Raw genomic sequence first — 144,179 nt, 5'->3', positions numbered from 1 at the left:
AATCCTCAGGAACAGTTGGATGAGTTGAAAATAATAGATACACTAAAAGACAAAGCACTAAATAGGTTGCCAATAGACCTGTGAGTGCCTGAGGGCAGGACCTACGGATTCAGAGATTTGAGTTCAGGCATGTGTGTCCCTGAACATTTTATATATATACTTTCAAACATTGTGAAATGAAGGTAATGAGGTAATGCATGTAATATATCATTATAACATTTCATGAATTAATATTTTAATACTTTTGGATGTTTCCCATAAGTTAGATTCCAAACTGGCAATCAAGGCTAAGAACGCACGAGCTTCGTAGGTTCTTTATAAAAAAAAAAAGGTTCTTTATACACGTTGTAAACAGCAAATTTTCTTGAATCTACATCAGAAACCGCTACCACAACCACTGCTAAGACTCAAGAATGCATTACTCTGTTCTTAAGTCATTTATTAAAAATTCAGAACCCTGGAAGACAGCACATACTGGGCAGAACCACAGTCCCAGGTCCACCACTCATTCTACCAGAAATTGAGGAGAGGAAGGACTGGCCCTCCATGGAAGGAAGAGAGCAACTGAGATTAATCTTTCCGAACAAAATCAGAGAAAAACGTTTTCTCCCAAAGGAACTTAGTACCACTGTACATGAGAATACATGCTGGATTTAGCATTTTTAAGATACTTGTTTTGTATACATTTTTGGTGACTTTCATTGTTTACAACATAAGAAACTGTATTAGATGTATTCCAAATTTACTAACAAAATGTTTTAGGAGAATGGAAGCTTGACTTTCCTTTAAATATTAAAAAAAAAAAAATGAATAAAGATCTATAAAGTGGCATTTTCATAGGGATAAAATTCTGTGGAGTGATTGAAACAAATCAATGTGAATTTTTTTAGTGAGGTCAGTCAAAACAAAGGGACATAGCTGAAGACAATAGTAATGATTTTCTACAACCAGTGTGGACCCCTGGTGGGGAAGTGAAGATAAGAGCTACAGCTGCTAACCATAAAGGTCAGCAGTTCAAATCCACCAGTGGCTCCTTGGAAACCCTATGGGGCACTTCTGCCTTGTCTTACAGGGTTGCTATGAATCAGAATTGACTCAACAGCACACAACAACAACAATGGCCAATGCAAAAGTAAGTTTTCATTGAAATACACAATGAATGATATGTTTTGAAAAATGAACTCAAATTGACATCTGAGGAACTATTACCTATAAACTTCAGGTTTTCCCTTAGAATGATAAGTGGCCCAAGCTGTAAAAGATTATAAATCACTGGAATGGAAACAGCAAAAGGAATTACATTTACAAATCCAATTTCATAGATTAGAAAATTTCTTCCAAACCCTATTATATAAATGAAGGTAAAAAGGGATGATGAAATTTTAGTCACTCAACTATATTAGAAACCACATATTGTCTTAAAAACACATTTATTATTAAACTTTTTATGTCATCCACTTTACTTAAAGTAGTGATACATACAGCTTAGATTTTCCCTCAACCCTTTTGAGCAATACTCTCCAAATATACAACAGAAAACTGACTAAATAATTTATAGGACATTCAAAAGCTGAAATACTACTATTGCTATATGTTTGTAAACTGCTTAATTACATGACAATATGCTAACATAAAATTATATTTAAAAGTAAAAAACTACACAATACATTTATATTATAACACAACGGTTTATCTTAAGTAGTTAGGATATATACTTGAGACTTACATGTTTTTAAATATTCTAGATCATCTAAATGATCATGAAATGTTTCACAATAAGAAAACTCAATTGTATTAAAAAATACAGTATGCATAACCCAGCTAACTTACATTACTTAATTTATAGTGTGATTTTCCATGCTCATTTTAACCATGGGAAATACGTACCAGTTTTCAAAAGATGTTGTTATTAAGACCAAAACCAAACCTGTTGCTGTTGAGTCAATTCCAACTCATAGCAACCCTATAGGACAGAGTAGAACTGCCCCCACAGAGTTTCCAAGGAGCACCTGGTGGATTCTAACTGCTAAGCTTTTGGTTAGCAGCTGTAGCTCTTAACCACTATGCCGCCAGGGTTTCCATGTTGTTGTTAGCTACTGTCAAATTGGCCCTCAACTTATGGGGACCTAATGCAAAATGGTAGGAAATGTTGCCCAGTCCTGTGCCACTCCTATGATTGGTTGGATTGTTATCCAGATTGTTACCCATAGAATTTTCAATGGCTCATTTTCAGAAGTAGATCACCAGGCTTTTCTTCCCAGTCTTAGTCTGGAAGCTCCACTGAAACCTGTTCAGCATCATAGCAACATACAAGCCTCCACTGGCGGTTGGATAGTGGCTACACATGCATTGCCCTGGAATTGAACCCAGATCTTCAGCACAGAAGGCAGGAAACCTACCACTAAACTACCAATGCTTCATTTACAAGAGATAGTCTCCCTTAACACTGGGCCTCTTCTATGCAATGCTAAAAATGAGATGTTTTGGTTATAAATTATTCTTACACTGTTTAAGCAAAGCAGCTTTTAAGCACAGCCTTTTGAATAATTTCTTTAGGCTAATCCCTTGAGTGGTTATTAGCCAAACCATTATATATGGGTTTACTTTTCCTTGCAAAACAAAACAAAGCAATCAGGAAGACCTTAGTGAATTAAAGTAAGGTAATTTAAACAGAAATATCTTCTTAAATTCATTTTTAAAAAAATTTTCAGATTTAAGCAAAATGAGTCTAAAAAGAAAAGACTGCAAATTGGTGAAAATACGGTAAAACGCCATTATTGCAAACACTTAATCTGTAGACATTATTTGTCATTCAGCACTTACTTTAAAACACTAGCTTAGTTATAATTTACAAAGCCTAGAGCACAAATAGGATCATAGATAATATTCTTTAAGCTAACCAGCTTTTGTGAACAAATGAAAGTTCTATATATACCTCATTCATCCTCTCAATTTTTATTTAATTTTCTTAAATATCTGAAAAAGAGTGGATCCCAGCTAGTCTATTGTCTTGGAAGGAGTACAACTGGAATGCTTCTTAGAAGCAAGGATGGTGAGACTGTGTCTTACCTACTTTGGACATGTTGTCAGGAGGGATCAGTCCCTGGAGAAGGACATCATACTTGGTAAAGCACAGGGTCAGCGAAAAAGAGGAAGACCCTCAATGAGATGGATTGACACAGTGGCTGCAACAACGGGCTCAAGCATAGCAATAATTGTAAGCATGGTGCAGGACCGGGCAGTGTTTAGCTCTGTGGTACGTAGGGTCACCATGAGTTGGAACCGACTCGACAGCACCTAACAACAACAACAACAACAGCTTGTCTATCATGAGATCCAGGGAAATTATTATAATGTTAATAAATCTTAGTTTCTGCTCTCTAAAATGAAGATAACAATTGAACTTATTTAAAAAAAATGCTTGGGGAGATTAAATTAGTTTAAATGCACACACACACACACACGCACACACACACACTCACACACACACACGGCTTATCACATTGTCCAGAATATCGTCAGGATTCAGTAACTAAATTGGGTGTTATTATCATCATCAACTTCATCATGACTATCATTTTTTTACAGCATCTCGACAATTACTTAAACATGTTATGGCTCATCTATGAAATATAAAATTTGTTTGGAATCTTTTTCTATACTAGTGCTGTTTTGTGCATTGAGTTGATTCCGCGGGTGGGTTCGAACTGCTGACCTTTCAGTTAGCAGCCAAGTACTTAACTATCATGCTACCTAGGCTCTTTTTCTTTATTAAGCTGTCTGAAATTTAATTCAATGTTAATTACATATTCTGCAGTAAAGGACATTTTATAGATATTAACAGAAAAGAAGGTGCATGGCCACCAATACGTGTAGATTGTGCTGCTGTTTGCAGAACGCTGGGAGACTTTTTTCGTAAGTTCTTCAAATTGAAGGAAAGAAAAAATGCCTTTTACTTTGGAAATGCATGTTTCTCAGGCCTGATATTAAGGAAAGTACAATTAAACCTTATTAAAAAGTTAATTTCCATGAGGGAGAAAAATAAAATCAGAGACTCTCACCTCATTACTGTTGACAAGAGCAAACTCATCGACATAGCATTTAATTCAGGGTAACGACATTGGAAAGGACCTTTCTTCAGGACTTAGGAAAGGTACTGTGGTATACACAAAAGATGGAGTACCTCCATTAAGTCTATTTGTCTCAATAAGAGGAGATTATACAATGACCTTTTCTTTATCTGCCTTGGTTTCTCCATTTTTAATCATTATGCAAGATTTGGTAGGAATCTTTGCTGACGCTTGGCTCCTGAGGGGGCAATTAAGAGAGCGGTGAATTCTCTGGAAACCGAGAATCATTTCACTTTTCTTCTGAAAATGACAGGTGAGAGGCCCACATACTTGGACTGTCAAAGCATTTTTCCAATGTTAAATAGCACAAGAATCTATACAGTTCTTCTTAAAGAAAATTGCATATCTAAAAAAGCATAAATGATGCACTGTAACATAAGACAATTAGCTGTGATTAATGCCGTATTACACACAGTTCAGAGCTCTACTACTACATTTATCACGTATTTGTATCAATAAATCTGTTCTTAGCAAACCTACTATTTTGGTTTTGTCTATGCTGCTTTTTCATTTTTATATTTCTGATATATTTTACTTTGTTAAGAGTTTTGTTTCTCAAAGCTTATAAAAGAGTAACACCAGCATCGTTGTTTACCCAAAGGGAATTCAGTGAAACTAAACAATCATGTTATCTATTAAATATTTGTACATATTTTAGAAAAAAAAAAAGATTCAGACTAAAATGTAACACAAAAGGCTTATTATTCAGGGAATGTACCACTAGCTGATGTAACAAACAACCCTCCACCCAAGTCTTAGTATTGAACACAGCAAAGGTTTACTTTTTCTCTCATACCATAGTCCAAGAGAATAGGGAATCAAGCAATTGTTGGCGATGATTTTTGACGTTCCCAGTAAGAAGGTTATACACCCCTGCTTATTTCCAGGTGTTCCTTGGAGCCCTCTGTGATAAGAGCATATTCCTTTACCTCAGTTTGACCCTGGGACTGCCCTAGTCCAGGGGCATGGAAGAGGAGACATAAGCCATATGTGAGTAGGAGTTGTTAAGACCAATCACACAGTCCCGCTCTTGTCATTTTTCTTTGCCACGAGAACGGCATTCTCCAAAAAATGTTTGCCCATTAAGCCTGGGTCATGCAGTTAGCATGCAAGTATGTATGAGCAAGAGAAATAATTTTGCAATTGCACACCACTGGGATTTCTTGCCTGAGTGTATACGTGTGTGTATGTATTTGGTGTTTTGGTTGCTGCTGTTTCTGAAATATAATCTACAAAAGCAGGCTAATACATATGAAGCAACTTCTATTTTTACTACTTTTTTAATTGCCTATATCTCTGCACTGGAATTTAAGTTTCACGGTTATGGGAATTTTGTGTATTTTGTACACTGAGAGGGGCGAACATAAAATGGTCTCCACCTCAATAAATATTTCTGAAATAATGAACATTTAGGTCAACTCTCCATTTACACTGAGCAGGGACATGTGTTGGGAGAACTGGATTAACACTGAAATTGATTTGAGCTCAAATTCACTCAATAAGAGATTTCAATGTTATATCCTATTTCTTCCAAGTCTGATTATCAAGTATTTTTAATCATTCACAGTTAAATTACTTCAGTTTATAATATTTATTTTCTGAATATTACTCTGATTTAAAAAGGCAAGGGTTTAAGACTTCCACAACCATATGGAAAAAGTTTCCATGACACTAGGTTTTTCAGAAAACGACTTTCTTTTTATTGCCACTGAGTGCTGTGGAAATCTGGTTGTTGTTTAAAAATGGCTGAATGAAAAATCAGTCTTTCAAAAACTTGATGTTCTATGGGAACTATCTTCTCCCAACGGCACTGAAGATAGAAGGTAATGCCACTGAATTATGCATGTAGGACTTATTGAAGTGGTGTACCTTTACTGTGTATATTTTCACAAAGAATACAATAAAATTAAAAAAAATAATAATAATAATAAAATAAAATATGTGAAGAGGCGAGCCAGCTCTTTGAGGACTCTTGGGCATGGTAGCTACACAGAATCGCTTGTACCCTCTTTTTTAAGTGTCTTCCTTAGAATGACTTCCTAAGGCTGTTTGTGATTCGGTAGATTACAATACAGGGAAAAGTTCTTTCTTGTGGACATATATTTTAATGTATATAATGATGTCCTATTTTAAAAAGCCACACATAATTTATCTATATTTACAAGCTAGGCCTGAAAACCTAATACTCTCAGATGTAAGACTTTTGAGATAAAAAGGAAAATGGATTTGTATGCGAAATGGAAACACTAAGGAGGCCACATAGAAATAAACGCTAACACAAGCAAATTGTTCATAAATTAATATTTTGGATTATTTACTACCACTTCCCTTTGAACAGGACCTCTTCATCCTGTTGAATACTGTGTCTTCAATTTCTAAAACAATGTTTATAATATAGTCGTTGTTCATACCACCACCTGCCTGTCAGTGTGTTGTGCTGTGTTGGATTGCACGTTGCTGCGATGCTGGAAGCCGTGATTCTGGAAGCTGTGATGCTGGAAGCTATGCCACTGATATTTCAAATACAAGCAGGGTCTCCCACGGTGGACAGGCTTCAGTGGAGCTCCCAGACTAGGAAGAAAGGCCTAGAGACCTACTTCCAAAAATTAGGCAAGGGAAATCTTATGGATTACAACAAGACATTGTCTGACACACTTGCTTTGGGCATGCCATCATAAGAGATCTATCAACAGACATCATGTTTTATGAAGTAGAGGGCGAACGAGGACAACGGAGACCCTCAGTGAGGTGGATTGGCACAATAGCTTCAACGATGGGCTCCAACATACAGAGAATTGTGAGGATGAATCAGGACCAGGGAATGTTTTATACTGTTTTACTTAAGATTGCCATGAGTCAGTCAACTCAGCAGCAGTTTTCTATCTATCTAGTTATTTGATAAAGTTTTAAAGAGCAGATACAAGAATTGATGACTTGAGAGAAGAGTGACATGGAGAAAAATGAAACAGCGGTGAATAAATTTAGTTGCAAATGACTGAGAGTATACACTAAACTTTCAAAAGTCATTGAAAAGAGGTGGTGTAAAATTACTAGGATTTGATTACTTTTATTTCATTGTTTTGCAAAGGTAGCACATTTTGTGTCTTTTAAAGAACGAAAGGAATAGTAAACTAATGTATTTAAAACTACTCAGTTTGTAAATTGTAAATTGGGAAAACCTTTTAAAGGTGATACAAATGATTTAAAAATGAAAGCAATTGACTTGATAGTTAAAAGAGGGTGTTAAAGATAGCCCAATGAAAGTTAAAAAATGTTAACGTTGGTTCAAAAGTACACACAAAGATAGATAGAGAGGAAGTTAATTCAATTGTAAAAGTAGATTAAACACTGAAGGAAAAATTTATGACTGTGAAATATATTAAGCAATAGAATGAGCTCTTTAGGGAATGATTGTAGATTCTTTACTCTGAATCGTTTAAAAGTCTCAGCGGATTCTGCACTTAAGAACACCGTAAAGGGAACAGTCCTTTATTAGGAATGGGACTGAATGAATGAACTAATATAATTTTCATTCATAATGTTTTTTTGATATGAATTTTTCACTTAAAAAGGTATACAAATCTTATAGTCTGCTGATTGCTACATGAGTAGCTAGATTGTATTAAGTAGAAAACTTAGTGTTGCCAATTACAGAAGAAATTAAATATTACATAAAATATTAAAATCCAGATTATAATAAAAATATATCTCCAGGTTGTGGGTGAAAGAATTTTTTAAGTGAGTGCTAAAATTAACATTTATGTTCAGAAATTAATTTTTTCTGGGATACAATATAAATGCTTTTGATTAAATTAGTATAATTTAATAGCAAGTAGAAAAATTAAAAAATTAGAAGAAATGTTAATTTTCAGATTAAACAATAGGAAATATTACCCTTAAAAATGAAATATATAGATATATACAATCATAATATGACTTTCCATATTTTAATCTAAGTTGGCTTCAGTAATGCTTGTTATAGAGATATGTCACTGTGTTATGAGTCAGATTATGTCTGTCAGATAACCTGAAATATTTCGCAATTAGTAAAACTTGCAATTTTCTGGAAATGGTTCAAAAAATGGAGCCTAAAAACTTGGTTCACATAATAACTCGCACAATTTCTAGTTGTTTTTGATGTAAATCAAATTATTTACCACTTTAAGCTTTGGTTACCCGTTTGTGAAAAAGGAAAAAAAAAAGTTTTTATGTATGATATACACAAGATATACATTTGAAAAAGGCTAGATAAAACCTTCTGAAGTGTAATTTCCAAAGAAATAGGTTTATGATGATTTTTGATGTAAAATTTGTAAAATCATCTTTATTATTATAGAGCAGATTCTGGTCTATAAAGCCATTTTGTCACATTTCCAAAGAGCCCTGGTGGTGTAATGGTTAAGAGCTCAGCTTCTATCTGAAACGTCAGCAACTGGGACTTGCCAGCTGCTCCAAGAGTGGAAGACCTGATGGTATGCTTCCATAAAAATTACAGCCTAGGAAACCGTTTGGGTAGTCCTCCTTTGTCACATAGCGTCTCTGTGAGTCAGATGGGCTGGATGGTCAGGGGTAAGTCACTTTTCCAAGATTATGTAGTCAGGGAGAGGAGCTCTGGCGGCTACGTGGTTAATCCATTCATGGCTGCTGGCACACATATGTTCCAGCCACTTTTTCTGCTCCTGGAGGTTTATGGGCAGGCACGTGAGCCACTTCGGTATATTTTGGTGTTGTGGTGGATATTGGTGCAGCTGCCTAAAAAACAAGGAAGTTGGTCTGCACCACATTTGCATGTTGAGAGCCATGTATATGAGGGGATGCTTCCTGACGTAGTGTAAACCCTGGTGGTGTAGTGGTTAATACCTATGGCTGCTAACCAAAAGGTTGGCAGTTTGAATCCGCCAGGAGCTCCTTGGAAACCCTCTGGGGCAGTTCTAACCTGTCCTATAGGGTTGCTATGAGTCGGGTTCCCACTTGATGGCAACAGGGTTGGTTTTGTTTTTTAAGTGCATAGCAGAGTCTGGTAAATACTTAACAATTCACAGCTACTGACTAACATTATTATAAAGAATATTTTAGTGCACATGTTTTTCAATGCTGTCTACATATATTTATGAGAGATAAAAATTATTATCTGAACTGAACAGTAAACAAGAATTTTTTTTTTTTCTCTCTACGAGGAAATCTGAAATGAGAAGCAACTAAATTACTGAACTGGACCGGAACTACCATTCTGTAGGAATTTCTACTCCTAAAGACCAGCAGTCCTTCAATTCCAAAAAAAAAAAAACTGATTTTATCTCTCATGTTTACGGTAGGCAGAATATGTGCTGAGAGTCCAGAAATTAATGTACACAAGACCGTTTTTTAAGGTCTCGATTAGGTGACACTTCCAGATTTGGTTTCCTAACATTTACTCCCATCTCACCAGCCCTCTCCCCTCGGTGTTCAGACACTTGTGGGAGAGTCTTGCAAAGTTAAGTGATTACTCCTCATCTCTCCAGGGAGGTACCATCTTTCCTTAGATTTCAGGTTTTTGGTTGCCTGTTACCTCAGTTCACCCATGGGTTCAAGCAAACTTGCTAATTTTGAAATTATCCAGGCTTTTGTTGTTATAAGGGTGAGAGTGATACTTTTTGCAGCTTTCTACATTCTAAGTGAAGTCAGAAGTCCTATTACTGTGTTATTACTTTATATATTCTGTTTAGGTCCTTTATCATAAATAGATTTTGAAAATGTTTTCTCCTTGTCAGTGCTTTGTTTTCTCATTCCCTGAAAAGTATCCCTGGCAGTGCCAACTCATTTAATTTTCATGAGGTTCATTTAATTTATCTATGTTTGCTTTTAAGGGGTGTGCTTTTGGTTTTGTATCTAAGAAATCCTTGGAATATTGGTCTGTCATGTTTTTTTTGTTCTTCCTATAGTTATTTTGGCAGAATTGTTGTCAGCATTTTAGTAGGCTCATAAAGTAAGTTGAGAAACATTTGCTCCTATTTTCTGAAAGTGTTTGTGTGAGATTTTTTATTATATCTTAGCTAAATGTTAAACAGAATTCACCAATAAAACCACCTCATCCTTGAGGGCTTTTTGTTTTATGTTTTTGTTTTGAGAAGGATTTAATTACTCCAATTGATAAAGGTTGTTCATATGGGCTATTCCTTCTTGAGTCAGTGTTATTAAATTATATATTTCAAGGAATTTGTGTACTTCATTTAAGTTGATGAATTTATAGGCGTGGAATTGTTTATAATATTCCCTCGTCGCTTTTTTTAATGTTTGCAGAATTGGTAATTACATTTCCCTTTTTATTACTGGTATAGTTTTTTCTCTCTTTTTGTCTTGGTTAGTTTGCTTAGAGCTTGATCGGTCTTTCAAGGAGTCACTCTTTGGCCTTTTTTTCTTTTTACTTTTATCTGTTTTCTATTTCATGATTTCAGTTCTGCTCTTTATCACATCTTGACTTCTACTAGCTTTGGGTTAAATTTGTTCTTTTTCTATCATTTTAGGATTAAAACTTACATAATTGATTGTAAGGCTCTCTTTTATCTGTATTTTTTTTTATGTGTTGCAAGCCACAAATTTCTCTCTACTCACTTTTGTCACATTCCAAGAGTTCTATTAGATTGTACTTTTATTATCATGTGATTTAAAAATATTTTCTAACTTTTAGTAATTATTTCGTTGGACACATGGGCTATTTATTATTGGGTGGTCTGGTCTCCCATATTTTCTACATGTATACTTCGGACATATTTTCTTCTCTGAACACTTTCTCGATTCAGTGTTTCTTCATGGCTGATTTCCCCATCTTCTGACAAAACCAGCTGCTACTAGCTTTACTTCTTTGCCAGAAAATTGTTCATCATAAACTACTTTAGAAAGGAGAGACATTTCCCTCAAATATCTTTTTCTTCGTCAAATTAAAGCCTTGTTAATTAGAATGTATTTCAGTGTCTTGAGGAAGTATGAAAATTAAAATATTGACTATCAAAGCTGCAACTACACTACAAACAAACCAACATTACAAAAGTGTATAATGTGTTTCTATAAATAAGTCTCCGTAATGCTACTCCCAGCAAATTACAATCAGTACAAAAAATTGATGCCTTTGAATTATGGTGTTGGCAAAGAATATTGAATATACCATGGACTGCCAAAAGAACGGACTGCCAAAAGAACGAAAAAATCTGTCTTGGAAGAAGTACAGCCATAATGCTCCTTAGAAGCAAGGATGGCGAGACTACATATGATGCACTTTGGACATATTTTCAGGAGGGGTAAGTCCCTAGAGAAGGACATCATGCTTAGTAGAGGGTCATCAAAAAGAGAAATACTCCCAAAGAGATGGATTGACACAATGGCTGCAACAATGGGCTCAAGCATAACAACGATTATGAGGATGGCCCAGGATTGAGCATTGCTTTGTTCTGCTTTCCATGGGGTTGCTCTGAGTCAGAAGTGACTCGATGGCACCTAACAACAACAACAACACAACAAGTTGAGATATTAGTAATATTTTTCTTGAGCTTGATTGATAAAAGTTTTTGCACATTTGTGTGATCTTCACAGTAGTATAGTAGTAATAATTATTATTATTCCCACATTAGACCATTTAACTGACACTCAGAAGGAATAAATACTTTGTCTTAGAGAGTTTAGACAATGAAAGTTTAGGGATAAATTTTAAACCCAGTTTTTATTCTTTTTTTTTTCCCCTTCAACACACAATCTCTCCATACAAAGATTTCCTCTTAAAGCATATTGCCACTTTCATAGGACAGGGATTAGAGAACACCTACACCAATTTGGTGAAAACTGTCCCAGGTTTATGTCTGTAAGTTTATAAAATTCCTCCCTTTGCAGAAACACTGTCCTTGGCTTAACATCTGAGTGGTCAAATAATCAATAATAGATTCTTGTCCCTAACTACAAATACAATCTGAGTGCGATGCAAATTTTAATTTGCTATTTATCAACAGCCCGATATTGATATAGAACTTCTTCCAAAGGGCTTTGTTTACTGGCTTTTACAATAAAATATGATATTAATCACAGGTTTCAACATGTCATGTTTTAAATTTTCCTATGATCTATACTCTTCAACACTCTCCCTCAGTTTTCATATTTTAAAGGAAGCATTTAATGACATTTTCTTTTCCGTGACAGTAACTCAACATGAAGGCATTAAGATATGTGCTGCCTCTTTTATAAAACCTATTGATCCAATGTATTTCAATTCTGTAAGCAACATTTCCCGTATGGCTACCCTAAAAATAGAGAAGGGCTGAACCAAGACTAATGTGCCATTCTATTTTCAGTGAGTGACTTTGTTTTGTTTTCTTCATTGATTTAATTGAAGGCACAATGGATAAGCCTATTTACACTTGTCATGAAGAGACAAGAGAAGGGGATCGCAAACTCACAGAGGGACAACCCTGGTGTCCTCAAAAAGATAGGGAGAAAAAAGATATGTTTCTCTTCTCAACTGTGTGTCAGTATGGAGATACTAAAAAAAAAAAAACCCAAACCCATTTCCGTTGAGTCAATTCCAACTCATAGCGACCCTATGGGAGAGAGTAGAACTGACCCATAGGTTTCCAAGGAGCAGCTGGTAGATTTGAACTGCCAATCTCTTGGTTAGCAGCCATAGCTCTTAATCACCACTCCACCAGGGCTGCACCAGTACAGAGATACATGCTGTTAAATAACTATTCCTGCTCAAATTGAAACAGAGCATGGCAGGGGAGAGCTCCTAACCAATTACAAGACTGCACAGGTCTGGAACACTTAAAGAGATTTTTTTGTTTGGCTTTGTGTTTTTGACACTGAAAAATTCTCCAAAATATTTAAGAGAATATATAATGGAGATTTTTTTTTAAATGCCCGTGCTTTTAGTTGAGGGTATACTTTCTCCATCTAAAAGAAACAAACTAACAACAACAACAACAAAAATTTGTTATTAGATGCTTATATCATCACGTCTGTTTTGTAGTCTGTTTTATGTGTTTTAAAAATTTATTCTGAATATGAAACAGAGTTCATGGCATGAGCATTTAAGAGTAAACATATTCTTGATCAACGTCTTTTCGCTCTAGCCACCACGCACTCAGAATGCAGAGAATAACACAATTTTTCTCATTATTTCAGGGTTATCAGTTTGGCTATCCACTAGGTGAGGTCCCTAGGTGGCACAAACTGCTAACCTAAAGCATGATGATTCGAATCCACTGAGCTACACCATGAAAGAAGGTCGGGTGATCTGCTTCTGTTAAGATTACAGCCACAAAAACCCCATGAGTGGGTCTACTCTGTAACACATGGTGTTGGAATCAACTCAACAGCAACTAACAACAACAACGTGTACTACTTAGGTGGAGAATGAGCTCTAACCCTACACAACAAGACGTGAGGTAACGTATTTCCTCCAAACACATTGTCCTGGCTAAGGTTCTCTCTAACTTGTACATCTGTACATCAGGTGGAAACTGTAGGAAAAATTATCTTAAAAATAATCTTGTGTCAGTAAGTAATTACTGTGCGTGATTTAGGAGCCCTGGTGGTGCAGTGGTTAAAGCACTTGGCTGCTAACCAAAAGGGCATCAGTTCAAACCAACCAGCTACTCCATGGGAGAAAGATGTGGCAGTCAGCTTCCATAAAGATTACAGCCTTGGAAATCCTATGGGGCAGTTCTACTCTGTCCTATAGAGCTGCTATGAGTCAGAATTGATTTGAAGGCAGTAGCAGTGGAGTAACTCAGCTGAGAGGCCAAAGAAAGTTAGAAACAAATACATCACAAAAGGAATTGTAAGTGATGTCTGGTTGTGTCAGGCCCAATTATTTAATTATGGGATTTTAAAAAAAAATGGTTTAAGTCTTACATTCTTACTTGGTTCTTCCTGAAATTAACAGTATAAAATTCTCCTGAAGTTACTTGTTTTACTTATAAAAGTAGATAATGAATTTTATATAGTCAATGCAGTCTGTCTGATTAGAGAATTAGAAACCCACTGCCATCGAGTCAATTTTGACTCATAGCGACCCTATAGGACAGACTAGAACTGCCTGATAGAATTTCCAAGGACTGCCTGAAGGATTTGAACTGCCGACCTCTTGGTTAGCAGCCATAGCACTTAACCACTACACCACCAGGGTTTCCAGGGTCAGCAAAAAAAGAAGATCCTCATTGAGATGGATTGACACAGTGGCTGCAACAATGGACCCAAACACAGCAACAGTTATGAGAACGGCATAATATCATGCAGTGTTTTGGTCTGTGGTACACAGGGTCACTATGAGTCAAAACTGTCTCAGGGGTACCTCATAACAACAACAGTTAGAGAAAATAGTATTTACAAGTGTTTCTATTAGGTTCCTGAGTTACCTGAGCTGAGCTTTGATTTCCACCTTAAATAAGGTTAATTTCTACATGACCTGCTTAGTAAAACCACTTGCCTTCCTATCACCCTTACAGGCTCATAGTTTCTGGATTGCTGACATTATACTTTGGCAAGATTATGCTCACTGCAACACTCTCTTTCCTCCCTGGTACACTCATAATACCCATAATAAGTGGACAGCTGTCAGAGTACATTTTCCTTGGCAATACTTTCTCCCTTCCACTGGAGCCTCGGTTTTCATCTGTGGAAAGTAGCTAGTCCCCTACTCTTGCATAAGAATCAGTTAATAAAGTACGATTCTAGAAATAGACCCGGTTCTACCCCTTTGTAATTGAGTTATTAATTTGCGATTCAATTTTTCATTCAAGAATTAAAATAGTACGAATACACTTGGCCATTAAAGGAAAAAATACCTCAGAAGTATTATATATATATATATATATGTACATAAAATAAATAAACTCATTGTCATGGAGTCAATTCCAGGTCATGGGGACCCCACGTGTTATAGAGTAGAATTGTACTCCATAGGGTTTTCCTGGTTGTAATCAGTTTGAACCCACCAGCAGTTCCGTGGGAGAAAGATCTGCCAATATGCCCCGGTAAAGATTACAGCCTAGAAAACAGTATGGGGCAGTTGTACTCTGTCATATAGGGTTGCTACGACTTGGAATCAACTCAATGGCACACAACAACAATAAGCTGTACAAAAGAAGATCACCAGGCCTTTCTTACATGGTACCATTGGGTGGGTTCACACTACCAACCTGTCACTCAGTAGTCCACTGCAAACTATTTGTGCCACCCACCCAGCCACTATAGTGTCTGAAAATAGATGTTAACTATTACTGTTTTCATAATCATAGCACAGTGGGGGTAAAGAGCAATTGTTCATGCTGTTTTCTATAGAAGATAAAGATTTTGTAATTAATTAATTTTATTTTACTTTATTAATATGCTAAGCATTTTTTCCCAGTAAAACACTGATACTAAATATAGTGCAACATGATTAGTACTACACTTTCATTTCATTAGGAATAAATTATCTTTAGGGATTCTGCTCACTAATCAGTCTTTCTAGCTTACATATGAAAGTACAGCCAAAGGTCCACTGAATTCCTTTATAAACCAATTTTGAGCATATGCAGGTCATCAGTCGGAGCCTTCTGTATCCTTGTGTGGAGGATAAGGACCACAGTTACTTTCTTCATTTTGTGAAAGAAGAAATGATTGTCATAAATAAGGTTATCATTTTTTTTAATCCATAAAGTTTATGCATTATTTTGATGCAGTCATTGAATTATCTTCCCTAGGGAAAATATTTTAAATGTTTTATGTCAATATATGGAAGGGAAATATTTACCGTACTCTGCATTTTTGCTTAATGTACCCCTCAGCAGAAAAGGAGATTTTATGAGGTTTTTCCTATTAATATGTTTGTTTTAGGAAAGCTGGAGTTCAACCATCATTTTTCTTTCTTATTTGATTCATAGATTCTTGAAGTCACTTACACTTAATGCAGGGTTTATTGATATACTGATTTAATATAGTAACAGCCCTTATTGAAGTATACCTCTCAAATGCCATCAACTACAATAAACCAGCTAAGATGCTCGCAATATTAAAATCAATTAAAATCTAAATGATTTTAAATTGCATTGCTATGATGGGATCAGAGTGCAAAGTTGTCTACTGATCAATCCAAGGACAAATTTGCATTGGGATTTCACTTTTCTCTTCCTTTTTTTTTTGAGCCCAGGGAATGTATTCGGTTAAGTTATGTACTCCCAATGTCTTCTGCTGAAGGGCTCAGTAAACTTTTCTCTGAAAGTAACATTTTCACCTTCTATATCTATGTTTAGTTTTACTTCTTAAGATTCTCAGGTTTTAAGTTGTCTTTGTCAGTCCCCATGGCTAATTTAGTACCTTAGAAAGGCCATTTGACGTTCTAGGGCAGTAGGGTACAAAGTAATGCATTAGTGTGGGAGGAAAGGAGAAAGGCTATCTTTTAAATTATTGATAAATGTTTTAAAAGTGAAGAGCAGTGCAATAGGGGGGGAATAATTCCATTTCCTTCTTCATTCATTTAAAAATCAAGCACATTTTAAAATGTTAGCCTTTCATTATTATATCTACAAGTCATGACTAATATGACTAACATACAAATCGTATAATGAAGTATTAAGTAAATCATTTAAGATGTCTAGTGTTCGGTTGGGGGTGAAGGGAGATGAAATATAAAAATAAAATCTACTTAAGGAGAGAATACTTAAAATTTTATGGAAGACCTGAGTATCTGAGATTACATACACATATAAGAATACAGGGAATGGAGGCCTTTAAGAAGGGCACAAGTGTAATTGACAGCTTTTTTTTATGTGCTGTAGCTGTTAATCCCTTGCCTTCGAGGCAATTCCAACTCACAGTGACCTTATAGGACAGAGTAGAACTGCCGCATTGACTACCCAAGGCTGGCATCTTTGCAGAAGGAGACTGCTGCACCTTTTACCACAGAGCTGCTGATGGGTTCAAACCATCAACCTTTTGGTGAGCAGCCAAGCTGGGCTGTTAGAAAAGTCATTATAATGGAGTTTAGATTTCACCAAGATTTTAGGGGAACATACATGTAGAACTTACCTCAATGTTTTACCAGTGTTAAAAGCACAGAATAAGGCTTACCAATAAATTGCCCAAGTTACATGTAGGATGTACCACTTAGGGGAATCTTTTACAGTCAGTAAATTCCAGACATAGTAGCAAGGATATTTTGTTATGTCCATCTCAGTTGTATTCCTTTCTATTCGCACTGATGAACTATCATCTGAAGTAGAGTCCATTCCATTGAGGGTGGGGTTAAAAGTCTAGATAACTTTTGACCTTAAAATGCGCAGTCCACTCACTATAAAAATGCTAATGGAAGACATGTTCTTGTTACTTGCCATTCAGTTGGTTCCAACTCATGGAAACCCTGTGTGTGCAGAAACAGAAGACACAGGGGTGTTATTTATTCTATGTCTTATACTGAAATCAAGTTGGGAAATAATAATTTGCAGCAGTGAACAGAGAAGACCTGAGTCAGCTGTGTGGTGGTTTAATCAGCAGTTGATAAGGATACAACTAGGAAGACAGAGAAGAGGGAAAGTAGAAAAAAGGAAAATATGAAACTATTACCAAAAAGTGTATTTTAAATAATTACAATAGCTTTAATCGTTGTTGTTAGGTGTCAACGAGTCAGTTCCGACTCATAGCGACCCTATGTACAACAGAAGGAAACAATGGCCTGTCCTGCACCATGCTCACAATCGTCGTTATGCTTTAGCCCACTGTTGCAGCTACTTTGTTAATCTATCTCATTAACGGTGTTCCGCTTTTTCATTGACCCTCTACTTTACCAAGCATGATGTCCTTCTCCAGGGACTTAATTCCAATTAAGATAGAGGAAAAGATGAAATAATGGATTTAGTAATTTCAGGTACAGAAAGGATGAAGAACAAAAATCAGTGGCAGCCATAGATTAATAGGTACCGTCTTGACGTCAAAATTTATTAGTTTAAGGGGTAAAGGGAGTAACAAGATAAATAAGAGAAAATATTCTGCATAGAACTTAAAATATAAGAATATAACTAAAGAAAGCTAAAATGAAGAGAGAGAAGTAGTATAAACAATCATATAAAGGTTATACCGCTATAGATTTATGGCAGACAGCCAAATATTTAAAGGCTGCATTTGGAGATTTGAAAAAAATTAGATATTTGGGCATAGGAAAAAATACTAAAAAAAAAAGAATGATCTCAGAGCAAAAAGAAACATGGAAGAAACTCTGAGAGGAGAAACTTAGAATACACATTGGTGGAGAGCCGTGGGTATGATCGAGACCAGGAGGTTAGTTGAAAATTTTGGTCCTGAAAATATATCCACTAGTTTTTAAAGAAAAAAGACATTTTGGATCCTTTCCAAGATAATAAAAACTGCTTACTTGTCAGCTAAATATTTGATTATTTAATTTCAATCTCAGGGGCACCAGCTGTTTTTTTTTTTTTTCCCTGTTTGTTTTCTATTTCTAATCCCCCACAAACACATCACTTGAAATAAAATATAAAAGGCTCAGGAAAAAATGAACTAAAGTCTGATTATCTAAAACCCAAATTAAAGTATAACATGCAGATATTTATAATGGCATTCAAAAGTTGGCCTATTTTATAGGAATGCAGATTAATTGCATTAATATCTTTTCATTTCTGCACAGATAAGCTGTTCTATAGTTTCATCTTTAGACTAATTATTTTTTGATGTGATTTTAGCATAATATTCTTCACATGCCTTTCCATATTTATTTCATTCAGCAAGTCCCTTGCTAACAAGTAAAGTCAGTTTTATGGGGTGCATTGAAGTATAATCAGGCCTTGCAATTTTTCCAGTATTTTCCTATAATGGAAGTACTTTTCTATCTTCATTTTGAATTGATGTCAATTTTGTACTAACACCTTGTGTTATATAAACTGATGCAATTGTTTTATATTCTAGGAACTTCCAAAATAAGGAAAACTGATTTTGGATATTTGAATAGCTATAGACAAGTCAATATCATTTTTCAAGTAGTTTTGTTCAGTAAATTCTTAACCGCTCAGGAGACTAAATAGTATTTCTGTTGAAAACTTTAAATCAGAAATATTCCTTCAGTTATTAGTCATTCCTCTGCTAGTAAAATGTTCGAATCTGAGGACAGTTATGTGTTTTTAAGATACATCTCAATGCCAATAAAGGTAAAACAATGTGATATCATATCACTTGGTATGAATAAAATTAGTCTGTTAATATGGAATATATTTCAAAATAGGAAGAAAATGCATTTATGAACCTGAGGGGGGAAAAAAGACTATTTCCTTTGAAACTTATGAAATACTTTTCTCTTTTTCCTTACTTACTCTTATCTAAAAATTTCTGCCTACATCTATAGCTACATATCTTTCTCTAGGTATATAGGTATGTGTATCAATTGATGAAGATCAACGCATGAAGGCATAGAGGCATCAAGGCAGATGTATGGATGCAGAGGCATAGAGACAGATGGTAGAGAGAGATACAGGGAGAGAGTGAAATGGATAAATAGAAACTGATAACCTGGAAATTCCTCTGAAACCTGTCCACCATGGGTGTTCCTTCCTGTTGGTATTTGAAATACTTGTGGCATATCTTACAGCATCATGGCAACACACAAGTTACCATAGCACGACAAACTGACAAATGGGTGTTGGAAACATCATTACTACATATTTATTGTAATTTCTAGGTACTGTATGTATTTTATTGCTATTGTGAATGAGGAAATTTCGAGTCTATATTCCGATTATATTTGTGTCCAGAACACCTATTGTTTAGATATATTTATTTCCTTTATAGACATATTATTTTAATTTATTACTTTAAATATCTTCTTAGTTAATTCTCATAGTTTTATTGTCATCAGCAAATAATGCTATTTTGCTTTTATACTCTAACAGCATCATTTTAACACTTTTATGTAGCTGTTATATTGCATTACTGAATCTTCAGTGTAATACTGAATAATAGCAGACATTCCAACTCTAACGAAAACTTTAATAATGATAACATTAAAAAAAAAAAAAAAAAGGTGTCCAAACCAAGTGAACTTGGGAAATGCTGCATACAGTAACCCTACTTTGGAGGTAAGAAGAAAAAGTGAATATTAATAAAGCCCTATGAAAAATCTTATAATAAAAACAAAATCTTTTAAAATTTTCCTCATGTATCTTTGAGAGTACCAACTCACATTTTAAATATTTTTCATTGATTTATCTCTGCTACAGTCAGTGGTTCTCTTGTTTACTTGGTCATTTTGTGGGGGAGAGTAACTTTGGATAGCCTCAGATATTTGATGGTTCTCTGTTTCCACCCTTATTTGAGAATGAATGATGTAGTAATATTTATATTTTCTTTCCTGGGTTTTGTAAGTTCATTGAGAACTATTTACAATGTTTATTGCTGTTGATTTTTTTCTAAACTAATATTGTTTACTGAAAATTATCAGTAGTAAATGAAGTGAGAATAAATCAAGAATTGCTAACTCCCTGACTTTCTAAATCGAACTTGATGATATTAAACACATTTTGAAAATATCTGCTTAATTTAAATCCTAGATTACCACTTGACAGGTAAAATGTTTATTTTCTAATCCTGAATGTCTTAACTTAAAAAATAATGAAAGTGGCAATATGATCATTACAAAAATTAAGTCACATACCCCAGACACTGTGCTCGACAGAATTTCTGCATAATGTAGGTTTAGAATTAATATCAGGTAGAAGGGAAAATGATAGACAGTAGAGGCTGTGGCACTATGACATGTGGCACATGGTACACTGTAACATTATTCTATTTATTTATATTATGATACATAAATATATTTGCTTCTTGTTTTGCTTTAAAAACCCATGCTGTGTCATTATGCGTGTCTCTTCCGTATATCTAATTTTTTTTTCCCTCTGTCTTGGGATACAATTATGTGAATATTTAATCATGTGTTCATTTCTCTCTGAAGACATCTGACATTAACTCATTTTAACCACAATACTTTCTAATCACAAAGTAAGGGAACTGTTATGGCCTGGGTATGGATATAAAAAAGATTTGAAATTCCTTTTTTTTGGCTTAAACTCTAGACAGTAATGTTCAACATAGGCTCAAGTAAAGGTTAGAGGAATATCACTGTTGGTATTGTGGCAGGTGAGAAAGTAACTTAACATGTAAATTCAGAGTCTGTACATAATAGAAAGAACAAAGAAAGGTTTTTTTTTTTAAATAATAATATTACTATATAAGTAAATTATATCCAAAGAATAAGTTATTAGATCAATACAATAACATTTTATCAATATAATATTAATAAATTTTAGTATCTGGTAGAACCACTTTTCAAAAATGTTATCATACAATCTGAAATAAGTATCATTAATGTTTTAAATATAATTTTTACTTTAAAATTTTTTAGACTACAAAAATGTGTAATTCACATTTGAATTGAAAAAGCATAATTTATAATATCATTCAAAATATATATCATAAAAAATCTTCCATGAATTGTTCACTGATAACGTACAATGAAGGAACTTAAAAAGATAAACATATTGTAATGAAGACTTAAAAAAAGGCAACTTTTTCAACTTGGTTCATTTGGAAAAATCAGTATCTAGTGTGAACTGTTCATATTATAAAACAACAAAAAACAAGCATGGTGAGAAAACAAAGCAAAGCTATATGGTTTAATTTGTAGTCCTGGGTCGAAGTTTTCTCATGTTAAGAGTAAACATTGTAAAATATCACAAATAAGTTTCTGGATTACCTTAGCAACAACTACAAAATGTTTGGGAGTAAAGATAACCTATAAATGTCTGAATGTCTGTGATTAAGACAATTTAAATAGTCTGTGGAAACCCTAGTGGTGTAGTGTTTAAGTGCTATGGCTGCCAACCAAATGGTTGGCAGTTTGAATCCACCAGGAGCTCTTTGGAAACTCTACGAGGCAGTTCTACCCTGTCCTAGAGAGTTGCTATGAGTTGGAATCAACTAGACTGCAATGAGTTTTTTTTTTTTTTTTTTTTTTTTGGTATGATCTTTAGATTCAGTACAATAAAGATAATTCAAAGAAATTCATGTAATTCTGGTCAAAATGCTTTGGTACCTACTTTTTTTTTTAAATAATTGATTTTAATTTTTGTTGATGGTGAGAATGTGCGCAGCAAACCATACACCACAAGCTGATTCTAGTGTTTACCATGAAGAAGTCAGTGAAAAGAGACTATGATAAACAAAATAGGGAAATGATACAAATATATCTTTACCACCCTAAACACACACACACACACACACAACAGAAATAAAAAGTTTAAACAGTAATATCTTATTGGCAAAGGAACTTCCAAACTTTACCACATTGCTGAGTGTCCCACCAGACTGACTTTCTCCTATGACACTGATGGGTGTCTAAATGACTGAAAGATTTCTGGCGAGTAATTTAGAGGTATTCCTTAAAATATTTTTCCCACAAATAAAATATTATATAAATTATTACACTCTGAAACCCGTGAGAGCTGAAACTCAACGGGACTGCTTTGTTTTCTCCGGTCTTACAAGTTTTTCACCTTTGACAGGGTCAATCTTACCATTTTTCTATCGCACGTTTTAGTGGAAAATATTTTAGTTTTCCTTCTCTGGCAGGTTTGTGCCTTACGCAGGTTCTGGCTTCTGTAGGTTTTACTGTACATAATTTAAACATTACTCATTGCCATCGAGTCGATTTCGACTCAGCGACCCTGTAGGACAGAGTAGAACTGCCCCATAGAGTTTCCAAAGAGGTCCTGAGGATTGGAACTGCTGACCTTCTCAATAGCAGCCATAGCATTTAATCACTATGCCACCAGGGTTTCCATTTAAACATTAATTACATTTTATGAAATCCTACCATAACTCAGTCTCCCATGACATTTAAACTCTTTATCATATCAGCATTATCAGGGCTGGGTGTTTTTGTTTGTTTTCCTATGGGCTTAGAGGACAGTGAACTAAATGTTCTTTCTCATGTACTTTGCTATTAATATCCAATGCTTATCATAGTCTTGTCTAAAAGATGGTAGCATATCATTTTTCATTCTTTGATATTTTTCACTCTGCGACCGACATGAATTCGTACAGAAGCCTACCAAGAAAATCAAAGAAGCTATGATCTGCACAACAGCAAGCAGGAAGGTCAAGTCAGACCAAAGGAATCAAAATATTCTGTCATGTAAAACCTCCAGAGGGAAATGCCTTTGGTAAAAGGTAAAATGTAACTTAATTGTCAGTACTTGTTAGATAGCTTTTAAAAATCTGAAAATCATTTCAAAGTATTAAATTTAAGTTTGAGAGTCATTCTCTAACACTTTCTCTCCTGACACTCCTCTATGACTTTTTTTTTGTTTGTTTACCAGAATTCGCTGCTGCTTCTTTTCTGAGTGCAATGCCTTCCTCCTGAGAATCACTTCTTGCTTCCATGCAAATGGATCCCACAGATTCTGTCCCGAGTTCTTACATAATTCATATGTCTGCAAACAGAAATTTAAGCCTAGAGGTGACACATTACTTAGCAAAGTCAGAGATGATTTTCTGGGATATTTCGATTTGAGGTCTAATGGTACAGCCATGACTTCACCATGAAGAGAAAGCCATGGGAATGAAAAGAATAGAAACGTAAATTGACGTGGAGACTGAGGGTGAAGAACAATTGTTCTTTGCTGATCCAAAGTCCTGGTTCCAGTTCATGAGGTATAGCTTTGGCCGACCTGTGGTTCTGTTTTAACCCTTCCTTGGAGTTTACAACCCAATTAATTGTTTCAACCACTTCAAGTTTGACTTCTATCACTTGCAACAAGAGCCTTAACCAGGACAGCATCTTCACTGGGTCCTTACACTAACATGACCAATATGCTTTATTTTTATTCTTTTTAGTATATTGAATGTCTTCAACTATAAATAAAAGTAAATGTTGCACATTAAGCATGAGGATATGTTTTAGTTTTTCTGCATGAGAAGAAAAATAAAAATTAAAAAACTAAAAATAGAAAAAATAAATAAATAAAAATAATTTTTAAAAAACTTCACCACAAGGATGAATCCAGTGATTTCTGCTGTTGTGAGTCGTTTCATGTCCTGTTGATAATACATTTGTTTAAAAAACATTCAATATTTAGCACTTACTAAATGTCTGGCAATGTGCTAGATTCTGGAGATAAAAAGTGAACAGGATGTTAACAGACACATGGAACTGGATTTATGGTTAGTTTGACAACCGACTTTAGAAAGGCTGGGGCTAAATACATAAATAGGACTAAATTTACTCAGTGCTCATTTTCCATCTGCAAAAGAAGGATGAACTATAAAAATCATCCCCCACTCCTAATGTTTAGTGGACCTGTTGGATCATTAGCAACTAAAAGAACAAGATTCTCTCAAGAAGTAAACACACAGCACTGAAAAGTGAGAAAAAAAATCTGGAAACAATGTGTATTAAAGCACAAACTTGTCTTCGATCTTTAAAGAATCTATCAGTAAAATAAAAAAAAGTCTATGAAAAAAAGATTTCAAAAGTTTAACTATTTGAGCACCCTGCAAATGTACACACGGTGAGCATTTCCTTCTGTGATTTCCCAGCGGAGTCACCAAGGCAGCAATGGCTGCATTACTTTTCCATTTGCCTTTTTACCTGCCCACTTTTGTATTAAGTGATATGATCCATTTGCGTTGCTGCAGTGTCTCACTCATTTTTCTGTGTGCACCCATTAGGGAGATATGACTCGGTGTACATATTTATCAAATATTTATTTAATGGAGAAAGGACAGGAAGGCAAGGAGAGTTGTAGAAAAGGTATTCAGATCTGTGTCTCTTGATTATTGTGCCCCAGTTCTTTAAGAACAAGGAAAGGGTCATCTATCTTGCATAAGTTTCATTAATTACAACCTAATTCCTTAATATAAAAGTCATTTTATTCTCCTTGTTTATCACAAAAATTTCATACTTGGCAAGTGTACTAAGGCTCTTTACAGGACACTGTTTCTATGAAACTAAAAATAAATAAATAAATAAATGGATGCAATCCCCTCATTGCAAGTGTATTGCTCATAATTCCAAACAATGTCTGCTACTTAATCAGTCATTGAAGCTGTCAGGAAACAATTTTGTAGACTAATTTTCTTCCTCTCCTTACTGAAAGTAAAAACTCTTATGAACTACTGTTATGTTTGCCAAAAAGAAGATAGTAAATAATTTTATTGAAATATTATGGTATTACAAAACTGTGTGTTACCAAGTGACTGGCATGTTAAACTATTTTGTATTGTAATATACAATTTACTATACATTAACCTAAAATAAAAACTGTCAAAGTGTGTAAAAACTGTGTCAAAGTGTGTAAGAAAACACTTACCTAAAGAAAATTTAGAGTCTAACTTAAACCCTCATACTTCCTCAGCTTTTCATTACGCATTTAATCACTGTGTCCTCTTGGCCTAGTATAATTAATGCAGCTTCCTAAAGTTTAATTTACAGCTAGGATTTTAGCACTTTCTGTACAAATCAGCTTTAAAATTACTGTATTGCCAAGAACTTTATTTTTGAAATCAATTTGAGGAGGACTTTCATCATCAGAGTGCAATGTTAAGTTTATGTCCCAGATATTTTTTTCCCTCACATATAATAATATGGAAACCCTGGTGGCATAGTGGCTAAGTACTATGGCTGTTAACCAAGAGGTCAGCAGTTCAAATCTGCCAGATGCTCCTTGGAAACTCTATGGGGCAGTTCTACTCTGTCCTATAGGGTCGCTATGAGTCGGAATTGACGGCAGTGTGTAGAGTGGATAATAACATAACCAGAATAAGAAAAAAACAAAAACAAAGAGAGGTATCACAATATATTATAGCAATCAAACAAAAGATAGCACAATGCCATGCCATAAACCTTGAGAAATAGTGGTAAGTAAAAAAAAAAAAAAAAGTAAAGGGGGAAAAAAATCAGTATATTTCAGCTATTAGCAATGGTCAGAAGCATTACAGGTGAAAGCTCAATTGGACTGGAGTAGCCCCCCTCCCAAAAAAAAGAATTACACTAATACCTAGTTCTCATGTCTACTCTAATTTGATCAAGGCTCAGAAACACACTTAAGAAAACCAGGTATTTATTCCACAATTAGGTCACAACTGGGACAGGGAAATCCTGCAGAATTCAATGTTTTAAATATAGATTAATTTCCTTAACTTTCTAATTCTTTCTTATGCCTTCTTCTCATCTCGCCTCCAGACAGAAGCTGCCCACACAGTCTCATGTGTCTACTTGAGCTAAGAAGCACATTCCTCACCAGTATCATTTTATGTCTTATAGTCCAGTCTAATCTTTTTCTGAAAAGTTGGCTTTGAGAACAGTTTTAGTTTTGGGCTATGAGTCCGGGGGCTATGACCTCTGGTGTCCCTCTAGTCTCAGTCAGACCATTAAGTCTGGTCTATTACTAGAATTTCAATTCTACATCCCCCTTTTCTCCTGCTCCATCAGGGATTCTCTGTTATGTTCCCCGTCAGGGCAGTCTTTTTGTTAGCCAGGCACCATCTAGTTCTTCCAGTCTCAGGCTGATGGAGTCCCTGGTTTATGTGGCCCTTTCTTTCTCTTGGGCTCATATTTTCCTCGTGCCTTTGGTGTTCTTCATTTTCCTTTGCTCCACATGGGTTGGGACCAATTGATGCATCTTAGACGGCCAGCTGCTAGCTTTTAAGACTCCAGATGCCACTCACCAAAGTGGGATGAAGAACATTTTCTTGATACACTTTGTTATGCCAATTGACCTAGATGTTCCCTGAAACCATGGTCCCCAGACCCCCACCCCTGCTCCTCTTTCTCTTGAAGTGTTTAGTTGTATTCAGGAAACTTCTTAGCTTTTGGATTAGTCTAGTTGTGCTGACTTCCCCTGTATCTTCCTCTTTTTTTAAATACATTTATTTGTTGTTTTTGTTAGGTGCTGTCGAGTCAGTTCTGACTCAAAGCGACCCTATGCACCACAAAACAAAACACTGCCCAGTCCTGTGCCATCCTCACAATTGTTGTTATGCTTGAGCCCATTATTCCAGCCACTGTATCAGTCCACCTTGTTAAGGGTCTTCCTCTTTTCTGCTGACCCTGTACTTTATCAAGCATGATGTCCTTCTCCAGGAACTGATTCCTCCTGACATGTCCAAAGTATGTAAGACACAGTCTCACCATCCTTCTTTCTAAGGAGCATCTGGTTGTACTTCTTCCAAGACAGATTTGTTCCCTCTTTTGGCAGTCCATGGTATATTCACTATTCTTCACCAACTCACAATTCAAAGGCATCAGTTCTTCATAGCTTCCTTACTCATTGTCCAGCTTTTGCATGCATATGATGCAATTGAAAATACCATGGCTTCGGTCTGGCACACCTTAGTCCTCAAGGTGACATCTTTGCTTTTCAATACTTTATAAAGAGGTCCTTTCCAGCAGATTTGCCCAATGCAATGCATCTTTTGATTTCTTTCATATGAGTAGTTGATGGTCTGATCCACAGTTGGTCCCTGGCTTTTTCCTGACTGATGATATCGAACTTTTCCAGCGTCTCTTTCCACAGATGTAGTCAATTTGATTCCTGTGTATTCCATCTGGCGAGATCTATGTGTATAGTCACCGTTTACGTCGGTGAAAAAAGGTATTTGCAATTACAAAGTCAGTGGTCTTGCAAAATTCTGTCATTTGATCTTCAGCATCATTTCTATTTCCAAGGCCATATTTTTTTTTATTTTCTAGCTACTGAGCCTTCTCCTTTGTTTCCAACTTTCATATTCCAATTCCCAGTAGTTATCAATGCATCCCGATTGCATATTTGATCAATTTCAGACTACAGAAGCTCGTAAAAATCTTCAATTTCCTCATCTTTGGCCTTAGTGGTTGGTGTATAAATTTGAATAATAGTCATATTAACTGGTCTTCCTTGTAGGCATAAGGATATTATTCTCTCACTGACAGCATTGTACTTCAGGATAGATCTTGAAATGTTTTCCATGATGAATTCAATGCCATTCCTCTTCAGGCTGTCATTCCCATCACAGTAGACCATATGATCATCCAATTCAAAATGGCCAATAAAGGTCCATTTCAGCTCACTAATGCCTAGGATATAGATGTTTATGCATTCCGTTTCATTTTTGACAGTTTCCAATTTTCCTAGATTCATACTTCATACATTCCACATTCTGATTATTAATGGATGTTTGCAGCTGTTTCTTCTCATTTTGAGTCATGCCACATCAGCAAACGAAGGCCCCCAAAACTTAACTCTATCCACGCCATTAAGGTCAACTCTATTTTGAGGAGGTAGCTCTTCTCCAATTGTCTTTTGAGTGTCTTCCAACCTGCGGGGCTCATCTTCCAGCACCACATCAGACAGTCTTCTGCTGCTATTCATAAGGTTTCCAATGGCTAATTCTTTTCCTAGTCTGTCTTGGTCTGGAAGCTCAGCTGAAACCAGTCTGCCATAGGTGACCCTGGTGGTACCTGAATATCAGTGGCATAGCTTGCTTCCAGCATCACAGCAACATACAAGCCTCCACAGTACAACAAACGGACAGTTGCATGGGGGAAAATAGCCCTATAAGGAAAAAAAAAAATTTATAGAGAGGTGTTTATCAAGGACTGGATGGAGTTGCCAAGAATATCCTACATCTAGTAATGTACTATGTTTTATAAAGCATTACATCTATTTTACAGACCGGGAAACTAGGAACCTAATATAATTTAGGGACCTTGTTTAGTTCTTATTGCTACTAAATGGCAGCACTTGGGTTCAATCCTGGAGCTTTTAAGGTGGGAACCCTGAGTGTTCTTTCTTCTGTATTAGCAATTGCTGCATTATAATCACCAGTGCAGCCTTTGATGTGTCCTGCTATGACAAATTAATCTAATTAAACCTAAATATCTCTTTTGCTCTCCCTCTGTGTCTCCAGTTGATTATAATAAGCTGCCAGGTTTGATAACCACTTTTCTATAACTTTTATCTATGTCTCAAAGTCTTTCTTACTTGTGTATTTTCTCTTGGGCAGTCTCTGTTGTAGTCGCTGAATTAGCTAGTTTTTTTTTTAAGTCAATTTAAAAATCAACTTTTCTCTATCATTCAATAGGTCCAAAATCAGAAATGAAAGATTATCCACTGTACTGTTGAACAGGAAAATCAATAGCAGACATCTTACATTGATTTTAAGGTTTGTCTTATCCACAAGACCAAATATTGACTATGAAAAGCCTGACCAAAACTGAAGAAGACTGCCAGAAACTGCTTTGCAGCAAAGTAAATTTGTCTTATCCCACTAGAAAAGGGTAGTTGTCAAAATATTACCTCCTAATTTAAACCTCAAAAAGCCCCATGGTTGCAAATGGATAGGAGGTCAAATTATTAGCAGCCAGGCCAGAAGTAACTTGTTATCAGCTGGTCTCAGTAAAGACGAAAGGCAAGGGCCGATCAATCATGTTAGAATTAGTCAATGGTTGATCTTCTACATTTCTCCCTCATCTTTTTATAAATCCCATTGTAACTAGCATATGCTTTATCTGGAATCAAAATAGCCTCCCTATATGCACACAGAATTACTGCTTATGTTCCAGTTTTGATTATTTAGGCTGCTAACCAAAAGGTCGGCAGTTCAAATCCACCAGGCACTCCTTGGAAACTCTATGGGGAAGTTCTACTCTGTCCTCCAGGGTCGCTATGAGTCAGAGTTGACTTGATGGCAATGGGTTTAGTTTGGTTTTTGGTTGATTATTTTTAACAGTATTATATTAATTTATTGAAAGTGAAGTGGATGTGAAGCACGAACTGATGAAGATCAAAAACTACAGCGCTCAGTGTAGATTACACCTCAATGGAAAGAAAACAAAAAATCTCTCAACTAGACCAATAAGAAACATTATGATAAACGGAGACAAGACCGAAGTTGTCAAGGGTTTCATTTGACTTGAATCCACAATCAAAGCCCATGGAAGCAGCAGTCAAGAAATCAAAAGCAGTATTGTATCGGGCAAAACTGCCTCAAAAGGCCTCTTTAAAACGTTAAAAAGCAAAGACGTCAGTTTGAGGACTAAGGTGTGCCTGACCCAAGCATTGATATTTTCAATCGCTTTGTACGCATGCAAAATCTGGACAATGGATAAGGAAGACTGAAGAAGAATTGATATCTTTGAATTGTGGTGTTGGGAAAGAATATTGAATATACCATGGACTTTCAGAAGAAGGAACTAATCTGTTTTGGAAGAAATACAGCCAGAAACATCCTTGGAAGGGAGGATGGTTAGACTTTGTTTTATATACTTTGGACCTGTTATCAAGAGGGACCAGTCCCTGGAGAAGGACATCATGCCTGGTAAAGTAGAGGTCAGCGAAAAAGAGGAAGACCCTCAATGAAATGGATTGACACAGTGGCTGAAACAATGGGCTCAATCGTAGCAATGATTGTGAGGATGGTGCAGGACTGGGCAGTGTTTTGTTCTGTTGTATATAAGCTTGCTATGAGTCGAAAATGACTTGATAGCACCAAACAGTAACATATTAATTTAGACCTGATATCAATAATATTACCTCAGCCTGAAATTCCAACTGACTCAAATCCCCCCACCCATCCAATCAATCAAATAAATGAATTTATGAATAGCGTACAAAACTTATCTACTAATTATACTAGCCCCTCCAAGTTCATGGGGAGTATAATCTCTCCCTTCTTAGAACAGGCTAGGTTATATATAACAGAAGACCCTGTACTGATTTCAAATTCACTGAGTCTTTGTCATTATTTATCCAGGGGCTTTCTCTTTACATACACCATATGCACATTTAAGTCCCAAACCATCATGGTCAAAGAAATGAGCCCACTCTCATCTACGTTGGGAATACACATTCTAGTTCATATCCTGCCACAAGTATCACCTTCTTTCTAGAGCTATGTCATCACCTCTAAAATGGGAGGTGTGCCCCAGATCCTTTGTTGTCAATTTTGCCCCTCAGGGCCCCTTCTAGTGGCATTTATTTGTTTTATATTGTTGGAGTCTAAAAAAAGAAAAGGAAAAAAAGCTTTATCTGAAAAAAAAAAGTTACATTAACTACATAATTTCTATTGTCCTTTACAAAGCACAGTGCGAGTTGGCACATCTGAAAGTCTCCTGACTGATTTTGTATCTTCCTCAGCCCACATACCATGCTTCACACTCTATGACTGGTCATTCTCTGTCTCAACAACTCTCCCAGCTTGTTTCTACTGTAGAGCACGTGCCTTTGCTTTTCCCTCTGCCGAAAATCATCTTCCCCAGCCTCCTCCTGGCTGTCTTCTTTTTGCCATTCAGACTTAAGCATCAATCTTTAGGTCGAGGCATTTCCTCATCTTTTCATATTTACACACCATTCCGTCACATCCCTCTGTTCTGACATTCAGCGAAGCACTTTCTTGATGTTCTTTGCTCATGCGTTCAAAAGCAAGCTCCTCGAGGAAGTGTGAGGCCTAATTTGCTTCTTGCTGTCACAAACTCTGACCCTAGAAAAGACAGATGGTGTATGCTTTTCACTTGGGCTCAGTGAAAATTTGTTAAAAGATGGGAAATGAATGGATACAGGCATGGACAAATAACTAAATGATAGCCTTGGTGAATTTAATTTCAAAATAGTGTCACTTTGGGAAATGAAGTGAGGGTATTCTTTAATAATTTTGCATTGTAAGAAGCACAAAATGAGTCTGTCCTAGATTAACCCTTGTGGGAAAATCAGTAATATGGTTGCCCTACTTGTTAGCCCTCGTGGTGCAACAGTTAAGTACTTGGCTGCTAACCAAAAGGTCAGTGGTTGGAACCTACCAGCTGCTCTGTGGGAAGAAGACCTGGTGGTCTGTGTCAGTAAAGATTACAGCCATGGAAATCCTATCTGGAAGTTCTACTGTGTGCTATAGGGTCACAATGAGTCAGAATCGACTCGACAGCACACAATAACGATAGCTTGTTGGCTTACTTTCCTTGTACCCTGGAAGTGAAGAACCTGTTCTCATACAGTTTATAAGACATTCAATTCAGTCTAAGCATTGGTTAAGAATAGATGACTTTTTCTTAAGAGCTAGGTTGCATATATTCGTATATATATACATATTTCAAGCTAATACAGAAGACTATGTCAAGACATTCAAGCCTATGAGGCAGGGCTACCAAATCAGATATGGCACATGGAGACTTAACATACTAAAAAAAATACTAGATGTCATAAATAGAGGTTTTTACTATTTTATGTTTAAAACTTTGCACTTATTCTGAAGCATTTCTGTCAGATAATTTCATAGTTCAGACAGTATTACGGAGCACTAAATTTGTACTTTTAAAAAAGAAGTCCAGACTTAATTTCTCTGATACCATGACCTGAGAAGGAAGTTTGAAGAAAAGTAATGAACAGTCTCTTTGGAGGTGCTTCACCATCAAATTCAATATATAGCCTCAGCTGCAACTGAGATTTAGAAAGGAAAAAAAAAAAAAAAAGAAAGAAAAATAAATGATAGAAGGCAATTTACTGCCTGGGTACTCAGATATCGAAAGGAAGAAGAAAAAAAGAAAAGATAGAAAGGGGGGGAAAAAAAGTCTGAGACATTTATATCTATAGAAGCTGGATTGGCAGCATCTGTTTCTGGCAGCTGCTCATCACTGACAGATCTACAGGCCAAAATTGGAAACACAATTGATATTGATAGTTGCTGGTCGGCGAGAGGGAATTGTGCTGCTTGCAATAAATGATGAGCAAATTAAGGGCATTGCCCTAAAAGTATTACCTTATCACCCTCTGTGGCACTATATACGATCCTACAGAAAGACTTGTTCTTTAACTTCAGTGCTCTCTATGTATGACTAAATGGAAATAAGAGATTTGTTCTTTTCCATTTACAAGTCTCTTGATGTACACTAATTTAAGAGAAAAATATTGAGAAGTATCACTTGGTGGCTAGGTCATTCATAAGGTGAATGGAATTATAATTATCACAAAAAAGAAAAATGCAGTCTTATTGAATGATATGGGAGGTATTTAAAGATTTCCGTTTGGGATTGGGTATTGCTTTAGTTATGTGTGACTCCAGAGAACACAAGTAGGACTAATGAAAGGAAGACACTAGTAGATATAACTCAAGACATAGTTAAATGAACTTGCTAATATTTAGAGCTATACACAAATGGGATTGGGCAATTTAGAAAGGAATACACTTCCAACCTGAAAAGTTACTCATGATGATGATATGTGATTTTTAGGCAGAGACTGAGTGTCTGGAACAGCTGGTACTAGATTGCCTTTTGGTAAAAGGTCAATGAAAATGAGGGAAGCCCTCAATCAGATGGATTGACTTCATAACCACAACAAAGGACTCACACATACCAACGATCATGAAGATGGCACAGGACTGGGCAACGTTTTTATTCTGTTCTACACAAAGTCACCATGAGTTAGAGCCAACTCAATGGCAACTAATAATAGGTTACTTTTAAGTTTATTTTAAGCTTCAATAACCTATGACTCTGTATATAAATTAAAGCCTGGGTTTGAAAATTAGCTTCCTCAAAGAAGTTAGACTTACTGTATTTATCAAGTTACTAAAGATCACATTTCTAAATGCCATGTACTTATTGACAAGCTCTTTCCAAAATAAAAATCTTTTCATTGGAAAGGTGGCATAGAGTATCTTTAGTTGAAAGAAAACTCTGTCTTAGTTTTTATATACTCTTGGAAAATTGAGCTGAATACAGAACATCAGAGGCATTGAGGGTGAAGCCATTGAAATCAACTGGTCCTGACCTCAGAGCTTGAATATAATAATACTAGTTGGCGTTTACTTTGTGCTAACTAGAGCTAACATCAAAAACTGGTCTTACTACTTTCCATGTATTAACTCCTTTAAATCTCAAAATCACCATGATGGTAAGCACTCTTATTATCCTCATTTCACCAACGAAGTAATTAAGGCCAGAAGAGATGTTCTTGCCCCCAGTGTCAGAGGAAGTGGTGGCATTGGTTCTCATATAAAAAAAGCCTATTTTCAGGGTCAGAGCTTTGTAGGAGAGAGGGGTTTATTGAGGGATCAAGAACAAGATACACACTGGATTGTACATATGAAAGGTGTTGAATTGTTCTGTGTTATTTTTCTATATTTTTGCAACAAAAAATATATATTTATTGCAACAATAAGTAAAGAAAAGAACAAGACAGGGCTTAGGCCCTGGGCAGAGATATAATGGTACATAAACAAAACAAACAAACCACTCCTCTGTTCAAATAATGGAGGGCAAAAAATAATCAAATCATTAAAGTATACAGTATCCCCATTATTGTAAGTGTCATGGACAAAAACAGAGAATGGGAATAAGATGCCATGTCAGAGGGACAGATATGGGGGTGAGACAGTTGACTTTTTAAAAGGGGTGATCAAAAATAGCTTCACTAAAATGAGACTCTGAAAGCAAAGTCCTCAACTAAGATGTGAAGGAACCAGCCAGAGGGAACAAGTGGAAAAATCCACATGGCAGGATGTTACTCAGCAAAATCAACAGGCAGGGGAATCTGACTGTAGAGTAGTGAGAGAGACACGTGGATGAGATCTTAAAGGACTTGTAGAAATAGAACTGGACACTGCCCAAGATGGGAGTTCACTGGAGGATACTAAACAGAGACAAGACAGGGAAGGTTATGAGTTTTAAAATGAAATCTAGGTGTTATATTGAAAACTGCACTTGGGAGTATATGTTTGGAATTGGGAGACCAATTTATAAGCAGTGAATCACTGGGTGGTACAAATGGCTAACTCATTTGGCTGATAACTGAAAGGTTGGAAGGTCGAGTCAACCCAGAAGGCACCGCAGAATAAAGACCTGATGATCTATTTCTGAGAAATCGGCCATTGAAAACCCTGTGGAGCACTGTTCTACTCTGACACATGGATCACCATGAGTTAGAATCAACTCCACGGCAGGTGGTTTTGCCTTACTTGATTTTTTTGTTGCGAATCTTATGATATATGATCATTTTATACATTTCTGTTCTATTTTTCATAACTTTTTCTTCTGGGAGAGTTACATCCATTTTCATTCATGAGAGTCTAATATCATTTTTTGTACTGTTTTTTTCTGGGTTTAATCTCTTCATACTGTTGTTGTTATCATTACATGCCCTCGAGTTGTTTCCGATTCTTGAGGGCTCCATGTATAACAGAACAAAAAGTTGCTTAGTCCTTTGATATCCTCAAAATAGCAGGCATGTTTGAGCCCACTGTTGCAGCCACTCTGTCAGCCCATCTCACTGGGGTCTTCCTCTTTCTCATTCACTTTCTACTTTACCAAGCAAGATGTCCTTCTCCAGGGACTGGTCCCTCTTGATAACATGTCGAAAGGAAGGGAACTTGCCATTCTTACTTCTAAGGAACATTCTAGCTTTACTTCTTCCAAGGAATGTTTGTTCATTCTTCTGATATATTCAGCATTCTTCCCCAACACCATAATTCAAATGCATCAATTCTTTTTCAGTCTTCCCTTTTCGTTGTCCAGCTTTTGCTTGTATATGAGGTGATTGAAATGACCATGGTTTATAAATTGTAGATTGTACCCTATATTTTTATTCTCTTCAATAGGTTACTAAAAATCAGTTATTTTTTCAGGTCTTTTGGGGAAACTTGTTTCCCAAACCTTCTGAATTTGGCTCTTAGTGGAAATATTGTAATGGTTTAAGGTCAACTTCTGCTTTTCTTGAGTGAGTTTTGGTGAGTTATATTTTTCTAATATTTTAAGCATTTTATCTACATTTAAATATATTAACACATTGTTATATAACAAAATTTTCTTATATTTTATTATTTGTTTTATCTGTAATTCTCCTCCCTTTAATTCTTAATGTTATTTGTCTGTCCCATCTTTCTCTCTCTGTCTTTTTCTCATGAAAATTTAACTCCATTTGTGCATTTTATTAGTTGTTAAGTACCAACTTTTAGTTTTGTTGATCATCTCTTTTGTGTATTTTCATATTATACTAATTTCTATCTTTACTAGTTCATTATTTCCAATTTTATGGTTTCATTTTGTAGTTCTTTTTGCGAATGAAGGTAGGTGCTTAGCTCATTTATATTCAGCCATGTTATTTAATAATTTAAAAATATAATTTTCTTGTATTTTCATTTTCATTGCATCCCACAGATTTGGATAATAGTATTCTAAGTATAATCCAATTATAATTATTTTCTAATTTCCACCATCTCTGATTTTGACTCATAAAATACTGACTATAAAAAAATACCCCGTTTGGTCTTATCCTGACATCTCCCAGCTTAATATGTCTTCTATTGACCACATTTATTTGATGCCCTTACAAGAAATACTTCCTAAATTATCTATATATACTCTATCACCTCACCTCTTTTTCTCTCTGTAACATACTCTACCCAGACTTCTTCTATTTATGTCCCTCCATTGGATGACTCTTTAAAATTCTCCCAATTTGCACTTTACCAAAAAGTATATATGGATGGTAAATAAGCATATGAAGCCATGCTCTAATACATTAGTGATTATGGAAATGCAAACTAAAACCACAATGACATACCATTATAACCCTATGATGTTGACTTAACGAAAGAAAAAAAAAGACACTACCAAATGCCGGAAAGGATACAGAATACAGGTAAGTTCACACTTTTCCTGGTGAAAAGGCAAAGTGGTATGTTGAGTTGAAACACAGTTTTGTAGTATCTAATATAGTTGAATATACACTTACCATATGACCTAGCCATTCCACTTAGAGGAATCAACTCAATAGAAATAAAAATGTATGTTAACACAAAAATCTGTAAGTGAATTTTTATAGCAGCTTCATTCATAATTAACAAATTTAGAAACAAGTGTCTTTCATGTTATGAATGGATAAACGAACTGCTCTATACTCATCCAATGAAAATACTATTCAGCAATAAAAAGGAGCAAATTATATAGTAGGGCAATAGAATGAAAATAAAACTGATAAATAAATTCATTTATTCTACTGAAGCAGCAAATTCAAAAGGCTACATATTATGTTTCCATTATATGATATTCTGCAAAGACAACACTATAGGGACAGATGATAGGTCAGTAGTTGCCACAGTATGGGGTTAGGAAAGGAGTTGACTGCAAAGAGGCATGAGGGAATATTTGGGACTGATGGGAATGCTCTGTATTTTCATTGTGGAGGTGTGTAAAAGACTGCTACTTTTTTCAAAATTCATAGAACTCTACACCAAATACGATTTTTTTCTCCAGATAAATGTATCTCAAAAGACTGCCATGTGTATTAAAAATAACATAGTCAGTTATCTTGATTGTCTTTTCAACAGCAGAAAATAGAGTTGACCGTGCTCTTCTCAGACACTTTCTTCTGATTTCCTTGATACCACCAATACTTCTGCTCAAATTCTGAAGTTTGAAGTCTCTGGATCCCTCTTCTCTTTCCTGCCATTCCTTTTGGTCTTAAAGCTAAATCCATCCACTAGAGAAAATGTGCATATCATCCACTTGTTTTTACTCTCAAATGCATGAGCCCTTCCTTGACTTTTATTTAGATATACAGTATCCTCTAACCACTACCTGTATGGTTTACCTCTAGTCTGCTGAATAGGCAACTCAAACTAAGCATATCCAGACATAGAGCTCTTGATACTCCCTCTCCAAATCTGTTCCTCCATTTTGTTCACCATCACAGCAAATTAGACCATCATCACTAAGGTGTGCAAGCTAAAAAAACTACAAAATATCACTTAGTCTATGTCCTTTTCCTCATAAGACATCCTTTAATAAGTTCTGTTGGTAATACTTCTAGGGTAGGTACCAGATGTTATCACATTCGTTACCCCTGATAAACCAAACCATCGTGCTGTCCAGTCTATTCTGACTCATAGCAACCCTATAGAACAGAGTAGAACTGCCCCATAAGGTTTCCAAGGCTGTAAATCTTTATGGAAGCAGACTGCCACATCTTTCTTCTGCAGAACAGCTTGTGGCTTTGGAGTGGCTGATGGGTTTGAACTGCTGACTTTTTGGTTAGCAGCCCAGTGCTTAAACACTGTGCCACCAGGGCTCCTCATTACTCCTGATAGTTCTTTACAATTTATGCCACTATCTTTACCTCTACTTCTGAAACAATCTTGAGACTGATGCCTCTACATCTGTTTTTTTTTTTTTTGAAACCTTTAAGTCATTTGTCACAGCACAAAAGAATTAAGTTTTAATATATTTGATCATGAGAAAAGACATCATTTTAGCCTGGTCCAACACTGCATTTACAGCCTGAGAACATTACCTGACATATAGTATATGCTTGGTTTGTATTGTCAAAGTAAGTCATGGTTCACTTTCAACACATTTTAAAACTAGTAATCAAAACTAAGACCTGTGACTATATGTGACTTCATAGATTGTGCTATTTATGCCACATCATTTGACCTTTGTACCACACTGAATTCATATAACCTACCTTATCTTCCCTTTCCAGGTTTCCTTTTATTTAATCAATGATTTCTCATCCTGCAAAAAATAAAATGAAATTATCAAATATGGTGGTATGTTGTTAAGGAGTAATCAAGGAAACATTTGTAAAATTTACTATTATTTTTTAAGCAATCCAACAGGAGGTTAAAAAAAAAATACCTTGTGTTTTTGGCACAGGCATGACTCAAATATTTTTTTTAAATTGTTAACATAAAAATAACATTTCCCAATTTCAATTTGACAAAATGATAAATTATTTAAAATAATTATAAATCTGGTTTATATTTAGAAAACAGAAAGTTTACTACTAAATAATTCTTGTATCGAAGAAGAAATCATGATAGAAAATTCAAAAGAATTAGAACTACAACTATAAACATTATCTGTTTGTGTGTATCAAAACTTCTGAGATGCACCAGAAAGTAATTTATGACTACAACTTCTAGCCACAAAGGTATATATAAAAAAATGATGAACATACAATTGAATGGGATACATAGAAAAGGCCTTCAGCAAATATGTGCTATATAAATTAATATCAGTTGAGAGGCATTAAAATCATTGATCCAATCTTTCTTTTTAGAAATAAATTTCAAGGCCAAAATCTCAATTGGGAATACTTTTCTAATATCTTTCTGCTGTTGTAGTAGTTATATATATATATTAATTAAAGCACTTAGCAAGCTTGCTTTGTATTTATACTCAACCGCTACAGTTTTTTTTTTTTTTTTAATTTAACAGAAGTTTTGCTTATCTAACACCCAGTTCTTGGAGCTTGAACTAGCAGCTTACCTGTGATTTCGCCTGCCAGTCTTAGGATTCACTGATCTTCGAAGCCTGTAAGCAACAGCCTGATACTCTGACCTGTAGATCTTGGGTTTGCCAGCCCCTGTGGCTACATGGGAAACCCTGGTGGCATAGTCGTTAAGTGCTATGGCTGCTAACCAAAAGGTCAGCAGTTTGAATCCACCAGGCACTCCTTGGAAACCCTATGGGGCAGTTCTACTCTGTCCTATGGGGTCACTATGAGTCGGAATTGACTCTATGGCAACAGGTTTGGTTTGGTTTAGGTGGTTATACATGAATAAGGAAAAGCCTCCAGCCTGACCCATTGACTTGGGGTGTTTGAGCCTCTACAACCATGTGAGCAATCTCCTCGATAAAAATATCTCTGTATATAAGCTTTACTGGTTTTGCTTCTCTAGAGAACCCAGCCTAAGACAATAGTATATTCAATAATCCTTGCCAACACCATAATTCAAAGGCATCAATTCTTCTTCAGTCTTCCTTATTCGTTGCCCAGCTTTCACATGGATATGAGACAATTGAAAACACCCTGGCTTGGGTCAGGGGCACCTTAGTCCTTAAATTGACATCTTTGTTTTTTAACACTTTAAAGAGGTCTTGCGGAAAATTTGCCCAATGCAATAAGTCTTTTGATTTCTTGACTGCTGCTTCCATGGGCTTTGATTGTGGATCCAGGTAAAACGACATCCTTGACAACTTCAATATTTTCTCCATTTATCATAATGTAGCTTATTGGTCCCATTGTAAGGATTTTTGTTTTCATTATGTTGAGGTGTAATTCATACCGAAGGCTGTGGTCTTTGATCTTCATGAGTAAGTGTTTCAAGTCCTTTTCACTTTCAGCAAGCAAGGTTGTCTAATTTGCATATTGCAGGTTGTTAATGAGTCTTCTTCCAATCCTGATGCTGCGTTCTTCTTCTGTAGTCCAGCTTCTAGGATCATTTGCCCAGCGTATAGACTGAATAAGTATGATGAAAAGATACAACTCTGATGCACACATTTCCTGACTTTAAACACAGTATTCCCTTGTTCTGTTCAAATGACTGCCTCTTGATCTATGTGCAGGTTCCTCATGAGCATAATTAAGTGTTCTGGAATCCCCATTCTTTGCAATGTTATCCGTAATTTGTTATGATCCACACAGTCGAATACCTTTGCATTGTCAATAAAACACAGGTAAACATCTTTCTGCTATTCTTTGCTTTCAGCCAGGATCCATCTGACATCAGCAACGATATCCTTCTTTCCATGTCCTCTTCTGAGCAACCAGCCTTTCAGTTAGCAGCCGAGCACTTAACCACTAAGCTAGAGGGCTCCTTAATAAAGACCTAAAAACAAACAATCAAACAAAGAAAAAAGTGTTGCCGTCAAGTCGATTCTGACTTATAGTGACCCTATAGGACAGAGTAGAACTGCCCCATAAGGTTTCTAAGGAGCGGCTGGTGGATTCGAACTGCCGACCTTTAAGGTTAACAGACAAAATCTTAACCATTACGCCATCAGGGCTCCCTAATAAAGAACTACTGAGTAGTAATTTACTTTTATATTACTTAGAACTTATTTTTGTTTAATAGAACACAGTATTGTTGTCACGAGTTGATTCTGACTTATACCCACCCCCTGTGATAGAGTAGAACTGACCAATACAGTTTTCTTGGCTGTAATTTTTACAGAAGCAGATCTCCAGGCCTTTTTCCCACGGAGCCGCTGCGGGAGATTCAAAATGCCAACCTTTCAGTTAGCAGCCAAGTGCTTAACTATTGTACCGCCTGGGCTCCTTTTATTACATAATGTGCAGTATTTTAAGATTGCTTCTAAAACACCTTAGTTACTTTACAAAAGGAAATAAATATTATTACTATTAAAATGAGATTTGCCGATGAGCATATAGCATAGCCCTTCACAGCTCTATAAAGGCAAATTTTTTCCCTGACAGACGCATATATGTACATATTTATAAAATGTACATGGAATACTCGATACACAAGAATACCTATATTTGGGGAAAAATTAATTAAAATGTGAAACTGGTATAACGTCTAAAAAAAATTCGTAAATACTGTCTCACTATCAAAATAATTGCCTTGATTAATGAATGATAGTTAATCCAAATCAGTCAGCTAGAAATATAGAGAGTTCATGGGACCATAAAAAAGCCCTCGTTCAATTTAATAATAAAGCCAAACTCAGGGCTTCCCTTGTGAACCCTGTGCTTTACAGTGAATCACAGGCAAAGCCCTGACTGGTGACAACGATGGGCTTTTAGCCAGATTCATAATGAGGTCCAGAATTTTGAGCATTGCAATAGTTCTCCTCACCTGGATTATTCCTTCAGAAGAAAAACTTCAATTACTCCTTGTAATTTGTCAAAATGATGTCTTCTCTATATCTGAAAGACATTTTAATTTTGAAGAAGGAAAGGCAATTTTGATGCATGACTATAATATTAGGTACTTAAAATAATCATTAGAGGAGAAGATCAAAATCCTGCAGGCGTAAACATTAGAGCAATTCTTCAGACCATATAAACAGCCCAACACCCAGATCTGATACACTAATTATGACAGTTATCCTTTTAAATGTATAAAGTTGAAAGAGAGTAGTGAAAAAAAAGGGAACTTCAGACCATGTTAAAGTGTCCTAATTGTCTAATAAAGTACCCTAATTGTCTAATATTATTCTAAAGTATCAAACTTTAAAATATTATTCTACAGACTTTAAATAAAAGTTTAAACGTTGAATTTCAACGCACAAAACGTACCAAGTCTATTGATTATTTAAGGGACTAAAAGTAATTGTCCTCAGCTTTCAAGTTTATGTATCATGCATCCTGAGAAAGAAAGAAATATTGACTATTTAAAAAATACTCTCAGTCCTTTTTAAAAAACAAACAAACAAAAACAATAGCATTTTGTTATGCTGTATTGATTCCAGTTTATTATTGCCTAAGGCTCCTGCATTTCCAGAAAGAAACACTGTGATATGCAAAGATATACATACATACGTGCATGTATGTACATATACGTATATAGAAATAGAGATGTATGTATGCAGATTAGTTGAGTAGGCTATATGTTTTTCCACTAGGTCTTCCCATATCTCCCCCTCTATCACAAGCAAATGGACCTGTGAGAAAAGCACCCAGCACCTATTAGATGTCTAGGAACAATCAATCACATCTTGTTAACATAATGTAAAATATTTGGTCTTGTAGTGAGAAGCGACACTATTTTAATAGCATCACAATTTGCTCCCGACACCTTAGTCTTTTGGTAATAAGCCATGGCCAGAGTCAGTAGTCAGTTACCTCTCTGTCTTTAAGAAATTGAGTGAAAAGCAGTTCACAGCTGCACTTCTCTACATAAAGACACAGAGAAAGCCAAAGAGTTCAAATATAACCTCATTAAATAAGACAGCAAGTCTAAGTGACATACAAAGCTATTAAACAAACTAGATTGGCCCATAATAATAAGAAACATATTTCACATCTGTTGCACAGCACAGGGCTTTTAACAACTAATAGGCATAACACGCTGGAAAATAGTTGCTATTCCCCATCAGTATATCATTGTCAATGGTAGAGCTGTCTCAAAAGAAGCACTTATCTCATACACTTTATTGCTTGATAGCTTGCTGATTGCTTTTACAAAGCAATAAATTGATGGCCTGATTCAGCACTGACATTAGGTTATGTTCATTTTCTGTGATTGATGCCTTGAATTAGAACTCTTGTATTCTTCCCTGTTTAGGAATATGAAATTCTAAACAGGCCTGTCTGATGTCACAAATAAAGCAGCACACGGGATGGCAAATGAGCTGCATTTATTCATTTAAATCACTAACTGGTTTTTCCCTTTAATAAAGTGTTCGTAATTTATAGCTTAACATCTCTGTATACAGTTAAATTGTCTAGCCAAATTTGAAAAAAAAAAAAAAACTTGAAAAAATGTGCTCTTGAAATTCTTAAATTTGTAACTTCAAAGCAAATGTAGGAAAAGATATAAAATAAGAATGTATACAATATTAATAAATCGATTAGACTAATAATTTAACTTTTCTTTCCAGTTATAAAGGCAGATATAGTTATTTGCTATCAAATAGAGTCATTGTCTGACTTTGTAATTTTAAAATTGTAATAAAGCTAGACAGGTACAAATAACACATGATAGGAAAGCAAAGTGATTGTTTCTTCATTTTATATCGTTTTCACTCTTTTTGCAGAAACTTTAATATGGTGATCTTGATTAAAATAGTTACATGAACTGCATTCCCATGCCCATTGCCATCAAGTCCATTCCAACTCATAGCGACCATATGGGACAGAATAGGACTCTCCCATAGGGTTTTCAAGGAAAGGCTGGTAGTTTTGAACTGCCGACCTTGTGGTTAGCAGCCGTAGCTCTTAACCACTGCACCACCAGGGTTCCATGTAGCTAGCAAATTCGGTGCTAAGATGTTTAATAGTTTAAGAAAATCAAATAGAACTTATTTCTTTAAAAAGTATATCAAATGACAAGCAATCTGATGAAAAATTAAGCAAAATCTCTCCATCAGTCCAGAACCACAAATTTTACCCCCAAAGGGAAATGGGCAATGTTTGGAGACATTTTCAGTTGTCTTGGTGGGCATTTCTGCTGTTTTCCAGCAAGTAGAAGCCAGAGATGGTTGTAAATACTTTACAATGCACAACAAAGAATGATTAGACCCAAAGATCAACGGTGCTGAGGTAGAGAAACCTTGCTCCAGGTACTTTAAGGAAGCAGCTATGTGCAGTGGGAGTTCCTGCTTCCCTGTCTCCCTATCCTGTCAGGAGTCCTGGGTGGTGCAAAAAGCTAATGTGGTTGATTGCTAACTGAAAGGCTGGCAGTTTGAGAGAAGGGAAGAGAAGAGAACATATGTATAACATGTCACATTATGTAGGCTTTTTTGACTTTTTTATTTTAAGAGGTACAAAGTAGGACAGAACTAAAATCAAACAAGCAATAGTTCTAATACAAAAAGGTCAAACATCTTATCTTGAATAACAACTACAAAGAGCAACTCAGTTGACACTCATTTGAGATGAGGTTTTCAGTAGGTACGTAGACAATTCATTACATGGCTCGTTATACAGCAAGATGCACTAAAATGCTAAAAAAATAAAATAAAGTAAACCCAGTCTAGGCACATTTGACATACACAAAGCTACCTCTCCGTTATCCCACATGTACTTGGTTCCTAATGTATTTCATATGCACATGTAACTATTTACAAACATAGATTCTGAGAAATAGAATACATTCTGGGAGCCTCCCATTAAAAAAAAAAAAAAAAACTGGGGACAAAAAATATAAAATATATCACTGGTCTAAAAATAGTAATGCAATACCCACAAAACTCCTAAGTCTCTTTATTTAAACACTTGTGTGTATGTGTGTTTATGTATAAACACACTGAAGCTTATATAATATTAATATAATATTAAAACTCATAAAAATGTAATCCTGAAATATCTCTTTTTTTGACTAGTAGTATTTAAGACTTATAAAATGAGGGAAGATTATTGGGGATGCTTGATTAATTGATGGGTACTATATTCTGGTGGAAACCCTAGTGGCAGAGTAGTTAAGAGCTATAGCTGCTAACCAAGAGGCCTGCTGTTTGAATCCACCAGGGACTCCTTGGGAACCCTGTGGGGCAGTTCTATTTTGTTCTATAGGGTTGTTATGAGTCGGAATTGACTCGATGGCAATGGGTTTGTTTGTTTTTTTTTTAATATTCTAGTGGCTAAAATGAAGTTCTATTTAAGTTCTGCAACTTGCTATTTTGCTATTTCTGAGCCAGTCAAAATTGTCTTTTTTTTTTTTTTTTTAACATCTCTAAGCTTCTGCTGTCATATTTATTAAATGGAGTAAATATTACTGCATACATTACATAATGTTTGTGAAGATTACCTGAGATAACAAGCAAATTTTCTGTCATATTGTTAAAGACTCAACAAATATGTACAATTACTTTTATACATAGTATTTTTGAGGCAAATAATTCACAAATATGACACCAGTTGGCTAAAATATGTCTAAATAAATGTCTGAGGAATTATTATATTGTTTTCAGTGTTACAAACCATTGTAGCAGGACATTAAAAATAGCACACATTTTATGATGCAAGTTTGTGTCTCTTTCAGATTGTTTATTGTTGAGAAAATACTCAGAAAGAATCTTATTGATTACTACTTGGAGGAAATGATTTTTATGCCGAAGTATTTGAGAACCTTTAGGCTATTATGGCAAGCCTAAAAGACTTATTTCCCTTGAGACATTTTATCATCTTATACTACGCATGACACCAAGCAGGACTGATTTCAGACTGGTCGGGATTTGATGGGCACACAGATTGCAATGTTGTTGTTAGTTGTCATCAAGTCACCTCCCACTCATGGCAACCCCATGTACAACAGAATGAAATGTTTTCAGGTCCTGTACCATTTTCACGATTTTTGGTATTCTCAAATCCATTGTTGCGGCCACTGTGTAGTCAGAGTGCCTTCTAACCTAGAAGGCTTATCTTCCAGCACAATTCCTGACGATATTCTGTTGTGATCCACAGGGTTTTCACTGGCTAACTTTTGGAATTAGATTGTCAGGCCTTCCTTTGTAGTCTGTCTTAGTCTTGAAGCTTTGCTGAAACCTGTACTGTGGATGACCCTATTGGTCAGGGCCGGATTAAGGCATGTGTAGGCCCTAAACACTGATAATCTGTGGTGCCGCCTCCTCTGTTCACTCACCCATTCCAGTGGGATGTGTGAGTTAGATATATACACGTATATATGTGTGTCTGTGTGTCTATATGTGTGTATCTTAACTATCCTTGACATAACTTTTTTTTTTAAATGCAACTATGATATTAGTGATTGAATGCAAAAGGGATGTATGTCATTTTGCAAAATGAGATGAAAAGGATTATATAATTTTTAGTAGATGTGGGGTACTAAGATTTTTACTATATACCACATTTTCTACAAAAAGAATATTCTACAACAAACAATTCAGTGAACTTAGCTGTTTCAGCGATCAATGTAAAATCCCATTGATCTCCCAAAACAAAAAATTTACTTTCACCAATTTTGCTTTAAATAGCTCATAGTTTAATTTTGATGCTTGTTTCATAATAAATTCTATAATTATAAATGAACAAAAATGTTATTCCCATATACTAAAGTGAAGTACAAAAATGTTATTAAGATAAACATTATAAATGTAGAAATACAAAAGTTTGAAATACGTATTTTGGGGGCCAGTTTTTATCTTAAAATAAATGTCAGCATAATGATTGGACATCCAGTGCACAGGTAGGTTTCCTTTGAATTTATGTATTGTATTTTTCTGTATATAAATACTGAATTTAAACATACAGCCTACATACAAGTTGTTATTATTATTATTATTGTCATGGAGTCAGGTTCAACTCATGGAAACCCCTTGTACAACAGAAGGAAACACTGTCTGGCCCTGCACCATCTTCATTATCTTTGGTGTGCTTTAGTCCATTCTTGCAAGCACTGAGCATTTTGAGTGTCTTTCAGTGTAGGGTTCTCATCTTCCAGCACTATATCAGACGACGTTCTGTTGTGATTCACAGGGAGTTAGTTGGCTAGTTTTTGGAAGTAGATTGCCAGGTCTTTCTTCCTAGTCTGCCTTGTCTGGTAGCTCTTCTGAAACCTGTCCATCATGGGTGCCCTTGTTGTTATTTGAAATACCAATGGCTTAGCCTCCAGCATCACTGCAACACCCAAGCCACCATAGTATGACAAACTGACAGCTGGTGGACATACAAGTAAAGATATGTTTTTCCCTGTTTTTAATACTAGTTAAAAGGAAAAAAAAAAAGTAGTTAACAGAATTGCACACAGAGAAATTTTGAAAAGGGTATTTTTAAATTAGTACTTAGAAAACTTTGCTGTCAACAACATCAAAACCACTTCATTAAGATGCTTTCTATTACATGCACAATAAAATGTATGCAGTATTGATATACATTATAGCAATAACTGACAAAGGAAACAAGTCAGGTTGGTAGGGAAATAGGACATGGAGTTATCAGAATGTTAACTTTAGCAGAGAAAAAGCAAGCCATGGCCGGAATGGATAACTGCTCTGCTGCCTTTAAAAGGTTTGCCTTTAAAATACACTCCCTTTAAGAAGCTTTTTTATCAGGGACCTTTAAATTTTAACCAGATCTTATTTCACTCCAGAGATACTTGGAAAATACCACACGCTATTACTTCTAAGTATATTTGGCAAACTATTAACAAAGAAGATGGAATATGTAGCAATAGGCTTTCTTTTCCCCTTTTTCTGCTCACACTGTCTCACTATCCACAACGGCTTGCCTGCCCATCATAGCTCATCGATACTATATACAAACTTCAACATGGTCTCAGATACAGCTCCCTCTAAGAATGCACAAGTTAGAGGTGATCATTCATGTCTCTGAATTCTCTTATCACCATCACCTCCCTCGTGTCACATATTGCAATCTATCTTACAGTTACTTTTGTACATTTTTCCTATCATCTCGCTTCGATGGCTATCTCAAGGAGGGCAAGGTTTGAATTTTTCATCATTTTAATCCCTCAGTCACTAGCAGAGAGCTTTGACCGCAGCTGGTTCTTAAATAGTACTAGTTGAATAACTGTATGATAAGGAAGAATTGAATAGATGGAGAGGATTTATTCTTGAAACATTTTGAATGTTTGAAGAATCTGGACAGCTTGCTTCAAAGTCTTTGAAATTATATGTGGTTTGATATGCCTTGCCCATGCTTTATCCCTCAGAGAGATCAAATACTTAATTTCAGATGCCAAGGAGCCTATGAATTCGTTTTCTGAACATTTTACAAAACTAAAGAGAAAAACAGGGAAATAATATATCTAAATTTTCATTTAGGGCTCATGTTTAAATCCAGTATTTTATACACAGAGAAATACAATAAATAAGCAACTTGAAAAGTTTAAAGATAGAATGGACCTAAGTATTAAATGACATGCATGAGACTATCAGCATTATCGTAATGTGCTTTTTAAAAAATATTTAATTGCCCGTTCTATTTTATAAACAAGCATCACGTACATCTACTTAGGCTTTACACAAGGGTTCTGTAACAGTCAAAAAAAAATACTGTAAAATAGTTACAGCATAGTTTTATATAAAATACATATAATATACCTGCTAAAGAATGTATAGCTATAAAAGTATTGAGAACCATAGTAGAAAAGTCTTGGTACTAAAAGAACAAGTTTCAAATGTGCATGATAAAATATGAGATATTAATCTACTGGAACTGATTTTACAAAGAGGGTCAGAGTTATCTTGAGATAAAGGAAACCCTATCCCAAGGGTTTGCCTTTAAAATACATTCATTTTATGAAACATTTCTATCAGAGACCTTTAATTTTTAACTAGATCTTATTTAACTCAAGAGATACTTTAAATATATCATGAACCATTCCTTCTAAATATATTCGTCAGTCTATTGACAAAGAAGATGCAATATGTAACAATGGGATTCCATTTTCCTTTTCCTTAAGAAATGGCAATTATGTACTAGAATAATGAATGTCATTTTTAAATTCATGTTAATTTTTAATTTTTTACTCCAAAATCAAAGGAATAACCCTACAACTTGAACAGATAGAAAAAGAGCAGCAAAAGAAGCCCTCAGGCATCAGAAGAAAGCAAATAATAAAAATTAAAGCAGAATTAAATGAAACAGAGAATAGAAAAACCATTCCAAGAGTTAACAAGACCAAAAGCTGGCTCTTTGTAAAGATCAACAAACTCCAAAGTTGGCAAAACTGAAAAAAGAAAAACAGGAGAGGAAGAAAATAACTCAAATAAGAAATGAGTTGGGTGATACCACAACAGACTCAACTGAAATTAAAAGAATCATAACAGAATACTATGAAAAGCTGTACTCTAACAACTTTGAAAACCTAGAGGAAATGGACAAGTTCCTACAAACCTACCACCTACTTAAACTAACACAAACAGAGGTAGAAAAACAAAATAAACCTAAAACAAGAGATTCAAAAGGTAATTAAAATCCCCTCCCTCACCCCCAAAAAATTCCCCGGCTCTGACAGCTTCACTGGAGAATTCTACCAAACTTTCAGAGAAGAGTTAACACCACTACCACTAAAGGTATTTCAGACCATAGAAAAGGAAGGAATACTCCCAAGCTCATTCTATGAAGCCAGCATAACCCTGACACCAAAACCAGGTAAAGACACCACAAAAAAAAGAAAATTACAGACCAATATCCCTCATGAACTTAGACTCAAAATTCTAGCTAATAGAAGTGAACAATATATTAAAAAAAATAATTCACTATGACCAAGTGGAATTCATACCAGGTATGCAGAGATGGTTCAACATTAGAAAAATAATTAAGGTAATCCAGCACATAAATAAAAGACAAGAACCACATGATCTTATCAACTGATGCAGAAAAGGCATTTGACAAAGTCCAACACCCATTCATGATAAAAACTCTCAACAAAATAGGAAGAGAAGAGAAATTCTTCAATGTAATAAAGGGCATTATACAAAGCCAAAAGAACACCATCCTAAATGGAGAGAGTCTGAAAGCATTCCCCTTGAGAAAGAGAACCAGATGAGGATGCCCTTTATCACCACTCTTATTCGACATTGCGCAGGAGGTCCTAGTCACAGCAATTAGGCTAGAAAAAGAAATAAAGTGCATCCAAATTGCTGAAGAAGAAGTAAAAGTATCTCTATTTGCAGATAATATGATCTTATACACAGAAAACCCTAAAAAATCCTCAAGAAAACTACTGGAACTAACAGAAGAGTTTAGCAAAGTATCAGGATACAAGATAAACATAAAAAAATCAGTTGGATTCCTCTATACTAACAAAAAGAATGTCAAAGAGGGAATCACCAAATCAATACCATTTACAACAGCCCCCTAGAAAATAAAAATACTTTAGGAATAAATCTAACCAGAGATGTAAAAGACTAATACAAAGAAAACTACAAGACACTATTGCGAGAAACCAAGAGACCTACATAAGTGGGAAAACATACCTTGCTCATGGATAGGAAGACTCGACATAGTGAAAACGTCTATTCTACCCAAAGTGATCTATAGATACAATGGAATCCCAATCCAAATTCCAATGGAATTTTTAATGAGATGGAGAAACAAATCACCAACTTCATATGGAAGGGAAAGAGGGCCTGGATAAGTAAAGCATTATTGAAAAAGAAGAACAAACTGGGAGGCCTCACACTGCCTGACTTAAGAGCATATTATACTGCACCACAGTAGTCAAAATACCCTGGTACTGGTACAAAAATAGACACATAGACCAATGGAACAGAATTGAGAATCCAGACATAAATCCATCTGCATATGAGCAGCTGATATTTGACAAAGGTCCAAAGTCTGTTGAATGAAGAAAAGACAGTCTCTTTAAGAAATGATTTTGACATAACTGGATATCCATCTGTAAAAAAAAAAAAAAAAATGAAATGAGACCCATACCTCACCCCATGCACAAAAGCTAACTCAAAATGGATCAAAGACCTAGATATAAAATCTAAAATGATAAAGAAAACCAAATCTATTGCCATTGAGCTAATTCCAACTCATAGAGACCCCACAGGGCAGAGTAGAACTGCCCCATTAAGTTTCCAAGAAGGGCCTGGTGTATTTGAACTGCTGACCTGTTGATTAGCAGCCATAACACTTAACCACTACACCACCAGGGTCTCCAAAATGATAAAGATCATGGAAGAAAAAGTAGGGACAATGCTAAGAGCCTTAATACATGACTTAAACAGTATACAAAACATTACTAACAATGCACAAACACAGGAAGAGAAACTAGGTAACTGGGAGCTCCTAAAAATCAAAAGCCGACGCTCATCCAAAGACTTCACCAGAGAAGTAAAAAGATTACCTACAGACTGGGAAGAAGCTTTTACCTATGACATTTCTGATCAACGTCTGATGTCTAAAATCTATACTCTACTCCAAAAACTCAACAACAAAAACACAAATAACCCAATTAAAAAACAGGCAAAAGATATGAACAGACACTTTACCAAAGAAGACATGTAGGTGACTACCAGATACATGAGGAAATGCTCATGATCATTAGCTATTAGAGAAATGCAAATCAAAACTACAATGAGATACCATCTCACTCCAAAAAGGCTAGCATTAATCCAAAAAATAAAACATAATAAAGAACACTTATACACTGCTAGTGGGAGTGTAAAATGGTATAACCACTTTGGAAGTTGATTTGGTGCTTCCTTAAAAAGCTAGAAATAGAACAACCATATGATCCAGCAATCTCACTCCTCAGAATATATTCTAGAGAAATAAGAGCCCTCACGCGAATAGATATATGCACATCCATGTTCATTGCAGCACTGTTCACAACAGCAAAAAGATGGAAACAACCAAGATGCCCATCAACAGATGAATGGATAAACAAATCATGGAATATTCACACAATGGAATACTACCCAATGATAAAGAATAACAGCGAATCAGTGAAACACCTCATAACATGGAGGAATCTGGAAGACATTATGCTTAGTGAAATTAGTCAGTTGCAAAAGGACAAATATTATATGATACCACTATTATAAGAACTCAAGAAAAGGTTTAGACACAGAAGAAAACATTCTTTGATGGTTACAAGGGTGTGGAGGGAAGAGGAAGGATAGTAGATAAGAATTATTTCACGTGAAGGGAAGGACAACACACAAACAGGGGAGGTCAACACAACTGGACCAAACCAAAATCTAAGAAGTTCTCTGAATACAACCAAACACTTCAAGGGACCGGGTAGCAGGGGCAGGGGTCTGGGGACCATGGTTTTGGGGGATATCTAGGTCAATTGGTATAACAAAGTTTATTAAGAAAATATTCTGCATCCCACTTTGATGAGTGATGTCTGGGGTCTTAAAAGCTCGTGAGCTTCCATCTAAGATGAATCAATTGGTCCCAAGCTTCCTGGAGCAAAGGAGCATGAAGAACACCAAAGACATTAAGAAAATATGAACCCAGGAAACAGAAAGGGTCACATAAACCAGAAACTCCATCAGCCTGAGACCAAAAGAACTAGATGGTGCTCAGGTACCACCAATGACTGCTCTGACAGGGAACACAACAGAGAGTCGTGGAGCAGGAGAAAAGTGAGGGGCAGAACTCCAATTCTAGTAAAAACACCAGACTTGATGGTCAGACTGAGACTAGGGGGGGACCCCAGAAGACATGGGCCATGGACTCTCTGTTAGCCCAGAATTAAAACCATTCCTAAAGCCAACTCTTCAGACGAAGATTAGACTGGACTATAAGACATAAAATGATACTGGAGAAGAGTGTGCTTCTTGGCTCAGGTAGATACATGAGACTAAATGGGCAAGATGAGAGGCAGAAGGGGACAGGAGCTAGTGGAATGGACATAGGAAATACAGGGTGGAAAGGCAGATTGTGCTGTCACATTATAGGGAGAGCAACTAGGGTCACACAACAATGTGTGTATAAGTTTTTGTATGAGAAAACTGACTTGAATTGTAAACTTTCACTTGAAGCACATAATAAATAAATAAATGAAATGAGAGATATTACAACAGACACAACTGACATAAAAAATATCATAACACAGTACTGTGAAAAATCATACTCCAATAAATTTGAAAACTTAGAAGAAATAGGCAAATTTTTAGAAACACACTAGCTACCTAAACTAACACAGACTGAGGTTGAAAATCTGAACGGACCCATTACAAGAGAAGAGACTGAAAAGGTAATTAACAAAAAGCTTCCAACAAAAAAATACCCTGGCCCAGATGGCTTCACTGAAGAATTCTACCAAACATTCAGAGAAGGGCTTATACCAGTAGTACTCAAATTATTTCAGAACATTGAAAATGAAGGGATACTTCCAAATGCATTCTATGAAGCCAGCATAAACCTGATACCAAAAGCAGGTAAAGACACCACTAGAAAAGAAAATTACAAACCAATATCTCTCATGAATATAGATACAAAAATTCTTAACAAAATTCTAGCCAATAGAATTATACAACATATTAAAAAAAAAAATACATCTCAACCAAGTGGGATTCATACCAGTTATGCAAGATGGTTCAACATTAGAAAAGCAATCAATGTAATCCACCACATAAAAAAAAAAAACAAAGGAAAAGAATCACAAGATCTTCTCAATCGACACAGAAAAGGCATTAGATAAAGTCTAACTTCCATTTCTGATAAAAACTCTCAATAAAACAGGTATAGAAGGGAAATTCTCAACATAATGAAGGGTATCTTTACAAAACAAAGAAAGGCTGAAAACATTTCCCTTGAGAACAGGAACAAGGCAAGGATGCCCTTTATTGCCAGTCCTATTTAACACTGTGCTGGAAGTCCTAGCTAGAGTGATAAGGTAAGAAAAGGAAACAAAGGGCATCCAAATTGTAGATAATATAATTCTATACATAAAAAAAAAAAAAAAAAACAGTGCTGTCGAGTCGATTCCGACTCATAGCAACCCTATAGGACAGAGTAGAACAGAGTTTCCAAGGGGCGCCTGGCAGATTCAAACTGTCGACGTTTTGGTTAGCAGCTGTAGCCCTTAACCACTACGCCACCAGGGTTTCCAATTCTGTACATAGAGAACCCAAAAGACTCCACAAGAAAACTACAGGAGCTAATAGAAAGATCCAGCAGAGTGGCAAGATACAAGGTAAACATACAAAAATCAATCGGATTCCTATACACCAATAAGGATAATGATGAAAAGGAAATCAGGAAAGCAATACCATTTATCATAGCCCCTAAAAAAATAAAATACATAGTAATAAATCTAACCAGGGACTTAAAAGACCTAAACAAAGACAACTACAAAATACTACAGCAAGAAACCAAAAGATACCTATGTAAATGGAAAACATACCATGTTTATGAATATGAATAGGTAGGCCCAAAGCAATCTACAAATAAAATGCAATCCCGATCCAAATGCCAACAGCATTCTTTAATGAGGTGGAAAAACTAATCACTATCTTTATACGGAAAGGGAAGAGGCACCTGAATAATGAAGCACTACTGAAGGAGAATAAATTAGGAGGACTCACAGTACCTGACTTCAGAACCTACAATACTGGTAAGGTAGTCAAAACAGCCTTGTACTGGTACAACATCAGCTACATTCACCAATGGAACAGAACTGAGAACCCAGATGTAAATCCATTCACCTACAGTTACCTGGTCTTTGACAAAGACCCAAAGTCCATGAAAATGAGAAAAGTCAGTCTTTTTAACAAATAATGCTGGCAAAACTGGATGTTCATTTGTAAAAAAGGAAACAGGACCCATATCTTACACCATACACAAAAAACTAATTCAAAATGGGTTAAAGACCTAAACATAAAACCAAAAAGTATAAAGATCACAGAAGAAAAAATAGGGTCAATGCTAGAGGCCCTAATACACAGCATAAACAGGACACAAACCATAACTGACAATACAAAGCACCAGAAGATAAACTAGATAACTGGGGTTTTCTAAAAATTAAACACTTACGCTCATCAGAAGACTTTCACCAAAGAGTAAAAAGAGAAACTACAGACTGGGAAAAATTTTTGATTATGACAAATTTGACATAGGTCTAAACTTGAAGATCTACAGGAAAATTCATCACCTGTACAACAAAAAGACAAATAATCCAATTAAAAAACAGACAAAGGATATGAACAGACACTTCACCAAAGAAGACACTCAGGCGGCTAAACAGGCACATGAGGAAATGCAATCACCACCCATTACCCAGTGAACCCAGCGCCGTCCATCAGAGAAATGCAAATCAGTACTACAATGAGATACCACCTCACCCTGGCATTACTGGCATGAATGAAAAAAAAAAAAAAGAAAATAACAAATGTTGGAGAGGCTGCAGGGAAATTGAAACTCTTATGCACCGATGGTGGGAGTGCAAAATGGTACAACCATTCTGGAAAAGAATATGGCGTTTCCTTAAAAATCTAGAAATACAAATACCGTACAATCCAGCAATCCCACTCCTAGGAATATATCCTAGGGAAGTAGAGCCATTACATGAAAAGACATATGCACACCCATGTTCATTGCAGCATTCTTCACAATAGCAAAGATGTGGAAATAACAAATGTATGGATAAACAAGCTACAGAATACTAGCCAACAATAAAGAACAATGATGAATCTGTGAAACATCTCACAACAAGGATGAATCTGGAGTGAAATCCAACTGGATTTTGGATTTGAAATGTTGAGTGAAATAAGTCAATCACGAAAGGACAAATATTATATGAGACCTCTACTACAAAGACTCATGAAAAGGTTTACACGCAGAAAGAAACAATCTTTCTTTTTTTAAAATAATTTTTATTGTGCTTTAAGTGAAAGTTTACAAATCGAGTCAGTCTCTCATACAAAAACCCATATACACCTTGCTGCATACTCCCAATTACTCTCCCCCTAATGAGACAGCCCACTCTTTCCCTCCAGCCCACTCTCTCTTTTCGTGTCCCTTTCACCAGCTTCTAACCCTCTCCACCCTCTCATCTCCCCTCCAGGCAGGAGGTGCCAACATAGTCTCAAGTGTCCACCTGATCCAAGAAGCTCACTCCTCACCAGCATCCCTATCCAACCCCACTGTCCAGTCCAATCCATGTCTGAAGAGTTGGCTTTGGGAATGGTTCCTGTCCTGGGGCAACAGAAGGTCTGGGGGCCATGACCACCGGGGTTCATCCAGCCTCAGTCAGACCATTAAGTCTGGTCTTATGAGAATTTGGGGTCTGCATCCAGAAAGAAACAATCTTTGATGGTCGTGGCGGGGCAGAGAGAAGGGCGGGGAAACACTAAATAGGCAATAGGTAAGTGGTAACTTTGGTGAAGGATAAAGCAGTACATAATACTCGGGAAATCAGCACAACTTGACCAAGGCAAGGTCATGGGAGCTTCACAGACACCTCAAAACTCTCTGAGGGACTTAATTATTGGCCTGAGGGCTGGGGACCATGGTCTCAGAGGACATCTATCTCAATTGACATAATGTAGTTTAAAAGAAAATGCTCTACATCCTACTTTGGTGAGTAGCTTCTGGAGTCTTAAAAGCTTGTCAGCAGCCATCTGCGATACTCCACTGGTCCTGCCCTGTCTGGAGCAAGGGAGAATGAAGAAAATAAAAAATACAAGAGAAAGATTAGTCCAAAGGACTAATGGATCACAGCTATCACAGCCTCCACCAGACTGAGTTCAGCACAACTAAATGGTGCCTGGCTACCACCACCGACTGCTCAGATAGAGATCAAAATAGAGAGTATTGACCTGAGCTGTAGAAAAACGTAGAACAAAATTTTAACTCACAAAAAAGATCAGATTTACTGGCCTGACAGAGACTGGAGAAGCCCCAAGAGTATGGCCCCCGGACACCCTTTTAACTCAGTATTGAAGCCACTCCTGTGATTCACCCTTCAGCCAAAGATTAGGCCCATAAAACAAAACAAAACTAAATGAGCACACCAACCCAGCGGCAAGATCGAGAAGGCAAAGGGAACAGGAAAGCTGGCAATAAGGAACCCAAGGTCAAGAAGGGGACAGTGTTGACATGTTGTAGGGTTGGCAACCAATGTCACAAAACAATAAAACAATATGTATATTGTTTAATGAGAAACCTTCATCTAAAGCACAATTAAAAAAAAAAAAAGAAAAGAGTGTATTTGGAATTTGGACAGATTAAGAAATGAGAATTTTGACCTATTTTTCAAATTTAAAAGAATTATTCATTCTCCACTGGGCATTGAGCAACAAAAATAAATTTCATCTGCACCTCTATTATATAATGATTGTCTGTCAGCTGTGTAAAATTCAAACACAAATTTTATATCCTTATTTTTAGAATAAAATTTTGGAGTAAAATATTGCTTATCAATGTAAAGCAAAAGTATTATAAGATATGGAAGATTACTTATCATATTAGTATACAAAAATCTAAAATTTCAATATATACCAGCAATAACAAGACAAAACATATTCTATGGGGGAGAAGTTCTCATTCACAATATCACAAAAATTGCTTTCTGTATTTTAATATTCATTAATTATAATAATTTACTTGATTTCAGAACAAAAGTTAACCCATTGAATCCACACGGTGTCTTAAAGACACATCTACCCTTTATAAAAATTAAAATTCGAAATACCTATATTAGATCCAAGGAGTTAAATTACTTTCTCATTAGCACAGGATCTACATGAAAAGTATTGTATAACAAAATAAATTCCAAAATAATTTTTGTCCTCTTTTTCTCTTTAAACAATCATGTCCAGTAATTTTCTAAGGATCATTGTATCTATCCCTAGCAAGCGACTTGACTCATAAGTCTCTAATAAGAGAGTTGGTTTTGAAAGGATAAGAACAGGTAGTTACTAAAATCAAAGATGGGAATCCAAACAGAGTAATGTAAAGACAGAATTCCATGTTCAAATTTTCCTCTCAGTTTTACAGGAACTGTGTGACAAACAGCATAATAGAGTCAGAAACAAGAGGGACATATACTTTGTGTTGGTTTGTGTTTTGGCCAAACCACAGGATTTTATTTTTCTTTGTTCTCATTATTTTTTATGTTCACAATAATTATTTTCACATAGTAGCGAAGTGAAACAAGGGAATAAATTTTATAAATACCTAGCTGTTGCACTTCTTTATGTTTTCTTATTTTATTTTTTACTTTGGGATGCTTTGCAGAATATATAAACATAAATTTAAAAAAGGTAGTGTGAGATTATTTACAAAACTTATGTTGTATTAAAAACCCATTGCCTTGGGCAAATCTGCTCGCAAAAGACCTCTTTAAACTGTTAAAAAGCAAAGATGTCACTCTAAGGACTAAGGAGCTCCTGACTTAAGCCATGGTGTTTCCAGTAGCCTCATACACATGTGAAAGCTGGACAGTGAGTGAGGAAGACCGAAAAATTGATGCCTTTGAATTATGATGCTGTTAAAGAATATTGAATATATCATGGACTGCCAAAAGAATGAACGAATCTGTTTTGGAAGAAGTAAGCCAGAATGCTCCTTAGAAGTGAGGGTGGTAAGACTTCATCTTACATATTTTGGACGTGTTATCAAGGGGGATCAGTTCCTGGAGAAGGACATTATGCTTGGTAAAGTCAGGTTCAGCAGAAGAGAGGAAGATCCTCAATGAGATCGACTGACACAGTGGCTGCAACAATGGGCTCAAACATAACAACCATCTTGAGGATGGTGCAGGACCAGGCAGCATTTCTTTCTGTTGTACATAGTGTAGCTATCAGTTGGAACCGACTTCACGGCACCTAACAATATATAACAACACACTGCAGTTAGAAAAAACATAGGATTCGAAGTTTAAAAGCTCTTCCCTGGACAAGAAATTATTTTAATAAATTTCCTAACTATCCAGAATGTCTCCAAGGCATACAATGTGTCCCATGTCTCTCAGATCCATCTTTCTCTGATCAGCTTATAAAACGATTGCTCATCTTGCATAGAACTGAAACGCTCTGTTTCTGTCTCACCATTCTAAAATACAAGAGACAGTGAAAACCTGGGTGGAAGCAACATGAACAACCAAGCAAATTCAATTCAATTATGCCTCTGCCCTCCATCTCCTAAGTGACCACAAGTAAATAAATAAATAAAGTGCCCACCTCTGCCCTCTAAGAAGGGGCCAGGGACTTGTATGACCGTTAGTCTGCATGAAAGCATTACCACTGTAAAACCTATGTATCGATCCATTCTCTGCCTTCTCTGTGGGACAGGAAGCTCTTCATAAAAATCCATTTTAAATACTCCCCTCTGTATTTAATCTTAAAGCTCTGTCTCCCTTTGCCCCTCCATATACACACTCACAAATGCATTAAATGAGCTTGATTCTCAATAGACATAAAGGAATAAAATCTTTAACATAATCTAACAAGATGCCTTCACGCAAAGGTTAAAAGAAACCACTTTCCTTCTGTTACAAATGTTTTGCATTTCCTCCAAATGCATTTATCAAAATGCATGCATTTTAAAATACTAGGAAATCTATTAAAAGATGATTGATGATTTGTTTTGCAGTTGCATAGCTCAAAGCATTTCCTTTTATCCAACTAAGACATTACCCAAAGGGCGCTACATTTTGCTAATAAAAAACAATGTTTTGAGTCTCTTGCCGGGTAGTGGCAAATAATGCCTGCCAAGCTTACGAGCTTTCGTGCACCAGCTAGAGTAACTGTCGTTCACCCACAGAGTCATTCTTCAACCTGAGCCTCCACACACTTACCTTAGGGCCTCTGATGAAAGGCCACACTAAGTAAATCTGAAAATCTCCCTCTAAGCTGGCAAGAAACTCAGAGCAACTAATAGATGATTCATTGCCCAGAACATCATTTTTTATTGGCAAGAGAGTGGAGAGCCATGGTATAAACTAATGGCTATATCAGTGAAAGAAAAAGAAGAAAGGAAAAGTAAGCAGTAGATTATAGGAAATAATAGATTAATTCATTTTTCTTTATTTTACTTTTTTTAATACATCCTAGTGTAATAACGAGTCTGCATTCATTTTTCTGATGTCTGGCTGCTGAAAAATTTTAATCTTATCCCCTCAGTCTTCCCTTTGTGCCTTAAACAAAAAAAAAGAAAAACCTGTGCCATTGAGTAGAGGCCAACTCGTGCCCACCCCACTTATTACAGAGTAGAACTGTTCCATGGGGTTTTCTTGACTGTATTCTTTATGGAGCAGATTGCCAGGCCTTTCTTCTATGGCACTGCTGGGTAGAGGTTTGAACCAATAACCTTTAAGACAGTAGTTGAGCATAAATCATTTGTACCACCCAGGAATCTACATCAGGGCAATCTGATACATAACCCAGGGGCCCCTGAACTCTGCGTTGGTGGGAATTTGGACCCACTCAAGCTCTTTCTGTACATCAGAACTCTTACCCTGACTATACCCCCTAACCACGATAAAACCTCCAAGCCAATCTCCTTCCCTGCTCTCTCAAGTCATTTCCAGGTGAGTTTGGGAGACTTTTCTCTTCTCCCTAAATCCTATTATGGGAGCAATAAACCTTTTAATACCTTCTGATATGTATATGTGGTTCCATCTGTCTTGCCATTCTGCCAAATTTGGGGAGTGGGAGTCCATACTGCTTTTGCAGGATGTGCACAACACTAAGATAAATTACAGCTCACTAAATTATGTTTACCTCAATTGTATAGATTACAAACTTGAGGATGTAAGTCAAATTCTATACCAATAAAATTCTTTCCAATGCATTCTCTAAAACCTAAATCCTAATTACAAAAATTTTCACAAAATACTATATTAATTTTCATGCATAAACTGAGACTAGTATTTTCCAAGAAAACGGGTGTAGCCTTATAATGTGGAAGCTACTCTTTGTTACACAGAAACGGTGATTTTGAACTTAGAAAGTCAGAAAAATAGACCAGCCCCCAAAAGTTTGAAAACAAGCCTGAAATCAGTTCAATCCATGATTGGATTAAAGTGATCTATAATTAGCAAATATCCCTTTCAGAAGCAAATAATAATAATCTCTACTGTAGGATGACAACCTTTTCCAGAGCCTATATATAGTCCCTGACTTTTTTCTAAATACACTGTCCAGCATACAATCATCTTCCATTGCTTGGCACAAATGGTTAAGCACTTGACTACCAGCAGAAAGACTGGCAGTTCAAACACACATAGAGGTGCCTCAGAAGATAGTCCTGGTGATCTGCTTCTGGAAGGTTACAGCCTTGAAAATCTATGGAACAATTCTATTCTGCACACATGGAGTCACCACGAATTTGAATCAACTCGATGGCAACCAACAACGATAACATTTCCTTTCAGGAGCCCTGATGGCTGGTAAGTGCTTGACTGCTAACCAAAAGGTCAGCAGTTTGAAACCATCAGCTGCTCCAGGAGAGAAAGATTTGGCAGTCCACTTCCATAAAGAGTACAGCCTGGAAACTCTATGGGGCAGTTTTACTCCGTCATATAGGGTCACTGTATGAGTCAAAATGTGTTTGATGGTAACAGGTTTGGAATATGCCATCAAACACAGTTACCAGTAATGACATTTGATAACAAGACCAAATGACTAGAAATTGAGTTTAAAAAACAAATGAACAAATTAAAAAATATGTATACACTGACTAACCAGATATACCACGTAAAATTTATTAGACATAAATTTTAAATAAATTTGCTAAATATGCTTATAAAATAGAAAATAATATCTAGCATTAAAATTGTATCTAGGAATGAAAGTCAAATAAAATTTTTCAAATTAAAAAATACAATAATCGAAATTAAAATCCCAATAGATGGCTTTAACAGACTATTAGACATAGTTGAGAAAAAGTTCAGTGAACTGGAAAACACATTTACAGTAAATGTCTGGACTGAAGAATTGATGGAGGGAAAAAAATTGAAGATATAGAAAGGATCGTTATGAACGAGGTTTAACAAATGCGTAATTATAGCCTGAGAAGGAAAAGAGAGACAAGAAACAGTGCTTTAAGAGATAATCATTGAACATTCTCTAAAACTAAAGGAATATAAAAGATTTCTATGGTTGGATGAAAATTATAAGACATAAATAAAATTCATGAATAAAAGAAGTACATGAAAAAGAATAAATAAGTGATTAAATCTAAATGAATGCTATCTGTAAATACTAACAAAAGTGCATTGGTAAATTTTGCATATCCATATAAGGAAAATAACAAAAAGCAATAGATGGAAACTTTGGAGAGGGATAAATGAAAAAGGCTTGCTATCATGTTCATGCATTTCCATAAAGTGATGAAAAAATACTAATTTATAACATCTTTTAATAAGCCAAGAATAATTCTGAAAGTTGGAGAAAAGAAGTTAGATTGGCTAAGGACCTAAGGACTCAGGATATGGCCTCATAGTGAATTCCCTGCTTTGTTTTGTCCTACCTTTTATATATGCCTTTCTGGTTAACAGTTGTTATTATATGCCCTTGAGTTGGTTCCAATCATAGTGACCCCATGTGATGGAGTAGAACTTCCCCACAGGGTTTTCTTGGCTGCAATCTTTTTTTAATCTTTATTGGGCGAAGATATCAGGTCTTTCTACCATGGAGCCACTGGGTGGGTTAGAAACGACAACCTTTCAGCTAGCAGCTGAGTGCTTAACCATTGTACTACCAGGACTGACTTCTGGTCAGTATAGCATCCCATAATCTGCTAAGCAACTACAAATCCCCTCCCCATCAGCACCGTATCCACAGAGAACGTGAAGTGGAGCCATGTTGACCGTCCCTGCCCTGCCCTTACCACCAAGTTAGACAGTGCCCCTCCTACTTCTCATGGGTCTATGGCTACAGAAACCATGAGGTGGATCTCTGCTGACTATTCCTTAGCCTTCACTGAGGGAAAGAAAACTGTAACCCCCCACTCTCCCAAACAGAGTTGAACAAGGATCACAGAGAAGATGGTGGAGAAAGTGATTCTTTAAATCTGTACGTGAAGTCCTGGGCTCACCCCAATTTGGCTTATGCATGAAACCATGCACAATCAACATGGCAAAGCCTTTGAGAATGGAACTATAGTTTAAAAGATTGCCGGGTTTCAGATTCACCTGTGTGTAGCACACAATCAGTGAACACTAGAATATGAAAGGTTGGAGATTTGGGTCCATTCAGAGGCACCCCAGGAGAAAGGCCTAGTGATCTACTTCAAAAAAAAAAAAAAAAAAAAATCAGCCATTGAAAATCCTACAGAGCATAGTTATACTCTGACACACATGGAGTCACAACGAGTTGTAGTTGACTCGACGGCAACCGGTTTGCCTTGCTCCTGTTTCCCTCATCCACTTTGCTTGGTCCTGGAGCACTGTAAAAGGTCTTTCCCATTTTACAGCAGAATTTTCCTATTTTTGTGTTGTGGTTATCCTCTGCAAGATAACATTGTCCTTTGTCCATCCTTTAGAAACCTTTCTTAGTTTTGGTGTAGGAGATTCTACATTTTTAGCACAGTCCCTGGTTAGCTACGTATTTTTGCCACCAGTTCTATATTTGGAGCAAATGTGGGAGATGATCCCATCTTAAACTCAAATCTAATCAGCTCTTTTCAGCCTGACTAATTTCCATGCCTCCTTTCAAGATTCACTGTAGCTGTGATGTATTTTGAGGTCTGTAATTAAAAATTTCTGATTCTTGAAGTGCTCTCTGTTTATCTCTATTAATTACATTTATTGCTTTATAATAAAATGACTTCTGCCTGTCTGATTCCCCTCTTAGGCTTTACGCTTTGGGTTCAGAGAATGCAACTATTTTTCTTTTTTTCTTATTCAAAGCCCAGTCTCAACCCAAAATTATTATTGATAATTGTCTTCTGAACTTTTAACACGAAAGAAATTTAACATGAAGCATTTAAATAATTGACACTTATTTAGTTGAAAAGTTAATTAAAATAAACTAAAACCATCAGCATCCATAAAATGTTACTTGCACTTATATATTCATATTTTATATTAACTCTTCTTAATAGATTATTTTAATTACAAAATAAACAGTGGTGAGAAAATAAAATTAGAATAACATTTGCTCTAGAATTCATACACATAAATGCCTAGGCTCCTTTAATACGATAAAAATTTCACTTAAAACTTTTTAGCTTGCCATCCAAATTTCCTGCTATAAGCAAAGAGAACTTACAATCACCCCCTTCCCAAAGGGACGGTTAAAGAGCAGTGTATTATGAAACAGAAATGGGAAATATTTTCTTTATATGTATGCTGTGTCGGGAACGATGGTAATTACCAGTCTGAAGGTAAGTTAGAAAAATTACTGACTATCGTAAGCTACATTTGAACTCTGCCTTTGGGAGAGACATCACCTCAGAACTCAAATTCAAAAGCTCTCTAGACAGAGATAAAAAATCCAGCTTCAGATTCTAAGCAGGAATGTTGTATCATCAGAATAAAGATCCATGTGTTGGGCATATTCTGAATGTAGTGTATTCTCTCTTGCTGTGTTGTGTGTGTGTGTGTGGTTGTTTCCCTACTGAAACCACTTGAAAATGCCCACTTTTAGGAATTTCATAAGCAGAACTTTTTTTTTTTTAGGCTGTAAATCACATTATTGTTTTTGGGTGCTGTCGTGTTGGTGCTGACTCCTAGTCACCCCATATGACAGAGTAGAACTCTTCCATAGGGTTTCATAGGCTGTAATCTTGTATGGGTAGAGATCTCTAGGTCTTTTCTCCTGCAGAGCTGTTGGTGGGTTCGAAATGCCAAACTTTCAGTTAGCAGTAGAGTGCTTAGCCGCTGCACCACCAGGGATCCTTTAAATCACATTAGCGTTCTATCTAATCCTGTCTTTTAGCTTAATGAATTAGAGCATTTAAACCCAAGGTCAGTAAAAGTGCTAAAGCCAGGTTTAAACCCACATCTCATCTTTCCTAGTCCAGTTCAGAAATTTCTCCATATTAGCCTTCTAAACCATCAGCTGCCCTCGAGTTAATCCCAACTCATGGCCACCCCATGCCTGTCTGAGTAGAAATGTGCTCCGTAGGGTTTTCAGTAGCTGGTTTCCGGAATTAGATTGCCAGGCCTTTCTTCTCAGGCACTTCTGGGTGGCCTCCAATGCCCAACCTTTTAGTTAGCAACCTAGAACAATTGTCAGCTAAAATCATTAATATCATCATCATCACCTCTTATATATTTTCTAAAGTTAATCTCTTAAAAAATCAAACTTTTAAGTCAATCATTTTTTGATTCTGTAACTACATGAAACTAGTATGTGTACTAGAGACATGCTACAACCATTACATCCTATCGCCCATAATGGAAACATGATAATGTGTGGTTATATAATATGTAATTATATATTACCGTATAAATGACTTGTAGATAAGTAGATACTGTTCTAGAAAAACACGTTTTGTTTATATTGAACTGAATGCAAACAGATAGTATGAACAGTAAGGGCATACCAATTCTCTGAATCACTGCATTTGGGTAAGAAGAATTTGCAATATCATCTGAGGTATTGAATTGGTCTTGAAAGTTTTTCATTATGGTGAAATAAAATCCACTGGATATTAATAGAAAACTGAAATCAAGATTTACTGCTACTGGATGGAGCCCAGTGTCAGAACAGGGGAGAATCACATTTGCCAGGAAACTCAAGCTTGCAGGAAGAAGTGAGAGGGACAAAAGGCAGATTGCAGTAAGCGGTTCACTGCAGAAGTGAACCCTTTCTCAGAATAAGTTAGTATCACCCATGTATGATTCAGCTACATGAAACTAACACATTTTAGCTTAAGAAGTCAGTAATAGACTGTTACTCCATTTCATATCTAGACCCCAGAATTAAATGAAACAGGATTCATTTATAAAAATTATCCAAATAATCAATAGTTAAAATGCATATTTTTTTTCTACCAGCAATTATTATTTCCAAAACAGTGAGTCTATTCAGGGAGTCCTGGTGGTACAGTGGTTAAGACTCTTACTGTTTTTTTTCTCCTAAAAGCCTTGAGAAGATCAGAGTTGATTTAGAAGGTCCAGCTTTCCTTACTGGCTTTGATCTTAAACTATTACATAATAAACGATTTTACATTATTTCCCAAACCACAATTTCAAACCAGTTTACATTTTTGAATGTAGGTTTCATGTAACTTACTCATTGTCAGTCCAAAAATTTATTCCTGATTTCTGTGGACAGACCAAACTTCATATTAAAAAAGATAAAATATTATTAATCTGAGTATATTTAATTTTTGAGAAAGAACCCTAAAACTTTGTCCATCTCGACAAACACTATCTTCAGTGTTTCTATAAAGGAATAATACCTCATAATTTACAAAATGCGTTAGAACTTAAGTCTTGTGCGTTATAAATCATGCCCCTAAATTTTTAACTCTTTTGGTATTTGATTTGCATCACAGAGGGAATCGTGTTAAAAATTCATATTGTTTGGATAATAATGTTTACGTGATGTATCAAATACATTTCACAGACAAAACTCACTATAGTTTAAAAATCATATTTATTTAACCTTAAGTTTCTTGCACAAACTGTAAAATTTCAGCCCCTACGGATGCTATAGTTGTGAGTGTTGAATGTGTCCCTTGGCCGTTCTGTGTCTTGTTTTCAAATGAGGGTAATTGTTCTGACTCCATAGATCTAAATGGCCTGTACTGATTAAATTAGTAAATGCCAGCTCTCGCTTAGGGACTAAGAGCTGAAGGAGTAGCTATTAAGCAATTAATTGAAGATCTGACTTAAAACATTGAGGCTGGAAATCACTAAGCTGCTTAGATATTTCTTCAAATAAAAGGGTTGACAATTTTACATTAATTTGATGACACACTTATTAATCAACATGATGCTACATGTGTAAGCCTTTTTGTTCACCAGTGTAAACATTCATGTGTTTAAGCATTATTAAACAAATTGCTTTATCCTATTTTTTAAGTCTTTCAAAATTAGTTGATATAAACCATCTACTGATGTGCCTATTCCATTACATGTTAGATCGAATATTTCAGTAAAAAAGAACTATGTATACAAATGTAAAACTAGGGCCCACGATTATTATTAATAAAGTAGGTATTTCCTAATTATTAGAGTGCCATTAATATTATAATTGAGCATATTTACACAAGTGATTCATTTGAATAGTGCTCAATGAAAAAAAAAATGTTTCCTGCTTGCATTATCTTTTGCCCTAAGACAAGTGGCCTTTAGAAATAAACCCATTTTCTTAAGTTATTTTCTTCAGCTAAAAAGTAACCCTTTTGTTAAAAAGATGTCATAATTTATGAATGCTTTTAATTCATTATTGAGCTCCAAATACGGTCTTTTAAATCTGTGTGTCTGTATTACATGTGAGTATGTCGGTATCTATATAACAAGTTTTATCCAGATTTTTTTTTTTCCCTCAAGAATTGGAATCCTTTGAGATTGTAATGACTCAATACTTTCTAAATTTGGACAAACTCTCCAAAAAAAAAAAAAAAAAAGATTGTTTCTGCATACTTACCTAGATAGCTATGTGAATAATTACCATTTTTCTCCAACAATTTTAAATTACAGGGCTACAAACAGTTAATATACAGTAAAATGGACGTTAAAGTCCAAATCTCTAAGAGAAATTTGATTTGAAAATTAACTAATCTAGAGACATTTTATAGCATTTAATTATACTTTTGTAAGTCTGGAGTTAGGTATGAAGTATAATAGATTTAGAAGAATGGCCATATTTTATATCAACAAAAATTAAAATCAATTATGCAACTAAGCCTGGTAAAGTGACTTCTGTATTTTGAAACAAATCATATTCAAAATATTGAATAGCATAGTACATCCTACGCTTATATGCTGTAGGCCATGTTAGAAAAAGATGACAAGCTTGACTTTGGGTTAGGAACCAGAAGTACAGGAGACTTGTGTAACTTATTCAAACCACACATTGATGAATGACAGCTGCGGAGACCAGCTATCTTGACAGCCGTTGCAATTATATACCCATTAGGTTGCATACCATCATTACATAAGTGACAGACATTACTGCCAACTGGAAATGCAGATTTCTTCATATAAAATGGCAAAAGTCTTCATAACTGTAACTATAAACTAAATATCATAACTTACTATTTTTTAACGTTCAAAGCATTATTTGCTGCCAAAATATGTTTTTTTTGAAGTCAAAATCTGTGGTTTTCACTGTCAACTTTCTGCTAATTCCCCGAATTATTAAATTTCAAAATATTCTTCGACATCTCTGCTTGGTGGTTCTGTGGTGTTTCACAATCAATAGAGCTAAGCTTCTTTTTACTACCACAGTCCTATCTGCTCTTACTCCATTATTTACTATTTTGATTAATATAAAATTATTATTACAACAATAGAGGAGCCCTGGTGGTGCAATGGTTAAGCACTTGGCTGCTAACTCAAAAGGTCAGTGATTGAGCCCACCAGCCACTCCAAGGGAGAAATGCCTCCATAAATATTCCAGCTATGGAAATCCTATGGGGCAGTTCTACTCTGTCCAGTAGGGTCGCTGTGAGTGGAAATCAGCTCAATGGTAACAGGTTTTTTTAATTACATTAATTAAAATAAAATTGGTCACGTTGGCTATAACATGTACCTTTTCTTTTTGCTTCTTCTCTCCATCAACAAATTGCCACATTCTACAAATTCCCTATCAACTGCATTGCTGATACCTGGTATTAGATTTTTCTAAATTCTATCTTCTCATTCCTTCTTAAGAGGACATTATTTTTGTTTGTTTGTTTTCCCACAATCCCTCTGTGTTACTATTTCTTATGTCTTATGCTTATGTATCTTTTGTTTAAAAAAAAACTTCTTGAGTCTTATGTAAATGTGTCTTAAAAAAAACACACCCCCACTTTACTTCATATCCTCCTTCAGTGAGTCTCATTTTTCTGTTCTTTTTCATAGCTAAAGTTCTTGAAAAAAGTTATTTATCAACACTACTGATTTCATTTTGTTAATTCCATTTCTTTATCCACCTATTCCAACTAGTCCCTTATTTCTCACCGTCAATGTTCAATGAAACTGATCTAATCAAGATCAATGTATGATATGAATTATATTCCCAAAGGGTCTGTTAAGAGCCCAGCCCTGGTGCCTGTGGTTAAAAATCTTACAGTAAATTGAAACCAAACTTAAAAAAATATGATCCAGACTCCTCTTCCTGGCTTACAATACCCTATACTACACAGGGGACCATGGCCTCATATCATCTCACTCTCTCTCCCTGGCTGTAATTCTGTCTTTATCTTGAACAGATCAGATTCTTCCTGCTATACTGCCACTACACAAAGAAATGGACCCTTTTTGGGACCTGGAATGTACTGCCCCCTAATTAAGGAACAAGGAGCCCTGATGGTACAACAGTTAAGAGCCAGGATGCTACTAGAAATGTTGGTAGTTCAAACTCACTCACCCACTTCACAGGAGAAGGATGTGGCAGTCTGCGTCCATAAAGATTACAGCTTAGGAAACCCTATGGGGTAGTTCTACTCTGTCCTGTAGGGCCTCCATGAGCTGGAATCAACTTGAGGGTAACTTACAACAACAATCATGGAATGGTGGTACTTCTTCCTATCCCACTCAGATTTCAAAAATATATATTCAGAGGTTTTTTTTTTTTTTTTTCTAACAACACAAATAGCAATTCTATTTCAATTTGCTAACTCCTAGCAAAATTGAATAGTTTTGTGGCCACTGTTTATTACCTGTCCCCCACTTCAATCTCAATGTAAACTCCATAAAAGGAGGACTCATGAAGATCATGTTCATCACTGTACTCCTGGTGCCTAGACCTCGACTGAGGGCAAACTCTCAACAAATATTCATTGGATGAATATATGCATGAATGAAAAAATATCAACCATTTCTGTATATGGTCAATATTAAAAAAATCACACCTTTAATTCATGTCTGTTAGACATATTTGCTTATTTGACAAATTAAAGAACTGTAACATGTCAACTGTCATTGAACCTTTATACATTTGTGTATTTTCTGGGGAGAAGGATGAGTCCACTAAGAAAGTCCCAATATCTTGAATCATACATACCATAATGCTATAGAAACAGTTGTGATAACACAAATTAGTAAATTTTACAGCTGAAGAACATAGAGAAAAATAAGAAAACCCGAATAGGCTTTCTGTCCTTAGGGCCTAGAAGTTTCTCTACACTGGAACTCTAATTTGTGCTCTGTTGTTATTGGCTTTCTTTGTTTACCATTTTCTTTCTTTTTTTCTTCTTCCATAGATAGACACAACAGTGTCTTCAGAGTCAGTTCTCTTTTTCATGATTACTACTTGTTGGTAATATCAAGAGAAACAACCTGTTCCTTACTAACTTTGCTGCATATTCTATATGAAATCTTAGAGATGAAGAAAAACAAAGCAAATAAGCGATGATACTAACAGCAACAATAAACCTGCCATTTATACTGAGCACAGAGAATACTAACTAATTGTTACAGCCTCCTTTTTATACTCAGTGCCTATTTTATTTTAGTCAAACAACTTCTGCCTTGAAATTTTAAGTGTCCATAGCATTTCAAATGTTCTAAATTATGCTTTATATTTCATTCAAAAATGTGCTGAGGGTGAAAACGTTCAGTTTTTTAGGATAGTGACTACCCAGTTTCAAGGATGTTATTGTTGTCAGGTGCTACGGAGTTGGCTCTGACTCATAGTCACCCTATGAACAACAGAACAAAGCACTGCCCAGCTCTATGTTTGAGCCCATTGTTTCATCTGTGTCAATCTGTCTCATTAACCGTCTTCCTCTTTTCACTGACCCTCTACTTCACCAAGTATGATGTCCTTTCCCAGGGACTGGTCTCTGCTGATAACATGTCCAAATTATGTGAAATGAAATCTCGTCATCTTCATCACTTCTAAGGAGCATTCTGGCTATATTTATTCTAAGACAGATTTATTTGTTCTTCTAGCAGTACATGGTATATTCAACATTCTTTGCCAACATAATAATTCAAATGCTCTGGTGACGCAATGGTTAAAGCACTCAGCTGACTACTGAAAGGTTGCAGTTGAAACCCACCAGACTTTCCATAGGAGAAAGATGTGTTGGTCTGTTTCCGTAAAATTTACAGCCTTGGAAACCCTATCTGACCATTCCACTCTGTCCTACAGTGTCGCTGTGTGTCGGAATCAACTCTAAAGCAACAGGATTTCAAGGATAATAACATGAAGAACATATTATTCAGTAACAGGCCTGTATTAAATTCATTTATAATTTTTATAATATTTTTTCTTGTGCTCTTTCATCTTATCCATCATCATCTCTATAGCAAAATTGTTAGCCTTATCCTTTTTATTCTACACCAATGTAGTGAGCTTCGTGACCTTAGCATCATCACTGAAAAAATTACATCGGTATTACTTGAATGTAAACTAAAAATAACATTATTATTTGGGGGCAATAAATTCTTTGGTTTTTAAAAAAACAGGAATTTGAATTTCCTTCCATAGCATCGGAAACCCTGGTAGTGTAGTGGTTAAATGCTATGGCTGATAACCAAAGGGAGGGCAGTTCAAATCCGCCAGGTCCTCCTTGGAAACTCTATAAAGCCGTTCTACTTTGTCCTATAGGGTCGCTATGAGTCAGAATGGACTCGGCGGCAACAGGTTTGGTCTTTTCGGGTTTCCATAGTATCAGGCATTCTTATCCTTAAGCAACACTGGTTGACATGTTTTCCTAGTGTTTTTCCAGTCTTTAATGCGAATGCTTAAAATCCTAGAAAAATATGCAAAAAAAGAGGGCCTACCAATTTATTTTAAATGAAAAGAAAAAAATGTGGTGAAGGCAGTCTTCACTGAATCTTAACAGAAGAATTTCTGTTCTGAGCTTTAAAACTTAGGTTCATTGCTTGATGTGGTGAAAGAAATGGTCAAGATAGTGAAATACATGGTCAAGATAGTGAAATAAATTTTATTCCTTATTATGTTCTAAACCTTTTTAAGCTTATGGCTTATTTGGAAGAAATTGTAGTAGAGGATAAAGATGTCATTTATTTTAATCCAGTCTGAAAGCTAAGTAATGAAATATTCTTGAGGATATTTACTGAAATGGTCTTAAACTCAAGCACCTTTCCATTCTGGTATTAAAGACTTTAAAAGCCAACATTTATCTCTTATAGCCATCCCTTTTATTAGACTCCCAGACTCAGACTCCAGCATCTCTTAGTCCCTGGTAGGTTATGATATTGATCTTTAATATTAATGTGAAAGAAGACACATTTGAACTAAATTGTAAGGAAAAATAACAATTTCTAAATATAAGGGCAAAAAGTATGACTTCTATTGGGTATAAAGACTGTGGCCTTGATAAAAGGAGGATTGAGTTGTCATCCATTGGTTAACTTCTCTAATGGCAGCTGACATACAGATATCCAAAAATTGGCCATTTGTTCTATTGCTTTAAATAATAGCCTGTTTTGACACTTGACATGTTGCATTTAGAGGACAAACCTCATGCCTGGCTGATTACATAAGTGCTGCTCTCTCGGCATATTCCATAATCTGGTTGCTATATAGGGACTGGATTTTGTAAGGGCAAGATTGGAGCAAGGGGTACCTGGAGGGTGTAAACAGATAAGCACTCAGCTACTAGCCAAAAGATTGGTGATCCAAATCCTACCAGAGGTGCTCTGAAAGATACCCTGGTGATCTACTTCCAAAAGGTCACAGCCTTGAAAACCTATGGAGCAGTTCTACTCTGCAACTTGGGGTTATTGTGAGTCAGAATCCAGTCTATGGCAACTAACAACAATGTAGGGATTGGATTTTGGAAGAGCAAGATTGGAGCAAGGCTACAGGTGATCAAAAAGAGAGGATGGTTGCTTTCCATTGGACTTATGGTCAAGGAGCTAGAATTGGGGAAATTTGGAATATGCTTTGAAAGTAGTGAATTTGGTCTCAGAGGACAATTAAGATAACGGGTTTGAGGGTAACAGAGTTGTTCCTAGGATTTTTGGCCTGATCAGCTCTATTAATGATGGTGCCATTTACAAAATTAATGAAGAATTAATTATAAGATACAGAATAGAAATATTTCATGTGGATTCTAAACTTCCTTGCAACTTTTGGGGAAAAAATTATATGTAGAAAGGAAAATAATAGGAAGTACACAGAGTCAAAGGATATAATTATAACATTTTAACATATTATACATCTTGGAGTAATTTTTTTTTTTCTAAATAGTTTAAGAAATGTGGTTCACCATTCTTAGAAATATATCCTCTGTTTTTTTTCCCCCAAGTCACTAGAGACCCTCGACTGACATTATTCATGTAGAAGAAAGTATCTTCAGAGGGACAATTCAAGTGACATTTTTGTAATCTGCAGTTTACCCAGAAAAATTGAAAAACTTCTCCAAGTATTTGGGGGTATAAAAAAATTGTGACAAATGTATTACTTATTTAGACAAAAAATATGCAACCAATTAATAGTTGAAACTATTAATACTGCAGATGGGTTAACTATTATAGGGATAGTGAAGGTCATTTTATGTGTTTATAATTGTACAGCTCTGTGTTTCTATCGACATATTACATGTGTGTATATAACAAAGCATCGTTAATAACTGTACACATATTCTACTGTATGTGAATCAATAATCTTAATGTCATTGTTACCAATATTTTATTAATGGGGATGGCAGATCCATTTTCTTGCCAACAGTTGAATATGAACCGAGGAATTAAATGTAAAGCTAAGAGATCAGTCTGATTCATAAATTATTTATCATTTATTTCTTAGTAATTATGAAGTGAGTATAATTAGGTCAAACATTTCCATGGCATTCAGGTAATACTGCATTCTTTGCTTTCTTTCACTTATTATTTCTGCTGGTTTTAATTCTTAGTATTTTATGCAAGTCAGCTGTTTGTGGAGATTTCCTTGCAAGACATTTTGATGTCTGGGTCACATTGCAAGAGAAAGCAGAGGTTTTGATTGATGGATTTGCATGCATGTCTTGTATGTATTCTCGGTTTTTTTGGACCCCTTCATTTGCTTGGGCATCCTAAGATGTTGCAAAGTGGGGCACAAATCATGTGTGACTAGATAATTTATCAACCTCTCTCTTTCTTGAAAGCATGAAATTGTTAATAGCTTCACAAGCGTTCTTTTAAGAAATTTCAATCATTATGTGTTTTAAATAAACATTGATAAACCAGAGACCTTTGATATTAATTTGCACCATATATCAAGTACCTTACTACCTGTCAAAAATTAGGAATGCCAGTGCTAATTGAGAAAAAATTTACTCATCTCGTGGAGCATATGATCTAGATAGAAAAATGATAGATAATAAATTAGTTAACAACTCAGCCAGGTGATTTTCGAGTGGCAAGTGCTACAGGGTAATAGGATGGAGAGTGACAAGCTGGTATGAGATTAATCTTGGTGACAGTGAAAAGGAAAGGCCTTTCTGAAGAGATAATATTTGAGGTGAGAAAATAGATTAAAAAAAAAAAAAAGCAATAATGTGGCAGTCTGGAGGAAGGGTATTCTGGGCAGTGGGAAAAACAATACATAAGATCACAAAAAGGACACAGATATTGCTTGATATTTTTTGCAAGACAGAAAGACGGTCAATGTGGCCAGTGCATAGTAAGGGAGGAGAAGGTGGAGTGGGCTGATATCATAGAGAATTTTGTAGATTGTGAGAAATATTTCCAACTTTATCCAAAACATATTGGAAATCCATCAGTATGTTTCACCATCATAAACGGTGACTATATGCATGGACCTCACCAGATGGAATACACAGGAATCAAATTGAGTATATCTGTGGAAAGAGGAGTTTGAAAAGTGCAATCATCAGACTGTGGAACAGATCATCAATTGCTCATATACAAGTTTAAGTTAAAGCTGAAGAAAACTAGAACAAGTCCACAAGAGCCAAAGTATGGCCTTGTATATATCTCACCTGAATTTAGAGACCATCTCAGGAATAGACTTGACACATTGAACCCTAATGACCAAAGACCAGTCTAATTGTGGGATGACAACAAGTACATCACATATGAAGAAAGCAAGAGGTCATTGAAAAGGCAGGAAAGAAAGAACAGACCAAAATAGATGTCAGAAGAGACTTTGAAACTTGCTCTTGCATATCAGGTAGCTAAAGCAAAAGGAAGAAATGATGAAGTAAAAGAGCTGAACAGAGGATTTCAAACGGTGGCTCCAGAAGACAAAGTATTATACTGACTTTTGCAAAGAACTGGACTTAGAAAACCAAAAGAGAAGAACGTGCTTAGCATTTCTCAAGCTGAAAGAACTGAAGAAAAAATTCAAACCTTGAGTTGCAATATTGAAAGATTCTATGGGCAAAATATTAAATGATGCAGGAATCATCAAAAGAATATGGAAAGAATACATAGAGTCATATACCAAAAAGAATCAGTTCAATGTTCAACCATTTCAGGAGGTAGTATATGATTAAGAAATGATGGTGTTAAAGAAAGAAATCCACTGAAGATGATGGCAAAAAATAAGTCTCTAGGAATTGAAAGACTATCAATTGAGATGTTTCAACAAACAGATGCAACATTGGAATTGCTCACCCATCTATGCCAAGAAATTTGGAAGACAACTACCTGTTCAACCAACTAGAAGAGATCCATATTTATGCCACCTTTCCCAAGAAAGTTGATTCAACTGAATCAAAAAGTTATCAGACAATATCATTAGTATCACAAGCAAGTAAAATTTTGCTGAAGATAATTCAAAGGTGGCTGCAGCAGTACATCAACAGGAATTGCCAGAAATTCAAGCTGGATTCAGAAGAGGATCTGGATCCAAGGATATCATTTCAGATGCCACATGGATCCTGGCTGAAACCAGAAAATACCAGAATGATGTTTACCTGTGTTTTATTGACTATGCAAAGGTGTTTGTGTGGGTCATAACAAATTATGTATAACATTGCAAAGAATGGGAATTCCAGAACACTTAATTGTGCTCGTGAAGAACCTGTACATAGATCAAGAGGCAGTTGTTCAAACAGAACAAGGGGATACTGTGGGGCTTAAAGTAAGGAAAAGTATGTGTCAGGGTTGTATTCTTTCACCATACTTACTCAATCTGTATGCTGAGCAAATAATCTGAGAAGCTTGACTATATGAAGAATGGGGCATCAGGACTAGAGGAAGACTCATTAACAACTTGCATTATGCAGATGACACAACCTTGCTTGCTGGAAGTGGAGATGACTTGAAGCACTTACTGATGAAGATCAAAGACCACAGCCTTCAGAATGAATTACACTTCAATATAAGAAAACAAAAATCCTCACAACTGGACCATAACTGATGTCATCATAAACAGAGAAAAAATTGAAGTTGTAAGGAATTTCATTTTACTTGGATCCCCAGTCAACACCCATGGAAGCAGTAGTCATGAAATCAAAGGACATATTGCATTGGACAAATCTGCTGTAAAGGACCTCTTTAAAGTCTTAGAAAGCAAAAATGTCACTTTAATGACTAAGGTGTGCCCCACCCAAGCCATTTTGTTTTCGATTGCCTCATATGCATGTGAAAGCTGGACAATGAAAAAGAAAGACCAGAGAAGATTTGAGGCCTTTTGTTGGCAATGAGTATTGAATATACCAAGGACTGCCAAAAGAACAAATACATCTGTCTTGGAAGAAGTACAGCCAGAATGTAACTTAGAGGGTTGGTGAAAGAGAGGAAGATCTTCAATGAGATGGATTGACACAGTGGGTGCAAAAATGTGCTCATGCATAACAGCGATTGTGAGAATGGTGCCGGACCAGGGAGTGTTTTCTTCTGTTGTGTACTGGGTCACTGTGAACCGACTCAGTGGCACCTAACAATATCAAGAAATACAACAGGCTATCCAACCAAACCAAACCCATTGCCATCCAGTGGATTCCGACTCATCGCCACCACATAGCACAGAGTAAAGCTTCCCCATGGGGTTTCTAAAGCACTAAATAATTGTAAGCATGGTCTCGTCCCATCTCTTTCTCTTTGCATTTCTGGTCTGCTACACATCCCTTTTGTTATTTTTCCTTGAACAATTCCTTATCTAAAAAGCTTTTAGTTTTTGTCCTCACTGGGACTGACCTGTCTGTGTGTTATTAGATTACAGTCTGTTCTAAAATCTAACTGAGCATATAATTGGACAATAGACTAATTTAGTCAATCTCTGGGTGGTGTAGGTTAACACTTAAGATAGAGGATATAATTCGGTTATAATGGTTTAGGCATTCAGCCTTGATTCTATCACCTGTGATTCCGAAGAGTAAAATCACAGTCTAAATATTAAAAACTAAGGTGCACACCGTAGCAGATGTAATGGGGTCCTTCTAGATAAGAAGGCTAACAGCACTCAAATATGCTAATGCATATAATACAGAATCAATCCCCAGAGTTGTTGGTTGGGCATTTCTGATGATAGCTTTGGCTTTGAATCAATGAGTGCATTCATTTTCTATTGATGCAGTAACAAAAAATCAGAAATTTAGGTGCTTAAAGTAACACCTATTTATTATCTTATGGTTCTGTGGTTTAGAAGTCCAGGCTTAGAGAGGCTTGATTGACTCCTGGCCCCAGATGTAACAAAGGAAAAATCAAGGGGTTGGCAAGGCTGCATTCCTTCTGGAGGTTCTGGGGGTAAATTCATTTTCAAGCTCATTTAGGTTGTTGGCAGAGTTCAGTTCCATTTATTAAAATAATGTGATTTTTTCTTTTCTTTTTTTGTTTTTGTTTTGACTTTAGGTCCTGATCTGAAGTGCAAAGTGCATTTTTACCTCCCATACTGACTAAGGTATATTCTGATTAAACATATGTCAAGGTCCTATTGTAATCAAATTCTGTTTCCTAAACAATTGAAAAAACAAAACTTGGTGGGAAGAATGTAAACTCAAATCTGGAAAAGCACAAATTCTATTATCCACTTTGAGGAACAGTTTGCTTTTATCATTTAAAACTATTAAGTAGTATGATAAATTAACTCATTGTTGTAGACATATGTATTAAAACCTATATTATGTGTGTAAGTTCTCCCGACAAGTTAATATTTTGTGCCACCAAATAACAGTAGCTAAATGCAGAGAACACACGTCTAGCTGGGTGTGGAAAGCTATGAGGATCTCTTTCCCTTTCACCTGAAGGAGCTACTGGATTGCTTGAAGAAAGAGCAGTGAAAAACCTGGTTTGTGTCTTTAAACATTTAAGAAAATAATTTTTTTTCCTGCAGAAAACCATTTCTTCTAATTCTGATGGTAATGTCCATATTTTAAATTGTGTTCTAAGAATTTCAAAATATTAAGTTATAGTCAGCCAACAAAACAAAAAAAAACAGTGTGTTCTTCTACAATCAAAGTTTTGACAGAGCCACAGATGCTGTTTAGTTGATTTTGACAATTTAATAATAACTGAAAGGATGTCTAAACCCTTCCTATTTCCTATGAAGCATATAAAAAAGAAAGATCTTAGCTTGCAGTTTGATTAGGGAACAGCAGAAAAGGGCCTTTGAGGAAAAAACAAATGCCCTTAGCCCTCTAGTATTTGACACTCAACTCTGTAGTGTTTTTATTTGTTCAAGTCCTCCCATGGCAGCAGGCACTGTAGAAGGGACTGCCATAATAAATCTCTCAATCATCATGCTTATCAAACTGCTTGGTGGCCTTAGCAACTGGGGTCTTCAAGACAGTATCTGTATCAGTGTTGTCTTATTGCCATCCTTGTCCTTGTCATTCTTGATATGTTGTCTGGCAAAGAGTTGTATTCAAATAGGATTTTTTTTAATACATTTTATTTTGAAGCTTTAAAAGATATCCTATAGTTTTAGAAGTTACCCTAAATCTTTGCTTCTACGTCAACAATAGTTTTTCAAAGGCTGGTTTACCACTCAGAAGAATTTTCAGTTTTCTGGTAACATTAAATATGACTTTTTTTTTCCCCTCCAAGAGACATATTTAAGAGTATGTTAAGATGTATTTAATACAGAGTGCCTCATATATGCCATCTAAGGACATTGGACACATACTTCCAGGTATCCTTTGTAATAGAATAAACTAGAGAATCTAGCTCCTTGTTTATCCAGATCCAGGTCAGTTTAGAAAATTTAGTATTAGTGCAAATAGTTCCTTTTGCCTACCTAATTTAACAGTACTTCACCGCTATGTACATTACTCGTTGAGGTATAGGAAGGGTTAGTCACAAAGTCTTTGAGATACGCATTTGCTCATTCTAATTAACACCTGCTATTTTTTTTTTTTTATAAAGACCAATCACTAGAAAATGATATCATATTTGGTAAAGAAGATAGTCAACAAAAATGAGGGAAATCCTCCATGAGATGGATTGACAGGGTGGTGCAGCAATGTGCTCAACCATTCCAAAAATCATGCAGACGGTTTAGGATGGATAAGGTTTCCTTCAGTTATACACAAGATCACCATGAGTCAGAGACAACTCATCGGCAACTAACATCACAAACACCACATAATAGAAATATTCACATCACTCCTCAGACGTACAGAAAATGGGAATAATTACTTGTGCTTGGATGTTCTGGGACTGGTTTTCTTAAAAAGGCTTCAGAGCTGAGTCTTTAATACAATGCAGAGCTGAACACAATTTTTAAAAAGGTAAACCAAAAAAGGATGAATATTGCTGGTATAGAGAATAGAATTATCTGAGTGACAGAAAGGATGGATAAAGTTAGCCAAGATGATGCAGATTGATCTTATCTATTTAATTCCAACAGTCTACCGGCCACTCTTCATGCCTCCAGACCTCACAGGAAGTACATTATTCCAGTTAAGGCGGGTCTGTTTTGAAATGTGTGAAGCTCAGCAGAGTGGAGTTGCAGCTTCGTTGTTGTGTAGGTTGAGCTCTCTATTAGGTGATGCTTCCTGGATGTGCTAGTTTGGTAAACTTTTGTCTTGTTTTCTGTGAGATGAGGATTTCGAGCATAATTATGGCTTTTCTGTGTGATAGGGAAACATGATGATTTTGTTTTGTTTTTTTCCGTATCACATTTGGAAAACCAGAGGTTCCTCATGTAACCTAATGAAAAGGCACCCATAATAAATCCTGAATTTAGTTCTTATTGCTATATTGTCATATCACAGATTAGTGGTGCCATACTGCCACTAACCTTATTGGTGGCTTGTATTACCAAATCACATTTCTCAAAATCCATATTACCAACCAAAAATTTAAACACACTCAATTAGTAAGCATGCATTCCAAAACTGAAACACATGCCAACAATTTTGTTTTGTTTTGTTTTAAAAACTTGGTCATTAGTACTTGGTTTTGTGGGTCTAGAGATAGATTTTTGTATCATTATCATGTAAATCAAAATAAAATAAATGGAATTGGAAAATACCTCCATGGAATGACGGCTAGTAAGGGGTGAAAGGAAATAATCCAGTGGTGGAAACTGAGATGGAAATGTTGGAACGTGAGACAAGAAGAAAGTCATGTGATAAAGGTCAAGAATGAGAAAGTGTCTGAGAAACGATTGAAAAGAGGAGAAAATGGCAAGCACTATATGCTACAAATCCTTGTTGGAGATGCAGGAGCCAGTAGAAAACTACTCTCAGTGTAGCAACTATTATAAACTCTGTGAAATGCTACAGAGAGAAGATCTGTTCACTCACAAATAAGTATCCAAACTGGAACATATCATTTGATCTTTACCTATACATTATAAACCACATACACATGAGGAAATAAGCTCAGATTATTTTTAAAGTAAAAATGTAAAGTATTACAACCACTATTAAATAATGAAAATTAATTGAACAAAGCGCACCATATGAATCGAAGTCAACAAACCTTCAAATAAATAATTTATAATGAGCATAAAAACATCTTCAAAGATAGAATGCTCATAGCACACAGATCATGGAAAAATCACAAAGAAGGATCAAGATAAAATGCAAAGTAAAAAAAAAAAATAAGAGTTGAATGAAAAAGGCAATGATAGAAGAAATATAAAGTATGATCTTAATTTAGGTTATCCCCAAAAGGAAACTATGGCACCTGTTTTGTTTATTTGGTTGGTTGGTTGTTTTTAATTAAAGTGGAATTTACACTTTAAAGTGTACATTTCAGTGGCATTTAGTACACCCAGAATGTGCGGTTACCATCTTTTTCCAGTTCCAAAAATTTTTCATCACTTCAAAATAAAATCACATGCCCATTAGCAGTCATTCCCAATTCCCCTTACTCTAGCTCCTGCCAACACCAGTCTGCCTCTGTCTCTGTGGATTTATCTATTCTTGATATTTCATATAAATGGAATCATACAATATGGGACTTTTTTTTAACATTTAAAAGGAAACATGCAGAAACATGAAGAAAGTAACTTCTGTTAAATACATTAGATTTGAGGAAACTTTTAGGAAAAAAAAACCTCATACACGTGTTTAAAACCAGATCAAGCAACCTGTTCAATTTTATTTTCAAATAAGTAGTGTGTTTTGTAAGATGAAGATGTTTTCAAATTTACATATTTTAATTTCCTGTGAAATGCAATCCATCAAAGCTTACTTGCCAAAATGTTCAAGTGCCCTCACATTACATTGCTTTACTTTAAGTTTTATTTTCTCCAATTTGTATTGAATTGCAAATCAAAAAGTTTGCAACATAGATTTGATTAATTTAAGACTCACTAAGAGCTTTTTAAGAGCAGTTTCCAGTTTTATGTTTTGACAGTAATTTAGCATAATATAAAACAGTGTGGCATTAAACAACATTCCTGAACAGAATTCGGTTCCATTAACAAGCTCCATTAGAGAAACAGACACCTACAAATCAACTATTTTGTGTCAGTTTCAGTAATTACTCTTTGGGCATAATTGGTGTAATAAAATACTTTTTGTTACAGTGTTTGAATTGTTTAGGTAGACACAGCAAGGCATAACGTTGAATGAAGTATACCCTCTGTGAAATTATAGATTATGCATGCCGGAGACTGCCATTCTAAGAAGAAAATGTCCACTTGCTTTATGAAAGTCATAACAGTTACTTTACTTTTTAATGAAAACTCTCTATTACTTTGTTTAATATTGCCTCTCTACACCATGTTAGTATCTTATGGTCACTCACAGTTTAATTTTGACACTTGAACCATACTATTATGTTGATAATTATATCAATGCAACTTAGTTAAAAAAAGAAAAGGAAGAAGACATCCTGAAAAATTGAAATGCTATCTGGATTTTAAGGCAAAACATAAATATGTACAATTTTATGGCAATGTGATGTTAATTAATAAATAATAATTATTTTGTAATCAAATTTTATTACATGCACAATTTTCTTGATACACTTAATATTCATTTAGTACCAGAGACATATAATAAATTTCCATGTATTGATGACTAATCCAAGACAGTAAAATAATATAAACCTGTAATAGTTGTGACAGATTTATCAATTGGAAATTTTATATCCTTATACTTGAGTAAAATATTCTGCTTTCTGCATCATTTTGCTAACTTGCAGCCATAATTTTCATAAGAAGTTAACAAAATTAAAAAATTTTGAAATTTAATTTGGTATGACAGCAAGTTTGCAAACATCAAAATAAAAGCAATCTACACATAAACAATATATGCCATATACACCTACAGTTTTCTGTAAGTTATGCTATTACAGCAATAAAAATAGAACTAATATGGTGTAGTAAATAATATAAATGTTCAGTGCTTTTCTTCTTTTATTTTGACTTTTCATTAATATTCTCTCCTTTATATGTTGAATATTTGGATAAGCCTGATATCAAAAAACCAAACCCATTGCTATCGAGTCGATTTCGACTCATAGTGACCCTCTTAGGGCAGAGAAGAGCTGTTCCATAGGGTTCCCAAGGAGCAGAAGGTACATTTAAACTGTCGACCTTTTGGTTAGTGGTCTGAGCTCTTAATCACTGTGCCAACTGCCCCACAGAGTTAAGCCTGATACAGTTAAGCATAAATATTAGTATCTGTGGATACTAATGTTTTAAAGAATTCCATGTTCTTGCTGGATTGTAAGTAAGGTGTATGGGACACCTGTTTCTGTAACCCAAGGTCATTAAGTCCAATTTTATGCTACGATTTCAATACTATAACCTCAAAATTCTTAACTCTTCTTTCTTTTCCAGTCTCTATACTTGAATTTATAATTTTTTAAAGTATATAATTTGTTGTTTTTAATAAATAGATGCCTAGTGTCATAAGTAACAACATAAAATATTGATGATCTCTTCTAAAATATTTACTATGCACTTTATTCTGCTAAATTATTATTATTTTTTTTTACTATACATAATATTTTCGTGAAGATAAGAGTTGGGTCTTTTTCCATTCAACAGACATGTTTTAATAAAAATATCTTCATAGTCTGAAAAGAAAAGACCAAAATGAATGTCAGAAGAGACTCTGAAACTTGCTTTTGAACACTGAATTGCTAAAAGGAAAGGAAGAAATGATGAAATAAAAGAGCTCAGCAGAAGATTTCAAAGGTTGGCTCAAGAAAAAAAAAAGTAAAGTATTATAATGACATGTGTAACAACCTGGAGTTAGAAAACCAAAAGGGAAGAACATGCTAGGCATTTCTCAAACTGAAGGAACTAAAGAAAAAATTCAAGCCTCGAGTGGTAATCCTGAAGAATTTTATGGGAAAAATACTAAATGATGCAGGTAGCATCAAAAGAAGATGGAAGAAATACACAGAGCCACTGTACCAAAAAGAATTGTTTGACATTCAACCATTTCAAAAGGTAGCATATGATCAAGAATCGATGGTATTGAAGGAAGAGGTCCAAGCTGCACTGAAATCATTGGCGAAAAACAAGGTTCCAGGAATTAACAGAATTCCAGTTGAGACATTTCAACAAATGGATGCATTACTGGAAGTGCTTACTCATCTATGCCAAGAAATTTGGAAGACAGCTACCTGGCCAACTGACTAGAAGAGATCCATATTTGTAACCACTGAAGAGAATGAAGAAATTATCGAATAGTTATCATTAAGTATCACACACAAGTAAAATTCTGCTGAAGATCATTCAAAAGAAGTTGTAGTAATACATTGACAGGGAACTGGCAGAAATTCAAGCTGGATTCAGAAGAGGACATGAAACATGCAATATGATTACTGAAGTTAGATGGATCATGGCCAAAAGCAGAGAATACCAGAAAGATGTTTACCTGTGTTTTATTGACTATGCAAGGACATTCAACTGTGTGAATCATAACAAATTATGGGTAACATTGCGAAGAATGGGAATTTCAGAACATTTAATTGTGCTCATGAGGAACCTGTATGTAGACCAAGAGGCAATCATTCGAACAGAACAAGGGGATACTGTGTGGCTAAAAGTCAGGAAAGGTGTGCATCGGGGTTGTGTCCTTTCACTATACTTATTAATTCTTTAGGCTGCGCAAATAATCTGAGAAGCATGGATTATACCTCAACTTAAAGAAAATAAAAATCCTCACAGCTGAGCCAATAAGCCACATCAGGATAAATGGAAAAAAAATATTGAAGTTGTAATGGATTTCATTTTACTTGTAGCCACAATCAATGCCTATGGAAGCAGCAGTCAAGAAATCAAACAATGCATTGTATTGGGCAAATCTGCTGCCAAAGACCTCTTTCAATTGTTAAAAAGCAAAGATGTCACTTTAAGGACTAGGGTGTGCCTGATCTAAGTCATGGTGTTTTCAATTGCTTCATATCCATTGAAAGCTGGACAATGAATAAGGAAGACAGATGCCTTTGAATTATGGTGTTGGCAAAGAATATTAATATACCACAGACTGCCAGAAGAATGAACAAATCTGCCTCGGAAGAAGTATAGCCAGAATGCTCCTTAAAAACAAAGATGGAGAGACTTCATCTCACATAATTTGGGCATTTTATCAAGAAGGACCGGTCCTTCAAGAAGGGCATCATGCTTGGTAGAGTAGAGGGTCAGCAAAAAAGAGGAAGACCCTCAACAAGATGGACTGACACAGTGGCTGCAACAATGGGCTCAGGCATAACAACGATTATGAGGATGTCACAAGATTGGGCAGTGTTTCCTTCTGTTCTGTGTAGGATTGCTTTGAGTTGGAATCAACTCGATGGCACCTAACAACAACAACCATCCGTATTTGGCAAGAAAGAATTAGTATCTTGAAACCAATCTATAAAAGTTTATTCTGCAGGATTTAGTAACAAAACTCTGAATTTTATGAATTTTTTATTAATATATTATGACTTTAATTGGCCAGCTTGTGTTACTTTTCAAGGCATTTCAGAAAAGCTCCTATATCTTCACTTCTGTTGTGTTTTTTTATTCACCTTTTTGGTCTAACTAAAAAGCTAGTTCAATACTGAGGACACACACATCTTTTTCCCAGAGGCCTATCATATGATGTATTGTTTTTTGTTTTTTTTTTTAATCACTGGTTCTGGAGTTAAGAAAGTTGTGTACTTTTTTTCCTATTTGTTGTTTGTAGACCATTCTCTTTGTTTCTTCTTAACAATGCCAAAATTTTAATCTCCTGTAGTGTTGGAAATTGGTTTGCATTCTTTTCTATCCCAATTACAAAAGAGGATCAGATATATCATCTTCATATGGGATGAATAAGAATATTCATTTGCAGTTTTGTCTCATGGATATGTTAACTTTCTTTGTAGTAATACACTACAAAGAAATATGTACCCTCTTGCACTTTCACAGAAGATAACATTGATTATCTTCTATTATCTATTAGCGTGATTACTTCATGCTAATTCAACAGGATGAGCAAAAGGTTATCGGAACTGGAGATAATATATTCCAGAAGACTCTATGGTTTTGGAAGTTTAAGCGATGGTAACCATGTGGTATGGTTCTTATGACAAACTCTGGTAGGAGAATCACTTGAGGTTCTGGAGAAAAGCCATGCCAGTCAAAGTAGAGAATGTTCATGGAAAAAAAGAAAGAAACAAACAAACAAAAGAACTCTTGGCTTACTTGGCTCTGGCAGAGGCAGAACCGTTGGAAATGCGTCACAATGTGACCATGCCTCTGAAGCCACCCATTATAAAGTGGGTGCTGTTGGAGCCACTTTTAAATATATAATCGAACAGATTCTGCAACTTTCCATTAAAAGATAGAGATTATACATCTGAGATCAAGCCTAAACAGAACCAGAGTTCAGGAACAATATTCATGAGGAAGTAGCTTAAACTCCCATGGCACCTATCACAGTTGCACCAGTGTCCCCCCTCTGGCTTGCACCTATGTCCTTACTGGGGAAGGAGGAAAGGTATATGAGCAGCCCAAGAGCCTATGTCCCCTTGAATTGTACATTAACGCTTCAGCCAGGATACTTTGATCTCCTTGTTTCCAGCAACCAATAGGCAAGAAAAAGAGTCACTGTGTTGTCAACGTTAGTGGACACTGACCAGCAGAAGTAGATAGTGTTACTTTTACAAAACAGGAACAGAGGGGCATAAACACAGAACTCAGGGGTTCCATTTGAGGAACAGATATTACTCCCACTCCCTACTGTGAGTAGACCTATACAGCAACACTAAAAAAAAAAAAAAAAAACTAGGCCAAAAAAATATGATTTTCAAAAGTTCAAACGCCTGAGAAATGAAGGACTGAGTCACACCACCCAAGCCACCAAGACCTACTGAGTTGATATTTGAGGGTAAGGAAAATTTAGAATGGTTGGGAGTCCTGGTGATAGCATGGTTAAACGCTCGACTGTTAACCAAAAGTTCAATGGTTTGAACACACCAGTGACTCTGTGAGAGAAAAGACCTGGTGATCTGCTCCCATTAAGATTAACGCCTAAGAAACCACATGGGGAGGTTCTACTTTGTCACATATGATTACTATGAGTAGGAATTGACTTGATGGCTCACAATAACAACAATGGAGGAAGGAGAGGATGAGTACCAGGTCCAAAATCATTGGCATCAGTGAATTTGTAATTATGTCCCTCTTCTGAGTATCCTTTCAGCCAGAAAAGACCATGAAAGGCTCTTTCCTGAACCTGCTGGAGAAGTGGATAGAGGTGGCACAAGTGTTCAGTTGTGGCCGTGAAAATGTACCTCAGACATATCCAAACAAAGGAAATGTAATTTACCAAGGGCCTCAGATACTGCTTTCTGAAATCCATTGCTGAATTTTCACTGAGGCCACACTTCCCATGAAGCTGCTCCCAGCCAATGATTGAATGTGGCAGGGATATGAAAGGAGGCTTATTCCTGGAAGAAATAGGTCACCTCCAACGGATGGATGGCTTTGTATCAGAGACTTCCCCTTGTTGAATTTTCTTAGACTCCACAGTGACCAATGATGTTTCAGCTCAAACTCTCTCCCTTCTTTCTAATACTTGGCATCAGACTTGCACCACAGTCTGGTAGCTGCACTAATAAAATGCTTGCACATTTCATTCCATCTTGACATCTCCTTCTCAGAAGACCCAGGTTAACCTACCTATCTACAAACTCTTCCTCTCTCACCTGTTGTTTCCTAGGTCATTCCCTTTCATTCTAGTAATTCTTTCTTAATGAATAACACTCTTGTTGTTACAATCCTTAATTATATCATTATCCCCAAAAATGGTCTTTCAAAAGTTTCTCAGGTCTTGGACTTTCTCCTCGAATTCTCTTGTTCTACAGCCTACCTCAGGCACTAATCCTCATAGTCATATACTAGAACTATTCATTACCTATTACCGTAACACCTCCATAATTTTAGCTTCAAATGTCCTGCTCTCCTTCCCCCTGCTATTTTTCCATCTCTTACAATACTTGGGCCTCACAAAAACTCACATTCCTTCTGCTTTATTTTCGCTGGCTTCATGCGATTGTACAATGGAATTTAGCTGGAAAAATATTAAAACTATGTTAACTACTGTTACTTTAAGTCATTACCATAAACCTAAAGTGTGCTTTGAAGACAGCCTCATCTCTTGAAAAACACTTAAAATCACCATGCCTAAGGGAATCTAAAAAAATTAAAGTGATCAAGCTAGTGTCCATAGCCAAAAACAGGTATGAATAGGGGAATTGACAGATATTTTAAATGGAGCCAATTCTTAACGACTGGTAGATTTAGGAGATGATGAGAGTGAAACCAGAAACAGGGGCTAGTTCCAAAGAGGTGATCGCATGGACTGGGAAAGGTGGTTAGTTCCTTGAACTCCCCTAGAGTTTATGCAGTGTGGAGTCAGGTCTAATCAGAAAATGAAAAACAAGGGTCTGACTTTTAATGAGATGTGGAATCTAAATTCTCGTACAACCCAGGAGTTAAATTATCCTTCAGGAATCATTGTAAGATGTTAATTCTAGACTCTTTTTTTTGCTGGAAAAGAAATTCCTAATAAATTATTTCTGTCGAGTATCTGAAAATTGGTATCAAGATCATGTTAAGATCATAAACTTCAAGTAACAAAGTTAATCATTATTCATTCATTCAGAATGTCAGCCAATCAATTAATCAGTCATTCAACGTACACTTTTTGAATCATCCTATCAGCCTGGCACAGCTCTCCTCTTTTGATCACTAAGGGTAAGGAGAGCTAAGGGGGAAAAAAAAAGCCTGTAAACATAAATTTAGTATATTAATTAAAACTTTGTGACAATACAGCTATCTACTACTTTGTTAAAAGCTAATTTTGCATAACAGTGACACAAAATGGGTTTTGGAACATATGCCATTTATCAATCTATAAACAGTCTTTAACATAAAACAAAAACCTTTAATTTGGGTGTACATATTGCCAAAAATCTTAAACTCTTGGAAGATTTATGGCAGCTTTCACAGCATTCTTTTCTCTGGCATCCACTCGAGTGCATTAACTTTGAAAAGAAACTGTTGGCTTGAATTGTGAATATGTCTTCAAATAATAAAAGCAAAGGAATGCATAGTGCAATCGCTTCTGTGTACATCAATACAGAAATCTATGCATATCGAACCATATCCTGGTGCTTTTAGGTAGCTGCAGGTTCACTTTAAGTTCAAGTAAAACACAAAAAGACCAGCCTGACAAACTTAGGTGTCATTAAATTGTGATGTATTGGTTGACACAGTGACCAAAAAAAAAAAAAAAAACTGGATCAAAGGTCACACTGTGATCTTTATTACACAGAAAAAAAGAAACATGAATTCCAAATCTGGTAAAAATAAGTTTACAGAGCTCCAACTTAATTACATAGGGAGGATTGGGAAGCTCAGTGTATGATCTTCAAGGATACAGACATTCCAGAAATAATTTAAACATCATATTAATGTGGGTTTAGCAGAAAGAAATCCTTGTGAAATAGAAGTCAGGCACCCTGAAATCGAGTTCAGATTCTGTTATAATGTCGCACTGAACAAGTCATTTAAATCCTTTTTGGGGCCCAAGTATGTCCATCTAGAAATGGAAAATTATCCCGCTTCCATTGACTATTCTGTAGTGTTAGTCTGTCATTTATTCAATAAACAAATGAGCAGAAAAAAAAAAAGAACAGAAAAAAGAGGCTCTCATTTTTTTTTTTTAACCTACTATATGTAATAAATGGGCTCATCATCAGTGGCACCACAGTTAAGAACTCAGCTGCTAACCAAAATGTCAGCAGTCCAAATCCACCACCTGCTCCTTGGAAACCCTATAGGGCAGCTGTACCCTGTCCTATAGGGTTGCTATGACTCAGAACTGACTCGACGACAACGCATTTGGCTTTTTTTTTTTTTTTTGCATCAGAGGCAGGTGTTGAATACTGAAATGATTTAAGAAGTATAGAATAAATTATCTGGTCTCCAAAGCCAAAACTAATCCCATTGCCCATGAGTTAATTCCAACTAATAGTTATCCCACCATGTAGTGATCCCACCATGTGTTATACAGTAGAACTGCTTCATAAGGTTTTCTTGACTATAATCCTTATGGAAGCAGATGACCAGGCCTTTCCTCTGCAGTGTTGCTAGGTGGGTTTGAACCACCAACCTTCAGGTTAGCAGTCCAGAAAAACCCATTTGCATCACCCAGGGAACTCTATGTGGTCTCATTCCTCTCAATATCATATTAATCTTTTATGACACTAACATATCATTATTAATCTTCATAATAATGCTGTGAGGTAGGCACTGTTTTATTCTCATTTTGCAGATATGGAAACCAAATCTAGGGTTCAGTAAATTAACCAGGGTCAAAACAGCTAGTAGTTCTGGCACTGAGAATAAAACATTGATCTGTCTGATACCAAAACCATGAAACTAAGCACCATGATATGTTGTAAATCCTAAATTAAAAAAAAAAAAAAAAAATTATAATGCTTAAACTCTTGAGTGGATTGGAAGAAAAAAGATCTTCTCATACAGCAAAACATTACAATTTATTGCTACTTTTTAATGGCTAGAATTAACTAGGAACTTTGGGTGCTTATTTTTTAAAAATAGCATAGTCCCTGGATTGATACTAAGGATGTGTAACTACTCTTATTGGAAAAAACAAGTTGCTTGATTAAGTCCAATTTAACAAAATATGCTCCTATATCAACTGTTGCCAGCATTGATCTTAGCATTTGACAGAATACAGTGTGGACTGTCTCTTCTAACAGATTGTAAATTCCATAGAGAGGGCACCATATTGGATTTTTCTCTTTATGTCTAGAGTCTTACATAATTTCTACAACATAGTAGTTGCTCCATAAGTGATAAAATAAACTAAACTGATGCCATGCTTGAAGAATGTTCCTGTACTGAACATCGTAGAATGACCATATTTCTGTTTGCCTCTTGTTCATAATTTTAAGGACTAATTATTTCTTCTGTAAGATACAATTCATTGAGCTAGAATCATACTTAAACATGTCCTAGATTAGACCTACCACTATGATATTAATGTTTGATAATATGTCATTTTTTATTTTGAGTTTTCTATCAAATATAACAAACTATGCCTGAAGCTAGTATTTTTTAGTAAGTTATAATTAAAGTGGAATTATGATAATACTATAAAACTATATGTGATTATAAGATTGATATCAGGAATTTTAGGACTAAATTCCTATAAAAGAGAAAACTCTAGATAATGGCCTTTTATAATTTAAACCTTACTTCTGTGATTCACTTTAGCTGACTGAAATGAAATTGAGAGTTTTACGTAACAATGGATCATTATCATGATAAAAACTTTTTTGAATTAAAAAAGAAAAAGATTTCTTGACTCGACCTTAAACAGCCTGTCACCTTTCAAAATCTGAACTAACGTAAAAATATAAACATGATCATATGGTCTTTTGGACTTGGTATTGTTATATTGTTAACAAAAAGTCATTTTTACATATGGTTCTTGTCTTAAATAAAGGAAGTCAACAATGAAGTTTAACTCAACGTCATATCAATTTTAGGGTTGGTATCTTGGTTTTCTCAAGCTGCATAAAATACAGAAATCAAATTTATCAAGTAGAGACAGAAAGCTTAACATTTCTGATAAAGACTGTAAAATGTAGACTATTTACTTTAAGTGCCTGAAATCAACAGCCTAAAAATCTAAGAATAAGAAGTTAGCTATTAAATTTCAGTAAATATGTAAACATTTTTCTGTTATGTTTTTTCTAATATAATATCCATTCTTTCCTCCTAATTGTTGATGTCCACTGAGTAATAACTATTTGCTGCAGTATGAAATAAATGATTAGTTATGTTTTACAAATTGAAAGCACTAATCAATTTCTAATAGTATTATTCAGTTAGAGGAACCAGACTCCTTTGAGAATGGCTAATTCCAGGACTAGAGAAGCAAACATAAAAGATGAGCCTGGAACATCTTACAGTGCCAGAAAGTAATAAAATATTCAAAAAAGAAAAAAAAAATCTAAACACACACACATGATGGTGGGGGAGCTCAAAAGGACACAAGGTTCAACTGAAAATTTTCCAGTGGTCAAAGCTGGAATAACTTGTTCAAAAAAATACAGCAGTTTGAGATCATGACTGAAAGTACGAAATAAATTTCTATGACTTCAGATGATGTAAACAAAGGACTGAATAAATAAGAAAACAGGAGTGTGATGGTTAAAGTTTTATGTCAGCTTGGCTGGGTGGTTTGGCAGTTATGATGTAGCAGTCATATAATGATGTAATCCCCTCCATGGTGAGATCTGATAAAATGTGATCACCTCCATGATAGAATCTGCCATGAGTCTCCAATCAGTTGAAAGGGAGTTTACTTTGGGGTGTGGCCTGCATGCAATATAGGTGTACTTTCTGGCAAGGCTTATGGGCTTTTGCTTGCTCTGGATCCTGCAGCTGGCTCCTGTTCATCTGATCTCCAGTTCTTGGGACTTCAGCTAACAGCTTACCTGCCGTCTTGCCTGCCAATCTTGGAATTTGTCCATCCCCTCAGCCTGTGAGCCAGGAGAAGCCTCCAGTCTGACCAATGGACTTTGGACTTTCCAGCCCCTACAACTGCGTGAACCATTTCTTTGATATAAATGTCTTTCTATATATAGGGTCGCTATGAGTTGAAATCGACTTGATGGCAACAGATTTGTTTTTTTAATATATGTGTTTATATACTTTTACTGGTTTTGATTTTCTAGAGCACCAAGACTAAGACATTGGGTATCGAGAGTGGCTCTCAAGAGAAACAAAATTGTAAGGATGAGATTTCTAAATTTGTTCTCAAGTCTGGTGAGAACTAAAGGTATTTATGACTCTGCTCCCAGTAGTAAACAAACAGGGCACTGCTAATCCATGGCATGAGGTGGCAAGAGAAATATACAAACTATCACCACCAATAAATCAAGTGTTGGTGAGAGGTTGATGCTGTGGGTGATTGCATATTTGATACTGTGGCCCCAGTACTCCCCAGCATGTTTCCTCCTTTTTCAAAACGGGCAACTGAGAGCTTAACATAACTAAAAAAAAAAAACAAACCAAACCAAACCCAGTGCCATCAAGTTGATTCCGACTCATAGTGACCCTATAGGGCAGAGTAGAACTGCCCCATAGAGTTTCCAAGGAGAGCCTGGCGGATTTGGAATGCCGACCCTTTGGTTAGCAGCTGTAGCACTTAACCACTACGCCACCAGGGTTTTCTAACATAACTAAGGCCATGATAAACCTATAAATTGTTCTTCCTGTGCCTGCCTCCTTCACATAGCTCTGTTAACGACTTTGTTTTGACCAAATGTTAATGACTTTGTTCTTTGTTTTAAACTGATGCAAATAACCTTCTGTTAGGTCCAACAACCTTTGGCCTACAGCCCCCACAGGAAAATCAGAGCCCAGGTATCTGATATGTATATCTTTAGCCTAATAAAAAAAATGTCTGGCAGGGGACTACAAAGACACGTATAACCCTTGTAAGATTCTATATAAGCTCTAACGTAAAACTGCTCTTTGGGACTCATTAGAGACAGGCTGTGTTGCTGCTGGGTCCCCGGTGATGTATACATCTCCTTAATAAACTTTCTCACTCTTTCTAACTTGGAGTATGTTTCATTGGCTTGACTGCTCCAGGGCATGGACCCTAATCAGGTAACAATACTCTTGTACAATTTCATCATAATAAGAAGTATAAGGAAACTGGTTGGTTGGTCCTACTTTCACTAAACGAAGTGATGGAAGAAAGAGATGAGCTCAGGGCTTCAGAGACAAAGTTCAAGTGCTATTTAAATGACCTTGAAGTTTCCACTTGTGCCTTGAAACAAACCCTTATTTCTTGTAGTAACAGAGCTGTTATTGTCAAAAACCAAACCCAGAGTCTTATTGTAAGAGCGGCTGAATTAAATTGTAAACTGAATTCCCAAACTCAAGTGGTGTCGGAAGTTAGAGAGGGCATTGATTGGGAAGAAATGGGATCCTGAAACAGGTTGGGGACACATGAGCAGATAATCAGGAGCTGGGGACACTGAGTCCTAAATCCCATTGAATCACTCCTGGCAAGGGAATCAGCTCTCTTACTCTCATCTGAAGAGTTTATTCCATCTTTCTGCTTAGCCACCCTTCCCAGTAAAATAGCTAGGCCCTTCACCCCCATCTGATAAGATTAACCCAGCTGTGTCTAAAGAACCTTTGTCTGAGTCATTCCCTGGGGGCGCTGCCTGAGGCAGATGCCTTATATGACAAAGCTGAATATTCTCAAAAGACGTCCCCACCACCAATTTTGGCTTCCAAACCTGTAACTAGACTTAAGTCCCAGTGAGTCCCAAAAGGTGAAGCACAAAGTATGGCCCAGGAAGAGGCATGCTACACTCCAAAAGAACTGCTTGACCTTTCTAACTTTTACAAACAGAGCTGGGGAATATGTGTGGAGATTGTTATTAAGGGTGTGGGATAATTGTGCGGGGGACACAAAGATGGATCAGTCTGAGTTTATTGATATGTGCCTACTCAGCACCTTCATTCAATGTTTCAGCTTGAGAGTTTAGGAAAAGAATCTAATAGTTTATTTGGTTGGGTCACTAAAACATGGATTACGCAGTGGCCTACACTAAATCAAGTTGAAGTACCAGGCATGCCTTGGTATACTGTAGAAAAAGGCATCCAAAGGCTTAGGGAAATTGCCATGCTAGAGTGGATTTGTCAGGTTAGACCCATAGACCCACACATGGAGTAACCAGAAGGCACACTTTTTACCACAACTGTGAGGAACAAATTTGTGAAGGGAGCCCCAGCATCCTTGAAGACTGCTGTAATTGCTGTTTTATGTAAGTCAGATTTGACAGTGGGAACTGCCCTAACTGAATTAAGACACCTAACTACAATGGAGCTGATTGGACCCTGTGGTAGTAGAGGCCAACTGACAGCACTCAATCACAAAGAGACTGTGGACATGGTTACCGTAATAGACAGTGGAGTCAAAACAGCGATAAGAATAATCTGACTCGTATGGTCTTACGGAATTGGCTACTTAGTCATGCTGCCCCCAGGAAGGAAATAGATAGGAAACATACTAAATATTTACTTGATCTGTACAAGTGGAAGAATTCTAGGTCAAGTGAACAGCATCTAACTTGAATCACCAGAATAGACAGTTACGGCCACCCAGTCAATTCCTTGATTTAAGCAAGTTTACAGACCCACAACCCCTAGAATGAAGGGAAGAACTTGACAAAGGACTCCATTACAGTGCCAAAAGCTTATAATCTTTCTCCTAGCCTTCCCCAAAGGGGTCTATGGCCTTTTATGAGAGTGACTGTTCATTGGGGAAAAGGAAATAATCAGACTTTTCAGGGGTTATTTGTTATTGGCTCTGGACTGACACCAAGTCCGGGAGACACAAAATGTCACAGTGGCCCACTAGTCAGAGTGGGAGCATATGGAGGTCAGGTTAGTAATGGAGTCTTGGCTCATGTCTGCCTCACAGTAGGTCCGGTGGGTTCCTAAACCCATCCTGTATTGATTTCCCCAGTTACAGAATTCATAATTGGAACCCCCACCTGGGATCTCTGGTAAGTGGAGTAAGGGCTATTAGGGTAGAAAAAGGCAAGTGGAAGCCATTAGAACTGCCCCTACCTAGAAAAAAAGTAAACCAAAAGCAATGCTATATTCCTGGAGGGATTGCAGAGATTACTGCCACCATCAAGGACTTGAAAGATGCAGCAGTGATGATTTGGCCCATGCAAAAAACAGATGGATCTTGGAAAATGACAGTGGATTATCAGAAACTTAACCATATGGTGACTGCAACTGCAACTGCTTTCATTGCCTGAGCAGATTGATAATCTCCTGGTACCCGATATGCAGCTATTGATCTGGCTAATGCCTTTTTCTCCATACCTGTTTTGAAGGACCACCAGAAGCACTTGGCCTTCTGCTGACAAGGCCACCTTCAGTGTCCTACCTCAGAGCTATATCAGATCTCCAGCCCTATGTCATAATTTAGTCCTCAGGGAGCTTGATCGCTTTTCCCTTCCACTAGATGTCACACTGGTCCATTACATTGATGACATTATGCTAATTGGACCTAGTAAGGAAGAAGTGTCAATGACTCTGTAGTTACTGGGAAAACATTTGCTTGCTAGATGGTAGGGAATTAATCCAACAAAAATTCAGGTGCCCTCCACCTCAGTAAAATTTCTAGGGGTCCAATGGTGTGGGGCATGTCAAGATATTCCTTCTAAAGTGAAGTATAAGTTATTGCATCTGGCCCCTCCCACAACTAAAAAGTAAACACAAACCTCTTCTGAAGAAATCTAAACAACTTACGTTGACACTCTACCCTCAAAGAGGCAAAGCATAACTCCCCACTCCTTAAGTGTGTCCTATACATAGTGCCTTCCCTCTAAGGGTTATTGTTTGGAAATGGGGAGGGACAATTTACAGTGGAAAAAACTGACAGAGTACCTCAGTCAAGTGAATAAGGGTAACCTCAGCAGTGATAAGTCACGCTCATATTAGGTACCCTTGTGTACTGATTTAATGTGATGAGAATGGGACTAAGCTTGTTTTTCTCCCTTATATTACACACATTGATACGCATACATGCTTGGTAATGTGGAAGATCAGAGAAAAAGAGGAAGACCCTCAATGAGATGAATTGACACAATGGCTACAAAAATGAGCTCAAGCATAACAATTGCGAGGATGGCACAGGACCAGACAGTGTTTCATTCTGTTGTATGTAGGGTTGCTAGGAGTTGAAACTGACTCAACAACACCTAAAAACAACAACAGATACATACACACATACATGTACATGTTTATGTATACAAATACATAGATGCAAATGTTTATTTATATCTATATCTACATGAAGCCCTGGTGGTACAGTGGTTAAAGAGCTTGGCTGCTAATCAGAAGGCCAGTGGTTCAAACCCACCAGGCGCTCCATGGCAGAAAGATGTGGCAGTCTCCTGCCTTAAAGATTCACAGCCTTGGAAACTGTATGGGGCAGTTCTACTCTATCCTATAGTGTCGCTATGAGTCAGAATTGACTTGACAACACTGGGGTTTTGGTTATATCTACACATTCATAATATATATATGAGTCCCTGGGTGGTACAAACAGTTAAGCTAAAAGTTAGGCCAAAAGTTTGGAGGTTCAAATTTACCAAGATGCATCTTGAAAGAAAGACCTGGAGATCTACTTCTAAAAAATTAGCCATTGAAAACCTTTTGCGCACAGCTCTTACCCTAAAGCACATGGAGTCACCATAGTTGGAAAAATCTCCATGGCAAATGTGTTTCTTTTTTGTTTTTTGTATATGTGTGTGTATATATATATATATATATATATTTTTTTTTTCTATATATATACCTACAAATATATTAGTTTTACTGCTAACCAATTAGTTTTTGCTTTGATACATACTTTTTTTTTTTTAGCAATTGCTGGATTATTGACCGAAACTTTAGCTGTTCAAACCCACCCAAAGGTGCCTTAGAAGACAGTCCTGGTGATCCCCGCTTCTGAAAGGTCACAGCCTTGAAAATCTACGAAGCAGTTGTACTCCGCACACATGGGGTCACCATGAGCCGGAATTGACAAGACAACAACTAACAACAACAACATATATAACAATATTTTAATTTAGTAATTTACATATTTAGAACAAGGTATAACAATGCAATAATTAATATCAATATTCCAATAAGCCAAGAAGAGAAATGTTTCTGAACCAGCACACATGATCAGATTATGCAATGTAACTTACACAAATCAGAGATTGTGCTTTTTATCAAGCTTTACAAAATAGTTTCAAGGAGGTAAGAATTCATACGCTGTCTTTGTGAAGTCCACTTCTAATGGCCAGATCCAGCAAGACTATAGATGGCCATTGTTTTTCATTGTTCATGGACGTAACTGCAACTTACACTTTCTATAAGTATACCTTGTCTGTCTAGTCCTCATTTCTATCAATTTCCTTTCTATGTGGAAAGGTGCCCTGGTGGCTCAGTGGCTAAGTGATTGGCTGCTAACTAAAAGGCTGGCAGTTCAAATCCAACAGCTGCTTCTTGGAAACCGTATGGGGCAGTTCAAGTCTATCCTATATGGTTGCTATGAGTCTAAAGCAACTCGAGAGCAATGGGTTTGTTTGTTTTGGTTTGGTTTGGTTTTTTATATAGAAAATCAATGATACAGATACTTGTTTATTTTCATCATGACGCTTTGATTTAGGATGAAAAATCCGGTCTGAATGATTTGTTCAGCCCTAGGGAACTGGATCTAAAATTAAAGCATTGTAAAGTAGTCATTAAAGAATGAAAAAAAGATGTTAAATAAATGGGTTAGGACTTTTTTTTTTTTTTTACATATTGATAATAAAATAGAGTGGAAAAAAATTATTTGCTATGTCAATAAATGCATAACTTGGAACTCAATATATTGCCTTTTCTCTTGGGTGCAGAGCCAGGATATTTGATTATCTACGTATCACTAACCCATGACGGAACATTTATTCCCTACCTTTCTTAATTGTAGCACTACAATGAAAGTGGAACGTTACTTATTATAGAATTAAAATATGATTATGAATGCAATAATGAAAATATCTGCCTTAACTACTGACACCTTTTGTCAGGGGAATATTGGTAAATTCCCAACTGAATACCACAAACCTAAATGTATTACTAGGAAGAAGCAAATAATGACTAAAAATGATAGGTTTAAATGAATTTTAACCAGAAATTTAAGATTTGCCATGTTTCTTTTGAAAGAATCACTAGGAGATGATAACATTTTTATTTGACTGTATCTTAATTTGCGTAACCATACCTTTTACCTATGTGGGTTTTTTTATACGTGTGTAATTGCATGAGGTAGAGTTTGTGACTATAGAAAGAGGGGAGAATGAGGGAACCATAAAGGATGTAGAAGAAATAAAGGGTTTAAAGAACTGATATTCTATAAAGCAAAAATAACTTTTTGAGCAATGAGAATCTTGGGAAAGAAGTTATGAAATGATTTAATATCTTAAAATTACTCTAACCTGTGCTAATGGAATGTTAGGGTTAAGAGGAATACCCCCTCAAAAAGAAAATACTCCCAAAACAAAAAGCCCTGTGATTTAGTATGAAAGGGGAACAGGGAAAATAACATATAATGGGCATTTATGTGAGTAAGCAGGTGTGAAAAATACTCAGGGGGGTTGACTGTCAACATGTAGAAATATTTCAGACTCTGAGTCCTTGTAATTATACAGCCTCTCCCTTTGGGCTTCCTTGTTTATTTGTCTGTTGTTGGTTGCCTGAACTTTTTAAATTAAAATTTTGATGAAAAGAAAGTTCCTGCCTTAAAACCATAGTTTGCCATCCCAAGAAGGACTCCAGAGGGCAATTTTAAGGTTTTATGAAGATATTTTTAAAATCAGTGTAATTTTTATTGTACATTCCACTTTTCTCTTTGCTCTGGTTAGGAGAAAATTAATTTAGAAAATAAAAGTAAGTGGCCCCCAATGTCTTCCAAATTGTTTTCATTGTACTTTATACAAATTAAATCTGGGAAGCTTGACGATGTTGGAGGTTTAGTGGTGTTTAAAGATGAGTAAGGAATGAAAGGGTGCATTTAATTTTTCTCTTTAAAAGAGAGTATATAGCGGTTGTGTTAAGAAAATCTCCCATTCATTAACAGAGATTGTCTTCATTTAAATACTAGTTTTATGAACAGGGAAAAGCAGGATTAAAGAGAAAAGTTCTTTGGGGGATGAAGCCACATTAACAAAAGAATAAATGTACAGTGTACTTTTCTTGATTTTGTACATATATGAGTATATAAAAATAAAGAAAAAGGTATGGAAAAGAAAATACAACTTACCTTAAAAAAAAGACATTAAAAACACTCCATAAAAAAGAGGGCAATAGGTGATTTGTAAAAAAATTTTGGTAATTTGGATCTTTTTATTTCCAGTTATGCTTGGTATTTATTCAATCACTCTGGCTAAAAATATACAAATATTTCTAAATATTCACTTATTTCTAATTAAAAACTGGCTGCGGTTGAGTTAATTCTGACTCATAGCGACCTTGTAGACAGAGTAGAACTGCCCCATAGAGTTTCCAAGACTGTAATCTTTACAGAAGCAGACTGCCACATTTTTTTTTCCCCACAGAACAGCTGGTGAGTTTGAACTTCAGACCTTTTGGTTAGCAGCCAAGCTCCTTAACCACTGCAGCACCAGGGCTCCTTATTGTTTTTAATACATAATTTTTTTTCATTTTTTTATTAATGCATCACTGAATAAATATAGATAGTAATAATTTTGCCATCAGAATAATGGAAATAGTTATGTATTTCCAATCACCATCCTTTTGATACAAATATAAGTGGAGGACTATTTCCATAAGTTCTTTGAGTTCTAGAACAGATGGACTCAATAAATTAAGGATAAAAAGTATGTAAAAACTGCAGGATGACATGATGGCTTAGGTATAAATAAATAAATAAGTAAATAACCAATAATACTAATGCAAAAAATAATTGGAAATTCAATTTACAAAGGAGAGTACCATCTATGATAGGATCAAAAATGTGACCTACTTAACAATAAATCTAGAAAATATGTGAAATACATGTAGTCTGAAAATTAAAAATAAGACAAACTACAGACTCGGGTGGCATCTCTGTAAACACATATATGGGAAAAGACTTGAATGCATAATATATAAATAAATTTTTTAAATATCAATTAAAAATGGGCAAATATTTGAACACTTTATCACAGAAAGGATTTGGGTGGGGAAAATGCACACAGAAAGATACTCTACCAGTATTTGATACGAGAATTCATATTAAAATCAGAATGAGGTGCCACTACCTAGATGCTTATTCTGTTGTGTGCTGTCAATGCACAGCCACCCTATACGACAGAGTAGAACTGCCCCATAGGGTTTCCTAGGTTGTAATCTTTATGGCCCCCCAAGCATCTGTCAGTTTGTCCTACTGTGGGGCCTTATGCGTTGCAGTAATGTTGGAAGCTATGCCACTGGTATTCAAATACCAGCAGGGTCACCCAAAGCAGACAGGTTTCAGCTGAGCTTCCAGACTAGGAGATACCAGGAAGAAGGATCCAGTGGTATACTTCTGAAAATAATTAGCCAGGGAAAACCTTATGAACAGCAGCGGAAACACTGTCTGATATAGTGCCAGAAGATGAGTCCCTCAGGTTGGAAGTCACTCAAAACACGGCTAGGGAAGTGCTACCTCCTCAAAGTAGAGTTGACCTTAACTACTTGGATGGAGTCAAGCGAGTTGAACAGAAGATTTCAAAGGGCGGCTCAAGGACACAAAGTAAAGAATTAATGACACGTACAAAGACCTACAGATAGAAAACCAAAAGGGAAGAACTCGAAATTTCTCAAGCTGAAAGAACTGAAGAACAAATTCAAGCCTCAAGTAGCAATATTGAAGGATTCTACAGGGAAAATACTAAACAATGCAGAAAGTTTCAAAAGAAGATGGAAGGAATGCACAGTCACTATACCAAAAAGAATTGGCCCACGTTCAACCATTTTGTTGTTGTTAGGTGCTGTCAAGTCTGTTCCGACTTATAGTGACCCTATGCACGACAGAACAAAACACTGCCTGGTCCTGAGCCATCCTTACAATCGTTGTTATGCTTGAGCTCATTGTTGCAGCCACTGTGTCAATCCACCTCATTGAGGGTCTTCCTCTTTTCCACTGACCCTGTACTCTGCCAAGCATGATGTCCTTCTGCAGGGACTCATCCCTTCTGACAACATGTCCAAAGTATGTAAGACACAGTCTCGCCATCCTTGCCTCTAAGGAGCATTCTGGCCACACTTCTTCCAAGACAGAGTTGTTCGTTCTTTTGGCAGTCCATGGTATATTCAGTATTCTTCGTTAACACCACAATTCAAAGGCGTCAACTCTTCTTCATTGTCTAGCTTTCACATGCATATGATGTGATTAGAAATACCATGGTTTGGGTCAGGCTCACCTTAGTCTTCAGGGTGACATCTTTGCTCTTCAACACTTTGAAGAGGTCCTTTGCAGCAGATTTGCCCAATGCAATGTGTCTTTTGATTTCCCGACTGCTGCTTCCATGGGGGTTGATTGTGAATCCAAGTAAAATGAAATCCTTGACAACTTCAATCTTTTCTCCGTTTATCATGATGTTATTCATTGGTCCAGTTGTGAGGATTTTTGTTTTCTTTATGTTGAGGTGTAATCCCTAATGAAGGCTGTGGTCTTTATCTTCATTAGTAAGTGCTTCAAGTCCTCTTCACTTTCAGCAAGCAAGGTTGTGTCATCTGCATAATGCAGGTTGTTAATGAGTCTTCCTCCAATCCTGATGCCCCGTTCTTCTTCATATAGTCCAGCTTCTCAGGTTATTTGTTCAGCATACAGATTAAATAGGTATAGTAAAAGAATACAACCCTGGCACACACCTTTCCTGAGTTTAAACCAATCAGTATCGCCTCGTTCTATCCAAACTACTGCCTCTTGATCTATGTAAAGGTTCCTTATGAGCGCAATTAAGTGTTCTGGAATTCCCATTCTTCGTAGTGTTATGCATAGTTTGTCACGATCCACACAGTCGAATGCCTTTGCATAGTCAATAAAACACAGGTAAACATCCTTCTGGTATTCTCTGATTTCTGCCTGACATCAGCAATGATATCTCTGGTTGCATGTTCTCTTCTGAAACCAGCCTGAATTTCTGGCAGTTCCCTGTCAATATGCTGCTGCAGCTGTTTTTGAATGATCTTCAGCAAAATTTTGCTTGTGTGTGATACCAACGATATTGTTCTATAATTTCCACATTCGGTTGGATCGTCTTTCTTGGGAATAGGCATAAAATATGGATCTCTTCCAGTCAGTTGGCCAGGAAGCTGTCTTCCATATTTCTTGGCATAGACAAGTGAGCACCTCCAGTGCTGCATCTGTTTGTTGAACCATCTCAATTGATATTCCATCAATTCCTGGAGCTTTGTTTTTCATCAATGCCTTTAGAGCAGCTTGGACTCCTTCCTTCAGTACCATCAGTTCCTGATCATATGCCACCTCTTGAAATGGTTGAATATCGGCTAGTTCTTTTTGGTATAATGACTCTGTGTATTCCTTCCATCTTCTTTTGATGCTTCCTGTGTCTTTTAATATTTTCCCCATGGAATCCTTCACTATTGCAACTCAAGGCCTGAATTTTTTCTTCAGTTCTTTCAGCTTGAGAAATGCTGAACGTGTTCTTCCCTTTTGGTTTTCCATCTCCAGCTCTTTGCACATGTCATTATAATACTTTACTTTGTCTTCTTCAGAGGACCTTTGAAATCTTCTGTTCATTTCTTTTACTTCATCAATTCTTCCTTTTGCTTTAGCTGCTCGATGCTCAAGAGCAAGATTCAGAGTCTCCTCTGACATCCATCTTGGTGTTTTCTTTCTTTTCAATGACCTCTTGCTTTCTTCATGGGTGATGTCCTTGATGTCATTCCACAACACGCCTGTTCTTCGGTCACTAGTGTTCAATGCATCAAATCTATTCCTGAGATGATCTCTAAATTCAGGTGGGATATACTCAAGGTCATATTTTGGCTCTCGTGGACTTGCTGTGATTTTCTTCAATTTCAGCTTGAACTTGCATATGAACAATTGAGGGTCTGTTCCACAGTCGGCCCCTGGCCTTGTTCTGACTGATGATATTGAGGTTTTCCATCGCCTCTTTCCACAGATGTAGTCAATTTGATTCCTGTGTGTTCCAGCTGGCAAGGTCCATGTGCATAGTCACTGTTATGTTGGTGAAAGAAGGTATTTGCAATGAAGAAGTTGTTGGTTTTGCAAAATTCTATCATTCAATCTCCAGCATTGTTTCTATCACCAAGGCCGTATTTTCCAACTACTGATCCTTCTTCTTTGTTTCCAACTTTTGCATTCCAATCACCAGTAATTATCAATGCATCTTGATTGCATGTTCAAACAATTTCAGAGTTCAGCAGCTGATAAAAATCTTCTATTTCTTCATCTTTGGCCCTAGTGGTTGGTGCTTAAATTTGAATAATAGTCGTATTAACTGGTCTTCCTTGTAGGCGTATGGATATTATCCTATCACTGACAGTGTTGTACTTCAGGACAGATCTTGAAACTTTTTTTTGACGATGATCACGACCCCATTCTTCTTCGAGTTGTCTTTCCCAGCATAGTAGACTACATGATTGTCCGATTCAAAATGGCCAATACCAGTCCATTTCAGCTCACTAATGCCTAGGATATCGATGTTTATGCATTCCATTTCATTTTTGATGATTCCCAATTTTCCTAGATTCATACTTCGTACATTCCAGGTTCTGATTATTAATGGATGATTGCAGCTGTTTCTTCTCGTTTTGAGTCATGCCACATCAGCAAATGAAGGTCCCGAAAGCTTTACTCCATCCATGTCATTAAGGTTGACTCTACTTTGAGGAGGCAGGTCTTCCCCAGTCATCTTTTGAATACCTTCCAACCTGGGGGGCTCATCTTCCAGCGCTATATCAGAGAATGTTCTGCTGCTATTCATAAGGTTGTCACCGGCTAATGCTTTTCAGAAGTAGACTGCCGGGTCCTTCTTCCTAGTGTGTCTTAGTCTGGAAGCTCAGCTGAAACCTGTCCTCCATGGTTGACCCTGCTGGTGTCTGAATACTGGTGGCATAGCTTCCAGCATCACAGCAACACACAAGCCCCCACAGTATGACAAACTGACAGACACGTGGGGGTCAACAATTTTAGGAGGTAACATATGATCAAGAATATATAGTATTGAAGGAAGTGGTCCAAGCTGCACTGAAACTATTGGGGAAAAACAAGGCTCCAGGAATTGACAGAATACCAACTGAGATGTTTCAACAAATGGATGTGTTGCTGGAAGTGCTCATTCACCTATGCCAAGAAATTTGGAAGTCAGCTACCTCGTCAACCGACTCGAAGAGATCCATATTCGTGCCTAGTCCTAAGAAAAGTGATCAGACTGTATGTGAAAATATTGAACAATATCATTAATATCACATGTAAGCAAAATTTTGCTGAAGATCATTCAAAAGTTGCAGCAGCAGTATATTGACAGGGAACTGCAAGAAAATCAAGCTGAATTCAGAAGAGGACATGTAATGAGGGATATCATTGTTGATGTCAGATGGAACCTGGCTGAAAGCAGAGAATACCAGAAAGCTGTTTACCTGTGTTTTATTGACTACACGAAGGCATTCATCTCTATGAATCATAACAAATTATGGATAATATTGAGAAGAATGGGAATTCCAGAATCCTTAATTGTTCACTTGAGGAACCTATACATAGATCAAGAGGAAGTTGTTCTAACAGAACAATGGGATACTGCTTGGTTTAAAATCAGAAAAGGTGTGTGTCAGGGTTGTATCATTTCACCATACCTACTTATTCAATCTGTGGAAACCCTGGTGACATAGCGGTTAAGAGCTACGGGGGCTAACCAGAAGGTTGGTGGTTTGAATCCACCAGGCATTCCTTGGAAACCCTATGGGGCAGTTCTACTCTGAGCTACAGGGTCACTATGATCCGGAATTGACTCAATGGCAATGGGTTCTTTTTTTGTTTTGTTTTGTTTTTGGTTAATCAATCTGTATGCTGAGCAAATAAACCAAGAAGCTAGAATATATGAAGAAGAATGGGGCATCGAGATTGGAGGAAGATGACACAACTTTGCTGGCTGAAAGTGAAAAGGATTTGAAGCACTTGCTGATGAAGATCAAAGACCACAGCCTTCAGTATGGATTTCACCTCAACATAAAGAAAACAAAAATCCTCACAACTGGAGCAATGAGCAACACCATGAAAAATGGAGAAAAAATTGAAGTTGTGGGGATTCATTTTACGTGGATTCACAATCAACACCCATGGAAGCAGCAGTCAAGAAATCAAAAGATACATTGCATTGGGTAAATCTGTTGCAAAAGACCTCTTTAAAGTTTTGAAAAACAAAGATGTCACCTTGAAGACTAAGGTGTGCCTGTCCGAAGCCATGGTGTTTTCAGCCACCTCATATGCATGTGAAAGCTAGATGATGAATAAGGAAGTCTGAAGAAGAATTGAAACCTTTGAAATGTGGTGTTGGTGAAGAATATTGGATATTGGATGGATTGCCAAAAGAATGAACAAATCTGTCTTGGAAGAAGTACGACCAGAGTGTTCCTTAGAAGCAAGGATAGCGAGACTACTTCTCACATACTTTGGACGTGTTATCGGGAGGGTCATTCCCTTGAGGATATCATGCTTGGTAAAGTAGAGTTTCAGTGAAAAAAAGGAAGACCCTCAACAAGATGGATTGACACAGTGGCTGGCACAATGGGCTTAAGCATAACAAGATTGTGAGGATAGCACAGGGCCAGGCAGACTTTTGTTCTGTTGTGCATAGGATTGCTCTGAGCTGGAATGGACTTGATGGCACCTAACAACAATAGTCTTTATGGAAGCAGATTATCTAGGTCTTTTCTCCCTTGAAAGAGCTGGGTGGGTTTGAACCATCAACTTTTTGGTTAACAGCAGAGTGCTGAAGTATTTATTGTGCCACCAGGGCAACTCCCATAAGTACTAAAAAAAAAAGTAAAAACTGATAATGCCAATTGCTTGCAAGTATACAAGGCAACTGGAACTCTCATTTATTGCTGATGGGAATTCAATGGGCCTGTGATTTTAGGAAACAGTTTGGCAGTTTAGTATAAACTTAAATGTGACACAGACTGTAAGATCCAGCAATCCTATTCCTACACATTTACCCATGAGAAAAGTAAAATATATTCACATAGCTACCTGTACTTGAATATTTATAGGAGCTATCTTCATACCAGCCAAAAAACCCAGCAACAACCCTTTTATGGATTGAATTATGCCCTCCAAAATTATCTGTCAACTTGGCTAGGCCATGATTCCCAGTATTGTGTGGTTGTCCTTTTTGTCATCTGATGTGATTTCCCTATGTATTGTAAATCCTATCTCTATGATGTTAATAAGATGGGTTTAGCAGCAGTTAAATAGACTCAATCCACAAATTTAATCTACAATTTAAGCCAATCTCTTTTGAGATACAAAAGAGTACAAAGAGCAAAGAGACTGGGGAACCTCATACCACCAAGAAAGCAGCACTGGGAGCAGAGCTCGTCCTTTGAACTCAAGGTTCCTGTGCTGAAGAGCTCCTAGAACAGAGACAGATTGATGACAAGGACTTTCCTCCAGAGCTGACACAGAGAGAAAGCCTTCCCCTGGAGCTGGTGCCCTGAATTCGGACTTTTAGCCTACTAGACTGTAAGAGAATAAATTTCTCTTTGTGAAAGCCATCCACTTGTGGTATTTCATTATAGCAGCACTAGATGACTAAGACAAAGCCAAATATCCATCAGCTGGTAAAGGGACAAATTGGTGCATATAGTTAAACAAAGGTGTTTTTATGAACCAGTAACATGGAATGAGCTATTGATAGCTGAAATGACATAGATTAATCTCAAAAGTATTTTTCTGTGTGAGAAAGGCCAGCTTCAAACAGCTACATATTACATAATTTCATTTATAAGATATTCTAGAAAAAGAAAAAAATATATAGAAATCAGAGCTATAGTTTTCACGGCCTGGGAGTGGGGTTTGACCAAAATGGACAGGGAATTTTTTGGATGTGTAAAAATGTTTTCTATCTGCATTGTAGTGGTGCTTATTCTTTATAATTTTCAAAACTCATAAAGCTGTACATTCACAAAAATGAGTTTGGCTGTATGTGAATTAAATCTTAATAAAATTTAAAAATTTATTATATATAATCATATGCCTATACTTTTAGAGAGATTCAGGTAATTACTGAAACTTTTCTCTTGAGCTAAGTGAAGGGTTTGGAATTGTTTCATTAACTTCTTCCTCTTCATTCTTAGGTATTTCCTATTTTTGTTGTGTTTTCTTTATATGTAATTTGGGTTTTTCAATTTACCATAAAATAAAAAAAATAATCTGTTCAATGCAGGTTTATTTCTGGAAACAAAGTTCCTGGATCTTCATATCTCTAAGAACACAGCCAGCGTTTGGAATCTTCTCCCCACTAGAGGCCACTTTTGATGCTTCTTCACCATAGCAGGTGAGACCTGGAGAGACTGGTGGTGTGGCACCCATGAAGTTCTAACAGCTGGAATTTCCAAATATGTAGCCTTTGAGGTCTGTGGTTTCCATGGCTACTGACATGACCAAATTTGAGTATACTACTGCTTAAAAACAGTAGAACAATTTTAAAATGGGATTGATCATATTAGATTCAAAAAAATTTTTTTTTCATTATATAACAGAAAGCAATATTATTTTTTCTTTAACACAAATTTTATTTACGTAGAATAAATAAGGGTAAGCATAGTACAACTTTTTAAAAAGAAACCTTGGTTTTCTTTAGGAGAAATGAAGAAATGTGGCCACATCAACATAAAAACTTGGTGGACTTATTGTGGTTAGACAATTGTACCTGAAATTTTACCACAGTGACTTATATACAGATGTGTGCTTAAAATTTAGATGAATGATCTTCATGGATTTGTATCAAATGGGCAAATGAGCCTCAAAACTAATAATCTAGGTTACATATTTGGTACTTAACATCTCTTAATAATCTAGAATTATAAATAAAGTATCAAAAGCTAGACATCTAACAAGGATCAAGTAACAATAATGTTGTTGTTGTTAGGTACCTTCAAGTCAGTTCCAACTCATAGTGATTCTGTGTACAACAGAACAAAACACTGCCCAGTGCTATGCCACCCTCACAATTATTGCTGTGTTTGAACCCACTGTTGCAGCCACTATGTCAGTCTATCTCGTTGAGGGTCTTTCTCTTTTTGCTAACCCTCTACCTTACCAAGCATGATGTCCTTCTCCAGGGACTGATTCCTCCTGATAACATGTCCAAATTACGTGAGATTAAGTCTCGTCATTCTTGCTTCCAAGGAGCATTCTGGCTGTACTTCTTCCCAGACAGGCTTGTTCGTTCTTCTGGCAGTCCATGGCATATTCAATATTCTTCACCAACACTGTAAGTCAAAGATGTCAATTCTTCAGTCTTCCTTATTCATTGTCCAGTTTTCACATGCATATGACGTGATTGAAAATATTGTGGCTTGACTCAGGTGCACCTCAGTTCTCCAAGTGACATCTATGGTTTTCAGCTCTTTAAAGAGATCTTTTGCAGCAGATTTGCCCAGCGTAATGTGTCATTTGATTTCTTCACTGCTGCTTCCATGGGCTTTGATTGTGGATCCAAGCAAAATGAAATCCTTGACAACTTCAATATTTTCTCCGTTTATCATGATGTTGCTTATTGGTTCATTTGTGAGGATTTTTTTTTTTTCTTTACTAACTAGCAATTGATAAACATACCAGTTTCTGCATTAAGTACACCATACTCAGTACATATAGAATTACTATGTATATGTATATGTGTATACGTATGTATAAGAACTATACATATATGGATCCCTGCTGGCTGCTAGGCTGCTAACCAAAAGTTTGAATCCACCAGCTATTCCTGGGAAACCCTACGGGGCAGATCTACTCTGTCCTGTACGGTTGCTATGAGTCAGAATCGACTTGACAGCAACAGGTTTTCTATGTATATAATGTTACATATTTATGCATATATATATAAATTGCTATTTTTTTTCAATTTTACAGTACTCTTATGCTATCAACATTTAGGGAGAAAAAAGGATGTTTTAAAATATAGTTAGTGTTAAGATGTTTTGGTATATTTGCTTATTATACATTAAATTTACATAAGTACAGGTAGTTCCCAATTTATGACTTATTCCAATTATGATGAACTATACTTATGATCGTCCTTTTTTTTTTTGAACATTTTATCGTTAGCTGTATGTACTACATACAATGTTGCAGCACATGATTTACTGATGTTATTCTCAGATGTTTACTCAAAGACGTTCAATTTTATGATTTACAGTTCAAAACATTGCCGAATAGTAGGTTATGGCCTGGTCTATGATGAAGTCAGTTTCAGTGGTGTCAAGACTTGTAATGGATAGATAGTTGGGCAATGTTCAACTCTAATGTCATACAACAATTGAACTGCACAAGGATCTGACAGCCGTGATTCCAGCTTCATTGTGCCAACAATGACGCCCACTTCATTGCAGACTGGGCCTAAAGCTTGACCTTATTCAGTGTTTCACACCATAAGAAGCATCAGTTGTTAATCTGAAGCTGAGCTGTTCAAGTTTCTCTAATTGTAACACCTGCATTGCTTAAACCCCCAACAATATCTAGCAAAAGAACTCACGCCATGGAAAGTTCTAATCTAAAAAAGGTGAGAAAGGCTGTAGACAAGGATATAAAGACAAAGATTATTAAGGCCTATGGTAATGCAAAGAAAGTACGCGAAACGGCACATGAGGAGCGAAACAGCATGTGAGGAAGGACTGTCTCATTCCACCATTTCGATAATCATTGTGGATAAGAACAGGATTTTGGAGGCAGTTAAGGACAGACTGGCATAAAATTGACAATTTTAACAAAGAATAGGCAAGGGCCAATCCACAGATGGAGAAGCTGTTGATGATTTGGATAGAAGACCAAATCCAGAAGAGGGTTCCCATAAGTTTACTGAAGATGCAAATGAAAGCATGCAGCCTTTTTGAAAAGCGGAAATAACTGCAAGGAGAAGACTGCTGTAAGGACTTTAATGGTAACAAGGGTCGGTTTCATGGCTTCAATGCAGATTTGACGTACTTAACATGCAGACAACTGGAGGAGCAGAAAGCTCTGATGTTGAAGCTGCCATAAAATTCAAGAATGAGCTGGACAAGATGAAAGAGGAAGGAGAGAACTTGTGAAAAAGATAGTGAAAGGGTTGGCTGAAGTTTGTTCTAAACTAAATCAGGGACTTCAGTTGCTTGCAAACATGGACCTAAACACTGATAACTTCGCTAAAGTAGATAGATTCAGGAAGTAGTGAGATTTTGCTGAAAAATATGTGAAGGAAAAAAGAAAAGGGCCATACAGACAACTCTCATTAATTTTCTGACTAGAAATACCATCCTTTACCCAGAGATAATCCAGATGATTCAGAACCTTACACAAATGGAGTTCCTACTGCAACTGACAAAATGCCCACTTTATCCAATTCTCCTTCATTATCAGAGTAAATTTTTATGATTTGTGTATTTTTTATGTATGTTTGCATGTATGTACTAAAACGTATCTGTAAGTTTATATGTAATTCTTCCAACCCCCAAAGCCAAAGATCGGATAGTAAAGGGCAATACTAAGGAAAATTTTTAAAAATGAGATATTTGACTTGTGTCAGAACCAACTTACAATAGAATTGTTGGAACAGATCCCCATTATAATTCAGGGACTACCTGTAGTATAAAGTATAGTATAACTCTAAAAGACAAATGAGCTTTGTGAGGAAAAATGTCAATGTGTTCAGCCCAAGAAATCTGCCTTGTGCTCGTCAAACCGCTTCTGGACCATTATGTAAATAGTTGATCACAAAATTTTCATAATTACTGATAATCTATAGAGTCTTTAATTGAAGGTGATACCTTCCCTTTCATACCCTTGAGATAATATATTGAGGGTGTTTGATAAAGAGGGCAGGAAGTAAGAATGAATAAGCAAGAACATGTGGATTTGAGGACAATTTCTCAAGTCATCAGATTTCACACTGACAGGAATCCAGGGTACACTTTCTACTAGGCGACCTTGAGAAGGCTGAAAAAAGCAAAGGCAAATCCCTAACCAAGTGGAAATGCTTGAGTTGCTCAGCAGACCATGGTGGAAGGACTAAGGAGGCTGAGGGAAGTGGACATGCAAGAATGGATATATCGTGTTAGGCCAAATGACACTTCAGAGGATGGTGTCCCATGAGAAGACCCAGAAGGCACACTATTCACCCAGAAAATTAATGATTTGCTGGTTAGAGGGGCACCAATATCAGTAAGAAGTTCAGCAGTGGCTCCTCTGCAGGGCAGGGCTGGCAGGAAGAGGAACAGTTAGCAAGTTGAAGTAGACTATCCATAGGAGTGATGAGGCCCAAAGTAATAGAAGCCAGGCAACAGAATATAACTTTCAAAAGCCAGAGAGCTGACATTGTCATTTGACCAGTAAGGTCAGAAAGGAAGCCTGGAAGATTTGATTTAGGCCATACCGCTGATACCTGAGGGTGAGGTGAAATAAGAATAAATGGTGGAGGAGGGTGAGAATGAGTTCTAGTTGTGTCCTCAAGAACAACTTCTGTGTCCCATTAATCTCTGTCTTCTAATCTTCTCCCGGGAGGAAAGGCCCTGAGAAATCATGTAGGAGATGCTCCCTGAACCTGTGTGGAGAAATCAGTCTGTGTGGTGCAACGGATGGATGGGGGTGATCACGGAAATGCCCTGTAGACTTCAGTTGCATGGGGCATACTTGAGAGGCAGCTTCATCTACTTCATTCTGTATCCGCCACCATATTTGCACCAAGGCTTTGATTCCTACAGGATACACTCAGCCAATAGCTAAGAACAGCAGAGGTTCTAAGGCAGGCTCCGTCCTGCAATACTCAGGACTCCTCTGATGGAAAACTCTGGATTGAGCAATCTGTTGGTAAGTCCAAATTCTCTTAGAACTGCACTGCTGCAGGTGTAGGCTCTGCCCACCCACTCTTCCTTCTTCACTACCCTCCTTCACAGGGTTCAGAATGGCATCATGATCTGAAGACATTTCTCAACATCTCCGTTTCCTTCCTCTTTTTCCCTCCCAAATATTCCCCATAATTTATCTCTTCCACATCTTATCACATTTGTTGTTCACCTCTTGAAGGATCTGAAACAATACAATGGTTTCGAGCACAAAGCATTTTTTATTGCTATTTATATTGAGTTAGTAATCAATTAGAGATCCTGAGTGGTGTAAATGGTTAAACAGCCAATTACTGGCTGAATAGTTGGAGGTTTGACTCATCCAGATGTGCCTAGGAAGACAGGCCTGGATATATTCTTCCAAAAAGTCACAGCCTTGAAAACCTATGAAGCTGTTCTACTGTGCACACATGGGGTCACCATGAGTTTGAAGCAACTCAATGGCAACTGACAACAACAACACTACTTATGAATGAATGATCATAGTGTTATTCCAACATGGGAGCTTTTTTCAGTCCTTTGTCCACGTAAAAACCAATTTGTACCTCCAACCCTCCACCCATTTTCATCACCAACGAGTCTAAGCTTGCCAAAGGACACGTAGGCTACAGGGCTTTTAAACCAAAAAAAAAAAAAACTATTGCCATCAAGTCAATTCCAACTTAAAGCAACCTATAGGGCAGAGTAGAGCTGCCCCATAGGTTTTCCAAGGAGCAGCTGGTGGGTTTGAACTGCTGATCTTTTGGTTCCCAGCCAAGCTCTCAACCACTGAGCCATCAGGGCTTTGCAGGGCTTTTAGGTTGGTAAAAAATAGCAAAAGCATTGACCAGCTACAGCAAATCTCTGTTGAGCATTTTTAAGGGTACATTTTAATTCACTCCCCATTTTAATATAACCTTTTTCACTACTCAGCCCTCAGTGGAGTTTGGAGAAGAGCAGATCAGCATTCTCCCAGAAACAGACTTTCAAGAAAGTTTATACGAGAACATTTAACATTTCCTCAGACTCACATAATTCAGGAGGTTAGGTCCTGCTGGTAGTCCCTTAACCTTTCATAACTGTGAAAGGACAAAGCTTTTGAAAGAAAATAGCTAATGTGAACATTAGTCAATTAATTATCATTCCAAAAGAAAGACAGAAGATGTTTTTGGGACTTACGATACTTAAAGTACAATCTAATTCATGATTTTTTTTTTTTTAACTATATCACTTATCTAAGAAATGTCTAGCCCCTTTGGAATATTATATTCAAATCACGAGCATTCTCTCTCAACCTCAAGTCATGTAAATACACCAGAAAAATACCAAAATCTAACTTATGTAGAGATAATATTAATAATACTTATTATTTCTTACTATATCCCATCATTCTCTGTGTGTATTGAGTCTACACACAAATAAAAAAATGCATGGATTCCATTTTCAGAAGTTCTGCTACGTACACATTTAAGACATTACTGTTTGCACGTTACAGTGTTCAGCTATGAACTTGAATGCAGTAGTCATAACACTCTCTTTTACAGTCCATCTGAGGTTATGCACACCTACTTACCCCCATCCAGAGAAAAATCTTTATCATGTGCAAAAAATGCTTTTTCTTCAATCAACCAAAAAAGACATGCATTCTATTTGTAGATGAAATTTATGACAGAAAATACTGGAAAAGTCATTATCATCTAGTCTATAACCCTACTAATTTTAAAAGCATCAGTCAGCCATTCTAGTTTTAAAGTAAATCCAATGTAGTTGAAGAAAATATACAAGCACAGTTTTTAGTGGCCCCATTTTCCTCAGCCACTTAGGTTATATTGCAATTTTCAGCCTTGTTCAGTGTCCTGAAATATATGCTGTGTGTTAATTAAAAACACACATGGCAAAGGATATAAGAAAAGACCAGGCCAATTTAATAAGAATAAAGTTAAGGAATTACATTTCAGTCTAACGATATCACATACTCCACATTTCCTATAAGAACTGTTTGATGCCCTAATTAACTAGCCATTAGTGACATCAACCCTCGGCCGGCTTTAATCATTGCCTAAACCTACAGCCGTGGATCACTAACTACTCTCCCAGGCACATAAATTACCTCAAAATTCCCCTCTTCAGTTAGAGTCCGTGAAAGCCACTTACAGTCCACGTTTTTGCTATACCCAAGGGAACAAATGGAGGAGCGTTCTGAAACCCAGAATTGTAGCGCAATACCTGGCAATTACCAAAGGGATTTTTGTATCAGCTAAATTAAGTCAATTAAATTTAATGCTGACAATTCATTTTTTATATACTCAGAAATCACATTATGTCCAGAGGGGGAAAATGCCAGTGAAAAATAACTGCTGAAGTCATAGAGAAAAAAAGAAATTATTAGTCCATCTTATATCTCAAAATGTCTCAACAGATGAGAAGAATAGAAGTAGCATCAATGATTGGGGTAATTCAGATCCATTAACTAGATGATAGAGGGTCTCTCATCACATGTTTCTCATCACAGAATTTTATACAGTCTTCCCGGTTTTAAGTCTTCTCACTCTGCTTATTCACCAATAGAGAATTTTCATTAGAGAATATTATTGAATTAACCTGTGAAGGAATCTGTGAATCATGTGGCATGTATCTATGTATACTTCTAAAATAAATCATTCTTCAGATGCTTATCCTCCCAGTATAAGAGCTACCCTCCACGCATCTATCAGTTTGTCGTACTGTGGGAGCTTGTATATTGCTATGATGCTGGAAGCTATGCCACCGGTATTCAAATGCCTGCAAGATCACCCAAGTCGGACAGATTTCAGCCAAGCATCCATACTAACACAGACTAGGAATAAGGACCCGACAGTTTACTTCTGAAAAAACTGGTCAGTGAAAACTTTACGAATAGCCATGGAACATTGTCTGGTATAGTGCCAGGAGACGAATCCCTCAGGTTGGAAGACACTCAAAAGACGACTGGGAAAGAGCTGTCTTCTCAAAGTGGAATCAACCTTAATGACGTGGGTGGAGTCAAACTTTCGGGGCCTTCATTTGCTGATACAGCATGACTCAAAATGAGAAGAAACAGTTGCAAATATCCCTTAGTAATCAGAACTGGAATATAAGAAGTATGAATCTAAGAAAATTGGAAATCATCAAAAAATTAAATAGAATGAATAAAGATCAATACCCTAGCCATTAGTGAGCCGAAATGGACTGGTATTGGCCATTTTGAATTGAGCAATCATATGGTCTACTACGCTGGGAATGAAAACTTGAAAAGGAATGGAATTGCATTCATTGTCAAAAACAACATTTTAAGATCTATCCTGAAGTACAACGCTGTCAGTGATAGGATAATATCCATATGCCTACAAGGAAGACCAATTAATATGACATTATTCGAATTTATGCATCAAATGCTAAGCCCAAAGATGAAGAAATTAAAGATTTTTTCCAACTTCTGCAGTCTGAAATTGATCAAATATGCAATCAAGATGCACTGATAATTACTAGTGATTTTGCAAGACCAAAGACTTCTTCATTGCAAATACCTTTTTTCACCAACATAAATGGCAGCTATGCACATGGACTTCACCAGATGGAATATACAGAAATCAAATCGAATACATCTGTGAAAAAAACACTGGAAAAGCTCGATATCATCAGTCAGAACAAGGCCAGGGGCCGACTGTGGAACAGACCATCAATTGCTCTTATGCAAGTTCAAGCTGAAACTGAAGAAAATCAGAGCAAGTCCACTAAAGCGAAAGTACGACCTTGAGTATATCCCACCTGAATTTAGAGACCATCTCAGGAATAGATTTTATGTGTTGAACGCTAATGACTGAAGATCAGACGAGTTGTGGGATGACATCAAGGACATCATATGTGAAGAAAGCAAGAGGTCATTAAAAGGACAAGGGAGAAAGAAAAGACCTAAATGGATATCAAAGAGATTCTGAAATCTGTTCTTGAACGTCGAGTAGCCAAAGCAAAAGGAAAAAAATTATGAAGTAAAATTGTTGAACAGAAGGTTTCAAATGGCGGCTCGAGAAGACAAGTATTATAATGACATGTTCAAAGACCTGGAGATAGAAAACTAAAACAGAAGAAAACACCCGGCATTTCTCAAGCTGAAAGAACTGAAAAAAAAATTCAAGCCTCGAGTTGCAGTACTGAACGATTCTAGGGGGAAAATATTAAATGACCCAAGGAACAACAAAAGAAGATGGCAGGAATACACAGAGTCACTGTATCAAAAAGAATTGGTCTATGTTCAACCACTTCATGATGTAACATATGATCAGGAACCGATGGTGCCGGAGGAAGAAGTCCAAACCACACTGAAGGCATTGGTGAAAAACAAGGCTCTGGGAATTGATGCACTACCAATTGAGATATTTCAACAAACGGATGCAGCACTGGAAGTGCTCATTCGTCTATGCCAAGAAATTTGGAAGACAGCTGCCTGGCCAATTGACTGGACATGATCCATATTTATTACTATTCCCAAGAAAGCTTATCCAACCTAATGGGGAAATTATCGAACAATATCATTAATATCACATGGAAGCAAAATTTTGCTGAAGATCCTTCAAAAGCAGCTGCAGCAGTATATCAACAGGAAACTGCCAGAAATTCAAGACAGATTTAGAACAGGATGTGGAACCAGGGATACCATTGCTGATGTCAGATGGATCCTGGCTGAAACCAGAGAATGCCAGAAAGATGTTTACCTGTGTTTTATTGACTATGCTAAGGCATTCAACTGTGTGGATCTTAACAAATTATGGACATACCAGAACACTTAACTGTGCTCATGAGGAATCTGTACATGGATCAAGAGGCAGTTGTTCAAACAGAGCAAGGGGATACTGCATGGTTTAAAGTCAGGAATGCTATGCATCAGGGTATTCAATCTGTATGCTGAGCAAATAATCCAAGAAGCTGCACTAGATGAAGAAGAATGGGGCATTAGGATTGGAAGAAGACTCATTAACAACTGGTGTTATACAGATAATACAACCTTGCTTGCTGGAAGTAAAGAGGACTTGAAGCACTTACTGATGGAGATCAAAGACCATAGCCTTCAGTATGGATTATACCTCAACATAAAGAAAGTGAAAATCCTCACAACTGGACCAATAAGCAACATCCTGATAAATGGAGAAAAGATTGAGGTTGACAAGGATTTTATTTTACTTGGATCCACAAAAACAACCATGGAAGCAGCAGTCAAGAAATCAAAAGACACATTGCATTGGGCAAATCTGCTGCAAGAGATCTCTTTAAAGTGTTAAAAAGCAAAGAAGTCACCTTGAGGACTAAGGTGTGCCCAACCTAAGCCATGTTGTTTTGCCTCATGTGCATGCGAAAGCTAGACAATGAATAAGGAAGACTGAAGAAGAATTGACGTCTTTGAATTGTGTTGTTGGCGATGAGCTGGAGCCAACTCAACAGCACCTAACAACAACAACATAAGAGCTAACCATCTTCCTGGACTTCTAGGCTTAAACCCTGGGAGACTTGCCCTACACCTTACTTCTCATTCTACTCATTGCGATCAAGTTGATTCCAACTCATAGTGACCCTGTAGGACAGAGTAGAACTGCTCCATAGGGTTTCCAAGGCTGTAATCTTTTTGAAAGGAGCCCTGGTGGTGCAGTGATTAAGTGCTCACCTGCTAACTGAAAGGTCAGTGGTTTGAACCCATTGGTTCCATAGAAGCACGATGTGGCAGTGTGCTTCTTTATACATTATAGCCTTGAGAACCCTAGGGAGAAGTTCTCCTCTGTCCTGTAGGATTACTATGAGTCAGAATCAACACAAAGGCAGAGGGCTTAACCCTTAAGGAAGCCAACTGCCACATCTTTCTTCCAAAGAGTGGCTGGTACAGGCAAACCATTGGCCTTTCCGTTAGCAGCCAAGCGCTTAACCACAGTGCCACTAGAGCTCCTCACTTCTCACCCTACCTCTCACTAATTACTTATTCCTGCAATATTCACTGAAGTAGTAGATTGTGTTTTATATATTTTTTAATTGTCACGATGTGTAAAGCATCTGAGTTTTTACTCTATCCGTAAGCTAAAATGTTAGCTTTTGATAGTTTTAGAGATACTGGCTGATTCCTTAGTAAAAAATGAAAAACATTATCACTCATAGGAAGCAGAAGCCAAAATATCAAGTTAATACACACATCAGTTCCATGTGTCCTGATTACCACCCAGGGTGATGCAGGTGGACTAGCTATAGTCTGCTTACTCAGTGGGTTTCATTATAAGAGAGGAAAGCTTGAGCCTTATTAGCAGCTCATGACATAAACAAGCCTGTTCTTTGTCTGAAGGGAAAGGTCACCTCATCCCTCAAGTTTGGGCCCTGAAAATAAAGCTTTGAGAAATGGCCTGGACAAGGAATATTCAGGTCCTACCCATTCTAGACATGTTCATTGACATGTAGAAAGTAAGGGCCCCATGAAGAAGGGTCACCCAACACTAGTTCCCATGACACCATCCCAGCAGGCCTTGTGATTACCAGGTTCATAGCTGATTTTCTTTTCTTTAAGATCTCCAGGTATTATCATTCTAGACATGTTCATTGACATGTAGAAAGTAAGGGCCCCATGAAGAAGGGTCACCCAACACTAGTTCCCATGACACCATCCCAGCAGGCCTTGTGATTACCAGGTTCATAGCTGATTTTCTTTTCTTTAAGATCTCCAGGTATTAGGTATCCTAGAAAATATAGCCACATTAATAGCCAAAAAGATTATTAATAATATTGTCATTTCTCATTCAAAACTATACCTAGAGTGATAATCACAAGTATGATATGTGTGTGTGTGTACCTATATACATAGATACAAGGTAACGAGCCCAGGTGGTGCAATGAACAAGTCCTCAACTGCTAACTCAAATATTGGCAATGAGAACCCATCAGCAGCTCTGTAGGAAAAAATGTGGCAGTAAGCTTCCATAAAAGATTACAGTCTTTAAAACCCTATGGGGCAATTCCACTCTGTCCTTTCAATAGTTTACTACCAGTCAGAATTGGTATGACAGTACTGGGTCTTTAAGGTATATATAGGGTCCCTGTATGCACAGTTTCCGCTTGACTTTAACCGAAAGGTTGGCAATTCAAACTCACCTAGCAGCACCAAGGAAGATAGTCTTAAGATCTGTTTCCCTAAAGATTTTTGTTGTTCATAAGTGTTGTTGAGTCAGTTCCAACTCATAGTGACCCTTTGTACAGCAGAACAAAATGCTACCCAGTCCTGAGCCTTCCAAATCCTTGCTATGTTTGAGCCCATTGTTGCAACCAGTGTCAATCCATCACTTTGAGGATCTTCCTCTTTTTCCCTGACCCACTACTTTACCAAGCATGATGCACTTCTTCAGGAACTGGTCTTTCCTAATAACATGTCCAAAGTAAGAGAGACGAAGTCTTGCTGTCCTAGCTTCTAAGCAACATTGTGGTTATACTTCTTCCAAGACAAATTTGTTCATTCTTTTGGCTGTCCTTGTTATATTCAGTGTTGTTTGCCAACACCATAATTCAAACACATCAATTCTTCTTTGGTTTTCCTCATTCATTAATCAGCTTTCACGTGGATATGAGGCAATTCAAATTACCATGGCCTGGGTCAGGGGCACCTTAGTCCTCAAAGTGACATCTTTTCTTTTTAACACTTTAAAGAGTTCTTTTGCAGCAGATTTTCCCAATGCAATATATCATTTGATTCCTTGACTGCTGCTTCCACAGGCATTGGTTGTGAATCCAGGTAAAAATGAAACCCTTGACAACTTCAGTATTTTCTCTATCATGATGTTGCTTACTGGCCCAATTTTAAGGAATTTTGTTTTCTCTCTGTTGAGGTGTGATTCATACTGAAGGACATGGTTTTTGATTTTCACCAGTAAGTTCCTCAAGTCCTCTTCAGTGTCAACAAGCAAGGTTGTGTCATCTTCATGTCACAAGTTGTTAATGAATCTTCTGCCAATGCTGATGCCACCTTCTTATTTGTATAGTCTGGCTTCTCGGATTAATGGCTCAGCATACAGATCAAATAAGTATGGTAAAAGGATACAACCTTGATGCACACCTTACCTGATTTTGAACCATGCAATATCCGCTTGTTCTGTTTCAGTGACTGCCTCTTGGTCTATGTACAGGTTCCTCCTGAGCACAATTAAATGCTCCGTAATTTTCATTCTTCACAATGTTATCCATAAGTTGTTATGATCCACAGTCAAATGCCTTTGCATAGTCAATAAAACACAGGTAAACATCTTTTTGGTATTCTCTGCTTTCGGCCACGATCCATCCTACGTCAGCAATGATATTCCTTGTTTCACATTCTCTTCTGAATTTGGGTTGAACTTCTGACAGCTGCCTGTTGACGTACTGCTGCAACCACTTTTGAATGATCTTTACCAAAATTTTATTTCTGTGTGATGTGATATTAATGATATTGTTTGATAATTTCTGCATTCCGTTGGATCACCTTTCTTTGGAATAGGCACAAATATGGATCTCTTCCAGTTGGTTGGCCAGGTAGCTGTCTTCCAAATTTCTTGGCATAGACGAGTTAGCATTTCCAGTGCTGCAGCATCCATTTGTTAAAACATCTTAATTTGTATCCTCTCAAATCCCAGAGCCTTGTTTTTCACCAATGCCTTCAGTACAGCTTGGACATCTTCCTTCAGTACCAATGGTTCTTGATCATATGCTACCTCCTCAGATGGTTGAATGCTGACAAATTCTTTTCAGTACAGTGACTCTGTGTATTCCTTCTATCTTCCTTTCTTGCTTCCTGCGTCAATTAATATTTTGCCCAGAGAAACCTTCAATATTGCGACTCAAGGCTTGAGTTTTTTCTTCTGTTCTTTCAGCTTGAGAAATGCCAAGCATATGCTTCCCTTTTGGTTTTCTAACTCCAGGTGTTTACACATTTCATTTTAATACTTTGTCTTCTTGAACCACCCTTTGAAGTCTTCTGTTCAGCTCTCAGAGTCTCTTCTGATATCCATTTTGGCCTCTTTCATTCCTTCCCATCTTTTTAATGACCTCTTGCTTTCTTCATGTATGAGGTCCCTGATGCCATTCCACAACTCATCTGGTCTTCTGTCTTTACTGTTCAATGTTTCAAATCTATTCTTGAGATGGTCTCTAAATTCAGGTGGCATATACTTAGGGTTGTGCTTTGAATTTCGTGGACTTGTTCTAATTTTCTTCAGATTTAACTTTTACTTGCATATGAGCAATTGATGGTATATTTCTCAGTTGGCCCTGACCTTGTCATGACTGATGATATCAAGCTTCTCCATTGTCTGCTTCCACATATATAGTCGGTTTGATTCCTGTGTATTCCATCTGGCAAGATCCACATGTACAGTTGCCATTTATGTTGTTGAAAGAAGTATTTGCAATGAAGAAGTCTTTGGTCTTGTAAAATTCTATTATGTGAAGTCTGGCATCATTTCTATTACCAAGGCCATCTTTTCCAACTACTGATCTTCTTTGTTGCCAACTTTCTCATTCCAATCAACAGTAATTATCAGTGCATCTTGATTGCATGTTTGATCAATTTCAGACTGCAGAAGTTGGAAAAAAATCTTCATATTTGGCCTTAGTGATTGGAGTGTAAATATGAATAATAGTTGTATTAACTAGCGGACCTTGTGGGCAAATGAATATTATCTTATGAGCTACATCATTGTACTTCAGGATAGACCTTGAAATGTTCATTTTGCCGATGAATGTAATGCCATTTTTCTTCAAGTTGTCATTCCTGGCATAGGAGACCACATGATTGTCAGATTTAAAATGGTCAAGAACAGTCCATTTCAGCTCACTAATGCCTAGGATATCAATGTTTATGCGTTCTATTTCATTTTTGATGATTTCCAATTTTCCTAGATTAGTACTTGTTACATTCCAGCTCTGATTATTAATGGATGTTTGCAGCTGTTTCTTCTCAAATTTGAGTTATGCCACATTAGCAAATGAAGGTCCAGAAAGCTCGACTCCATTCATACCATTAGGGTCCACTCTACTTTGAGGAGGTAGCTCTTCTCCAATTGTGTTTTGAGTGCCTTCCAACCTTAATGGTTCATCTTCCAGCACTATATCAGACACTGTTTCACTGCTATCCATAAGGTGTTTACTGGTCAACCCATTTTGGAAGCAGACCACCAGTTTCTACTCCCTAGTCTGTCTTAGTCTGGAAGCTCCACTGAAACTTGTCTACCATGGGTGACCCTGCTGGTATTTGAAATATTGGTGGCATAACTTCTAGCACCACAGCAACATGCAAGCCACCACAGTATGACAAACTGACAAGTGAATGCCCTAAAGATTACAGCTGAGAGAATTCTATGGAATAGTTCTACTCTGTAACACATGAGGTTGTCATGAGTCAGAACTGACTCAACAACAGGTTATTTTTGTTTTGTTATGTTGTTAGGTACCATCAAGTCTATTTCGACTCATAGCAATCCTATGGGACAGAGTAGTACTGCCTATAGGGTTTTCTAGGCTGTAATCTTTGCTGGAGCAGATAACCAGGCCTTTTCTCCCAAGGAGTTGCAGGTGGATTTGAACCAAAAGGTTAGCAGCCAAGTATGTAATCATTGCATCACCAAGGCTCCACACACACACACACACACACACACACATATATTTGTCATATATGTATACTTGTCATATATAGGCCGTGTATATACATATAAATATATACATATATACACACACACATATATATATGGGTGGGTTTGAACTTACAATCTTTGGGCTGGTAGTTGAGTGTTTAAAGGTTTGTGCCACCCAGGGAATGAATGTATATATATATATAGATATATATATAGATATCTATATATATCTCTCTATATCTATCTATCTATCTATATATCACATGAAGACATCTTCCTTCTTAAACTACAGTGTCTATGAGAGTGTGTAAATTAAAAAGCCTTTCCTTGGAAATGTTATGAACTCAGAAGAAAATTTAAGTAACATCAGATTTATTAAAGAGAGGTACATTTATTAAAGACAGGTACATTCTTTTGGGGATATTGAATATAAGTAATCAGTATTTTATTATCTCCCTGAATTACTTAACACTTAAAATTTTCAAAATATAAGAGAAACACCCCAAATCAAAACTGTCCTCATTGCTCTGATGTGAATCAAAGCATATAATTAAAATTTCACATATTAATATGAAACCTTTTTAGAAGTCTAATATTCTTTATCAGGAAATCTTATTTGAATATCTAGTTTGTAGAACTGTATCGCTTTAATACAATTAAAAAATGGAGAGGCCAAAATAATTTCTCCATCTACGCAAGCTTCCCACTCTCTAGTTTTATTCGTGTAGTTATTTATCTATGGGTTAGCTCCTTATTTTGGGGATGATGTAAAGGATCAAAAATAAAATTAATAACATTCTTACCTAAGAACATTCGTTTGCATACATCATCTAACTGGTTGTGAACACATTTTAATTCTTCATAGCTCAGTCTTAAAACAGAAAGTGATATTATGAAGCGTGATCTTGATTTACCGATCTGCTTTTCAGTACTGTCTGTATTTCTGAAAAACTCTAAATACTTCCTGAGCATCTAGTGACTTGAGATACTGTATGGCTGAATCAGGAAACTTGACATTTATCCAAAGTGTTTCCTACTTTCTGAGAATAAGCTGTCTAGCCTGATATTACATTCATTTAATTGCTTCTCTCCAGGATTGTACTGGAGCGTGCACATGATGTGTTCATTTATTCCACATGAAAGAGTGCTATTTTTTTCCCCAAAGGATGACTGAGCTACATGAAAATCCCTGCAGACTCTTAATATACCTCAGCCTGTTTGAAATGTAACCGAATGCTTGCATCATTGATAACTTGCCACATTTTTAGCTTCAGTGGTCCTATTTATTTGCTCTTGAATTATTTTTGAAGGCCATTTTATGTAACTTTGCAACTATATTAAATATTACCCCAAACTTTGGAAGTGTGAATTAGCCTCCTGGAGTGGGTAAAACTCCCCATGCTATACTCTTCCATTTTTTCCCTATACCCTCAATCCAGCCACCCAAATGCGGAAAATGCTCTCTTCAGTGCATTTGAGAATGAGCCTTTGGGTGGGTGGTGAGTCCAAGGGTGCCTTCTAAAGAAGGAGGATTAGCAAATATTTATCTGCCTTGTGATAACAAAGAGGTGTGATGATCCTTGTTACTGGTTTTACACTGCATAGTTTAACACTGTCTCATATTTATAGTATATCAGCATTTCATAAATGTTGAATCTTCTGTACCTAAAAGCTAGAGAGCAGTATTTTTCTCTGGAAATAAAACATTGCAGATCACTTATAAAACTTTTTATTTAAAATGTATTTTCTGTGTTTGTCAAGCAATAGCAGAAAATGAAGGTTTAGGCCCTGATTTAAAGCAAACTTATAAGGCTTCTGGGATCCATTATAAAGCTTAGAGCCAGCCAGCAATCAGCCACCACCACACAAATGAGCCACACCTGGGGAGTGAAACCTGGGGGGCAGGGCTGACACAGGGAGCCAGCATGGGGGTTTCGGGGGTAATGGAGTAGTTTATCATGGTGGTGCACGCTAGATACATAAATCCACAGAAGGCTAAGCTATAAAGAGTGAATTTTATTATATTCAATTTTTAGAAAAAGAACAGCTAAACACAGTATTCAATTTTTAAAGGCGTTTCTTTAGTATTTAGTGTGGTAGCTCCGTATTTAGGATTTTTGGGGAAAAAAAATAGAGGAATAATATGTAACTTTTCTAAGTCAGAAAATGAACTATTATTTTCTTCTTTTTCAAGCTAAAGAAAGAAGTTTGAGGTGCTGATTTTGAGCTATAAAAATGAACTATCTTTTGTATTATAAATGTCATGAATATATCTTTTATACTAGCAATGTCATATATATGTCATTTGGGGCATAATGAGCTGGCTTACTGCCAAATTGAATAGGTGGTTAATGTTTCTAACATGTAATTTTTTTTTTTCTTAATTTTAACTGCCTTTTCAGAATTAGTGATTCTGAGTTCCCTTAAATTGCTCAAACCTACTCTATGGAATTGTTAAACTAAATGAATAAGAGAATTCGTAGGTTTTCAAATGGTCTCCCAAATCTAATCTATCACGTATTTCAGCGCTGTTGGTTACCTCATACTCTATACTTCCTTGGCTTCCACAGTCCACAGTATTTCCAAAACCTTGATCTAATGACCAAAGGTCTGTTGATTATTTCCTCTGGGATGTCTCATGAGTACTACAAACTCAATTGCTCTCAGGCTGCGCTTTTCTCTCTTAAATGTATCCTTATTCTTCCATGTCATTGTACCACTATCCATCATCTATTCTATAACCCCCATCTTCTTCCTTTTCTTTAGCACATATCCTATCTATGAAAAAGTCTATGCTTCTTCTCATATGAATAGTCTCCTTTTCATCTCTACTAATGTTACCTAACCTTGCTTGTGTCTTTTCTTATCTGCTTTGTTGCAGTGTTCCCTTAAGTGTTCTCTTTCCCCCAGAGCCACTGAAATGTACTAGAAACAGATCATGTTCCTATTTTTAAAATCAAGCATATCTACATATTTTTTAAAACATAAACCCTGACTCCCTTAACTTGTCCCGTAAGGTCCCCCAAAACGTGATATCTATCTCAATAATCTCATGTCTTGCCACCCAACCATCTCCCTTTCTCAAAGCCTCGCATTTTACGTTTCTGTGAAATTGAACTACTTGTTCAATGTCTATCATAATTCACTTGTTGGCTTTATTATCAGATAATAGCCATAAATATTCTTTATTTTGCTTCATTTTGCATTTACTACTTGCTTTGTCTGGATTAGTATCTTCTCAGTCTCTACTCAAATAGTTCCTTCTCAGGGATGCCTTTCCTAATGATGCCATCACAAAGAAATTCCTCTTCTCCACTGTTTATTACTTTTACTCCAGTCTATATATATACATATACATATACATATACATATACATATACATATACATATACATATACATATACATATACATATACATATACATATACATATACATATACATATACATATACATATACATATACATATACATATACATATACATATACATATACATATACATATACATATACATATACATATACATATACATATACATATACATATACATATACATATACATATACATATACATATACATATACATATACATATACATATACATATATTTGTCCATTTGTTTATTATCTCCTTTCATTAGAATATGTATTACCTGAAGTCAGGAGCTTTATATGTCTTCATAAACAGCCTATTACCAGGATCTAGAGCAGGCACAGTGGTTAAATGCTGGGCTATTACCCAAAAGGTCAGGGGTTCTTCAAACCCACCAGCTGTTCTGCAGAAGAAAAGATGTGCCAGTCTGCGTCTATAAAGATTACAGCCTTGGAATCCCTATGGGACAGTACTACTCTGTCCTATCGGGTCACTATGAGCTGGAATCAACCCGATGGCAATAGGTTTCTGGCACACAACAGGCATTTAACAAATACATGGGGGAAGAAAAAGAGGGAGGAATGAAGGAACGAAAGAGCGGGTGTGTCCAGGGTGTTTAGTATGTCTTTCTCATCTTAGTTTCCTTTTCTTCCAACACACTGAGTGGTGACTAGTAGACTCCAAAGCATTGTCTTTTAAAGTATTTAAACATATTATGTTTACCGGCTTCTGCAAAGAACATCTCACTCAATAGTTCCTTCAGCAGTTTATTTTTCCCCTTACTATAACTACTGAAGGAGTCCTTGGGTGGTGCACACAGTTAACACACTCCACAGCAAACCAAAAAGTTGGAGGTTGGATTCTACCCAGAGGCACCTTGGAAGAAAGGGCTGGCAGTTTCCAAAAAGTCGGCAAATGAAAACTGTAGGGATCGCAGTTCTACGCTGACGCTCATGGGGTCATCATGAGTTGGAGTTGACTTAAGGGCAACTGTTTATAATTACTGAGGGAGAAAACAATTAACATAAAGGAATCTCTAGAGGGTACAACATTTTGGACCCCAGAGTTTATGTCCCCCTGTTTTTCACTTGGGATGCTCTCAGAGGCATAGGGTATCTATAAACAGTAGAAAATATAGAAATATATGTTTATTTTCATTCTCTCCCTGACGCTTATGTTTTATGCTCCATCTGGTGCCAAATGATTTAAGAATTTTCTTTCTTTATTTGAAGAAAATAACAGAAAGTATTAACTCCCGTAGATAACCTAATGGATGGCACTGAATCACTGGGGTAACTAAACTAGGCTATGGTTTAAACTCTAATCTCGGCATTTATAATCATTTAACTGCATTCACTTTCCTCAATCCTTTGATGATCTATCTTGAGTTGTTTACTATTTACTCATCATCGTTATCTTAGTTAAAAGGATTTAAGAAATCTCATGAAAGCCGTAATATTTCCCAATAAATAAAGTCTGAGTGGACCTTTTGGGATGAGTTATTTTGGTTCTCATAAATTAGGCTTCTTAAAAGCTAATATTTCAGCCAAAAATGGATATTTTTCTGCCAGTGAAATAAAAAAAAGAAGGAAAGATGAGTGTACCTAATGACAGGTTTATTAAGAATGCTCTAATATCTGTCAGCTCTGAGGAATGAGGTAGCAGGAATCTGTTTAAAACCCACAACTCTCTTGAGCCTAGAAGTATTCAATAACTTACTCAGCTTGAACAATTTATTATTTTGAAACCTACTCCATAAGATGACAAGATTAAATTACTCAGTCAATATTGCAGTGTTGGCTTTTGTCATGAATATATTTATATATTTAATTTAATAAAAACACTGAGTGACCGATTTATCATATAGTTACCATTTTATACATTGCACTGGTTGACACCATCTCTTTTTTTTTTCTTTCTTTCTTGGTATTAGGAACACTAATTAATTCATGACTATGATGTATCATCTACCATAAACGCCCCTAGAGCTCCGGCAGGTTAAAAAACTGGTCAAATATACATTGACTAATAACATTTGTCTTTGTTCTTACGGATATTACCTGAGAAAATATAGGATTTTCCAACAGGAAGCATTTATAGGACAGTTTTGTCATTGATTTTCTTCACTGTGGGCTACGGAGGTGCTATGTGTTTACACCGTATCGTCAAGGTCTATTAAACACACTACACTAAGGCCCAGGGAAAAATTCCTTCCAGGTGTTAAGCTATAGGATATGGAAATCTAAAGACTTAGGAGGAAAAGCGTACTTTTTCAAACAAGAGATAATATGCTTTCCTTTTAAAATTTACAGTGTGTCTTTTACATTGGAGGTCTCTACATTTGGAAAAATATATATAAATTGATTTCTAGATACATCTTTTAGTATTTAAATAAGTATGCATCCTTTTCTTAATTTTTTTCTTGTATCCCAGGTATTACTCAGTCCCAGTGTTTCAAATAAAGCCTTCTCTCTAATTTTCCAAATTCTACTAAGTTATATATGTAAATAACTTTTAATTTTCAGCTTGTAGCTGACCAGTAGTAGCTGACCAGTCAAGAATTAGGTAATATGAGCCCTGGAGGCCCCGTGGAGCCCTGGTGGTGCAGTGGTTAAGAGTTTGGCTGCTAATCAAAAAGGTCAGCAGCTCGTATCCACCAGCAGCTCCTTGGAAACCCTATGTGGCGGTTCTACTGTGTCCTATAGGATTACAGTGAGTTGGAATCTACTCGGCCACAACAGGTTTGGTTTGTGTATATAAACCCACCCATTGCTGTCCAGTCGATTCCAACTCATAGGGACCCTACAGAACGAAGTAGAACCGCCCCATAGGGTTTCCAAGGAGCTGCTGGTAGATTTGAGCTGTTGACCTTTTGGTTAGCAGCCTAAGCTCTTAACCACAGGGCCACCAGATCTTTATTATAGATACCTGCATATTTAAGATACATCCTAGATGATTCTCATGGAAGTTGGTTGCAAATCCTGTAAGAAACAAGATTCTAAACCGCTATGTCATCTCTGGAGTATTTTTATTTGCATGCAGTGGGGAGTAAGTTGAGGTTCACATGCTTAACTCATAGTCAACCAAAAATTTAGCAATTCTACTTTCTTCACAAATTTTTCTTTTTTTTTTAAGAAATTTCAGGCTAAGTTTGTGATATCCTACACAAGCCAGCTTTACCTCCTTATATTGGCACCCTAAATCATGATAAAGTTTGATGTAAAAATGTCAAAAGAAAGAGCATAGTTAAAGGCAATGTCTGTAGGTGAACACAGTAAGCAGGCTGAAACCACAAATAAAAATAAGGGGTAATGCTTGCTTTGCTTGGAGAACAAGCAAAAGGCATAGCTAAGCACATGATTTTAGTAGAGATAGGGACAGAACAGAAATTAGGGGATGCTGAATTATAATAGGGTTAAGGTTTTATTCCTGCTAATTTTCTAGTTATATAATATAACCAGATAATACCAACCGAAATTTTGAAAAAAAAAAAAAAAACTGAATGACAGGCACTGATGGACAACTGTGTTAAAAAACAATAAAGTCTTTTTCGAACTCAGTTGATATCTTATTTTGTTTTTGTATTTTTCTGTGTTAACTTCAATCTTCTGGGTTAGGCAACTGACTAAGGTACTAAAATGGGGTGATTTGGGGAACAAAGATTTAAAATTATTTTTTAAAGTGAATTTTCTAGTTTAAAGGCCCACTTCCATTATTTCTTACAGAATACACAAAAGCAAGAATATTTACTCTTGTTATCAAATGCATGCAAACATTTTAGCCTCATTCTTTTTGGAGTTTGTAGAACAAAATCAATAAGAAGATAGATAAAAAGTCAAACTCTCCTGCCATCAGGAATGAAGCATTGTCCTCTTTTAGTGAATATTTAAGTTGTGGCATAAAATGGATCATAAAATTTTGGTGTATTATTTATGTGGAGACAGCTTTCCTGTCTCATAAAGTCTTGCTCTGCTTTTAGTGCATTGGGAAATAAAGACACCCAGAAGAGGCACTAAGAGATACTAAGTAAGAGTGGTTATCGATTAGAACAAACTTTCTGAAGTCCAGTCAACTTTCTTGCCTCAGTGCTGTGCCTTTCTGATTGGATTGGTTTGGTGGTGGTCCCTCAAGTCTGTGAACCGGCCTCCTGATCGCGAACCTGTCAATGAGGTTTAGCAAACAAAGCCGCATGTATTGAACATGTCAGTAGAAACACAGCTCCAGTAACGTGTTGTTAAGTAGTATTGAAGTTTATCCATCCTGCATCTGCTGAATGCGTTAACTATTTGCGTTAACTATTTGGCTGAAGGCTTTTACAGCAAAACCGACCCTTGTCATTACAAGTTAGCATGTCAGAAACTGAGAACACTCGCTGTTAATGAAGTGGGAAAGAATGATAATATCCACAAATGCCCAATTTTTACCTGCCATCTTACATTCCCCGGTGAATCTGCCGTGCCATGTGAAACCACACCCACCTTTCCTCCAAGTGTCTTTCATACTACAGAGTTTGGATATTTTATAGGTAGGCGTGCAGTGAAAAATTTGAAAAAAAAAAAAGTTTCTCAATATAAAATGTTTCCAAAGGAAGGCCATTCCACTTTCTCTCTTGAATCGAATGCTTTTAGAAATGTAAGATGAGTTCAAATTCTCAATGCCACACATGAAAGCTGCCTGAAACCCCAGATATTTAAAAGCGGGGCTTAATATACATATTGAGGATGCCTCTTAATGGAGCATTAGCAAAAGCTCTACTCTGTGTCTTGCAAAAGCAGTGAAATGCTAATATGAAAAGTTACTTTTAGCACAGAGAGATAGAGAGCTAGAGTTAGAGAGAGAGGTGGAGAGAGGGAGGGGTGGATGTTATAAGATCCCCTAGAAAGTTACAAATACATAGATTTTTTTGTTTTACAAATACGTAGATAATTTCTTCAAATAACATTTCACAATTTAACCACATATTCTTTCAAACGGAGAAGAAAACAAAGTACAAAAAATTCAACAAAAATTTATTCTTATTGATTTGAAATAAAGGTACATGTGTTTGAACTTTTAAGTGTATTTCTATATGCAGTCATATTAGTTCAGGGTTTTCCTAAAAATGATAAAACCAATTGTAGAGCTGTCCTTAGATGTTAACTCCTGAGATGCTTATTATCAAGTTAATTTTAGGGCTTAAAAAAAAAAACAAAAACCCCAGTGCTGTCGAGTTGATTCCAGCTCATAGTGACCATATAGGACAGAGTATAACTGCACTATAGTGTTTCCAAGGAGGGCCTGGTGGATTCAAACTGCTGACCTTTTGGTTAGCAGCCACAGCTCTTAACCATTACACCACCAGGGCTTCTTGGAGCCCTGGAGGTGCAGTCATTAAGGCTGCTAACCACAAAGGTCAGCAGTTCAAATTTACTGGTCCCTCCTTGGAAAGCCTGTGATATGGAGCAGTTCTACATAGGGTCACTCTAAGTAGTCAGTTTGGCCTTTCAGGGGATGGCATGAAAGGCCAGGGGACATTCATAGCCCTTATTACTTTCTATCTCTATATAGAGGGACTGAGAGAGGGTGGGAGTAAGGTGTGAAGAGGAAGCTGTTATACTTTAACACATCCTCAAAATTCAAATTTCTGAATGAATAGGATAGAAAATTTCAGAGCCCATTGCACACTTTTTCAAATAAGAGTACCTTAATACTGATATAAAATTACATAAACAATTTTGGAAAGAAAAAACCCATTTTGCCAACCAAAATTTACGGCATCGTCAAAATAAACCCACAGGTGCAAACATCATTTCATTTATAATTTAAAAACTCATTTTGAGGAAGGTGAAGGAGTTGATACATTTTCAAAAGTATATTGTAAGATCCCAGTAAGCAAAAATTGGTAATGCTGGTAATAATATAGTATTCATGCTTTTTTTTTTTTTTTTAATTTTTATTGTGCTTTAAGTGGAAGTTTACAAGTTAAGTCAGTCTCTCATACAAAAATTTATCCACACCTTGCTATATACCCCTAATTGCTCTCCCCCTAATGGGACAATACACTCCTTCCCTCCACTTTCTCTTTCCATGTCCATTCGACAGTATTCATGCTTTTCTCTTTTCCTTCATTAATTCTTTTTTCCCATTTTTGGTTATTGTCTTATCTGAGAGAACAGTGTATATGTTTAAAAGATCAGACTAAATGAGTTAATTTTATTGCTAAAATGGATCAGTGCCTAGGAGGTTTCAAAAAGAAGAAGAAAGCTCTTTATGAAGGTTTAGAATTATTTTTTCAGGAGTGTGTAGAAAGGCTGGGATTCCAAAGGAAATACCTTGGTTTTCTCAGATGTTAATCTTTCCAATCATCCAGCAAACATTTATTGGCCTAACTTTGAGCTGGCTGCTGAGCATGCGAAGATGAACAAGGTGCTACATCACCCAATGAAGATAATGAAATAGTTAATGGTTACTTAGGCTCAGCAATTAGAAGTTTGTACAGCAGATAATGGGAGAATAAAAATATATCAGTTTATATGGTCATTGCCATCGATATCATTATATGGAAAATGTTTCAAGATATATTTTGGAAATTAGTATTTTTTTTCCTATTAAAATATACCTAAACTGCAATATGAGTTGCAAAAATCACCTTCTTACCCTTTATTTAAAAAATACAGTCTTTCTTTCCATGCTTGGAAATTTTAAGGAAGAAAATTTGGGCAAAATTTACAATTTCAGAAGAGCATTCTTGTGTTCTCTTCTTTAATTGATTCTTCTAAAATGAGATACTGTAGTCAAAGAATACTCTGAAAGGCTTGAAACACAGACATAGGTGGTTGGTTTGCAGATATTTTGAAAAGCCTGTGCTGATGAATTTTTAAAGTAACACTTCCTTGAAATGATAATGTGCAATACTGGGAGAGCTGGGGTCAATGGATAGTCTAATACCTAGCTCATGGGAGAGTGTATGGGCAACTTTACCATGATGGATTGAATTATGTCCTCCCAAAATCTGTCAATTGGGCTAGGTCATGATTTCCTTGTATGATTGTATGATAGTCTACCATTTTATCATTTCCCTATGTTGTAAATCCTACCACTATGATGTAACAAGATGGATTAGAGGCAGTTAAATTGATGAGATCTACAAGCAATCTACAAGCTTAGGTAGTGTCTTCAGCCAGACTCTTTTGAGATATAAAAGAGAGAACTGAGCAGAGAGATATGGGGACCTCACACCACCAAGAAAGCAATGTTGGGAGTAGAGCGCATGCTTTAGACCTGAGGTTCCTGGGCTGAGATGCTCCTAAACCAAGGGAATACTGCTCACAAGGGCCTTCCTCCAGAACCAATAGAAAGAGAAAGCCTTCTCCTGGAGCTGACACCTTGAGTTTGGACTTCTAGCCTACTAGACTGTGAGAAAATAAATTTCTCTTTGTTAAAGCCATCCACTTGTGATATTTCTGTTATAGCAGCACTAGAGATAACTAAGACACTTACTTACATGTCATAAGTTAGAGGAAGTCTCAGTGTTCAAAGTAGGAAATTGATTACATACATTATGTTAAATCCGTAGGAAGAAATCTCATACAGATTTTAGATAAAAGGTGCTTAGGCTAACATACAGGATTTTGAGAGAAATTATTATCATGAAGTTGGAAAAATGTTTATAAATGTGTATACACACATTTATGCATTTTTGTGGAAGTATATTTTGCATTTAGTATTAGAAATAGATATAAACAAAAAACGGCCAGGTCAAATATGACAACAGGTCTCTGCTGTCCAAACTAACCACCTAAAATGCCTCACTTAGTTATCCTATCTTCAGCTGCCTCATACTAACAAGCTCTAATCAGAAAAAAAAAAAAAGAAATTTTATCTGAAATAGCCACTGTAAGGTCCCTAGGTGGCTAACTTTTAGATATTTTGGAAAGCCTGTGCTGACAAGTTTTTATAGCCAAAATTCCTTGAAATGGTAATGCGCAGCATTGAAAGAGTTTACAATTAACTCTTGGAAAAACGTTTGATTTCCCTACATCCTCCAGCTTGACACAGCTTCTAACAATGCACTATGGTTTGATTCTAGGGAATCTCTCTCTCAAAGCAAGGAGTGCATACGCATGTATGTGTTATGCATATTCTAGAATCTCTTGATATGTACTTTACTCATATATATACAATTTATTTCTACTTAAATTGTTTTTTTTCTAAATTTCTAAATATACACTATCTTTTTTTTGTTCCATGTTAGTATATTTTCTTTTGAATCTTTTCCCTAAAATATAATGTGGAGACAGATTGTATGTCCCATGAAAAGTTTTTATTTGCCTTTGATCCTGGTTTAAAAAAGGCATAAAAAGTAAGCAAAATTGCAGTAGAATCTAGAAATAAAATGATTACAGAAATAAAGATAATTTGGTTTTAGGCAAGTACTAGATGTACTACAAGGAAGAATAGTTGAAATAAACTCCCCTTTTATTAAAATCAACTACTCTTCGAACCACAAAAGATATGAAAAGAATTAGGAAAATAGATTAGCAATAATGCTAAAGTTTCTTTTTTTTAGTTAATAATTTGCTATGTCTATTGGGCCTCAAGGATAACAACAATTGTAAGGATGGCGCGGGACCAGGCAGTGTTTTCTTCTGATGTGCATAGGGTCTCTGTGGGTCGGAACTAACTTGAAGGCACCTAACAATAACAACAACATCGGGGCACTGTGAGTCGGAATCAGCTTGACTGAAACAGGTTTGGATTTTTTTGGTTAATTTCATTTATAAAGAGCCCTGGTGGCACAGTGTTTAAGCCCTTGATGGTTAACCAAAACGTCCGTGGGTTGAACCCATCAGCTGCTCTGTGGGAGAAAGATGTGGCAGTCAATTTCCGTAAGGATTATAGCCTTGGAAACCCTATGAGGCAGTTCTGCTCTATCCTATAAATTCGCTGTAAGTCAGAATCGACTCCACAGCATTTTTTTGTTTGTTTGTTTAATTTCATTTATAGCTCATAACAGTAAATACTCAGTTTCAAGTCAAAAACCAAATTCTGACTCATAGCGACCCCGTAAGGTTTCCAAAGCTATAAATCTCTACAGAAGCAGACTGCCATATCATTCTCCCACAGAGCTGCTGGTAGTTTCAAACTGGAGACCTTTCAGGTAGAAGTCAATTGCCTTAACCACTGCTCCTTCAGTTTCAGCCAACAGGTGAGAATTGTTATATGAGAATAAAGTATGCCTAAATTTTTTTTTCCCCACCAGTGTAACAATTCTCACTTCTCTTGCTGTTAAGTGACAATTACATTTTAGATACAGATGGATACCTAAAAATACAATTTCCAAAACCTTTTTTTTTTTTTTCCAAATCATGGAGATACGAATTCTTTCTTTATTTTGGGAGAACCACTGGAATTTATTACTAAGTCTTGTGAGATGCTTTAAGAAGTGGAACTATTCCTCATGATTCTTCATATATAACCCACCCACCTAGTTGTCTAGTTAAAAATACATTTAAAAAACAAATTAGAAAATGGCAGTAAGTGGAATTTAAATGAGCATCCGTATTTGGAGAATGAGTGAGAATGATCAATTAATTCATTCATTGGTTTTATAACCATCATGAATTTCAGAACCACAATTTTTTTTTTTAAATGATCATTTCAATTACTTAGTGAGGCAAAGACTTGCAGGGATTAATTTTATTTAATAATAGAAATTTTTAGCATCACCTTGGTGACGTAGTGGTTAAGTGCTATGGCTGCTAACCAAAGGGTCGGCAGTTCAAATCCACCAGGCGCTCCTTGGAAACTCTATGGGGCAGTTCTACTCTATCCTATACCGTCGCTATGAGTCGGAATCGACTCGACGGCACGGGGTTTGGGGGGTATATACATATGATTACAGAAGTAACATACTCTAAGACAGTTTGCCTACATTTTAAGAACTTCATACAAATTGAAACAAGGTACTATGCTGTTGTTGTTAGGTGCCATCAAGTCAGTTTTCGACTCAAAGCCACTCCATGTGATAGAGAAAAACTGTCCCATGAGCCTTTCTAGGTTGCAGTCTTTACAGGAGCAGATCACCAAGTCTTTCTTCATTGGAGATGCTGGGTAGGTTTGAACCACCAACCAGAGTTGCTTGGTAATACGCTATTCCCTTCACAGAGTCAATTTGCTATCCTTTTGTCCTCAGCCACAGACAGATCTTCTAACATTCACCCTCTTGAAAAGTATTCTTTTGGTAAACAAAGGGATATCTATTGAAAAAGTAACTTGCTACTAAAACCAGATAAAGATTATCGCATAGGTAAAAAAAAAGCAGTGTCTTCAGTATCGTTGATGGTAGATTCTCACTACCACTTCAAACACCAGAATTTGTTTTCCCAGCAGTGTAATCCCCTGAGTGTACACAGTATAAGTCCTCATTTCTTAGGGAATTTTCAAGAATCCCCAAGTTCCCTAGAATATCACTTGACTTAGATATCAGGTTGTTTTTATGGAAACCCCATGGCTGGCTTTTCATTTATTCTCATGTAAACCAAAGTTAATGTTGCCCTGGGGATCCATAGAGGGTAGTGCAATGTTTTTCAAACTTCAATGTGCATACAAATCAACAGGGAACCTTGCTAAAATGCAGGTGCTGATTCAGTGGGATTGGAGTAGGGCATGGAATTTCATATTTTTAAACAGGCTACTGGGAATGTCCATCCTGCTTGTCCTTGGACCACGCTTTTGATAGCCAAGAGTTCGCTCATCATACTGAAGCAATGCTCATTTTTCGCCAGCAATTTACTGCATGTTGATGTTGACTCTATATCCCTGTTCCCTCCCCAGTACTTCTGGGGCATTTTTGACAGTCACAGGGATGCTGGTGCTTCAATGCTGCCGTTGCTTTTTCATGCCACCAGAATGAAACTAATTGCCGTGCAATTGATTTAGAATCATGGCGACCTCATGTGTATCAGAGTGGGACTGTGCTCTATAGAGTTTTCAATGGCTGATTCTTCAGATGTAGATTGCCAGGCGTTTCTTCAGAGGCACTTCTGGGTGGACTTGAACCTCCAGCCTTTCTCTTAGCAGCTCAGCACTTTAACCAATTGCATCATCCAGGGACTCCCAGTTAAGGCAATTGTTCCTACTTCTTTCCTTCTACCTTCTACAGGTAGTGATTATGGACAAAGAGAATCTTGTGTACCAAGGAACTCATTTTTCTCCCCTGTTGCCTTCCACCATTCATCTCCAACCATTGTCTCCTCCCCTCTCCCATTCCTCCTAGGCTTCTATTTTCTCTCATATTTTCTGCTCATTGCTTCCCTTTCTCTTCCCTTTTTGTATCATCCGTCCCATTCATTTGTGTGTTGTTTTCTCCTCTGTTTATTTTTTTTCTTTCCTTCCAATTCTGGGCAGGTTTCTCTCCTAGGAACTGATTTGATGCAAATTATGTCTCTGTGGCAGTCTGTGTATGAATATGTGGAGTATTCTTTTTAGGGTTTTTTTTTTTTTTTTTGAAACACGTACACACAGGCCTGGCCCCTCAATTCTGAGTGTAGCCCTACTTGAGAAACTCTTACAACATTCACAAAAGATGATTTGTAATTAAATTCACCCTACAGAGAGGACTACTAATAGACTGATTTTATTCTGAATTGCTTTGGCCTCTTTCAGTTCCTGTTGTATTAATTTTTTTTTTTTTCCCTTTAGGGTGTTGGGGACTATTTTAATTTAGTCTTTTCCTTTTTTTTTCTCTTTTCCCCAGGGTAAACACAATCAGTTACTAGTGGCTTGAAAATAATTATTCTGCTGTTAAATAACATGAGGCTATGCATCTGCCAGCTTGACTTAAGTCCTGAATTGAATATGTTTGGCCTTTATTTCTCTTTGCTATTTTGCTTCTAAAAGTTTTGCTTGGTTTTGTTTTCACTAATCACCCTTCCATAATGTCTCTGGAGCTCCTTTCTATTTATTTTTTGTTTGTTTACACCATTTCCTCATTGTCTTTCTCTTCCATCTGTAGCTTTCATTTGAAGTAAGCCCCAGAAGCTGTTCAGAGTAAAGCAAGATTAAACTCTGATCAGCAATATGTTTTTGTAATAACAGCTTCTGGTGCTTCCAGACTACAGTGAATGCAACAACATGGCTGTTCATATTTCGTTTGCATCTTATTAGTGTTTACACACAGTGCTGCTCTTGCTCCATTCCCTATTGTCTTTTTAGTAATGATAGCATTACTGTAAGCTCTGCAGATTGATTATCGAAGAGGACTAGAGTGACCAGTTCTTACACCAATTCTCAAGTAAAAGTATTGAACTTAATTTTACGTCTGAAATTTATTCTTGGAAGTGTTTTAAATTTGGTTCACTTTAAATCACTTTTAACACAATTTAAACAATGAAAAGATCAGTGGTTGCCAGAGGTAAAAGGGGAGGGCAAAGGGCTGAACAGGGGGAGCACAGGACATTTTTAGGGCAATGAAATTATAACGTATGATACCATAATGGTGGACACACGACATTATGCATTCTCCAAACCCATAGGGCTGTACAACACAGATGTTGAACCTTAATTAAACTATGTTTACATTCATTTAAAATAATTGATTCATCAACTGTAACAAGTGTAGCATACTAGCGCAAACTATTAATAACGGGAGAAAAGGTATTTAGGGAGTAAGAGTATATGAGAACTCTCTGTACTTTCTGAACAATTTTTCTGGAAATCTAACCCTGCTCTAAAAATAAAGTCTATTAAAATTAGATCACAATACAGCTAGTCGCATTTGTGCAAATTCACAGCAACTGTAATTTAAAGTAGTTTGGATTTATCTATGGCTTTGTGTGTGTATATGTGTGCGTGTATGTGTTTGAGACCAGATTGCATCAAAGGATGTATAAGGTGTTCTGTCAGAAAGAATTTATTTTCTATCTCTTTTGCAAGAATGAAAATAAAATTTCACTGACTCTTTCCAATAGCCATACTGCAATTTTAGACATCTAAATTGTTCTTCAGCTTCAGGCAATGACAACCAAGATAAACTGTGGGGATATTTGAGAGATGACTTTTGCAAAACATACTGTTTTTAACTGATTTTGAAAGCTATCAGTGACGATAATAACCAAAGCCAAACCAAACTCATTGCTGTCGAGTCAATTCAGACACATAGCAACCCCAATACTGCTGCAGTATTTGTGCGCACCCATGCCTTGTAATACCCGTGACTTTGCCCTAAGCTACAGTCTGTGTTTCCCCATGGTGTGATCTTTAGGTTTCTTGGAACCTTTCCTTAGAAAACCCTTCAAAAATCAGCCCTTAAATCATCTGACCTACAGGATATTAAGCATGTAATATTATCTATCTGTGTGACAGAAATATTGGTAAGTGTATGTTGTACTTCCCAAAAGAAGCTTTTTAACTAGAAATATGAAGTTCATAGTGCTTTTAAAACACTGAAATAAGGTAAGAGCTCTACAATGCATTTCAAAACCCAGGCTGAAGATAACTACTGCAAACGAGAATATGTAACTTGAATTCCATGGTAGTCAAGGCAATAAAATGAAAACAATGAAAATATTAAAGCTTTTGTCTTTAATAAAAGGATGCAATCACATATTTCATCAGGTGTAAAACTCATATATATATTTTTTGGCAATGTACTATTAAATCTAAGAACATTTAATAATAGAAATGATTTTAGCATTTTTATGATTATTTATCCTCTTAATTCTAAAACTACAAGGTTGGGAAAAATAGATATTTTCATGTATTTTTCAATGAATTCATTCCATAACGTTGCTATAGATTGAATCATGTGCCCCTAAAATATGTGTTGTAAATCCTAATCCCTATACTGGTAGTAAGAAGCCTCGGTAGCACAGTTGTTAAATGCTTGACACCTAACGGAGAGGTTGGTGGTTTGAACCCACTAGCCTCTCCTCAGAACAAAAATATGGGAATCTGCTTCCATAAAAATTATAGCCTTGGAAACCCTGTGGGGCTTCCTACAAGTCACTGTCACTGAGTTATATTGACTGGATGGCAATGGGTATACTTGCAGTTATAATCCCATTTGAGGGTGGGTTTTCTTTGTTATGTCAATGAGGCAGTATTAGTGTAGGGTGTGTTTTTAGTCAATCTGTTTTGAGATATAAAAGGAGTAGACTAAGCAAACAGAGATGACAGGAGATACATGCAACATGAAGATAACTAAGGAATTGAGAAACAGAAGCTAAAAAGACAAGAAATTTCCCCAGAGTCAACAGAGAGAGAAAGCCGTCCTGTAGAACCATCACCCTGAATTTGGACTTCTGGCTTCCTAAATCGTTAGAAAATAATTTGTTTGTTAAAGCCCCGCATATGTGCTATTTCTGTTACAGCAGCACTAGATGACCAAGACAAACATTTATGAAGTTCCTTCTATGCATTCTATTTTATGTATTATATTAAAAACCCAAACCCACTGCGGCTGAGTCAATTCTGACTCATAGTGACCCTATAGGACACAGAGTAGAACTGCCCCATAGGGTTTCCAAGGACTGCCTGGTGGAACTACCAACCTTTTGGTTAGCAGCCATAGCTCTTAACCACTACACCACCCGGGTTTCCATGTATTTATTATATTAGGTGATAATAAAAATGTTATGAAGAAAAAAATGTAGGATATATGCTAAAGAGTGGCTGGTGTAAGAGTAAAGGAATGAGAATCTGAAAAAATCAGTATATAGAATATTCAAATCAGAGAAAACACGAGCTGTGAGTACCCTAATAGAGTAACGAGCATGGGTTGTTGAAGAAACAGCAAGTTCTAAGTAGTATGACTAGAGCAAACAAGTAGAGTAGTAGAATAGGAATATGTAGAGGCAACCAGAGTGCAGATCACTTGGACCTGTCCACCCCAGGAAACAGTGGGAGGGTTTTAAGCAGAAATGCAAGGGTATCTGATTTGTGTGCTATGAAGATCATTTTGCTGGCTGTTTCATGTGTAATCTATGGTAAAGACGCAGAAAGACCAGCTAGGCGCTTACCACCATAGTCTATGCAGCCCAGACCAGGTTAATGGTAGAAGAAAACTTGGGATGCTGCCAAATTTGGGATAGGTTTTAAAAGCAGAGTAGGCAGTATTTGCTGATTCAACATAGAGTGTATGTAAAAAGAAACAATAAGGCGGGACTCTCATGGCTGTGGCCTCATCAAGTAAGTGAATGGCTTTGCCATTAGCTAAAATGTGTAAGATGATCTGGGGAGCAAGACTGAGAATGGAAAGCAAGATTTCTATTTTGTACTCAATGATCTGAAAATATTCATAGACCAAGTTGGCTGATAAGTGCTGTACAGGTCTCTATGTCCTTACTGGTTTTCTATCACCTCGTTCTGTCACATACGGAAGGAGGAAGGTGGCTGAAGTCACCCAATTATAAGTGTGGAATTGTATATATTATCCTATCTGTTTTATCCATTTTTGCTTCATGTATATTCAAGCTCTGTGGTTATTTACATACATACTTAGGGTTGTTATGTCTTCCCCGTAAACCAATCCCTTTATCATTCTCTTTATCCCTGGTAACATTACTTGTTCTGCAATCTACTTTGTCTGATATTGACACAGACGGTGCAATTGCCTTTAGATCATGAGTGTACATTGTATCTTTTTCACTTCAGTGTTTTTAACTGCAACACAATGCCTTGAGGTAAGTTTTAATTCCAACCATCATTTGCCAATAAGAAACTGGGACAAAAGGTTAACCATCATGTCCAAAGCCACAGCACTAGAAAGAGCTGAAGCTAGGATTTAAGGTTGGAATTTGTGCTCATAGCTATTATATTACACTTAACGTATCCTAACGGTAACTTGAAGACACCCTGCATAGGTTAAGAACAATACTCACACAATTTTTGCCACTTAGTTTTTCTTAGGAAATAGACAGATGAAAATAGGCTTTTCCATCCAAAGTTGTCAATTAACTTCTAAGAAGATGAACTCCCGAGAGCCTATGATAAGACTTAAAACCCAAAGGCTGATGCTATCTCCTAAAGTATGTACAAGGCTTTGTCAATTTTTAAATCTAAATTTAGATTCTAAGCAGTGAGAATCTCAGCCCTGGTTTCATAATTAAATGAGAGTATATAGTCTCTCAGAGATGGGGCAGACACTTGTTTATTAATTAGGACTTAGTAGCTGTAGAAGTAATTACCATCTATATAAGATTAGGCATTGGGTATTTTTATATATAACTGAAAGGAAGAAAAACATTTTTCAAGCAATAGTTTTTCAGTGTACTAGTCTGGGAATAAAATATTAAAAGGAGGGGAGAATTTTACTAAGAATAAGAAAAGTTCTGAATCATAACTGTGACTGAAAGTATATTTAAGAAGAATATCAGTTAATTGCTAGAGTAAATGTATAGATTCATAACCAAGAGCCATTAGCAAACTTGAAATAAATATTTAATTTAGAAGTTTGATTTGAATTGTTACATCATAAAAATGTATTTAAAAATATTTAGTACAAATATGCATAATAAATACATGTGTGTATGTATATATATAATTGTTATATCATAGGAAATGTAAATAATACAGTGTTTTCCAGATATTTACATGTTCTAGAAAGTCTTCATTAATTAGCTAAACATACTTTGTTGATAAAAGAGGTCACAAAAGTCCAAGTGAGAAAACTATAGTGAGGTATGTTTGAAAAGGGCACATGAAATCTTGTTCTCCAAGTGAATTATTTCAGAACAGAAAAAGTTAATCAGAAAATTAGCAGATGCTAAAAGATATAAGCTAGTCTTACCAAGTAGTGGTTAAGTGCTGCAGCTGCTAACCAAAAGGTCGGCAGAATTGACTCGATGGCAGTGGTTTTTTGGTGGGTAGTCTTACCAAATATGAGCATCAGATTAATTCAGTGGAGAAATTTATAGTCCTAGTTGCCTGCCCACCTCCTAGCAATGAATGGCAATTTCCCACAGATGTTAGATATAACCATCACGTGAATGATATTTTGTTCAGATAAATAGGTAAAGGCTACCTAATATGACCCCAATCGTTTATTTAAGTGTAAGTTTTTGAGGTGTTCATTTCTTTTGCAAATACTAACCACGTATACAATGTAGATGACTTCATTAGGTGCTCCAGCAATAAAGATGAATAAAACATGGCAATTTACCTTGAAGAATGCTAGTTCATACGTACTTAACTATTAATATTTATCATCACAAAATACATCAAATGAACAATAATTATGGTTTTTATTTCCGTTTACTTTCCAGAAGATAGGGAGTGCATTATCACAAAGGGTTGACTTAGAAACCACAGATTTTATTCAGCACAAAGTTTTTTAAAGTTTAGCAAAGGGGAGAAGACAAACCCCGACACACCTCCATCAATCATTCTTCTCCAGAGGAGCTCTGAACCCAGGAAGCGTAGCTTTCTAACATTCTTTCTATGTCACCACCTACCATCGCCCACCCTCTTCCCCGCCCACCCCACACACACACAGACTGGGGCATATTTAGATTTTGAAATCACAGCTGGGCACTTACGACTTGTGCAGTTTATACCAGTCTAGAGGAAGCCATTTAGGTGAGGGGCTTT

This window comes from Loxodonta africana, chromosome 11 (genome assembly GCF_030014295.1).
Source record: "Loxodonta africana isolate mLoxAfr1 chromosome 11, mLoxAfr1.hap2, whole genome shotgun sequence".
Taxonomy (NCBI): domain Eukaryota; kingdom Metazoa; phylum Chordata; class Mammalia; order Proboscidea; family Elephantidae; genus Loxodonta; species Loxodonta africana.
This window is presented reverse-complemented; position numbering follows the sequence as displayed.